At 45.7% G+C, this 144,179-nt stretch overlaps 5 protein-coding genes, 2 non-coding genes and 2 pseudogenes across 7 annotated transcripts; 2 read left to right on the forward strand and 7 right to left on the reverse strand.

Moving 5' to 3' along the window:
• The first annotated feature begins 2,953 nt into the window (after positions 1-2,953).
• trnal-uaa (transfer RNA leucine (anticodon UAA)) lies at positions 2,954-3,036 on the forward strand. The gene has a single exon. It is a non-coding gene; the product is annotated as a tRNA-Leu (tRNA).
• Positions 3,037-13,319: 10,283 nt separating this feature from the next.
• On the reverse strand, positions 13,320-15,522 carry LOC132892725 (H-2 class II histocompatibility antigen, A-F alpha chain-like). Its single transcript, XM_060931064.1, has 4 exons — positions 15,282-15,522; positions 14,952-15,209; positions 13,766-14,047; positions 13,320-13,632 (listed from the first exon to the last, which is right to left on the reverse strand). The coding sequence occupies exons 1-4, from the start codon at positions 15,334-15,336 to the stop codon at positions 13,511-13,513; spliced, it is 717 nt and encodes a 238-aa protein (XP_060787047.1). The 5' UTR covers positions 15,337-15,522; the 3' UTR covers positions 13,320-13,510.
• A 3,133-nt stretch (positions 15,523-18,655) lies between these two features.
• Positions 18,656-24,687, reverse strand: LOC132892726 (H-2 class II histocompatibility antigen, A-F beta chain-like). Its single transcript, XM_060931066.1, has 6 exons — positions 24,480-24,687; positions 23,606-23,869; positions 23,157-23,438; positions 22,896-23,009; positions 19,999-20,037; positions 18,656-19,898 (listed from the first exon to the last, which is right to left on the reverse strand). Exons 1-6 carry the CDS (start codon positions 24,538-24,540, stop codon positions 19,855-19,857), a joined length of 804 nt encoding a protein of 267 aa, XP_060787049.1. The 5' UTR covers positions 24,541-24,687; the 3' UTR covers positions 18,656-19,854.
• Positions 24,688-34,567: 9,880 nt separating this feature from the next.
• LOC132892678 (H-2 class II histocompatibility antigen, A-Q alpha chain-like) lies at positions 34,568-37,941 on the reverse strand. Its single transcript, XM_060930992.1, has 3 exons — positions 37,917-37,941; positions 35,002-35,283; positions 34,568-34,894 (listed from the first exon to the last, which is right to left on the reverse strand). The coding sequence occupies exons 1-3, from the start codon at positions 37,939-37,941 to the stop codon at positions 34,773-34,775; spliced, it is 429 nt and encodes a 142-aa protein (XP_060786975.1). The 3' UTR covers positions 34,568-34,772.
• A 16,779-nt stretch (positions 37,942-54,720) lies between these two features.
• LOC132892679 (H-2 class II histocompatibility antigen, A-Q alpha chain-like) lies at positions 54,721-64,258 on the reverse strand. The gene is made up of 4 exons (XM_060930993.1): positions 64,204-64,258; positions 63,874-64,131; positions 54,949-55,230; positions 54,721-54,867 (listed from the first exon to the last, which is right to left on the reverse strand). Exons 1-4 carry the CDS (start codon positions 64,256-64,258, stop codon positions 54,746-54,748), a joined length of 717 nt encoding a protein of 238 aa, XP_060786976.1. The 3' UTR covers positions 54,721-54,745.
• An 8,544-nt stretch (positions 64,259-72,802) lies between these two features.
• Positions 72,803-78,594, reverse strand: LOC132892680 (uncharacterized protein K02A2.6-like; annotated as a pseudogene).
• Positions 78,595-81,418: 2,824 nt separating this feature from the next.
• Positions 81,419-83,908, reverse strand: LOC132892727 (H-2 class II histocompatibility antigen, A-F beta chain-like). Its single transcript, XM_060931067.1, has 6 exons — positions 83,853-83,908; positions 82,977-83,240; positions 82,546-82,809; positions 82,307-82,459; positions 81,583-81,621; positions 81,419-81,482 (listed from the first exon to the last, which is right to left on the reverse strand). Exons 1-6 carry the CDS (start codon positions 83,878-83,880, stop codon positions 81,439-81,441), a joined length of 792 nt encoding a protein of 263 aa, XP_060787050.1. The 5' UTR covers positions 83,881-83,908; the 3' UTR covers positions 81,419-81,438.
• A 20,522-nt stretch (positions 83,909-104,430) lies between these two features.
• Positions 104,431-137,423, reverse strand: LOC132892379 (H-2 class II histocompatibility antigen, A-U alpha chain-like; annotated as a pseudogene).
• Positions 137,424-144,005: 6,582 nt separating this feature from the next.
• On the forward strand, positions 144,006-144,078 carry trnal-uaa (transfer RNA leucine (anticodon UAA)). Its single transcript has one exon. It is a non-coding gene; the product is annotated as a tRNA-Leu (tRNA).
• Positions 144,079-144,179: the final 101 nt, after the last annotated feature.

A 144,179-nucleotide genomic window follows, 5' to 3' on the forward strand; every position in this document is an offset into this window, starting at 1 on the left:
GTCGCAGACTGCCCGTGGAGACTTTTGGTCCTGCACATGCAAATTCTACAGGTCTTGCGACAGATCAAGAATGCATACACTACGTACGGGACCTGTACTCCTTTTGTACACCTGAACCAAGTCAGCAGCGCGGCTAGTAGGGGCTTTTTGCGATGAAAGTAAGACGCACGAGTGACGCACGGTCATTGTATGAGTGACGTGCCTCAGAAATCCGACACAAGTATTCCACACTTACTATTTGTGCGGCGCGCAAGACAGAAGTACATCTCACTTTCTACCCTTATGTGTGGTGACCTGCACGCAGCGCACGCGACCTGCACGCAACATGAGGGGCAAGACTCTGAGTATATATATTGGGGAGGAACCAAAGAACCAATCATGTAATATGTAGCATTGTAGAAAGGAAGAAGACCACCTCATTTGCTGTTTTTATTTGAGTATATGTTAATTTACCATGCACATGTCAAATAATAAAACATGAGTATAAGGGAATAACGCATTTTATTACATTGTAAAAAATCCCAAAGAAATAGCCCAACAGTTTGAGCGCTGAAACACACTCTGACTCCGAGCTGCTGTCCTGCTCCTGCTGAGTGGTGGGACGGGGTGTCAGGATGTCAGGTGTCAGGGTCTGCCAGCTTGAAGGCAAACTCCTCCCTGTCCGTGCAGGGCTCACCGGTGCTGCTACCATCATCATCATCAAACTCTTCCTCCTCCTCCCCCTCTGCTGTTTCAGGCTGGGTTACTTCACTTTTGCTCGCTTCTTCTTGGGTCCCATTTTCTAAACTTTACACTGAAATTTTTAAAAATTTTCCCACAAAATATCCAATGTTTTTCAGTCAAAAGACAGATGCAGAATGCTGCAGACACACTGGTTTTATACCCACTCCTGGCATCACATGCAAGTTATGAGTGATTGTAACGTGCTAATCACATGCGTCACACACGCTTCACAAGTGCAGCCTGAACTCGTAGCACAGGAAACTGGTAAAATGCGAGTCACACACACTCCACACTCACTGAACACACACTGATCACACGTGTCAGATATACGCTTTCCACGGGCTAACGTCGCAATTTTTCCCACGCCTTGAGGAAGTCAGGCGTGCAGCCTGTACTTGACATGTACTTTGCCCGGACTCCTCCCCCAAACTTTCTCCCAGGTTCACCGCGACCCTGCGGCACGGCTTCAAGCTACCAAACCCTGCGACCCGTGCGTGTCCAAAAGACTTACGGCGGGTTGTGAGTGAGGCTTAACCCCCAATTGCTCCCCAGGCTGCCCATTGCTGTGGGTGTCTCAGAGTCCTGTTATCCTATCCTGCTCTGCATAAGAGCATCTGCTAAATGCCTGTAATGTAATTTTCAAAATTGTTAATAAATAAGCAAATAGAATGAAATACTTTGAGTAAGAATCAGGACCACTGAGACACAATAATGACAGAATGTTTGTCTTATTCATTTGATTTATTTTATTTTTATTTGAGTTTGGATGAACATGCTTGAGAAGCAATGGCAGCTCATCCATAGGGGCAGGTGATGCAGAGCCACCATTTCTTGCTAGGTGGTGTATGCAGTCACTTACACTTGTGGTGTAAGTGGTCGCCCCCAGAGCACCAAGGCAGCCCCATGATATTTAGGCATGTGTAAAGAAATGTTGTAAAGCTAAAATGCTTTCAAAACTAATTAAATTAAACATTTTTAAATAAAGAGCAATAAATAAATAAAGTCAATATTTTTGGTGTAATAACCCAGTAGTAGGGCTGGGAGTTGATACTACAAAGAACTGATTCCTCAAGTCCAGCCATTTAGAGATTGAGAGTCAACCCCAAAGCTCTGGAATTTATTCCAGAGAGTAACACTGTACTAGTCTGATATAGGCTAATTTATCACTTTATGTCATTAGCTATTACTTAGCTGCACCTAGAGTATGCTGCCAATACTTTTTTTGGACAGATCTGTCTTCTCAAATGCTAATTCACAATATTAGTTCAAAGCCATTCCATGCACATTTGGTATCAATTTCATACTTATTTCTTGGTCAAAAATGTGGTAATATTAAAAGTACTATTCAAGTTTAGGAAATAACACAATATGACTTTATATTTTGAAACCTTTTCCCATTGTTTCCCAAACTTATGCCATCCATCCATTATCTATGCCACTTATCCATCAGGGTCACGGGGGAAGCTGGAGTTAACCCCAGCTGACTTCAGGTGAGAGGTGAGGGGTTCACCCTGGGCAGGTCACCAATCTATCACATGACTACACACAGAGGAACAACCATCACACTCACATTCACACATATGGGGGATTTAGAGGAGCCAGTTGACTGAATCCACTTGGCTTTGGACAGTGGGAGGAAACGGGAGTACCTGGAGGAAACCCACACAGACATGAGGAGAACATGCAACTCCACACAGAAAGACCCCAGTCAATTGGCATATTCGATCCCAGAACCTTCTTGCTGAGAGGTGACAGTAATAATCACTGCACCATCATGCTGCCCCTAACTCATTCCCAGGAACTGAATGAGTGTATGACACATTGGGGTGAGTTTGCCAAGTTGGGGATCGATTGTGGTATAAAGTACATTGTATCTCTCCCATTTGATAGTCTGATCATTGCATGTAAATTTATATTTCAAAAGAGGCGTATGGGATACATAGGGTGTGAGAGAGATCTAGGAGGAAGATCTGGATGGAGAGACTGTTCCATCTAGTCTTGATGGAAGACTTGATCTCTCTCCAATACAATACCATTGGCATCCTATGCCTGCATCTCTGTCCATTCCAATTCACTGACTCTGTAGGTTCTTTACCCCATTTTTTATTTTGAGTACTTTCTATTTTTATTTGTGCTTTGTATAATAAGCTATTTTACTATGTTATCACAAAAAATAGTTTTCTAGTTGATGTTTTATTATGTACAGGTTTTCTGACAACTGTATGTGTTTACCAGGATCGCCGAGTGGTTAAGGCATCGGACTTAAGATCCAATGGATGTGTGTCTGCATGGGTTCAAACCCCACTCCTGGTAAAATTACATTTTGGGCAGCACTACTGGTTAGCACTGTTGCCTCACAACAAGAAGGTTCTGGGTTCAAGCCCAGCAGCCAGCGAAGGCCTTTCTGTGTGGAGTTTGCATGTTCTCCCCATGTCTGTGTGGGTTTCCTCCGGGTGCTCCGGTTTCCCCCACAGTCCAAAGACATGCAGTTAGGTTAATATGGGGCAGCCTTGGGCTGAAGTGCCCTTGAGCAAGGTACCTAAGCCCTGACTGCTCCCCGGGCGCTGTAGTGTGGCTGCCCACTGCTCTGGGTGTGTGTGCTCACTGCTTCAGATGGGTTAAATGCAGAGGATGAATTTCACTCTGCTTGAAGTGTGCATGTGACAAATAAAGGTTTCTTCTTCTATATCGCAAAGGTAACAGCTTGCATGTCAATAGCTAACCGAACTTTTTTCTGAAAGGGACTTTTGCATTATTAGTGTTAGAACCCACTGAAAGTGATGGAGGTACATTTTTAAGATCAAAGTCTATATGACTTATGATGGTGGCATGTGCACAAAGTGAGGCTCAGATTCTCACAAGGTTTTGCAAATTAGCCATTTTATATCTTGCAAACAAGTCATACAGCCAACACACTCTCCTGGACATAAAAATTCACTGCAAAAACATTGCTCTGACCACTTGAGATAGCCAGTACTGAGTGCATCACATCAATAAACAAAGATGGGGTAAATAAGGTGGGTGAGAAGCTAAACAAGGCTAAATCCTCACCAACCAGCATTACCTAGCGTCTTTCTCACAAATGTATGTTCTCTGGTGAATAAGACAGACAAATTGCATCTCTGGATAACTTGGAAAATGCTGATGGCCTGCAACATGATTTTCACAAAAACTTGGCTCAAAAGCAAATACACCAAACAGCTCGATTTAGTATGGAGGGTCTGTGGCAGCGGGGGTGTGGTCAAGCACTGGTTTGTGAATGGAGTGCAAGGCCGGGAAAGGTGAGTGGCAAAGTGGACACACCTGTGTTTAACTGATGTTTTGTGTGTGTGTGTGTGTGTGTGCGTGCGTGTGTGTCTGTCTGTCTGTCTGTCTGTCTGTCTTGCAGTGATGGTCAAGTGCTGATAAAGGGTAAGATAGAGGAGAGGAGCAGTTGAGCCCAGCTTCAGGCACAGTTTGTGGGTGTGTGTTGAGTGTTCCACTGAAAAGCAAAGATCATTACATTAAAAGTGTCTGTGGACATAAGAACTCGCCTGTCTCAGTACTTCACTGTCCACCTCAATCATGGTGCTGAAACCCAGAACACTGACGTGAACCGCCACCATGGAGTCCTTGCTGTTTAAAGAGCTCATTGCTGCCACCCAACAGAACCAGCACCAGGTGCTGGTTGCCATCTGTAGCGAGCAGGATCAGTGCTTTGAGGCCCTGCTGGAAGCCCAGCAGGAGGACCGCCAGGTACTCCTGCATTTCATCACGCTTGCAGGAACCCCAGCCACAGAGTCAGCAGGCTTCCACCACATCACCTTGGTAAAAACAGAGCTGCATGATGACCCTAAAGCCTTCCTGGTGCTCTTTGAGCAAGCTGCAGAGGTGTGGGGATGGCCTGACTAGCAGTCTGTGGTTCGCTTACTGCCACTCCTCACTGGTGAAGCCCAGCTTATAGCCCAGCAGCTGCCCACTGACAATAGGCTGGAGTATGCAGAACTGAAGTGCGCAATCCTGCAATGGAGTCAGCTGTAACTCCAAGCAACACCATCAGCATTTCTGTGTGCTGACCCTGGAGGAAGTTGGCTGACTGTTTGCATATGGCCAGCAGCTCAGGGCCGCCTGCCAGTGGTGGCTGGGGCAGAAGATTGCAACACTGAAGGGGTCATCGATGTGGTCGCACTGGAGCAGTTCATTGCTCGGCTGCCAAGAAGGACAGCAGAATGGGTCCAGTGCCACCTGGATCACATGATGGAGTTGACTGAGGACCATCTGGCAGTGGTTCCAGTGGCAGGCAGACATTCTCTCTCTCTCTCTCTCTCTCTCTCTCTCTCTCTCTCTCTCTCTCATCCTGCCCTTCCCTCCTATCCCCTTCCAGTACCACAGAAGCAGGAACTGACTCCTCCACAGCCAGCTCCCTTAGCCATGAGTTTCCCTTCCCCCTTCTCCCCTTATGCTTCTGTGTATTCCCCCAGGTGAGTGAGCCCTATGCCACCAGTGCAGAGGTGAGGCCTGGGCCGGTGTGCTGGCGTTGTGGCGAGCCTGGGCACTTGCAGGACCAGTGCCATGTAATGGCAGTGGGGCAGTGGTCCAGATCCCCGACATGCCAGAGACCACCCCCGATCGAGCTGGAATGTCCCACATACTGGTGAGTATCCAAAGAGGTACATATCACGCTTTGGTGGATTCAAGCTGTAGCCAAATATCGATCCACCAAAGCTTGGTTCAAGGGGAAGCAATGCATACAGCACATTTGGTGAAGATCCGGTGTGTGCATGGGGATATTCACAAATACCCACAGCTATTGGTAAAAATCCAATTTTGGGGGATAAATTATAAAGTTGAGATGACCGTTAGCTCATGCTTCACCCACCCACTAATTCCGGGGATGGATGGTCACAGTTTAGGAGCTTAATAGAGCGAGTAGTGGTCAGAGGGTCCTGCAGTAGCGCATCACAGGGGGATCCCAGTGTGACGTTGTCTGTGGAAGCTGTCCCAGAGCTATCTATATCAGCCCCACGTCATAGTGACATGGAGATCAAGGAGCACACCAGACCTCAATGCTAAGGCTTCTGTCTTATTTGATGTGCATGCTACAGTCCAAAAAGGCTAGGTTGTTTCCACTGACATCCTCCCAATTGAATTTGATGTTGATATCCACTGCACTGATGTGCTCTGTGAAGGCTTCCACCTCATGGGTTTTGATTTTTACCCAGGTGTCATCCACATACCTGAACCAGTGGCTGGGAGCAACTCCTGAAAAAGTGGTCAAGGCTTTGTTTTCCACTTCCTCCATGTATAGATTGGCCACTATAGGTGGAAACAACCTAGACTTTTTTGATTGCAGTGTACACATCGAATAAGACAGAAGCCTTATTATCGAGGTCTACTGGAAACCCATACACAGACCAATACCTACTGTTTGACTCTCAGCACCCACTGGAACATGAATTGGGGGTCATTAGGACCTTACATCACAGGGCTCAGAACATTCCTATCATGATAGAGGGAAAAGAGAAGGAACAAAACACATCAAGGAAGCACTTCAGAAGTGCGGGTATCCCAACTGGGCTTTCATTAAGACCAGAAAAAGAAACATAACCAACAGGGAAGAAAACGGCAACAAATGCAAGAACATTGTAATTCCCTACATTTCTGGACTATCTGAGAAACTCAGGAGGCTCTTCTACAAACACAACATCCCTGTACACTTCAGACCCAGTACCACTCTGAGGCAGAAATTGTTCCATCCTAAGGACAGAGTACCCAGACACAAACAGGACTGTTTGTGATGATGTTTTAGGTCATAAATCTGATGATGTTTTAGCTCATATTTATGCAGAAATATAGAAAATTCTAAAGGGTTCACAAACTTTCAAGCACCACTGTATATTACACCCTGTGTGTCATGACTATAAACTGAGGCTGTAATGATTGGACCACACTCTTCACAGGATCAGACTGATGCTAAAATCAGATTAGTGATGATGATGTCAAAGTCCAGAGTGACTGAACTGATCACTGAACTGAACTTTTTATTAAATCTGTATCTGTCACGCCAAGCCTCAAAACACAAGCAGCTGAACTCACATCAGGTTTTTTTTTTGAAGACCTTCACATTAAGTTCTGAGATGAAACATTGTGTAATTCTGTTTGATTTTCACCGATTCCTTGTCAGATTCCCTGCAACACCGCCATCAGCCAGCAGGGGGCAGCAGCGCCCACATCCTCTCCTTTACTGCCCTTTTATTTATAAGTAAGCAGGAGCTTTCACTCTGTAACTGGATCAAGGTTCAGGTTATGGGTAGTAGAACCATCCTATAACATTCCAGTAAAATGAGAAGAATTTGAATAATTTTTCTTATTAAGGAACAAGGAAATAAAAATTTTTAAATGTATTCCAGTGTTTTCCCACTCGGCCTGAATAGCTGAGTCCTCACCCTGGACAGGATCGGGTCTTGTTTTTTGGTGAAGCTCATAATTACTGTTGCTAAGTTCATCTGCATATTGTTCATTGTTTTCCTTTAGTAAGATCCCTTCCAGACATGACAACTGTTCTGTTTGGATGATCATGGAGCTGTTTGTGAAGAGGTGTGTTTTTCACATTGTTCTCACTGTACTTGCACCACAAATGCGAGACAGTTAACTCCAGTTTATCTCCAGAATATGGTTTATTTTTTACATAACCTTTACATATCTGTGTTTTTAACATACAGCTCTGGAAAAAAAATTAAGAGACCACTTTAGTTTTTTTTTCTTAAATCAGTATCTTGATGTGGCGGCACGGTGGTGTAGTGGTTAGCGCTGTCGCCTCATAGCAAGAAGGTCCGGTTTCGAGCCCCGTGGCCAGCGAGGGCCTTTCTGTGCGGAGTTTGCATGTTCTCCCCGTGTCCGCGTGGGTTTCCTCCGGGTGCTCCGGTTTCCCCCACAGTCCAAAGACATGCAGGTTAGGTTAACTGGTGACTCTAAATTGAGCGTAGGTGTGAATGTGAGTGTGAATGGTTGTCTGTGTCTATGTGTCAGCCCTGTGATGACCTGGTGACTTGTCCAGGGTGGACCCTGCCTTTCGCCCGTAGTCAGCTGGGATAGGATCCAGCTCGCCTGCGACCCTGTAGAACAGGATAAAGTGGCTAGAGATAATGAGATGAGTATCTTGATGTCTGGCAGGCATTTCATTCCAGTGTTTGTGCTGGAATTCCAAAACAAGCACACCTCATTTTACTGAATGAGTTCCTGATTCAGTGATCACCTGAACCAAATCTCATTTAACGAGGAAAAGTATAAAAACCACTGCTGTGGTCAGCACTATCCTCTTGCAATAGGACCAGTGTGGATAGAAAAACAGTGCTAATAGGACCTTACTTTTAACTGGAATACAAAAATATCTATTCATCATACCAAAAAACTTAAAAAGAAAAGTTTTGAGTGAGAAAAAGAAGGATTCAGTTCTGGCTTTAATGACAGAGGGAAACAGTGAGCGTCAGGTTGCTTCCATCATCACACACAGCCAGTCAACAGACAGAGGTCAGGTGAGACACACACAGTCAGTAAACAGGCAGGGGTCGGGCAAGACACACACAGTCAATCCACAGGCAGGGGTCAGCCAAAACACACACAGTCAGTAAAGAGGCAGTGGTCAGGCGAAACACACACAGTCAGTAAACAGGCAGGGGTCAGGCGAAACACACACAGTCAGTAAACAGGCAGGGGTCGGGCGAGACACAAACAGTCAGTAAAGAGGCAGTGGTCAGGCGAGACACACACAGTTAGTAAAGAGGCAGTTGTCAGGTGAGACACACACAGTCAGTAAACAGGTAGGGGTCAGGCAAAACACACACAGTCAGTAAAGAGGCAGTGGTCAGGCGAGACACACACAGTCAGTAAAGAGGCAGTGGTCAGGTGAGACAGACACAGTCAGTAAACAGGCAGGGGTCAGGCGAGACAGACACAGTCAGTAAAGAGGCAGTGGTCAGGCGAGACACACACAGTCAGTAAAGAGGCAGTTGTCAGGCGAGACACACACAGTCAGTAAAGAGGCAGTGGTCAGGCGAGACAGACACAGTCAATAAAGAGGCAGTGGTCAGGAGAGACAGACACAGTCAGTAAAGAGGCAGTGGTCAGGCGAGACACACACAGTCAGTAAACAGGCAGTGGTCAGGCGAGACACACACAGTCAGTAAAGAGTCAGTTGTCAGGCGAGACACACACAGTCAGGAAAGAGGCAGTGGTCAGGCAAGACAGACAGTCAATAAAGAGGCAGGGGTCAGGCGAGACACACACAGTCAGTAAATAGGCAGGGATCAGGCGAGACACACACAGTCAGTAAAGAGGCAGTGGTCAGGCGAGACACACACAGTCAGTAAAGAGGCAGTGGTCAGGCGAGACACACACAGTCAGTAAAGAGGCAGTGGTCAGGCGAGACAGACACAGTCAATAAAGAGGCAGGGGTCAGCCGAGACACACACAGTCAGTAAACAGACAGGGGTCAGGTGCGACACACACAGTCAGTAAACAGGCAGGGGTTGGGCAAGACACACACAGTCAATCAACAGGCAGGGGTCAGCCAAAACACACACAATTAATAAAGAGGCAGTTGTCAGGTGAGACACACACAGTCAGTAAAGAGGCAGTGGTCAGGCGAGACAGACACAGTCAGTAAACAGGCAGTGGTCAAGCGAGACACACACAGTCAGTAAACAGGCAGTGGTCAGGCGAGACACACACAGTCAGTAAAGAGGCAGTTGTCAGGCGAGACACACACAGTCAGTAAAGAGGCAGTGGTCAGGCGAGACACACACAGTTAGTAAAGAGGCAGTTATCAGGCGAGACACACACAGTCAGTAAACAGGCAGGGGTCAGGCGAAACACACACAGTCAGTAAAGAGCCAGTGGTCAGGTGAGACAGACACAGTCAGTAAAGAGGCAGTGGTCAGGCGAGACTAAACATATCTGTTTATTTAAGCCTTGTGTTAATGGTGTTTATGAGGTAAAGGTGTAGATCTGGAGGGTCCTCAGACAGAGTGTTTTGGTAAACTGGGATGTATGGATGCTGTCAGTCCCCACTCGTGTTAGGGTTTTGCTGGGATTCGAAGCTGGTTCGTTGGTGTGATAATCCAGCAAACCCCCACTAGGCCACCAGGGGGATGACTCAAATGCAGAGGCGTGAGGCAGAAGTAGAAAAAAGTATCAAAAGGTTTATTTACAATATATACACAAAAAATCCAAAAAGTTATAATCCAAAAACGCTCAGAAGATACAAGGGAAAAAATAAAAAATCCAAAAGTACAAAACAAAAGCCAAAAAACCAGAAAAGAAAAGGCAAAAATACCAAAGCTCAGAAGATCCAAAAACACAGTAACTACTAGGTCCAATAGAAAAGCAAAGTGCAAAACAAAAAACATGGTACAGAGGAAACTGGAGATAAGCATAACAGCACAAAGACTCCGTGACAAGAGGACTGAACTCAGGGGGTATAAATACACAAACTAAATTGAACACAGGTGAAGATAATCAGGACTAAACATGCAATTAACACAAACACAAAACACAGGAACAGTGGCGGCCTCTAGAGGCCAAAATAAACATGAAACGAAAAGGAAATAACAGCGGCCTCTAGAGGCCAAAACAGTCCTAGTCCTAACAACTCGCTTGCTCACTCGAGTTTGTTGACGGTGTAGTGGCTGCTGCTTTATGTCCCGGGGCCCCTCATGCCTGTGTTACCTTCTGGCTCTCCCCTTTTAGTTATGCTGTCATAGTTAGTTTTTCCGGAGTCCCTGCTTGTACTCAGTGCAATATGTATACTGTTCCTACTTATTCAGGTGACATTGGGCATACCTAACAACTTGCGTTTTCTCTCTCTTCCCCCCCCAATCTGTCCCTCTGAGTTATATGTCGGTCCTGAGATCGACCTCTTCTGCTCCTCGGACCTGCCTGATCCATCCTGGTGCCCTGTGTCTGGTTGGAGTCTCATCGCATCGCTCCTGTGGAGGACGGCCCCATGAGGACAGTTGAAAGTCACACTTGGAAGACGCTCTGGACTCTTACAGTAATGCTTTTATGGCTGAGGACTACAGTTGGTTTGCTAACTTTAGGACTGCAGTTGTTATGAACAGTTTTGCACTCAAGTTTCCATCAATGAAGAGTTTATAACATCAACGAAACTGGTTTCATGTTAAAACTGTTAATGTTATAGTCATGTTGTCTGTTGTCCAGGTGAGGTTGGGTTCCCTTTAGAGTCTGGTTCCTCTTGAGGTTTCTTCCTCATGTCGTCTGAGGGAGTTTTTCCTTGCCACCGTCGCCACAGGCTTCATCATTGGGGATAGATTAGGGATAAAATTAGCTCATGTTTAAAGTCATTTAAATTCTGGAAAGCTGCTTTGCAACAATGTTTATTGTTAAAAGCGTTAAACTTTACTTGACTTGACACAGTCAGTAAAGAGGCAGTGGTCAGGCAAAACACACACAGTCATTAAAGAGGCAGAGAGTATGAGCAGTAACCCAAATACAACCCGGATCAATAATCAGCACAAACAATAAAGGTGTGGTGAAGACAGTCTCGCTGAGCATTTATTTCACAATGACACACTGCAAACAAAGTCCGTTTATATTGTGGCAGTGATTGCGCTCTGATCAGGGCCAGGTGTGTGTGTGATTAGAACTCCGGAGACTGAGAACAGTGTGGTGCAGGATGGTTGTTGTAGTCTGCTGCGGCCATATTCGAAAGCGGCTGTGATCTCTGGGAAGTGGAATCTTGAGTGTGAGAAAGTGCAGAACATGACATCAATAATAAAGACACAGAGCCAATAAAACTGGTTTCCTCCTCACTAAGCCTTCACACATATACAGCTGAGGTTTGTATTGATTTTTTTTATTTTCTTTGAGTATTTTGTTAAATTTTCCTTTGATATAAAAACTCACCGTGCTAAGAGCAGGGCTTTTGGGATGTATAGTTTATAAATCCATGTTTAACACATAAAAGTTTCTTCAGTTATCCAAGGGCTTTTATAAAAAGGCTTTTCTGTCACTTTTTCAGCACGAGCTACAGCGATGTAACATCTGGCCCTGTCCCTGCTTCGGTACAGAATGAAACAGAACTTCGTTCTTCATTATAAAGTAAATTTGATCAGTACATGGGTCAGGATTTCCTGCTTCAGTTTTTGCTGAGGATAATAAAAAGTCTGACGTTTTAAAGGTCATGAACTTTACTGCTGCGTAGCCGTAGTGTTTTTGCTGGTTTTGTGGTAATTTGCCGTTCCTGGACTGCACACGACAATCCAAACCTTATAGATGGACAGCTCATTAATTTATCACGAGGATGGTTAAACTCAGGTGAAAGCTGCACAGTTGGTACCAACTGAAATCTTAATTTCTCACTCGAGTTCTTCTGAGATCGAACAGTACCTGTTAGCTCCTTTGTAGGCCATGGCCTAATGGTTAGAGAAGCAGCTTTAGGACCAAAAGGTCACTGGTTTGATTCCTTGGACCAGGCTGCTCTGGGTGTGTTGTACATCGCTCTGGATAAAAGCATCTACTAAACACCTGTAATGTAATATCTTCTTCTTGTGGCTGCTCCCGATTAGGGGTCGCCACAGCGGATCTTTCGTCTCTATTGCTCCCTGTCTTCTGCATCCTTCTCTACCACACCTGCCACTTTCATGTCCTCTCTCACCACATCCATGTACCTCCTCTTTGGCCTTCCTCATTTTTGTTTGGCTGGCAGCTCCATCCTCAACATTCTCCTTCCAACATGTTCTGCATCTCTTCTCAGGATGTGCCCAGACCATCTCAGTCTCATCTCTCTTAGCTTAATTCCCAAGCTCTCCACATGTGCTGTCCCTCTGATGAGGGACAAACGCCTGTAATGTAATATAATGTTATAATATCCTGGAATCATGATCTCCAACAATCTTCTATTCTGTCAGTGTCTTGTGTAAGTACAACCCTAAGAACCTGATCACTAGCATCAGTCTGGAGCGCAAAAGGTTTGATGGACTCAGAACAGGAGCTGTGATTAAAGCCTGTTAGTCCTTGAGTGCTCTTGTACATTCCTGTGTCAATGCCCTTTTCTATGTGAGATCTGCAGCTCTTTCAGAACATCATGAACTTCTGCACATCCTGGATGGACTGGAGTTCAGGGAAGTTCTGCACAGCTTCTACTTTGCCTGGATAGTTTCATGTGCCATCTCTGGAAACCATGTGGGTCCATGAATTTTTGTGTTTATTCATGATTCTATTTTAAATTAAACTGAAATTAAATACTGAAAAATGAACAGTTTATGATTTAAAAATGCTGTAATCAACGTGTTAATGAATAATTGTTTCTTTGTCAAAGTATTTGTAAATGTAATGATGGAGAATATCAATTCTGCTCATTTTGAAGGCGATGTCTCTGGGATTGGCTTCTGAGGTCTGGATGGAAGTAATGGAGGTCTATAGCCTTTGCTGGATATTTCAATGCCTCGGATGTAATTAGTGCAGAAGTGCCATGATACCAGTAGATGATCTCGTGTCACTTGCCACAGCTGTGTAAAGTTGGAATGGTGCTGTTATATGATCTCAGAAAATAACTTTTATGATCTTGAGATTACAAAAAAAACGAATAAAAAGTGAAGTTTCCTGTAAGGAGAAATGTGTTTATTTAACATTTATGGAAGGAGTCTCCAGTGTCAGAGGTAAAGCCTTTGGTAAAGCTCTTCAGGACAGGTCACATGACAAGTTGTGTTTTTTTAAAAAAAAAATCTTATTAATTTCAAGAGAGAAAAAAGTCCAGTTGCCAGTGTTCATACAGATCCTGTTAAAAAGTTTAACAGGAACATGATGCTTTAATGACGAAGAACATTCCTATAGCTAATCCCAGTATTCCAACAGCAATTCCCACTGCAAACACCACCGTCGGAGTTACACTCTGAATTACCACTGGTTCATCTGTGGAACACACACACACACACACACACACACACACACACACACACACACACACACACACACACACATACATATTGAGTCAGTATTATGAAGTAAAATAAAGTGAAATAAATCCAGTGAAGATGTTTCTCACCCCATGTTCTAGTCTGAGGTGAGTCCAGAGCTTCATGCTCCACCATGCAGCTGTATTCATCTCCTTCAGTCGGAGAACTCGTCAGGATGGAGAATGAATTAAAGGTTCCGTCTGTGTTCATTGAAAGCTGGCTGTTGTACACTCCCTCTGTCACTGACTCACCGTTCCTCATCCAGTTAACTTTGATGTGTGGAGGATAGAAATTCTTCATAAAGCAGATGAAGTTATTTTCTACTCCAGACTCTATGTTGTGTTTTGGGTAGATGCTCACTTCTGGAGGCTCTGAAAAAAAAAAGCCACGAATTTTAGATAAAGTGTGTAAATATCTCTGAGTGCATGTTTTTGGAATCACATTTGCATTTTGTATCAAGTTCAGTATAACATTTTATACAGAACTATTTTATCAAAGGGAATAGTTTTTATTCCATAAAGTGTCCTGTATGTGTAATAATTCCCCATATTTCACTCCGATGACGTCACTCCCAGTGTTTTCCCGCTGACTAGATGCGTGTTGTCAAAATGATGAACCGGTTAAAAATTAAAATTATTTTCATTAACTTGAGTGTTTTTTTGTGGATGTGTCTATGTAATATAAAGAACATTACACTGTAGGGTGAAGATATGAAGTTTATCTTCTCATGTTGAAAACTATTTTCACTGGTGATATATCCATTCACCACTCAAAGATAAACTTCATATCTTTGTACCACCGTGTAATATCCTCTCCATATGCATGCGGCCACAGATGACTGTAAGCTGCAGTATGTCAGCAACAACACCGAGCCCATGGAGAGCTCATCTGCAACTGCTCTGTCATTAGTGATAAACTTTGGCTTTGGCTTTCACACAAGACCCAAACAAAAGATTGGCTCAGTGCAAGGTGTGTGGTATCAGAATAAAGGATGTTGGATCACATTTTATCAGCTGAAAAGGTCAGTCAGCTGGTGATGTGAAAGAGGTGTTAATGCTAGCGCTGATTATCAAAAGTATTAGCTCAACATCAGCTATTTAGCATGCTAATAGATAAAGGAGTCGTGATCTAGCATCACATGCTTTCCTTGAATTCCTTTGAATACGTACTGCAGTTTTCTCATCTGAGGAATTGTCACTGAGGAGTACTCAGTGACAATTAAAGAGCATTACAGCAAACTGATCGAACAATAGCATGTAACGTTAATCTCATTACCTTCGGACTCAGCTGGACTTCCGACCAGTTTTCTCGTTCTCTTGATGTTCAGAAGACATCTGTCTCTGTTATTAACTGCTGTCACATACAAATCTGGAAGATCCAGTTGGCCGATAAACGGAGGCAATCTGCTGATCTGTTGCTGGGCCTCAAAATCTTCATACAATATTTCATTCTGATTCAGACTCACGAGGAACTGGGATTCGTTCCCAGAGTCACTGCAGCCAGACAGTGTAGTGAACAAGGGCCCGACATCAACTGGAGAAAAAAAATCTGATTAATGATAAAACATTTGTTTATTCTATTCTATTCTGTTCTTCATCTACTTACAGGAAGCATTCACTCGCAGAATCGGTAAAAGGACGAGAATCATACAGAGCTTCATCGTGTCACAGTCCACCTTAAAGTAATGCGTTCAACCTGTAGAGTCTCTCTCTCTCTTTCTCTCTCTCTCTTTCTCTATTACTCAGCAACCCTCCTAATCACATGATATTCAAGGATTCAAGTGAATAGCTTGAAAGAGTAAGAGGGTGTGCATGTAAAATAAATGTCAACTACAGAGGACACAAGTCTATGGGTTGGTTCTCAGGAGGATAATAAATGTACTACTTCCTTATAAACTACCCAATCACATTCTCTGTGTGACAGGAGGCTCCAGTAAGAAAAAAAAACAACTTTTCACTTTCATATTTCACATTCATCTCATCTCATCTCATCTCATCTCATCTCATCTCATCTCATCTCATCTCATCTCATCTCATTATCTCTAGCCGCTTTATCCTGTTCTACAGGGTCGCAGGCAAGCTGGAGCCTATTTCACTCTCACAGAATTAAAATTGATAAATATGAATTAATTTTTCTTCACAGTATGCACATATAGTGGTGCTTGAAAGTTTGTGAACCCTTTAGAATTTTCTATATTTCTGCATAAATACGACCTAAAACATCATCAGATTTTCACACAAGTCCTAAAAGTAGATAAAGAGAACCCAGTTAAACAAATGAGACAAAAATATTATACTTGGTCATTTATTTATTGAGGAAAATGATCCAATATTACATATCTGTGAGTGGCAAAAGTATGTGAACCTCTAGGATTAGCAGTTAATTTGAAGGTGAAATTAGAGTCAGGTGTTTTCAATCAATGGGATGACAATCAGGTGTGAGTGGGCACCCTGTTTTATTTAAAGAACAGGGATCTATCAAAGTCTGATCTTCACAACACATGTTTGTGGAAGTGTATCATGGCACGAACAAAAGAGATTTCTGAGGACCTCAGAAAAAGCATTGTTGATGCTCATCAGGCTGGAAAAGGTTACAAAACCATCTAGAAAGAGTTTGGACTCCACCAATCCACAGTCAGACAGATTGTGTACAAATGGAGGAAATGCAAGACCATTGTTACCCTCCCCAGGAGTGGTCGACCAACAAAGATCACTCCAAGAGCAAGGTGTGTAATAGTCGGCGAGGTCACCAAGGACCCCAGGGTAACTTCTAAGCAACTGAAGGCCTCTCTCACATTGGCTAATGTTAATGTTCATGAGTCCACCATCAGGAGAACACTGAACAACAATCATGTGCATGGCAGGGTTGCAAGGAGAAAGCTACTGCTCTCCAAAAAGAACATTGCTGCTCATCTGCAGTTTGCTAAAGATCACGTGGACAAGCCAGAAGGCTATTGGAAAAATGTTTTGTGGACAGATGAGCCCAAAATAGAACTTTTTGATTTAAATGAGAAGCGTTATGTTTGTAGAGAGGAAAACACTGCATTCCAGCATAAGAACCTTATCCCACCTGTGAAACATGGTGGTGGTAGTATCATGGTTTGGGACTGTTTTGCTGCATCTGGGCCAGGACGGCTTGCCACCATTGATGGAACAATGAATTCTGAATTATACCAGCAAATTCCGAAGGAAAATGTCAGGACATCTGTCCATGAACTGAATCTCAAGAGAAGGTGGATCATGGAACAAGACAACGACCCTAAGCACACAAGTCATTCTACCAAAGAATGGTTAAAGAAGAATAAAGTTAATGTTTTGGAATGGCCAAGTCAAAGTCCTGACCTTAATCCAATGGAAATGTTGTGGAAGGACCTGAACCGAGCAGTTTATGTGAGGAAACTCACCAACATCCCAGAGTTGAAGCTATTCTGTACGGAGGAATGGGCTAAAATTCCTCCAAGCCGGTGTGCAGGACTGATCAACAGTTACCGCAAATGTTTAGTTGCAGTTATTGCTGCACAAGGGGGTCACACCAGATACTGAAAGCAAAGATTCGCATACTTATGGCACTCACAGTTATGTAATATTGGATCATTTTCCTCAATAAATAAATGACCAAGTATAATATTTTTGTCTCATTTGTTTAACTGGGTTCTCTTTATCTACTTTTAGGACTTGTGTGAAAATCTGATGATGTTTTAGGTCATATTTATGCAGAAATATAGAAAATTCTAAAGGGTTCACAAACTTTCAAGCACCACTGTACTTTAGTGTTTGTATTACTGTATGAAACGCTAACTCATAGACATGACTGAATGTTCATCAGGTGATACGAAATGGAAAATAATGATAATCCATCCATCCATTATCTGTAGCTGCTTATCCTGTTCTACAGGGTTGCAGGTGAGCTGGATCCTATCCCAGCTGATTATGGGTGTGTAGCAGTTCGTAGGGGTGGAGCACAGAAAAGATGGCAGGCTTGACTTGACTTGACTGGCTTGTTCAGTCGCTTGTCATCTCAAGACTGGACGACTGCAACTCGCTCCTCTGCATGCCATCCAATCCTTGCAACTGATCAAGAATGCAGGTGCTAGAATTATTTCCAACCTCCGCATGTTTCCCATACCACCACACAGCTGCGTTCCCACCACTGGCTTCCTGTAGCTGCCTGCTTCAGAGTTAAAACACTGACGCTTGCCTGTGAAGCAAAATCAGACCACGGTCCATCTACCTTCAGGCAATTATTACACCTATATTCCCTTCAAGCCTCGAGCATGGTTCAACTGGACTCGCCATCCATCAAGGTACAAGGAAGACACCCATCAAGACTCTCTGGCCTGCACCCAGGTGGTGGACTGAACTTCCTCTTTATTCTTCAGATAAGAGGCTAAATATTTAAAGCACTTGAGTTCACACTTCCAGTTATAGTATTTTTAAACACCTTATTGTGTGAATTCCTTCACATTGTACTAATCTCCTGTAACAAGGTTTTAGCTCAATGGTATTCTCAGTCTCTGGCTGAGTGAACTAGCATGAGAATATGTTCTTTCTATGAAACAGTTCTGTAAGAGGTTCTGCACATCTCCTAAATGCTGCATGGAGACGCAGTGTAAATTGGTCGCATTATTATGAGAGTCACTCTTGTCTTCTTGGTTTCTAATTCTGTTTCTTCCTTAACAAGTTCCACAAGAATTGATTTCAGGGAGAATACTTACGCAATCAAGTTTTGTTTTACTATATTGCTCTCCACCCCACCTCACCCCCTCCACATGCAGCAGTTTATTTCATTTCTCTTAGATTTAAGACATAAAAAATCCCAGGTTAGTTCATTTCATCTCCCCTGTAACACTCAAAACCGTATTTGGCTTGTCCCAGCGCTAAACCAGCTCCACTCCTCTAAGCTGAAAATAGTATGATCAGGAGGAAAAAAAACAACAACAGAAATAATAGACTTTTGAGTTTGGAGAGAAAATCATCATTTATTACAATAATTAAGGTATTTTATCCGTGTTCAGACATAATTAGTAGATTATATATCGTGATTCATGATCATGTTATATATTAACACACAAGAAAATATTCTGAAATACATTAAAAATCAAAACAAATAAGATTTAGCCAAGGTTTCATTCTTCATATACTATACAGCCAAAAGTATGTGCCCCCCAACCATCATAACCATATATGGTTAGAAGAAGACTTTATTTGTCACATGTACAGTCAGACACAGTGAAATTCCTCCTCTGCATTTAACCCATCGGAAGCAGTGAACACACACACACACACACACACACACAGAGCAGTGGGCAGCTCTGCTACAGCACCCGGGGTTAGAGTTTCCCTGCTCAAGGGCACTTCAGCTAGAGGGAGGGGAAAGTGCTGTTCATTCACACAGCTCCCCTCACATTTTTCCTGCCCGTCCCACAAATCGAACCAACAACCCTTTGGGCCCAAGGCTGCTTCTCTAACCTTCAGGTCATGGCTACCCCCAAAGTTTGGTTCTTCCTCAAACTGTTTCCACAAAGTTTGAAGCCCACAGTTGTATAGAATGTCTCTGTTTGCTGTAACATTACAGTTTCCCTGTATATCTGCACATTTTAATTTTCCCCCAGAAGTTAGTTTTTAAGTCATTATTCCATTGTATCGTAAGAAGGCATGGCTACACCTGGGAATTAAGTGATTGACAGCCTTGATGATGTGCTGGACCTTGGTATTGGGAAAGGGGGTGGGTCTATCAGATGGGCAGGTGTACCTGACTTTGATTCTCATTTCTTCTGCGCAGTTCTGGCTCCAAATTTGACAACATGGCAAAGGAATTTTGGATTCATTTCTATAAAATGGAATATCGTTGGTACAAGCTAATATGAAGCTCTAGCTCTCTTTGGAGGACGGGTTCACCTTTATCTCCAACAGTAGTCAAAATTTTACACAGACAGCTTAAGAAAAAACCCTTGTCATAGCAAAAAGAATGTTGTCTATTACTGAGAGTAGTTTGTAGTCATAAAGTGCTGGTCTATATAGTTTATATGTCAAAAGGTCAGCATGTGATTTTGTGTAAAAGGTCTCAGGATGTGAAGGCATCCAGGCATTATAACATTGTCCCTGGTGGTTAGGAGGGGTACAATATAAACTTACATTTAAGATTCGAGTTATTTTATTAAAAAAATCACAGCAGTAGGTTATAGGTTTGAAGCTTCTGAACTCGTCTCTGAAACAGTGCGCTCTGGGAAGACAAAAGCAGATAATAAATGAATTTGGAGTTGAGATTGGAATTAGTTTAAGCATCACAAATGGCTTTGTGTTACGTAACATCTTTGTGTTACCTAAAGATATCGACTGTGATGTTGGTTCTGCAGGACATTCTGGAAAGAAAGGTAAAGATAAAAACATACAGCATAAACAAAAACGCTGATGTCACAACATGAAATCAAGGACAGAGATTCCTGCGAATTCTTAAAAAATGTCCATGTCCAAAATTATTCAACCCCTATTTTGTGCATTTGTTATACTTTATAATCTCAAATAAACCTTTTTGGTAGGACCACACAGGCTTCCAACACCTCTCTATTCAAATATTAAACTCATTAATGTTCCTTGATTTTCATGCCACGACAGATTTCTTTTAATCCCATCAAAGATTTTCAAAGGAACTTCATCCAGGGATTGAGATGGTACTTTCCAGGACTGATTCCTGAAGGGAGCTTTGGTTGACTTGGACATGATGGTTGGGATCACTGAGTCTCGTTTATCAAAGTTTTAGTAAATTTGTGTGTAAGTGTTTCTGATAAGCTAAATGGAAATAAAAATTTCTGCCAGATTTGTGAAAGTTTTGGAAAGGCTGATTCTCTTCATACTGCCATACGTATTTTTGATGAATGTTATGAATGCACGGCATATTTGATCTCCGTCTAGTGACTCAAAAAACTCCATAAAAGCAAATTTCACAGACCTTGTTGGTGTCTTTGAATAAATTTGGAAAGACTCCAATTGGGTCTTGGACTTCAATCTGTTAGGATGAGTGACCTCAGTTCCAGCACCTCGCTCTGGAACCCCATGGGGATTGGAGTGGCTCTAATACTTTACATTTGCGATAATCCATCCATCCATTATCTCTAGCTGCTTTATCCTGTTCTACAGGGTCGCAGGCGAGCTGGATCCTATCCCAGCTGACTACGGGCGAAAGGCGGGGTTCACCCTGGACAAGTTGCCAGGTCATCGCAGGGCTGACACACAGAGACAAACAACCATTCACACTCACATTCACACCTACGCTCAATTTAGAGCCACCAATTAACCTAACCTGCATGTCTTTGGACTGTGGGGGAAACTGGAGCACCCGGAGGAAATGTGTAGTGCCATGTTTTGCTATATAATTATGCACGGACCAAAAACCACAACTATCTACCCCTTGCTTTCACAATTACAGTCCAAATGGTTACAGATTTCAATAATATCTGTATTTTATTTTTCTTGGTCCTGTTTAAGCCTCACTCACAACCCGCTGTAAGTGTTTTGGACACGCACGGGTCGCAGGGTTTGGTAGCTCGCAGCCGTGCCGCAGGGCCGCGGTGAACCCAGGGGAAAGTTTGGGGGAGGAGTCCGGGCAAAGTACTTGTCAAGTACAGGCTGCACGCCTGACTTCCTCGAGGCGTGGGAAAAATTGTGCCATTAGCCTGTGGAAAGCGTATATCTGACGCGTGTGATCAGTGTGTGTTCAGTGAGTGTGGAGTGTGTGTGACTTGCATTTTACCAGTTTCCTGCGCTACGAGTTCGGACCGCACTTGTGAAGCGTGTGTGACGCATGTGATTAGCACGTTACAATCACTCATAACTTGCATGTGATGCCAGGAGTGGGTATAAAACCAGCGTGTCTGCAGCATTCTGCATCTGTCTTTTGAATGAAGAGCATTGGATATTTTGTGGGAAAATTTTTAAAAATTTCAGTGTAAAGTTTAGAAAATGGGACCCAAGAAGAAGCGAGCAAAAGTGAAGTAACCCAGCCTGAAACAGCAGAGGGGGAGGAGGAGGAAGAGTTTGATGATGATGATGGTAGCAGCACCGGCGAGCCCTGCACGGACAGGGAGGAGTTTGCCTTCAAGCCGGCAGAAGGCACAGCAGCCCGCCGGAGGGATTTCCACAGGTAAATACACACGCTTTAAACATTCATTTCAGTATCTATATCCTTATGTCATTAATATTATAGATGCTGATTTTCATGTATGTTTCAGCTAACGACACCCAGAATTGAGGACACTGCAATCCCATCATCGCTGTCAGGCCATTGTGCCATGCTCAGTGATGAGGACGAGGACATCCCGACACCCTGTCCCACCACTCAGCAGGAGCAGGACAGCAGCTCGGAGTCAGAGTGTGTTTCAGCGCTCAAACTGTTGGGCTATTTAGTTGGGATTTTTTACAATGTAATAAAATGCATTATTCCCTTATACTCATGTTTTATTATTTGACATGTGCATGGTAAATTAACATATGCTCAAATAAAAACAGCAAATGAGGTGGTCGTCTTCCTTTCTACAATGCTACATGCTACATGATTGGTTCCTTGGTTCCTCCCCAATATATATACTCAGAGTCTTGCTCCTCGTGTTGCGTGCAGGTCGCGTGCGCTGCGTGCAGGTCGCCACACATAGGGGTAGAAAGTGAGATGTACTTCTGTCTTGCGCGCCGCACAAACAGTAAGTGTGGAATACTTGTGTCGTATTTCTGAGGCATGTCACTCATACAATGGCCGTGCATCACTCATGAGTTTTACTGTCATCACAAAAAGCCCCTACTAGCCGCGCTGCTGACTTGGTTCAAGTGTACAAAAGGAGTACAGGTCCAGTACGTAGTGTATGCATTCGTGATTTGTCGCAAGACCCGTAAAATTTGCATGTGCAGGACCAAAAGTCTCCACGGGCAGTCTGCGACCTTCTACGGCGCTAAACACACGCAAGTGTCACACAAGTCTCAAGCACAGTTTTGCCAATTTTTTTACCGTAGACAGCCCGTAGCAGCATGTACAGCGGGTTGTGAGTGAGGCTTAAGTTGTCTTGCTTTACCATTAGTGTTATGTAGACATTGTTCTGTCTGTTAAATGGTACTTTTGTGGTTGTGATGTTTGGCTGAGGAAGGCCTTTTGTTATGCTGTGAGGTATGAAGACAATAAAATTAATCTGAATTCAGTTTCATTGAAATGTTAGTTTATTCTCTCTGTACTGACCTCTACAGCTCAGCATGTAATAAAGAAATCCAGCGATGGCCAAAACGATTCCAAACGCCAGGAAAAAAATGCCGATAATCAGCTTATTCCTCTCAGCCTCAGGAAGTGAAGCCTCTATCAAATCAACAAGAAACACAAAAGGCAGAACACTAACTGGTTAGTTGTGTTTCAAATCATTGTAAATGATCTAAATCTCCTGTTACACACCGAGTTCATGCAAACAGTGAGTAAATAATAACCGAACAGAAGCCAGGTTCTCACCCCAGGTGTGTATGAGAGGTTGTGTTAAACTCTTGTGCTCCACAATGCAGGAGATGTTTTCTCCAGGTCTCAATCTGTACTCGAGATAACTGTGCATCTGATAGTACCAGTCTCCATTTGAAAGCTCACCGGTGGAGGAAACGCCATCACTGATGACCTCGCCATTTCTCAGCCATGACACTTTGATTCCTTTGGGGTGATAATCATACGCACTGCACACCAGCACGGCTGGTTCAAGGTCAACCTCGGGCCTCAGTAACCTCACAAGGACCTCAGGTTTCACTGAGAAACACAAGGACCAACAATTAAAGTCTAAAGTTGAAATGGTCTGTGTTTAAAATGTAGATGATCTGAAACTATATGTAAACCAAATGTTTAAACAGAACAGGGTAAGAGTTTGTATTGTTCTGATTTTATATAATAAAACACTTAAAATGGCTTCACTCTACCTGTCTTCAGGATGTCGTTATAATATTTATTTCTGTATTTTAAGCAGAGTTCTCCAACCAAGAAAGAGAGGCTGTTACTGGGGTCTTGATTCAACTGCTCCACCACCGACACTATGCTGTCTGTGAATCCCATGTATTTATCTGAAGTGCTGTTGTACCTCAGATATTCTAAGTTGTTGAAGTACCAAGAGGAAATGAATTCAACGGTGCTTACATTCTGAGAGAAGTAGCACAGGAAGTACTGATGTCCATAGTAACCATTCACTGTCAAAATAACAGATTTAACTATTAAAATCAGAACAACTGTGAGGAACATGCACAGAGAGTGGACCAGGCGCTGGGCTGATTCACCCATACTGTATGTATGTGAAGAACAAAGAAAGAAGGAAATAAATAAAGAAAAAATGCTTCTTTAAAGATATTTTATCTTTTTAATGGTTTTATCAGTGTTTTAGTGAAATCTTTCAGTGAAATTGAAATGCAATGTTAAATGTGACTTTCCCAGATTAAAATATTAGAACTTTACATTATGTTGAGGAAAAAACTGTAATTTTCACAACTGAATATAACAAGAGACATTGAAGTGTCCCCATGTGAAGGTCTTTTCCAAACCACTTTATTTCTGTTCATACTTTACACACTTTTTTTTTTTACATTTTACACAGTCTTTAACTCAGACATCAATCATGTCTTTAAATTTTGTTATTATTTTACTCTTCTTTACTATTAAAATTGAGTAAAATTCAGATTCAGTTTTAAAAACTGAGTAAAGTTCTGATTCTGATGATAGGAGAGATTAATGAGAGAAAAAACACTGTAGCTACAACACAACAGAAATAAATGAACACAGCAGTGATTTATTCTCATCACTTACCTGCTTTCAATGTGAATAAAACCTGCATTATGCAGAGAAAGGAAACAGCACACAGCTGCATGGTCTCTTGTTAAACACACACACACACACACACACACACACACACACACACACACACACACACATGCACATAAATAAGACCAGGACTAACTCTAAGCAACAAGTCAAACCTGTCTTCTTTCCTCCAGTTACATATTGCCATGCAACTGTGGAATTTGGACTGAAAGTTTCCCTGCAGCTACGCCGGGCTTTTTTGGATCAGACAAGGGGGAAGGAAAGGGCTGGAGGAGGAGATCACTGGACAAACACAGGCTGGACACTCCTCATCAAACCCCAGGTTATTTTCCTAACAGATCCTGAACAGACCAATGCTGTTCTTTTGGGCCTTGTTTTGATCACTCCATGGTCTTTATGTTCATGGAGTTTCACAACATGGCCGTGTGTTCTTTAACTCTGAGTTCATCCATAAACAGGTATATTTACACTGAGATCAGGAGACTCCATTCAGCTAATTATGTGACTTCTGAAACACTGAACCGTTAATTTCGGAGTTTCACTGAAACAGGGGTAAATACTTATACAAATCACAACCTTTATGAATTTTGTAAACTATACCCCACTTCAGTATGTGCAATTTTGTGTAGCTAGATTCATAACATAAAAAGTCCATTTCCGTTCAGCACTAAAAATGAGGAGAATTAAAGGCACTGTATTTATTTGTGACTAGTTTACTAGCTGCATCTATTACTCTTTAAAAAAATCCTACAACATTCACATAAACCAGTTTTATTCCAAATAACGCCGTCTTCTTCATTTTATTTAGAACATTTTCATTATAGTGATTTCCTCGAAGAAGACGAGTTAAAATATGTCCAATCAGATAGACACAGAGACTCGAAAAACTTCCTGCTCTATTAGAAAAATTAACTTTAATAAGAGACCCAGTCAACAAGTGATGTTTTATTCAATACATTATCACTGAGCAGTATATGTTATCACAGTGATGTAAAAACTGACACCTATAACTTTTGCATATATGCTAAAAGAAATAGCTAAGATTAATAGCTAAAATAATCTATTAAAATGGACATGATGTGGAATATTCCCCTGCATCACATGACTATAAGATCAGTTGGACTGTGACAATCAGAGCGCCCTGTTTACAGGATCAGATCTTTTGTAAAAAAGGTTTTCACACTCCAGTGAAACGAGCTTCCAGTACACCAAGCCCCGAAACACGAGTAGCTGAAGTGTATCAGGTTTCACTGTGTTTCAGATGAAACACTGACTGCATAACTCTATGTGTGTTTTGGCAACAATCAGTGACTCCAGTCATATGAGAAGAGTTTGAATAAGTAACATGTCTCAGGCATCCCAAGTCTCCCGGAAGTTCCGGGAGTCTCCCGCATATTGATCATGGCTCCCTGATGTCCGCAAATTCCATACAATCTCATGGAATCTAGAGCAAGCTTCATCCCGAACAGGCCAGATGCAAACTTGTGTACGTCACAATAGCAGCCCACGAAGCCTGGGGTGTGGTGGCACACTATTGAGTAGGGTAGGGTGCGATTTAGGATGCGGCCAATTTCATAACATGTATTTTCAGCTTAAGAAAAGAAAAAACAAAAACAAGTGTACCCACGTGCCCTCTGGTGCTTCATATGTGTGTGCACGTGCTTGCAATGTGGCAGCGACGGCACGTGAGGCATGTTTTCTCCCACCTGTGCATGTGCTGTTTGGCCACAGCAGTGGAGAGAAGAGATGAACCGGCCACCATCTTCCGCGCACTTCTCCCTCTAACAATGATTCAGTCAGTCAGTGCAGAGGAGCATCAGCGTCATGGCAGAGGCAGAGTGCCCCAGGAAATGAAAATATAAGACACATTTTACAGCAGACTACACAAAAGTGAACCCTTGTCTGATAAGAGTAAGGAATACTCTGGGTGTCCAGATTCAATCAGTAAGGAGCTTAATAAATGGCACATTGTAGTTATCATAGTTTATGGGTTGGGGGCAGCTAAGTGCCCAAGTCAGGGTGTCAGCTATGAATCTGAGTGAACTCAGGTACTGTTCATCTCCAACAGGCCACCCCAAAATCCACCAGAATGCAGAAAATCACATCAACCAAATCCAAAATTTTCTGGGGGAGAACCCCCATACCTTCCGGCAATGTATTTGTTCCAAAAAATAAATAAATAAATTCCCCAAAGGGAGGGGAGGGAGACCTCCCTGAAATGAATTTTGTCAGGTTGGGATGTCTTATGTCTTAACAAAGGTTTTCAAAGAGCAAGCAAGTGGATGTGTTTAGTAGATTTTCTGACATGACCATAAATCCATACCCAGGGCCAATTATTGACTTGTTTGGCGGCAGAGCATATGATCTCAGGTTTAACTTCACATAGAATTCCTTCAGAACTGTGGCTTGATTTATTGTTTTATTTTGTTTTGTTTTCCTTTGGTACCAACACTCAAGCAGCGAAGAACAGCACTTGTTTTTAGATGCATAGCATTACATCGTGCAGGAAAACCTGCTAAGAAGGATGTAAGGTTTCAGAGACAGAGACCTAAATGCAGATCAGTTTGGCAGGTTTATTCTTTTGACACAGTCCTCAACACGTCCATAAACAAAAAGGCACAGAAGATCACTGTGGGCTTCGTGTTCAAAGTTACTCAGTCAGTTCACCAAAAATCCAACAAAAAAAACAGCAAAGCACAGAGGTTAGTAGTAGTACTTTCAAACTCAAAAAAGTCATTGAGGCAGTCCACAAAAATCCATAAGAACAAACTCTCAAAGGTTCCAAGCAGAATTCCAGATTCCACTGGTTACTCATGGACAAACAGGATAATCTTCACAGGCAAAAACAGGTTCACAAACATCAGAGTCAAGGTCAGGTGATCAGAGAGCAGAGAAATGACAGAGCTTAAGTAGCAGTCCAGCACACAGAATTAAACAGGAAACAGCTGACACTGATTACAGTGGTGATTGAGTCAGGTGACAAAGGTGAGGCACGAGGGGGGCGTGGCAGGAGACCAAAACAAAGGGCACATGGGACACTGTCAACACACCCACAGTACTACAACTGTCCAGTGGGTGGCCAGAGTTCAAGACATTCAGACTCTAACAGTACCCCCCCCAACGGACGCCTCCCAGCTTCCCCCGGGCAGACAAGGGATGCTGACGGCGAAAGTCCCTGATAAGTGTGGGGTCCAATATGTGCTGGGCCAGGACCCAGCACCTCTCCTCAGGGCCATAGCCCTCCCAATCGATGAGATACTGGAGCCCACGGCCCCGGCGCCGAACGTCCACCAGCCGTTGGACAGTGTATGCCTCAGAACCATCAATGAGGCGAGGGGGTGGGGGGGCTTGGGGGCAGGATGCATGGGACTGCACAGCAAGGGCTTGACCCTAGAGACGTGGAATGTGGGGTGGATACGGCACAGGGGTAAGGGGAGCTTGAGCCGGACCGCTGTGGGGCTGATGACTTTGGCAATGGGGAAGGGCCCGATAAAACATGCTGTGAGCTTGCGAGATTCCGTCTTCAGGCACAGGTCTTGTGTGGAAAGCCATTCATGTTGTCCCTGGCAATATCGAGGGGCCCGGGACCGACGCTTGTCGGCCTGGACCTTCATCCTGGCAGCAGAGCGAAGCAGGGTGGAGCGGGTGTGCCTCCACATTTGGTGGCACCGGCGGATGAAGGCTTCCACTGATGGAACCCCGACCTCCTTCTCTTAATCCGAGAACAATGGCGGCTGGTACCCCAAGGAGCACTCGAAGGGAGATCGACCCGTGGCAGAGGAGATGTGTGAATTGATTGCATACTCTGCCCATGGAAGCTGCTGGTTCCAGGAGGATGGGTTCTGGGATGCCATACAGCATAGCACAGTCTCCAGCAACTGGTTCGCCCTCTCGGTCTGGCCATTGCTCTGCGGGTGAAAACCAGAAGATAGACACACAGAGGCACCAAGCAATTTACAGAAAGCCTTCCAGAATGTAGAAGTGAATTGGGGGCCCCTGTCTGATACCACTTCTACAGGCAGCCCATGTATGTGGAATACATGTTGAATCATCAGGTTAGCAGTGTCTTTGGCAGATGGAAGACCAGGCAGGGAAATGAAATGAACAGACTTAGAGAAACGATCCACAACAGTAAGAATGGTAGTGTTACCGTCTGATGGGGGCAGACCAGTCACGAAGTCTAAGGAGATGTGGGACCATGGTCTTTGGGGCACGGACAGGGGTTGCAGCAGGCCAACAGGGGGTTGAGTGGAGGTCTTGTTTCGGGCACAGACCTGGCAGGGCCGGACAAAGTTGGTAATGTCCTCCTTCATGGACGGCCACCAAAATCTCCTCCCGATGAACGCTTGGGTTCGTCGGGGTCCAGGATGGCAGGACAGCTTGGTGGAGTGACCCCACTGCAGCACCTGTGAGCGGACAGAGTTAGGAACATACAGACGGTTAGTGGGACATTGACTGGGGCCTGCTTCATCCGCTTGAGCAGCCTTCACAGCGGATTCCACATCAAACAGAGCTGCCCCCAAAATGCAGTGGGAAGGGAGGATGGTGTTAGAGTCTGGATTCGTCTTGGACATGGGAAACTGTCGGGACAGAGCATCAGGCTTAACATTTTTATGACCAGGGCGGTAGGACAGGGTGAAGTTAAACCTGGAGAAGAATAGGGACCAGCGTGCTTGTCGGGGGTTGAGTCTCTTGGCTGAACTGATGTAGTGCAGGTTCTTATGGTCAGTCCAGACCAAAAATGGCAGCAGGGTGCCCTCCAACCAGTGCCGCCATTCCTCCAGGGCTAACTTCACTGCAAGCAGCTCCCTGTTCCCCACGTCATAGTTCTGTTCTGCTGGTGACAGACTGTGAGAGAAGAAGGCACATGGGTGTATGCGATTATCCTTAGCAGAGCGTTGGGAGAGCACAGCGCCAACACCCACCTCAGAAGCGTCTACCTCCACAATGAACTGCCGGTTGGGATCGGGTTGGATCAGGATCGGAGCAGAGGTGAATCGCCGCTTCAGGTCTTGAAAGGCCTCCTCTGCAGCTGTGGTCCAAATGAACTTGACTGCTGAAGAGGTCAGGGTGGTGAGGGGGGCGGCTACAGTGCTGAAATTTCGGACAAAGCGCCAGTAAAAGTTGGCGAAGCCAAGGAAGCTCTGCAGGTCCCGTCGACTAGCAGATGTGGGCCATTCCAACACTGCCTTGACCTTACATTGATCCATTTGGATGCCCCCCAGGGTGATCACATACCCGAGGAAAGTGACCATTTCCTGGTGGAACTCGCATTTCTCCGCCTTCACAAACAGCTGGTTCTCCAGAAGACGCTTCAGGACCTTATGGACATGGACAACATGCTCAGTGAGTGACTTGGAAAAAATCAAGATGTCATCTAAAAACACAAAGACAAATTGATTGAGCATGTCCCTCAGGACATCATTGACTAGGGCCTGAAAAACCGCAGGGGGTCATTAGTAAGGCCAAAGGGCATGACCAAGTACTCATAATGACCTGAGGTGGTGTTAAAGGCCATTTTCCATTCATCCCCCTCGCGGATACGGACCAGGTGGTAGGCATTCCTTAAGTCCAGTTTGGTGAATACCTTGGCTTCTTGGAGGAGTTCAAACGCTGAGGACATGAGAGGGAGAGGGTAACGGTTTTTAATAGTGATATCATTTAAACCATGGTAATCAATGCAGGGGCGTAAAGAACCATCCTTTTTTCCAACAAAGAAAAAACCGGCTCCTGCCGGAGATGAGGAAGGGCGGATGATGCCTGCAGCAAGGGACTCTTGAATGTACTTGTTCATAGCTTCCATCTCAGGTCATGACAGGGAGTACAAACGACCTCTAGGGGGAGTTGTGCCGGGAAGGAGGTTAATAGCACAATCATAGGGGCGGTGAGGGGGTAAGGAAGAGGCTTTGGACTTACTGCATACAGGCTTGAGGTCCATATAGTCCGGAGGAACGCCTGACAGATCTGGAAACTCCTCGTTGACATCAGAGACAGGTTTTGACAGAGTCTTGGCCTGAAGGAGACAGTTTGAGTGGCAAAATGGGCTCCAACCCATAATACACCTCCCTACCCAGTCAACATGTGGGTTGTGCTTAATAAGCCAAGGGTAGCCAAGAACTACTGGAGCATGAGGGGCATTAATGACAAGAAAGCATAACTGTTCATGATGGTTGCCAGAGAGGGTGAGACTCACCGGAGCAGTGATGTGAGTGATGTTGGCCAATTTCACTCCAGTCAATGTGTTGGCCACCAGGGGTTTCTCCAGGCTCTCGGTAGGCAGACTCCACTGACTCACCAGGCTGGCATCGATGAAGTTCTCCTCAGCACCAGAGTCGACAAGAACTCCCACCTCCAGTTGTTGATCTCCCCACCAGAGGACAGCTGAGAGAAGAGTGCGCTGAGTAGAGAAGGGGTGTATGGGGGTCATGCTCACCGGTACCCCCCTCACAGGTGAGCGTTGGCTTTTTGCTGGACAGGAGGCAATGAAGTGACCTGGTTGGCCACAGTACAGGCAGGAGTGTGTGTTGATTCTTCTTTGCCTTTCCTCTTGGGTAAGGCAGGTGCGGTCCACTTGCATGGGCTCTGGTACCGATGTGGTGGTGGGAGGAGAAGGAGGGGGCATGACTGGACTGACAAGAGGCCTTCCTGCTGTGGACCCAAAGGTCCTGGCCCGGCGGCATTGCTGTAGCCTGGTGTCAATGTGGATTGCAAGGTTGACGAGGTCCTCACAGGAGCCAGGCAGATCGTGAGAAGCCAACTCATCTTTGATCTCCTTCGACAGGCCATTAAGGAAGGTGTCATAGAGAGCCTCAGTGCCCCACCCTGTAGTGGTTGCAAGAGTTTGAAAGTCAATGGCAAAGTCTGACACCGACCTACGACCCTGGCGCATATGGAGTAGCTCACGGGCAGCCTCATGCCCTTGCTTGGATCGATCAAAGACTCTCTTCATCTCAGTCGAAAACTCCTGGAAATTCCCACAGATTGCTGACTGAACATCCCACACTGCAGTTCCCCACTCTCTGGCATGCCCCGACAGCTGGGTAATCACATAGGCAACCTTTGCTCGATCGGTGGGGAAGGTACCTGGTTGCAGCTCGAAGATGAGGGTACACTGAGACAGGAAAGAGTGGCAGGTACCGGGTTCGCCAGCGTACTTCTCCGGTGGGGGCAGTCATGGCTCGCGGGCTGGTTGTGTGGTTGAGGCAGACTGGGCAGGCTCTGCGGACTGTGCAGACACAGAAGCAGACTGGGATCATTGGAGTGGCTGGATCTGGGCTGTCAGGTCTCTGATGCTGGCAGCTACTGCCCCCAGTTGGGCTTATTAGCGGCCCAGAAGCGCTCCATGCTGTTTGAGACAAGCCCTCAGGTGCTCTGGATCTGCTAGGTCCATCCATCTCTGATCGCACTCTAAGGATTCAGAGACAGAGACCTAAATGCAGATCAGTTTGGCAGGTTTATTCTTTTGACACAGTCCTCAACACGTCCAAAAACAAAAAGGCACAGAAGATCACTGTGGGCTTTGTGTTCAAAGTTACTCAGTCAGTTCACAAAAAATCCAACAAAAAAACAGCAAAGCACAGAGGTTAGTAGTAGTACTTTCAGACTCAAAAAAGTCATTGAGGCAGTCCACAAAAATCCATAAGAACAAACTCTCAAAGGTTCCAAGCAGAATTCCAGATTCCACTGGTTACTCATGGACAAACAGGATAATCTTCACAGGCAAAAACAGGTTCACAAACATCAGAGTCAAGGTCAGGTGATCAGAGAGCAGAGAAATGACAGAGCTTAAGTAGCAGTCCAGCACACAGAATTAAACAGGAAACAGCTGACACTGATTACAATGGTGATTGAGTCAGGTGACAAAGGTGAGGCACAAGGGGGGGCGTGGCAGGAGACCAAAACAAAGGGCACATGGGACACTGTCAACACACCCGCAGTACTACAACTGTCCAGTGGGTGGGCAGAGTTCAAGACATTCAGACTCTAACAAAGGACCTGGTTTTGTATAAGAAATTTTTAGCCATGAAATTTTAGGCATGAGATGTGCTTCAACTTGCGTACTAGATCCCTAATCTACATGACTCTTCAAACAGATAATACCAGAAGCAATCAAACCTCTTATAAAAATAATCAATTCTTCCCTTAGCACTGGCTATGTACCCAAATCCTTTAAACTAGCAGTTATCAAACCCCTGATTAAAAAACCTGACCTTGATCCCTGTCAGTTGTTCAAATATCAGCCAAAATCAAACCTCCCCTTTATCTCAAAGATCCTTGAAAAAGCTGTGGCACAGCAGTTATGCGCATATTTACATAGGAATAACATCCATGAAATGTATCAGTCAGGATTTAGACCTCATCATAGCACAGAGACAGCTCTGGTTAAAGTAGTAAATGACCTACTGTTGGCGTCTGATCAGGGCTGTGTCTCACTGCTTGTGTTGCTTGACCTTAGTGCAGCATTTGATACCATTGATCATTCCATTCTTCTGGATAGACTAGAAAATGTTGTGGGAGTTAAGGGAACGGCCCTCTCCTGGCTCAGGTCTTATTTAACTGATCACTATCAGTATGTTGATGTAAATGGTGATATTTCTAGACATACTGAGGTAAAGTCTGGTGTTCCACAAGGTTCTGTCTTGGGTCCACTGCTTTTTTCTTTATATATGTTCCCTCTGGGTGATATTATTCATAAATATTGTATTAGTTTCCACTGTTATGCTGATGACACACAGTTGTATGTTTCTGCAAAACCTGATGAGAGACACCAGGTTAATAGAATTGAGGAATGTGTGAAGGACATTAGACACTGGATGCTTATTGACTTCCTTCTGCTTAACTCTGACAAGACTGAAGTACTTGTACTCGGACCACATGCAGCTAGAAGTAAGTTTTCTGATTCCACAGTAACTCTGGATGGCCTTTCTGTTTCTTCACGTGCAGCAGTAAAAGACCTCGGAGTGATTATTGACCCCAGTCTTTCATTCGAAACTCACATTGATAACATTACCCAGATAGCTTTCTTTCATCTCAGAAATATTGCTAAGATAAGAAATTTAATGTCACTACATGACACGGAAAAACTAGTTCATGCTTTCGTTCCCTCCAGGTTGGATTATTGTAATGCTTTACTGTCTGGATGTTCCAATAAGTGCATAAACAAGCTCCAGTTAGTTCAAAATGCAGCAGCAAGAGTCCTTACTAGAACTAGAAAATATGACCTCATCACCCCTGTCTTATCCACACTGCATTGGCTCCCAATCAAATTTCATCTTTTTAATAAAATACTACTGTTGACCTTTAAAGCACTGAATGGTCTCGCACCACAGTACCTGAATGAACTTCTGGTCCTTTATGACCTGCCACACCTACTTAGATCAAAAGGTGCAGATTATTTTTGGTACCTCAAATAGTGAAGGCTACAGTAGGGGGCGGAGCAATATATAGTAATAAGCAAAAATTTATCTGACCAAAAAGTTTCAGTTTGTTTATTAAATATGACTGCTGTGTAATAGTGTAAATGAGACAATCATGAGAAATAATAGAATAAAATAAAAGATACCCAGTATTAAAGGAACTAAAGCCAAGCTGGAACAAAGCTGATAACCATCACAGTATTCCAACATCAGACTCGTGGCATGAAGTTTTACCTGCTCAGAATTTCCCTCCATTTTTTACTGGAAGTACTGACAAATCTCAGGTGAGTTCCGAGATACAAATATAAATCTGGACTCTGATTGGTCAGAAGGTGTTGATTAATTCTCTATAACAGCAGCTCTGACAGTAGTGCAGGTTTATATTAATGAACTCATTCTCATGCATTATGGTTTCTATAGTAGCTCATTCACAGGGACGTGGACAGCAGATGCTCCACTGATAATAAACAGATGAAAAAAAGTGTGTAATTATTGATATGGTGAAATTTTCTGTAATGTGTTTATGTGACGTTTCTGTAAGGAGTCTCCAGTGTCAGTGCTGTGTAACAGTCAGAGGTGAAGCTGGAGCTTTAAGTTTTATGACATCTTCAGGACAGAGGAGTTTACACTTCTTTACAGTTTCTCAGGAACATGACAAACTGTGTTTTTTTCTTATTAATTTTAAGAGAGAGAATAAAAAGAGACTGATGAAGGAACTACTGTTTATAGCTGCTATAATGTTAGCGACAACAGGAACTCACTTGGTTCAAAATTGTAATCATTGCTGTGGTAGCTGTTAGAGGAATAAATCACAAGGGGACATGCTGTTAAGGAAACTAATCTTCAGGGTCATAACAGTCACTTAACAGGAACATGATGCTTTAATGACGAAGAACATTCCGATAGCTAATCCCAGTATTCCAACAGCAATTCCCACTGCAAACACCACCGTTGGAGTTACACTCTGAATTACCACTGGTTCATCTGTGGAACACACACACACACACACACACACACACACACACACACACACTGAGTCAGTGTTATGAAGTAAAATAAAGTGAAATAAATCCAGTGAAGATGTTTCTCACCCCATGTTCTAGTCTGAGGTGAGTCCAGAGCTTCATGCTCCACCGTGCAGCTGTATTCATCTCCTTCAGTCGGAGAACTCGTCAGGATGGAGAATGAATTGAAGGTTCCGTCTGTGTTCATTGAAAGCTGGCTGTTGTACACTCCCTCTGTCACTGACTCACCGTTCCTCATCCAGTTAACTTTGATGTGTGGAGGATAGAAATTCTTCATAAAGCAGATGAAGTTATTTTTTACTCCAGGCACCACATTGTGTTTTGGGTAGATGCTGACCTCTGGAGGCTCTGAACAAAAAAGCAAGTCACATTTTTAGACAAAACATAAGCAAGTACAGATACAAGGTTAAATGTTCCTAATAAAGTGTCCACTGAGTGAACATCTATTTAACACTGAGCACACTCTGAGTATTATTTTTTTATTATACAGTGAGAATAGTTACACATGAACAATGTCAAGCTTTTGTTTTGGTTCAAATGTTGACTATAAAATATGGGAGGAGAAAACAAGAAAATAATGTCAGTTAAAAATCATCATGTAGTAGCATGGGTGTGGTCAAGCATCAGCTGTGGGCGGTGAGGAGTCCGGTAGACCCAGCAGGTAATGCATGATGAGTTGTACCTGTGTGTGGCAGCAGGGGCGTGGTCAAGTGTCGGTCTGTCAATGGAGGGCGGAGTCAGGGAAGGTAAGTGGCAGAATCACTGCACCTGATGTGAGTTAACCTGTGTTTGTGTGTCTTCCCCAGTGACCGCGCCCTATAAAAGGAGAGAGAGAGCAGAGAAAGGGAGCTCTCTCCTGACCCAAATGCATGTGTGAGAGACTGAATGAACTGAAAAGCCACACATCATTAAAAATAGAAGAGTTTCTGAGAACTCAGTTCTGGCCTGTCGTGCTTCTGTGCTCCACCCACCTGCTTTGGTTCTACAGTGGTGCCGAAACCCGGGATGGAGCGCAGAAGGAGACAACCCCATGGAGTCCTCCCCCTTCAAGGACCTGGTCCAGGCCCTCGCCTTGGCCCAACAGAGCCAGCACCAGGCACTGGTCACACTCCGGAAGGAGCAAGAACAATGGTTTGAAGCCCTGGTGCTGGCACAGCAGGAACATCGCCAGGCATTCCTGCACCTGCTCGCATCGGCAGGGTCCACCATCACCACTGCCACGGACCCTCCCCACCTCGCCCTAACGAAGATGGGTCCGTACAATGACCCCGAAGCCTTCCTCGCTCTTTTTGAGCAGGCAGCAGAGGCGTGGGTTTGGCCGGTGGAACAGCACGTGGCGCGCCTCCTCCCCTTGCTAACGGGCAAGGCGCAGCTAGCCGCGCTACAGCTCCCCGCCGACAGCCAGCTGGTCTACGCTGACCTCTGCAGGGCCATCCTCCAACGTGTGGGGCGCACCCCGGAGCAGCAACAGCAGTGCTTCTGCACACTGCACCTGGAGGAGGACGGCCAGCCAGCTGTTCGCGTTTGGCCAGCAACTCCAGGATGCCTGCTGGCGGTGGCTGAGGGCTGACAACCGTGACGCCAAGGGAATCATCGACCTGGTGGTGCTGGAACAATTCATCGCCCAACTTCCGGAAGGAACAGCAGAGTGGGTCCAGTGCCATCGCCCAGCATCACTGGTTCAGGCCGTCGAGCTGGCGGAGAACCATATGGCGGCTGTTCCGATGGCAGGACAGTGTGTCTCCTCTTCTCCCCTCTCTTCTCTCTCTCTCTCTCCCCTTCTGTTTCTCGTCCTCACCCCATTCCCCCACTGCGGAGGTGGGGGCCAGCTCCACCCCAGCCGGCCCGCCACACCCGCGGTGCCCTACCGTTTCCTATTTCCATGTCTGTGTCTTCCCCCCCTCAGGTGAGTGAGCTCCGAAACACCAGTGCAGAGGGAGAGCCTGGGCCAGTATGCTGGCACTGCGGGGAGCCAGGGCACCTCCAGCATCAGTGCTCGGCGATGGAGCTGGGTGCGGTGGTCCAGATCCCCGATGCATCAGAGACTGCCCTTGATCGGGCCGGAGTGTATTGCATACCGGTGAGTATCCAAGGGGATATGTATCAGGCTTTGGTGGACTCCGGTTGTAATCAGACCTCAATCCACCAAAGCCTGGTGCAAGATGAGGCATTGGGGAAAGCACAATTGGTGAAGGTGTTGTGTGTGCACGGGGATGTTCACAACTACCCTTTAGTGTCGGTCCACATTCTATTTCGAGGGGAGAAATTTAGAGTAAAGGTGGCGGTTAATCCTCGCTTTACCCACTCGATAATTTTGGGGACTGATTGGTCGGGATTTTGTCAGTTTGGGAGTTTGGTAGTTTGGGTCACTCACCAAGGTGTTGTGACAGTACTCCTCCTACTCCTGTTTCAGATGTGTCCACCTCCACAAACCCTTTATCAACGTCGGTAATTGAGAGTTCCTAGTGGTTAATTAGCTCTAGACAAATGGAGACACTGGTTGGGGGGCACAGCACACCCATTCATGATCCTGATAGATCATTAGAACCTCGAGTACTTGAGGATCCACTCATCCTCACTACACTTGTCAGAACCTACCACCATCTTGCCACCTGAATGCTTCCTACAAACTATAACCTGGGACGCAGATAAATAGATCAGACTGGCACAACCCACAAACCCTTCTGAAAATTGCCCACCTGGACTGTTACATGTTCTGCCCAGACTTCGAGGCAAACTCATCACCTGGGCAAACTCATCTCCTGCCACTGGACACCCCAGCAGCCATCGCACCTACTTGCTCCTCCAAATCAAGTATTGGTGGGAAAACATGATTTCTGACATTAATCATGACATTTCCTCATGCTCCGTCTGTGCCCAAGCCAAGGTTCCCAGAGATCCTCCCACTGGCAAACTAAGTCCTCTCTCAGTACCCCAGCAGCCGTGGTCACACATCACTCTTGAATTCATAATTGACTTACCCCAGTCACAAGGCAACACCGTCATCCTTGATAGGTTCTCAAAGACACTCAGGCTCATCCCACTACCGGGTTTACCCACTGCACTGGAAACAGCTGAATTGCAATTCACTTACATCTTCCATTACTATAGTATCCCTGAGGACGTTGTCAGTGACCAGGGCCACCAGTTCATCTCAAGGTTATGGTCATGATTCATGGACAAGCTGGGAGTATCAGTTAGTCTCACATTTGGATAACACCCCCAGTCCAATGGCCAAGCAGAATGAGCTAATCAAGAAGTAGGCTGATTCCTCCATATATACTGCATGAGAAACCAGAAGGATTGGGCATAATTCCTTCCCTGGGCTGAGTATGCACAAAACTCTCTTAAACATTCAGCCTTTCAGCTAACCCTGTTCCAGTGCATACTCAGATACCAACCTCCATTCTTTCCATGGGACGTCACCCCTACGCAAATTCCAGCCATTGACTCCTGGTTCCAGAGGAGCCAACAGATATGGGAGGAGGTACATCAAAGACTGGAGAACATCAATGCCAAGTACAAACACTATGCCCACAAACACAGAAGCACCACTCCCGAGTATGCCCCAGGTAATAGAGTATGGGTTTCCACCAAGGACTTCAGAAGTCCCGACTCCTGTAAGAAGCTACAAGCCAGGTTCATCGGTCCATTCAAGATAACATGCAGCATTAACAAGGTCTTGTACAGGCTCAAGATTCCTCCTCACAGCAAGATGGCACCCACATTTCACATCTCATGCCTCAAACCTGCTATCCAAGGTCCCCTAGCCTCAGACACACCCACCCAAGAAACCCCCTCCCCAGACATTAAAGGCGAACTGATCTACCAAGTCAAGGAGATCCTCAATTCCCACTGCAGATGGGGACAACTCGAGTACTTGGTCAACTGGGAGGGCTACAGCCCTGAGGAGCAATGTTGGGTCAGCTCCAGAGACATCTTAGACTCCCTGCTTAGTCAAGAGTTCCACAGCGAGCACCCTGAAAATTCTGCACCGAAAAAGAGAAGTTGACCAAGGAAGGAAGTTGCTCCCAGAGGGAGCTTCTCTGGGGGGGGTTCTGTCAGTAACAGTGTTGAAAACCTGAGTTCGGAGCAGCCTCCAAACATGGCCACTCCGGATTACACTTCCCAAGAGCCACAGCGCCCCCTATCACTGGAATTCTCATGACTTCACCTGCAGCCAATTACCCTGCAATCACCAACCCTACTTAAGCTCAGCATTCACAAACACACCTCACGAAGTATCATTCTGTGTCCCGTACCTGACTATACCAAGCCGTTTGTTTTCCTGACTGACTTCCTGATAAGGACCACTGTTTCATTACCTTCTGACCTTATTTCCTCGTCTCTCCTGCATTGCCCTGTTTACTGATCAATCGACCTACGTCTGTTTCCTGACCATGATTCCTGCCTCGCAATTTGGCTACAGCTGCAGTTTGTGCTGCACCTGCTCTCCCCTGCATCTTTATCCATAAGTGCCTGCGTTCTAACACATACAAATAAACTGACTTCACTAGATTTGACAGAACATATCAGAATGAGTGCATTAATATGAACCTGTGCTAGTGTCAGAGCTGCTGTTATAGAGAATTAAGCAACACCTTCTGACCGATCAGAGTCCAGAACGCAGTGTTGTGTGTATGTATATATGCACAGAACAGCCATAACATTAAACCCACTGACAGGTGACGTGAATAACACCGATTATCTCATTACAATGGCAGCTGTTAAGGGGTGGGGTTTATTAGGCAGCACGGGAACAGTCAGTTCTTGAAGTTGATGTGTTGGAAGCAGGAAAAATGGGCAAGCATAAGGATCTGAGTGACTTTGACAAGGGCCAAATTGTGATGGTTAGAAGACTGGGTCTTAGCATCTCCAAAATGGCACATCTGGTGGAGCGTTCCCAGTATGCAGTGATGAGTACTGAACAAAAGTGATCCAAGGAAGGACAACCAGTGAACCTGTGACAGGGTCATGGATGTCGAAGGCTCATTGGTTTGCATGGGGCATGAAGGCAAGCCCATATGGTCCAATCCCACAGAAAAGCTTCTGCAGCACAAACTGCTGAAAAAGTTAATGTTGACACCTTTCTGTTTGAGCCATCATGCACTTTTTCAGCAGTTTGTGAACTAATAGGTAGGTACTAACTACTGCATACTGGGAACACCCCACAAGATGTGCCAAGGGTGTGACCCATAATGGTGGTCACACCCTTGATCTAATACTAACATTCAGATTAAACGTAGACAATATAGTCATACTTCCACAGTCTGAAGTTATCTCAGATCATTGTCTCATCTCATTCAAAATATGTCTGAGTAATAATATATGCACCTCACCACGCTACTGTATTAAACGTACTTTCACGTCAACTACTGCACAGAGCTTTATAAATGATCTCCCAGAGCTGTCAACTTTGATTGGGTCACTGTCAGCCCCTGCAGAACTCGATCAGGCAACTGAATGCTTAGAGTCAACATTCCGCCATACTTTAGATAATGTAGCTCCTCTAAAAAGGAAAATGGTCAGAGACAAAAAATTAGCACCCTGGTATAATGATGACACTCGCACATTAAAACAGACCACTCGAAAATTGGAACATAAATGACGTCAAACAAAATTGGTAGTGTTCAAATTGGCGTGGAAGGAGAGCTTCCTGAAGTATAAAAAAGCTCTTAGTGCTGCGAGATCAACATATCTCTCCTCCCTAATAGAAGATAACAAAAATAATCCTAGATTCCTATTTAATACTGTAGCAAAATTAACCAGGAATAAGTCCACTATCAACACATGCACACCTGCAGTATGTAGTAGCAACGACTTCATTAATTTTTTTAATGACAAAATTGAGAATATCCGACAAAAAATTCAAACTACTAATTTAAGGTTAGACAATGAAAGTGACCTTGTAGTTAACAATATAACTGTATCAGATCATCAGTTAGAATGTTTTACTCCCCTAAAAGAAACTGAATTACTTTCATTAATCTCGGCATCAAAAGCCTCAACTTGCGTACTAGATCCCTTACCGACACATCTATTCAAACAGATAATGCCTGGAGTAATTGAACCACTTCTAAAAATAATAGATTCTTCTCTTACGATTGGCTATGTACCCAAATCCTTTAAACTAGCAGTTATCAAACCCCTGATTAAAAAACCTGACCTTGATCCCTGTCAGCTGTCCAATTATCGGCCAATATCAAACCTCCCCTTTATCTCCAAGATCCTTGAAAAAGCTGTGGCACAGCAGTTATGCTCATATTTACATAGGAATAACATCCATGAAATGTATCAGTCAGGATTTAGACCTCATCATAGCACAGAGACAGCACTGGTTAAAGTAGTAAACGACCTACTGTTGGCGTCTGATCAGGGCTGTGTCTCGCTACTTGTGTTGCTTGACCTTAGTGCAGCATTTGATACCATTGATCATTCCATTCTTCTGGATAGACTAGAAAATGTTGTGGGAGTTAAGGGAATGGCCCTCTCCTGGCTCAGGTCTTATCTAACTGATCGTTATCAGTATGTCGATATAAATGGTGATATTTCTAGACGTACCGAGGTAAAGTTTGGTGTTCCACAAGGTTCTGTCTTGGGTCCACTGCTTTTTTCTCTATATATGTTACCTCTGGGCGATATTATTCGTAAACATTGTATTAGTTTCCACTGTTATGCTGATGACACACAGTTGTATGTCTCTGCAAAACCTGATGAGAGACACCAGCTTAATAAAATTGAGGAATGTGTTAAGGACATTAGACACTGGATGCTTATAAATTTCCTTCTGCTTAACTCTGACAAGACTGAAGTACTTGTGCTAGGACCACATACAGCTAGAAGTAAGTTTTCTGATTGCACAGTAACTCTGGATGGCCTTTCTGTTTCTTCACGTGCAGCAGTAAAAGACCTCGGAGTGATTATTGACCCCAGTCTTTCATTCGAAACTCACATTGATAACATCACCCGGATAGCTTTCTTTCATCTCAGAAATATTGCAAAGATAAGAAATTTAATGTCATTGCATGATGCAGAAAAACTAGTCCATGCTTTCGTTACCTCCAGGTTGGATTATTGTAATGCCTTACTGTCTGGATGCTCCAATAAGTGCATAAACAAACTCCAGTTAGTTCAAAATGCCGCAGCAAGAGTCCTTACTAGAACTAGAAAATATGACCACATCACGCCTGTCTTATCCACACTGCATTGGCTCCCAATCAAATTTCGTATTGATTATAAAATACTACTATTGACCTTTAAAGCACTAAATGGTCTCGCACCACAGTACCTGAGTGAACTTCTGCTCCTCTATGACCCGCCACGCCTACTTAGATCAAAAGGTGCAGGCTATCTGCTGGTACCTCGTATAGTGAAGGCTACATCAGGGGGCAGAGCCTTTTCTTACAAAGCCCCACTGTTATGGAACAGCCTTCCAAGTAATGTTCGGGAATCAGACACAGTCTCAGCATTTAAGTCTAGGCTGAAAACATATCTGTTTAGTCAAGCCTTTTGTTAATGGTGTTTATGAGGTAAAGGAGTAGATCTGGAGGGTCCTCAGACATAGAGTGTTTTGGTAAACTGGGATGTATGGATGCTGTCAGTCCCCACTCGCTTGCTCACTCGAGTTTGTTGACGGTGTAGTGGCTGCTGCTTTATGTCCCAGGGCTCCCTCATGCCTGTGTTACCTTCTGGCTCTCTCCTTTTAGTTATGCTGTCATAGTTAGTTGCCGGAGTCCCTGCTTGTACTCGGTGCAATATGTATACTGTTCATACTTATTCAGGTGACATTGGGCATACCTAACCACCTGTGTTTTCTTTCTCTCCCCCCCCCACCCCAAATCTGTCCCTCTGAGTTACATGGAGTCAACAGGAAATCTTTTGGTGGAGACGGTGGGGACCTCGACTGGCTATCGTAGCCTGCAGGGAATCGTCCGTCAGACATTCTGTCGCATGTCCCAGACCCGGTGAAATGTAACTGAATTGTCTTGGCCAGGCCTAACGGTCCCATCTGCATCTCATCATTGCTGAGGAGTGTGCTCCCATCACCCAATCAAGCATCCAGCCAGAGCAGGTCATGATATATTTTTTACCATATTAACATGCCATTGTGCGTCATGCCTGATGTAAAGACTCTCGTCTCTGCGAGCCTACCACACAGATTTAATACTTGTCATTTTTAGGGCATACCTAACAACGTGTTTTCTTTCTCTCTCTCTCCCCCCCATCTGTCCCTCTGAGTTACATGTTGATCCTGGGATTGAGATGCTGGCCTCTTCTGCCCCTCGGACCTGCTTGATCCATCCTGGTGCCCTGTATCTGGTCGGAGTTTTATCGCCCCACTCCTGTGAAGGACGGCCCCATGAGGACAGTTGAGGGTTATACCTGTTAAAACTGTTAATATTATAGTCAGGCTGTCTGTTGTTGCCCAAATGAGGATGGGTTCCCTTTTGAGTCTGGTTCCTCTCGAGGTTTCTTCCTCATGTCGTCTGAGGGAGTTTTTCCTTGCCACCGTCGCCACAGGCTTGCTCATTGGGGATAGATTAGGGATAAAATTAGCTCATGTTTTAAGTCGTTCAAATTCTGTAAAGCTGCTTTGCGACAATGTTTATTGTTAAAAGCGCTGTACAAATAAACTTGATTTGATTTGATTTGATTTTGGAGATGCTCAGACCCAGTCATCTAGCCATCACAATTTGGTCCTTGTCAAAGTCACTCAGATCCTTATGCTTGCCTATTTTTCCTGCTTCCAACACATCAACTTCAAGAACTGACTGTTCTCTTACTGCCTAATAAACCCCACCCCTTAACAGGTGTCACTGTAATGAGATAATGAATGTTAGTCTATCCACATTCACTGGATATGAGCAGTTGTGTGCTCTGATTGGCTACTCTACTACTAGGCCATCAGCTCGTATACCAGAGCATGTTGCTGAACCAACAAAGGACAAAATAAAAACTACTCGAAAACAAAACCCCCAAAAATACAAAAAAGCAACAAAATATGGAATAAAAGTATTTGATGATAAGAATGTATCTTTTTATTTTTCAAAAATTATTGCATTTTTCACAAATTGCTCCTGTCATTTCGCTGGTTTGTTTACATTCTAAGCAGAAATGATTTTGTCAAACATTTCGTATAAAGTTTTTATGGATTGAATTCGCAAAAAATAAAAATAAAAATGCTCTGTTTCTCAAAATCCAGTGAATGTGGAGAGAATAAAACAGTTATTCCACTCAATCTTGTCATACACAGATTATAGCCAACTCGGTGGTACGCGCCTTGTCAGCTATCAGCTCATGTATGACTCGATTTCGTGGAATAACTGTTAAATATACACTTCACCTGTCAGTGGTTTTCATGTTATGGCTAGTGTGTGTGTGTATGTGTGTGTGTGTGTGTGTGTGTATAGTAGATGTAGCATGAATAGTGTAGTGAGAAACAGAGAAACAGAATGTATTATCAGCTGCACACTATTGGCATTCTCTTAACCAGCTTCATGAGGGAGTCACCTGGAATGCTTTTCAATTAACAGGTGTGTCTCATAAATATATTATGTTCATTATGTCTTTTTCTTAAATCAAAATAATTAGTTTTCTTTTGTTTCAGACATGTAAAAGCTTTTTACCTTTACCTGACATGTTTCGACGGTGTAACTTCCGTCTTCATCAGAGGGTCACCCGGATGTTGGTGTGTGACATGCCTTTATAAACTATGACAGCTACTAGTTCACCCTAAGGACAAAATCGACCAACACAGTAAATGTAATGTCATATATGAAATACCATGCCTATCATGCAATAAAACCTACATTGGGGAGACAGGAAGGAGTTTTAGCATACGAAAAAAGGAACATAAAAAGGAATGTGAAAAAGAAACAGAACAGAGACAAACAAGAGCAATAAAAGAAAAAGCTATGCAAGAGAACCTGAAATCAGCAATAACGGACCACTGCAGAAGGGAAAATCATATAATGGACTGGGACAATGCTCAGATCATACAGCAAGAGAACAACAGATACCACCGTTGGATCAAGGAGTCAATAGAAATCAGAAAGCATAGCCCAAGAACAATAAACAAGGAAGAGGGGGCGTACATGCTCTCCCACACCTGGAGCACCGTCCTGAGGGGGCAACACTGACAGCGGGAGGCGTGACCGACCTGTCAATATTGACAGGGAGATCACACCTCCGTAACATCAGCTGATTATAAAGGCACGTCACACACCAACATCCGGGTGACCCTCTGATGAAGACGGAAGTTACACCGTCGAAACATGTCAGGTAAAGGTAAAAAGCTTTTACATGTCTGAAACAAAAGAAAACTAATTATTTTGAACAGGTGTGTCTCATCAGAAGGTAATTAGTGGACGAGTTTCTTGCCTTCTTAATGCATTTGAGATCAAACAGTAAATAGTAAATAATAAAAATTCATGTAATAAAATAGCTCTATTCCACAACTGTAGTAATCCATATTATGTCAAGAAACGAATAACTGAGTAAAGAGAAACGACATCCATCATTACTTAAGACAGAAAGTGACTTTCAATTCATAAAAATAAAGAAAAAACACTGAATTAGAAGGTGTGTCTAAACTTGACTGGAACTGTACCTAAACTTGTGCAGAATTCAAATAAGTGACTTAGGAACCACTGATTAAAGTTGCTTAAATGTTCAAAAAATATCACAGCTCCTGGGGTTTAAATTACACTGTATACTATAATATAACATGTTCTACTGGGCTTGTTTTAGTTCAGGTCATTAACTTCATAGCTAATAGGCATAGATTAATCTACATATGTTTTGTTTGAGGAGAGTCCAGTTGATAGTTGAACCTCGGATTCAGGAGGAACAATGCAGTTTTCATCCTGATCATGGAACACTGGACCAGCTCTTTACCCTTGCAAGGGTACTGGAGGGTGCATAGGAGTTTGCCCAACCGGTCTACATGTGTTTTGTGGACCTGGAGAAGGCTTACGACCGTGTCCTTCGGGGTGCCCTGTGGGGGTGTGCATTGGGAGTATGGGGTTTGGGGCCCACTGCTGTGGGCCATTCGGACCCTGTATGACCAGAGCAGGAGTTTGGTTTGCCTTGCTGGCAGTAAGTCGGACTTGTTCCCGATGCATGTGGGACTCCACCAGGGCTGCTCTTTGATACCGGTTCTGTTCATAACTTTTCTAGGCGCAGCCAAGGAGCGGAGTGTGTCCGGTTTGGTGGCATCAGGATCACATCTCTGCTTTTTGTGGATGATGTGGTCCTGTTGGCTTCATTAATCTGTGACCTACAGCATGCGCTGGGACGGTTTGAAGCTGAGTGTGAAGCGGCTGGGATGAGGATCAGCACCTCCAAGTCCATGGCCATGGCGCTCAGCCAGAAACGGGTGGAGTGCCTACTTCAGGTCGGGGGGAGTTGCTACCTCAAGTGGAGGAGTTTAAGTATCTCAGGGTCTTGTTCACAAGTGAGGGTAAGGGGGGAGCAGGAATTGGACAGACAGATCAGGGCAGCATCAGCAGTGATGTGGACGCTAAACTGGTCTGTTCTGGTGAAGAGAGAGCTGAGACAAAAGGCAAAGCTCCCAATTTACTGGTCCATCTACGTTCCCACCCTCACCTATGGTCACGAGTTGTGGGTAGTGACCAAAAGAATGAGATCACAGATACACGCGGTCAAAATGAGTTTTGTCCGCAGGGTGGCTGGGCACTCCCTTAGAGACAGGGTGAGAAGCTCGGTCATTTGGGAGAGACTCAGAGTAGAACCGTTGCTCCTCCACATCAAAAGGAGTCAGTTGAGGTGGTTTGGGCACCTTGTTAGGATGCCCCCTGGACAAGTCCCAGGGGAGGTTCTCTGGGCATGCCCCACCGAGAGGAGACCCTGGAGCAGACCCAGGACATGCTGGAGAGATTACATCTCTCAGCTGGCCTGGGAATGCCTTGGTATTCCCCCGGAAGAGCTGGTGGAGGTGGCTGGGAAGAGGGAAGTCTGGGTTGCTCTGTTTAGGCTGCTACCCCCATGACCCAGACCTGGATAAGTGGCAGAAAATGGATGGATCAATGTTTTTGTTTACAACCCTGATTCCAAAAAAGTTGGGACAAAGTACAAATTGTAAATAAAAACGGAATGCAATAATTTACAAATCTCAAAAACTGATATTGTATTCACAATAGAACATAGACAACATATCAAATGTCAAAAGTGAGACATTTTGAAATTTCATGCCAAATATTGGCTCATTTGAAATTTCATGACAGCAACACATCTCAAAAAAGTTGGGACAGGGGCAATAAGAGGCTGGAAAAGTTAAAGGTACAAAAAAGGAACAGCTGGAGGACCAAATTGCAACTCATTAGGTCAATTGGCAATAGGTCATTAACATGACTGGGTATAAAAAGAGCATCTTGGAGTGGCAGCGGCTCTCAGAAGTAAAGATGGGAAGAGGATCACCAATCCCCCTAATTCTGCGCCGACAAATAGTGGAGCAATATCAGAAAGGAGTTCGACAGTGTAAAATTGCAAAGAGTGTGAACATATCATCATCTACAGTGCATAATATCATCAAAAGATTCAGAGAATCGGGAAGAATCTCTGCGAGTAAGAGTCAAGGACAGAAAACCATACTGGGGACTGTGGCAAAGTGGAAAACTGTTCTGTGGTCAGACGAATCAAAATTTGAAGTTCTTTATGGAAATCAGGGATGCCGTGTCATTCGGACTAAAGAGAGAAGGACGACCCAAGTTGTTATCAGCGCTCAGTTCAGAAGCCCGCATCTCTGATGGTATGGGGTTGCATTAGAGCATGTGGCATGGGCAACTTACACATCTGGAAAGACACCATCAATGCTGAAAGGTATATCCAGGTTCTAGAGCAACATATGCTCCCATCCAGACGACGTCTCTTTCAGGGAAGACCTTGCATTTTCCAACATGACAATGCCAAACCACATACTGCATTAATTACAGCATCATGGCTGCGTAGAAGAAGGGTCCGGGTACTGAACTGGCCAGCCTGCAATCCAGATCTTTCACCCATCGAAAAGATTTGGTGCATCATAATACGGAAGATACGACAAAAAAGACCTAAGACAGTTGAGCAACTAGAATCCTACATTACACAAGAATGGGTTAACATTCCTATCCCTAAACTTGAGCAACTTGTCTCCTCAGTCCCCAGACGTTTACAGACTGTTGTAAAGAGAAAAGGGGATGTCTCACAGTGGTAAACATGGCCTTGTCCCAACTTTTTTGAGATGTGTTTTTGTTGTAGGGACAGTCACATCTCTTCTAAGAACTACAGATCCCATCAACCAATTTCCACGATGACCTACGTCACGCCTAGGTGGGATCACCTACGTCACTTCCTCCATGATTCTATAAGTGACCCCCGAAACTTCCAACTCAGCCTCTTTGGTGCTGTGAATCTCGCCACGGACCGGCGCGTTCTACAGACATAAAGAGGCCCACTCACCAGAACATCTAAAACCAAGACGTCTGCTTTGCAAGAAAGAATTCAGCGCGCTTTCATTTACCACTGGCCATGGTAAACTTCCAAAATCGCGCGATCTAACTCAGATTGAGTTACAACTGGTTTCCTTTCATTTGTTCATTAAGTAATGTTACGACTGCAGCCCAAAGCAGTTAATATAAAGTTAGAAGTGACCGGATTCCTTCTGACTAAAACGCTGTGCACATTGTTTGATCAGAGACTTTTCCTCACGAACGCTGAAGTTCAGACCAAGAATTCTCTGCTTTTCCATGGAAGCGACCCATGTGCTCCAGTGAACTCCAGAAGTTTCGGAACATCTCAGCATAATCTTGCATATAAGCAAGATACTGGAAGTAAGACTGGCATTTTGGGCAAAACTAGTCTTAGGAATTAGCTTTATGAAGTAGTGTGAATTTAAACTCAGGAACGGTTTAATTGTGCACACTGTAGACACTCAGGGTGTTGAATTGATCATTGTTCTATTTTTGTTCTCTCAATTGTGAATAGATAGGCTGTTGCATGCTTTGCTATCCTTTCTAACATCCTTTAATTTCATTATTACACATATTTTGACCTCATCAAGATTTCAGTGGATTTAGTAATGTTATAAGCTAGTGGAATTAGCTGCTATGGCTAATTCTTTTGTCTCATTAGCATCCAGGGCTAATTCTATTGTCTCAAGGGACCATGAGGTTGTCACCCTCCCCAACACACACACACACACACACACACACACACACACACACACACACACACACACACACACCTTAGATAACATTCCAAGCCCTGATTCATTTCAACCTTTACAGCGCATTTTCCCACGCTCAAATTCAAACCCTTTTTGTCTCCTCCTTCCCATACTGCGCAGTCATGTACGGGACACACACACACACACACCCATGTGCTCTCTCTCTCCCCTCGCACACACACACAGACACACGCACACACACACACACATATACACACACATATGTATTGCTGATCATATTTGAATGTATTCAACTGCTATTACTCATTTTTTTTCCATTGTTATAATAAATTCAATTATTCTGAAAACTGAGATTGTCTGTTTTTGCTGATATCCTTGAAGTCATCCAATCTCAAAGAATTCCAAGGTGTATGAGTGCTATTGGCTGTAGTTTGGTAAGTGATACATTATTGCTGCATTGGTAGTGATCATAATAATTTGGAATATACCATAATTTAGCTGTTTTGATAATTTATTATTAAGCACCAAAATTAAAGGTATTATTACTGAGACTGATTTAATGAGACTGATTTAATGAGACTGATTTAATGAGATTGATCACTTAGGACCAATCACACCCACATTGTCATGAAATTTAAAATCACCTAATTTTTTTCTTTAAATGATACATTTGATATGTCATCCATGTTCTATTCTGAATAAAATATGGAATTTTGAACCTTCCACATCATTGCATTCCATTTTTATTTACAATTTGTACTTTGTCCCAACTTTTTTGGATTCGGGGTTGTATTATTACCTACAAAATGACAATATTTATGTTTTATATTTGCCTCAGTTGTTAGGGTTTTGAACTTGGTTCACTGGTATGATAATCCAGCAAACCCCCACTAGGCCACCAGGGGGATGACTCAAATGCAGAGGCGTGAGGTGAAAGTAGAAAAAGTATCAAAAGGTTTATTTACAATATTTATACTATTTACAATCTAAGGCAAAAACAAAAGTATAGTCCAAACGCTCAGAAGATAACCAGGAAAAAAAACAAAAGTTCAAAGAAACAAAGAGCCAAAAAACCAGAAAAGAAGAGGCAAAAATACAAACGCTCAGAGGATCCAAAATGGTAAACACAAAGTCTAAAAAGTCCAAAAGAAAGCAAAGTACAAAAACCACAAAGACACGGGCGAGGAAATCGGAACAGAGGTAACTGGAGCTAAACATAACAGCACAAAGACTCCATGACAAGAGGACTGAACTCAGGGGTATAAATACACAAACTAATTAAGGACAGGGCAGGGCAGGAAACAGGCAATAAGACAAAAACAAAACACAGAACACAGTGGTGACCTCTAGAGGCCCAAAACAAACATGGCCAGAAAAGGAAATAACAGTGGCCTCTAGAAGCCAAAACAGTCCCAGTCCTAACAGGACACCCCCCCCCCCCCCAGGAGCGTCTTCTGACGTTCCCAGGATGATCAGGATGGGCCGAATGGAAGTCCCGACAAAGTTCTTTATCGAGTATGTCCCAAGCTGGGACCCAGCAGCGCTCCTCAGGGCCATAGCCCTCCCAGTCCACAAGATATTGGAGGCCCCCGCGAACCCGGCGGGAGTCCAGCAGGCGGCGCACGGTGAACACAGTCTGATCCGAGAAGATGCGGGGGGGCGGGGGTTACTAGGGGCAGGGGCATACGTGGACGTCAGTACGGGCCGCAACAGGGAAACATGGAATGTGGGGTTGATCCTTAGCATGCGTGGTAACTGGAGCCGGTAGGAGACAGGGTTAACACTGCGTATAACCTTGAAGTGGCCAATGTAGCGAGGAGCAAGCTTGCGGTTCTCCACCCACAGCGGAAGGTCCTTGATGGACAGCCAAACCCGCTGCCCAGGGCGGAAAGTGTGGGAAGGTCTCCTATGGCAGTTGGCCTGAGTCTGGTTGGTACTGGAGGTCTGGATGAGTGTCCTCCTGACCTTGCTCCAGGTCTTGCGACACTGTCTCATGTAATGGTTGACCGAGGGCACCCCAGCGTCCTCCTCCTGGTCCGGGAACAGAGGTGGCTGGAACCCGAATTGGCATTGGAACGGTGACAGCTTGGTGGCCGATGACTGCAGGGTGTTGTGGGCGTACTCTGCCCATGGCAGCCAGGTGCTCCACGATGTCGGGTTATCCATAGCCAGGCCTTGCAGGGTGGTTTCCAGGTCCTGGTTGAGCCTCTCCGTCTGGCCATTGGACTGGGGGTGGAACCCAGAGGAGAGGCTGGCAGTGGCCCCGATGCTCTTGCAGAAGCCGTGCCATACTCGGGAGGAGAACTGGGGCCCCTGGTCAGAGACGATGTCCTGAGGGAGACCAAAAACTCCGAAGACATGAGTGAACAACAATTTAGCAGTGTCAAGGGCAGAGGGGAGTTTGCACAGTGGAATAAAGTGGCAGGCCTTGGAGAATCTGTCCACTATGACCAATATGACAGTGTTACCTTGAGACTCAGGGAGACCCGTGATGATGTCAACTGCCACGTGGGACCAGGGACGCCGGGGAATAGGCAGAGGATGCAGGAGACCCTGGGGACACTGTCGCAGGTTCTTGGTTCTGGTGCAGACCTCACAGGACAGGACAAATGACCTCACTTCCTTCCCCATGTTAGGCCACCAGAAGCATCTTTTCAGGAAGTCCAGGGTCCTCCGAGCTCCCGGGTGGGCGGTGAGAGGGGAAGAGTGACCCCACTGGAGAACCTTGGCCCGGGCTTGACAAGGGATGTACAGGAGGCCCGGTGGCCCCGTCCCAGGATCAGGGTCCCGGCATTGAGCTTGTCGAATGGTCTCCTCAATACCCCAGCGGACAGGGGCCACAATCCGGGATATAGGGATGATAGGCCCAACTTCACTCTCCCTGTTGTTGGGCAAGAACAGCCTGGAGAGTGCATCTGGTTTGGTGTTCTTAGAGCCCGGGCAGTATGATAGGGTGAAGCTGAAACGGCTGAAAAACAAAGCCCACCTAGCCTGTCGTGGGTTCAGCCTCTTGACTTGCTGGAGGTACTCAAGGTTCTTATGGTCCGTCCACACCAGGAATGGATGTTGCGCTCCCTCCAGCCAGTGCCTCCACTCCTCAAGGGCTCGTTTGACCGCTAGCAGTTCCCGATCCCCCACATCATAGCGGGACTCTGCAGGGCTCAGGTGGTGGGAGAAGTAAGCGCAGGGGTGCAGCTTCCCTTCCGAGCATTGAGAGAGCACCGCGCCGACACCACTGTCCGAGGCATCCACCTCCACGATGAATGGTTGGGAGGTGTCCGGGAGAACCAGAATGGGTGCCATGCGAAAGCAGTGTTTTAGGTCATTAAATGCCTCTTCCGCCTGAGGGGACCAGACAAAAGAGCCACCAGTCCTTTTGGTGAGGTCCGACATAGGTGCAGCTATGGAACTGAAGTTCCTGATGAACTTGCGGTAGAAGTTAGCGAATCCTAAGAACCGCTGAACCTCCTTAACGGACTTGGGAGTAGGCCAGTCCCGGACGGCCAGGGTCTTGGCTGGGTCCATCTGGAGTTGCCCCATTCGTATGATAAATCCCAGGAAGGAGACCTCAGGGACATGAAACTCACATTTCTGGGCTTTAGCAAACAGATTATTCTGCAAGAGTATCTGGAGGACTTGGCGGACATGGTGGCGGTGTTCCTGTCAGGTCTTGGAGAATATAAGAATGTCATCAAGGTAGACGAAAACGTATAGATTAATCATATCCCTCAAGACGTCATTGATAAGGGCCTGAAAAACAGCTGGTGCATTGGTGAGTCCGAAGGGCATCACCTGGTACTCGTAGTGCCCTGACGGGGTGTTAAATGTGGTCTTCCACTCGTCTCTCTGTCGGATACGGACGAGGTGATATGCGTTCCGTAAGTCCAACTTGGTGAAGATGGTGGTGCCTTGGAGCAGGTCGAATGCTGTGGACATCAGCGGAAGGGGATAGCGGTTGCGCACAGTGATCTTGTTCAGGCCCCTATAATCAACACATGGCCGGAGACCCCCATCCTTCTTGCCGACAAAGAAGAAGCCGGCACCAGCGGGTGAGGTGGAGGGTCGAATGAACCCAGAGGCCAAGGCTTCCTTGATGTACTCCTCCATGGCCTTGCGTTCTGGCTGAGAGAGGGAGAACAGACGGCCCCGAGGAGGAGTAGTCCCAGGGAGCAAGTCGATGGCACAGTCGTAGGCGCGGTGCGGAGGAAGAATGGCGGCCCTGCTCTTGCTGAAGACCTCCTTGAGATCCCAGTACTCTGTGGGAACTTGAGATAACTCGGTGAGATCAGGGGGCTTGGCAGGAGACACAGGAGAGCTAGAGAGCAGACAAGAGGCATGGCATGCAGGGCCCCATTCCACAACCTGGCTTGTAACCCAGTCTATACGAGGGTTGTGGTGGATAAGCCAAGGAAGACCTAGAATAACTGGGAACTCAGGTGAAGGAATCAGGTGCAGGGATATTTCTTCCTTGTGACCTTGAGACTGGAGGAAGACTGGAGAAGTTATTTGGGTGACTCTTCCATCACCTAATGCTTGGCCATCGAGGACAGACACAGACAGTGGGACTTCAAGAGGCGCAGTCGGGACATTGATGCTTTGGGCGAAGTGGATATCCATAAAGTTTCCAGCCGCCCCTGAGGCTAACAAGGCTTGACAAGAGTGGACGGACTCACCCCAGGAGATGGAGACCGGGATGTAGATTCCTTGGCCAGGGAGTCTGGGAGAGAGGGTAGGCCCCATCATAACCCTCCCTCGGCTGGACGGGGCGGTCCTTTTCCCGAGAGTTCGGGACATGATGCTCGGAAGTTACCAGACTTGCCACAGTAGATGCAGCACTTGTCCCTCCTTCTGCGCTCCCTCTCAGATGCAGAGAGGCGAGTACGACCCACTTGCATGGGTTCTGGACAGTCACTGGAGGAGGTAGATGGGCTCCAGGTAGAGGGGGGCCAGGGAGGCTCAGTACTTGGTGGCGTTCTCTAATCCTGTTGTCCAGACAAGTAGAATGTGAGATCAGTGTTTCGAGGTCACTTGGGCATCCGATAGAAGCCAGACCATCTTTGATGGGGTCAGACAGACCATGGTGGAAGGCTGACCAATCCACTTACTGCTGCAAGTGTCCAGAACAAGATGGCATAGTCTGCGATGCTTCCCCCTTGCCAGATGGATATGAGCTTTCTGGCTGCGTCTTTACTGATGTCTGCTTGATCGAAGACACGCAGCATCTCCTCAGTAAACAGCTGGAAATCAGAGCACTCAGGTCCCTGTCTCTGCCAGATAGCAGTAGCCCAGGCTCGCGCCTTACCAGCTAACAAGGTTATCACAAAGGCAATCTTAGGCTGAAGCTCAAAGGTGAGTTGACACTGGGTAAGGAACTCTCGACACTCACTGTGCTTGCCGTCATACCTCTGGTTGTAAAAAGTGTGTAATCAGTGAAGTTTCCTGTAAGGAGAAATGTGTTTATTTAACATTTATGGAAGGAGTCTCCAGTGTCAGAGGTAAAGCCTTTGGTAAAGCTCTTCAGGACAGGTCACATGACAAGTTGTGTGTGTTTTTTTTTAAATCTTATTAATTTCAAGAGAGAAAAAAGTCCAGTTGCCAGTGTTCATACAGATCCTGTTAAAAAGTTTAACAGGAACATGATGCTTTAATGATGAAGAACATTCCTATAGCTAATCCCAGTATTCCAACAGCAATTCCCACTGCAAACACCACCGTCGGAATTACACTCTGAATTACCACTGGTTCACCTGTGGAACACACACACACACACTGAGTCAGTGTTATGAAGTAAAATAAAGTGAAATAAATCCAGTGAAGATGTTTCTCACCCCATGTTCTAGTCTGAGGTGAGTCCAGAGCTTCATGCTCCACCGTGCAGCTGTATTCATCTCCTTCAGTCGGAGAACTCGTCAGGATGGAGAATGAATTGAAAGTTCCGTCTGTGTTCATTGAAAGCTGGCTGTTGTACACTCCCTCTGTCACTGACTCACCGTTCCTCATCCAGTTAACTTTGATGTGTGGAGGATAGAAATTCTTCATAAAGCAGATGAAGTTATTTTCTACTCCAGACTCTATGTTGTGTTTTGGGTAGATGCTCACTTCTGGAGGCTCTGAAAAAAAAAAAGCCACGAATTTTAGATAAAGTGTGTAAATATCTCTGAGTGCATGTTTTTGGAATCACATTTGCATTTTGTATCAAGTTCAGTATAACATTCTATACAGAACTATTTTATCAAAGGGAATAGTTTTTATTCCATTGAAAAAGTGTCCTGTATGTGTAATAATTCCCCATATTTCACTCCGATGACGTCACTCCCAGTGTTTTCCCGCTGACTAGATGCGTGTTGTCAAAATGATGAACCGGTTAAAAATTAAAATTATTTTCATTAACTTGAGTGTTTTTTTGTGGATATGTCTATGTAATATAAAGAACATTACACTGTAGGGTGAAGATATGAAGTTTATCTTCTCATGTTGAAAACTACAACCCCGATTCCAAAAAAGTTGGGACAAAGTACAAATTGTAAATAAAAACGGAATGCAATAATTTGCAAATCTCAAAAACTGATATTGTATTCACAATAGAACATAGACGACATATCAAATGTCGAAAGTGAGACATTTTGAAATTTCATGCCAAATATTGGCTCATTTGAAATTTCATGACAGCAACACATCTCAAAAAAGTTGGGACAGGGGCAATAAGAGGCTGGAAAAGTTAAAGGTACAAAAAAGGAACAGCTGGAGGACCAAATTGCAACTCATTAGGTCAATTGGCAATAGGTCATTAACATGACTGGGTATAAAAAGAGCATCTTGGAGTGGCAGCGGCTCTCAGAAGTAAAGATGGGAAGAGGATCACCAATCCCCCTAATTCTGCGCTGACAAATAGTGGAGCAATATCAGAAAGGAGTTCGACAGTGTAAAATTGCAAAGAGTTTGAACATATCATCATCTACAGTGCATAATATCATCAAAAGATTCAGAGAATCTGGAAGAATCTCTGTGCGTAAGGGTCAAGGCCGGAAAACCATACTGGGTGCCCGTGATCTTCGGGCCCTTAGATGGCACTGCATCACATACAGGCATGCTTCTGTATTGGAAATCACAAAATGGGCTCAGGAATATTTCCAGAGAACATTATCAGTGAACACAATTCACCGTGCCATCCACCGTTGCCAGCTAAAACTCTATAGTTCAAAGAAGAAGCCGTATCTAAACACGATCCAGAAGCGCAGACGTCTTCTCTGGGCCAAGGCTCATTTAAAATGGACTGTGGCAAAGTGGAAAACTGTTCTGTGGTCAGACGAATCAAAATTTGAAGTTCTTTATGGAAATCAGGGACGCCGTGTCATTCGGACTAAAGAGGAGAAGGACAACCCAAGTTGTTATCAGCGCTCAATTCAGAAGCCTGCATCTCTGATGGTATGTGGTTGCATTAGTGCGTGTGGCATGGGCAGCTTACACATCTGGAAAGACACCATCAATGCTGAAAGGTATATCCAGGTTCTAGAGCAACATATGCTCCCATCCAGATGATGTCTCTTTCAGGGAAGACCTTGCATTTTCCAACATGACAATGCCAAACCACATACTGCATTGTAGCAGCGGGGACGTGGTCTAGCATCGGTCTGTGACAGGAGGGTGGAGTCGGGGAAGTTAAGTGGCAGAATCACTACACCTGTTGTTAATTAATGTGTTTGTGTGTCTTCCCAGTGACCGCGCCCTATTTAAGGAGAGAGAGCGAGAGCAGAGGGAGCTCTCTCTCTCCACAACCAGACAGCTGATGTGTGTGCATGTGTCTGAGTGTGTGGGAACATATATTTAATGCTGAAAAGCTGAATAAATGAGAGTTTGTGAAATTAGTTCTCTCCTGCCGTCCTTCTGTGCTCCACCCACCTACATGGACTGCTACAGTGGTGCCGGAACCCAGGACCAGAGCACAGAAGACAACAGCCCCATGGAGTCCTCCACCTTTGCCGACCTGATTCACGCCCTCGCCACGGCCCAACAAAGCCAGCACCAGGCACTGCATGCCTTCCAAAAGGAGCAAGAACAACGATTCGAGGCCCTGGTGCTGGTGCAACAGGAAGATCGTCGGGCGTTCTGGCACCTCCTCGTGTCGGCGGGGTCCACCATCTCCACCGCCGCGGGCCCTTCCCCCCTCACCCTCATGAAGATGGGCCCGCAGGACGACCCCGAGGCATTCTTCACGCTCTTTGAGCAGGTAGCAGAGACCTCGGGGTGGCCGGTGGAACAGCACGCGGCGCGCCTCCTCCCCCTGCTAACAGGAGAGGCGCAGCTGGCTGCGCTACAGCTCCCCGCCGACCGCCGGCTGGCCTACACGGACCTTCGCCGGGCCGTTCTCCAGCGGGTGGGACGCACCCCAGAGCAACAACATCAGCGTATCCATGCTCTGTGCTTGGAGGAAGTCGGCCGGCCGTTTGCGTTTGGCCAGCAACTCCGGGACGCCGGCTGGCAGTGGTTGAGGGCCGACAGTTGTGACGCTGAGGGACTCATCGACCAGGTGGTACTGGAACAGTTTGTCACGCGTTTACCAGCGGGAACCGCAGAGTGGGTCCAGTGCCACCGCCCGGCGTCGCTGGATCAGGCAATCGAGCTGGCGGAGGATCATCTGGCGGCTGTCCCGGCGGCAGGACAGCAGATGGCATCTTCTCTTCTCTCCTCTTCTCTCTCTCTCTCTCCCCCTCCTCCTGTGTCCTGTCCTCTCCCCATTCCCCCACTGCGGAGGCGGGGGCAGGCACCACCCCAGCCAGCCCGCCGCACCCGCGGTGCCCTCCCATTTCTCCCTTCTGTGTCTGTCTCTCCCCCACCTCAGGTGAGTGAGCCCCAGATCACCGGTGCAGAGGGAAAGCCCGGGCCGGTTTGCTGGCGCTGCGGGGAGCCGGGCCACCTTCAACAGCAGTGCATGGCGATGGAGGTGGGCGCGGTGGTTTGGATCCCCGACGCGCCAGAGGCCGCCCTCGATCGGGCCGGAGCGTATCGCATACCGGTGAGTATCCAAGGGGCTACATATCAGGCGTTGGTGGATTCTGGTTGTAATCAGACCTCAATTTGCCAAAGCCTGGTTCAAGACGAGGCATTGGGGGGAGCACAAGGGGTGAAGGTGTTGTGTGTGCACGGGGATGTTCACCGCTACCATTTGGTGTCGGTCCACATTATTTTCAGAGGGGGAAATTTATAGTGAAGGCGGTGGTTAATCCTCGCCTTACCCACACTTTAATTTTGGGGACTGATTGGCCGGGATTTTGGGGTTTAATGACGCCTAGTAAAGAGTGGGTCCTGCCATTTGACAGGGGGAGGTCCCGGTGTCGCTTTGGCGGGAGCAGCTGTCACAGAGCCATCTATGTCATCTCCACGTCAGAGTGAGGAGCTGCCGGCTCCTCCTCTCTCTATTGGGGAATCCCTCGCGGATTTCCCATTAGAGCAGTCATGAGACGAGACTCTGCAGCATGCGTTTGACCAAGTGAGAGTAATCGATGGTCAAACGCTCCAGCCGAACGCCACCCCGTCCTTCCCCTACTTCACGATTATGAAGGATAGATTATACTGAGTACCGCAGGACACTCAAACTAAAGAGCGAGTCACGCAGCTTTTAATTCCGAAGAGCCGCCGGGAATTGGTATTCCAGGCAGCTCACTTTAATCCCATGGCTGGACACTTAGGGCAGGATAAAACACTAGCCCGAATAATGGCCCGATTCTATTGGCCGGGGATTCGCGGCGATGTACGTAGGTGGTGTATGGCATGCCGCGAATGCCAGTTAGTAAATCCAGCTGCCATTCCAAAAGCGCCTTTGCGCCCTCTACCGTTAATCGAGACCCCGTTCGAAAGCATTGGGATGGATCTCGTCGGGCCATTAGATCGGTCAGCAGGAGGGTACCACTTTATATTAGTTCTGGTGGACTATGCAATGCGATACCCGGAAGCCATGCCTCTTCGCAATATCTCAGCACGCAGTATTGCGGAGGCGTTCTTCCGCGTCATCTCCCGAGTTGGAATCCCGAAAGAGATTCTGACTGATCAAGGCACCTCGTTTATGTCACTAACATTGAACGAACTGTATGGGTTATTAGGTATTAAGCCGATCTGCACCAGCGTGTATCACCCACAAATGGACGGTTTAGTGGAATGGTTTAATCGCACCCTTTAAAACATAATTAAAAAATTTGTAAGTGAGGATGCGCGTAACTGGGATAAATGGCTCGAACCCTTGCTCTTTGCAGTGCGAGAGGTCCCCCAAGCCTCCACGGGATTCTCCCCGTTTGAATTATTATATGGGCGTAAGCCGCGCGGCATTTTAGACGTGCTGCGAGAAAATTGGGAGGAGGGACCTTCACCAAGCAAAAATGAAATTCAATACGTTATTGACCTGCGCGCAAAACTCCACACACTCACACATCTAACCCAGGAGAATTTGCGGCAGGCCCAAGAACGGCAAACCCGCCTGTACGACAAGGGTACGCGCCTTAGAGAGTTTGCACCGGGAGAGAAAGTACTCATACTGTTGCCCACATCGAGCTCTAAATTAGTCGCCAAGTGGCAAGGACCCTTTCAGGGCACACGGCGAGTCGGGAACGTCGACTATGAGGTGAAGCGAACGGACAGGGGTGGGGCGCTACAGATTTACCACCTCAACCTACTCAAACTCTGGAATGAGAAGGTCCCCGTGGCGTTGGTGTCGGTGGTTCCGGAGAAGGCGGAGCTGGGGCCGGAGGTTCAAAAAGGAACATTAGCATCACGTCCCTCTCCGGTCCCCTGTGGAGACCACCTCTCCCCGACCCAACTCGCGGAGGTTGCCCAGTTGCAGACCGAGTTTTCGGACGTGTTCTCACCCCTGCCCGGCTGCACTAACCTCATAGAACACCACATTGAGATGCCCCCGGGGGTGATAGTGTGTAGCCGCCCTTACAGGTTACCCGAACACAAGAAAAAGGTGGTTCGGGAAGAACTCGAGGCCATGCTCGAAATGGGCATCGTCGAGGAGTCCCACAGTGACTGGAGCAGCCCGGTGGTCTTGGTACCCAAGGCCGATGGGTCGGTCCGGTTCTGTGTGGACTATAGAAAAGTCAACGCGGTGTCTAAATTCGATGCGTACCCAATGCCTCGTATTGATGAGTTGCTCGATCGGCTAGGCACGGCTCGTTTTTACTTGACACTGGATTTAACAAAGGGTTATTGGCAGATCCCCTTGACTCCATTATCCCATGAAAAAACGGCCTTTTCCACACAGTTCAGCTTACACCAATTCGTCACACTTCCTTTTGGGCTGTTTGGGGTGCCCGCTACGTTTCAGCGGCTGATGGACAGGGTCCTCCGCCCCAACGCCACCTATGCAGCCGCGTACTTAGACGATATCATTATTTATAGTAATGACTGGCCGCGGCACCTACAACACCTGAGGGCCGTCCTTAGGTCGCTGAGGCGGGCGGGTCTCACGGCCAACCCGAAGAAGTGTGCGATTGGGCGGGTGGAAGTATGGTATCTGGGCTTCCACTTGGGCAACGGGCAGGTGCGTCCCCAAATTAACAAGACTGCAGCGATTGCGGCCTGCCCAAGGCCCAAGACCAAAAAGGGGGTGAGACAGTTCCTGGGGCTGGCTGGCTATTATCGTAGGTTTATGCCTAATTATTCGGACATCACCAGCCCGCTGACTGATCTCACTAAAAAGGGGGCACCAGATCCGGTCCAGTGGACGGAGCAATGCCAGCGGGCTTTTTCTAAGGTTAAGGCTGCACTGTGTGGGGGGCCACTTTTACACTCCCCTGACTTTTCTCTCCCCTTTATGTTGCAGACGGATGCTTCGGACAGAGGGCTGGAGGCCGTTTTGTCCCAGCAGGTGGAGGGGGAGGATCGCCCCGTCTTGTACATTAGTCGCAAGCTGTCGGTGTGTGAGGGGCGCTACAGTACCATCGAGAAGGAGTGCCTGGCGATCAAGTGGGCGGTCCTCGCCCTCCGATACTACCTGCTAGACCCCGAAGCTGCCGCCAGGCGCCGCTAAAACCGCCATTTAGAATTTGAGCCGCCGCCAGCCAATAATTTTGTAAGCCAATTTGAGCCACTATCTAATAAAATTTGGCTGAGCCACTAAGAATTGTGTACATCAAATAATGGGTTTATCCACATCATGAGCTACAAGAAAAGTGACACAAACATGATCAACTGTACACACTAGTAGTAACACAATAGAGACGTATAGGCATACACTGTAGAGATTTAGAACTGATATCACAGCACAGAGAGCCACCACAAGCTTGCCGTTGTGACTACCTGTCTGGCTTCCCGCCCCTCACACCGTTACCACGATACACTGGGGAACCCGGGAACCCACCCAGAGCATCAATCGACTCCGATATCGACGAGATGGCTGCATTCTTTGCCGCTGCTGAGGGAAAGTGTAAAGGTATTTTTTTTGTTTGTTTGTTTGTTTCACATACTTCGAGATTGATAAAAAAAAAGTACTCCACCACTCTACTTTCATCATAGTAAGATAGCTGCCAGTCCTTCACTGGTCATTGCTAGTGAGAGTAGATAGCTAGATGCCTTCCTCGAACAATCCAGATTAGCTTATTATTAGCATTGAACTACAATCTTGCTAGATTTATATTTACAATGAAGTAAGAGACCAGGGGACCTGTGGTAATTTGCTATTTATTCCCCCCATTTGTTTGATCCGTTCGCCCGGATATATGCCACACAGTGACGTCCAGTATCAGCCATTTGTAGCCATAAACATTTTGGTGGCTGCAGCAGCCATTAAGGTTTTGGCTGAGTCAGCTAGCCAGCCAATAATTTCATCAGCCAGCCATTATCCTGAAAACAAACGGCTTCGGGGTCTACTACCTGCTGGGATGCCCTTTCACCCTCTGTTCGGACCACGCGCCCCTCCAGTGGCTCCACCGCATGAAGGATGCCAATGAGTGGATCACCCGTTGGTATCTGGCACTCCAACCCTTTAACTTCAAGGTGATCCACAGGCCGGGGGCGCAGATGGTCGTGGCGGACTTCCTCTCCCGTCAATGGGGGGAGTCGGCTGCGGGCCGGACGGCTGCCCAGCCTGAGTCGGGCGGTGGGGGTATGTGGCAGCGGGGGCGTGGTCTAGCATCGGTCTGTGACAGGAGGGCGGAGTCGGGGAAGTTAAGTGGCAGAATCACTACACCTGTTGTTAATTAATGTGTTTGTGTGTCTTCCCACTGACCGCGCCCTATTTAAGGAGAGAGAGCGAGAGCAGAGGGAGCTCTCTCTCTCCACAACCAGACGGCTGATGTGTGCGCGTGTGTCTGAGTGTGTGGGAACATATATTTAACGCTGAAAAGCTGAATAAAAGAGAGTTTGTGAAATCAGTTCTGTCCTGCCGTCCTTCTGTGCTCCACCCACCTACATGGACTGCTACATGCATCAATTACAGCATCATGGCTGCGTAGAAGAAGGGTCCGGGTACTGAACTGGCCAGCCTGCAGTCCAGATCTTTCACCCATAGAAAACATTTGGCGCATCATAAAACGGAAGATACGACAAAAAAGACCTAAGACAGTTGTGCAACTAGAATCCTACATTAGACAAGAATGGGTTAACATTCCTATCCCTAAACTTGAGCAACTTGTCTCCGTCAGTCCCCAGACGTTTACAGACTGTTGTAAAGAGAAAAGGGGATGTCTCACAGTGGTAAACATGGCCTTGTCCCAACTTTTTTGAGATGTGTTGTTGTCATGAAATTTAAAATCACCTAATTTTTCTCAGTTTAAACATTTGATATGTCATCTATGTTCTATTCTGAATAAAATATGGAATTTTGAAACTTCCACATCATTGCATTCCGTTTTTATTTACAATTTGTACTTTGTCCCAACTTTTTTGGAATCGGGGTTGTATTTTCACTGGTGATATATCCATTCACCACTCAAAGATAAACTTCATATCTTTGTACCACTGTGTAATATCCTCTCCATATGCATGCGGCCACAGATGACTGTAAGCTGCAGTATGTCAGCAACAACACCAAGCCCATGGAGAGCTCATCTGCAACTGCTCTGTCATTAGTGATAAACTTTGGCTTTGGCTTTCACACAAGACCCAAACAAAAGATTGGCTCAGTGCAAGGTGTGTGGTATCAGAATAAAGGATGTTGGATCACATTTTATCAGCTGAAAAGGTCAGTCAGCTGGTGATGTGAAAGAGGTGTTAATGCTAGCGCTCGTTATCAAAAGTATTAGCTCAACATCAGCTATTTAGCATGCTAATAGATAAAGGAGTCATGATCTAGCATCACATGCTTTCCTTGAATTCCTTTGAATACGTACTGCAGTTTTCTCATCAGAGCCGCTGGAATGCAGCACATGAGAGCTCATTACAACCATCAGACACTTGAGACTGGCAAAAAAAAAAAACGACTTGTGAGCATCTCTGTCTTGTTAACAATGAACTCTTCATGTTTTAACATGTTACTGATCCTTTTTTTCTTTTTCTGGTGTGGCCTTAGAAAATAACATATACTTTGTTCGTCTAAGTAATTAACGTTATAGCTAATAAACACATTACTACAGGAATAATGATATTGATGTTTTATATTTCCATCAGTGGTGTCATGAACTGAACAGTGTGCATTTAGTCATGTAAATAATTAAAGAATAAAGCTAAACTGGAAAACATCATGACCGAGGAGTACTCAGTGACAATTAAAGAGCTTTACAGCAAACTGATCGAACAATAACGTGTAACGTTAATCTCATCACCTTCGGACTCAGCTGGACTTCCAACCAATTTTCTCGTTCTCTTGATGTTCAGAAGACATCTGTCTCTGTTATTAACTGCTGTCACATAAAAATCTGGAAGATCCAGTTGACCGATAAATGGAGGCAATCTGCTGATCTGTTGCTGGGCCTCAAAATCTTCATACAATATTTCATTCTGATTCAGACTCACGAGGAACTGGGATTCGTTCCCAGAGTCACTGCAGCCAGACAGTGTAGTGAACAAGGGCCCGACCTCAACTGGAGAAAAAAAATCTGATTAATGATAAAACATTTGTTTATTCTATTCTATTCTGTTCTTCATCTACTTACAGGAAGCATTCACTCGCAGAATCGGTAAAAGGACGAGAATCATACAGAGCTTCATCGTGTCACAGTCCACATAAAGTAACATGTTCAACCTGTAGAGTCTCTCTCTCTCTCTCTTTCTCTATTACTCGGCAACCCTCCTAGTCACATGATATATCATCGGAAAGCCCAGGATGTACTCTTTACAAGACACAAGGATTCAAGTGAATAGCTTGAAAGAGTAAGAGGGTGTGCATGTAAAATAAATGTCAACTACAGAGGACACAAGTCTATGAGTTGATTCTCAGGAGGATAATAAATGTACTACTTCTGTGAGGACTGGGACCGTTTTGGCCTCTCGAGGCCACTGTTATTTCCTTTTCTGGTCATGTTTGTTTTGGGCCTCTAGAGGTCACCACTGTGTTCTGTGTTTTGTTTTTGTCTTATTGCCTGTTTCCTGCCCCGCCCTGTCCTTAATTAGTTTGTGTATAAATACCCCTCTGTTTGTTCCCTTGTCATGGAGTCTTTTTCCTATGCTATGCCTGTTAGTGCTAATTCCCTCTGTTCCCATGTACCTTGCCTGTGTCTTTGTATTCTTGGTTTTTGCTTCTTTCTTTTGGACTTTGTGGATTTTGTTTTTGACCTTTTTGATCTGAGTGTTTTGCATTTTTGCCTTTTCCTTTTTGGACTTTTGAACTTTTGGATATTTTATTTTTCCTTTGTCTTCCCAGTGTTGGATTATACTTTTTTTTTTGCCCTGGATTGTATATAGTGTATATAGTATAAATAAACTGTTTTTGCTACTTTCTACTTTCACCTCACACCTCTGCACTTGAGTCATTCCCCTGGTGGCCTAGTGGGGGTTTGCTGGATCATTACACCAGCGACCTGGATTTGATTCCCAGCAAAACCCTAACAGAAAGACTCCGTCATGACCAACTCAGCAGAGGCTTCTTCATCTGTCTACCCAGCCAACCTTCAGGGTATGATGGCTGCGTTAACACGCCTCAGATCCACCATGGACGCTCATGGACGGACTCTCGCAAGCCAACGTGAGACCCTTGCTCACCACGAGGTACTGCTTCAGCAGATTGGGAGAACCCTGGCACAGCTGACTTCTCTGCCCCCATCTCCTCCTCCTGCCATGCTGCCTTCACCTTGTGAACCCAGCCTTCCTGCACCACAGAGGTATGATAGCAAGCGCAGTGAGTGTCGACCTTAGCCAGTGTCAACTCACCTTTGAGCTTCAGCCTACCACCTACACTACGGATCGCCGCAAAATTGCCTTTGTGATAACCTTGTTAGCTGGTAAGGCCTGGGCTACTGCTATCTGGCAGAGACAAGGATCTGAGTGCTCTGATTTCCAGCTGTTTACTGAGGAGATGCTGCGTGTCTTCAATCAAGCAGACATCAGTAAAGATGTAGCCAGAAAGCTCATGTCCATCTGGCAAGGGGGAAGCGTCGCAGACTACGCCATCTCGTTCCGGATGCTCGCAGCAGTAAGTGGATGGAACGAGACTGCCCTGGTGTCAGCCTTCCACCATGGTCTGTCTGGCTTCTATCGGATGCCCAAGTGACCTCGAAACACTGATCTCACATTCTACTTGTCTGGACAACAGGATGAGAGAACGCCACCAAGTCCTGAGTCTCCCCGGCCTCCCTGCCTCTACCTGGAGCCCGTCTACCTCCTCCAGTGACTGTCCAGAACCCATGCAAGTGGGCCGTACTCGTCTCTCCATAGCCGAGAGGGAGCGCAGAAGGAGGGACAAGTGCTGCATCTACTGTGGCAAGCCTGGTCACTTCCGAGCATCATGTCCCGAGCTCTTGGGAAAAGGACTGCCCCGTCCAGCCGAGGGAGGGTTGTGACGGGGCCTACCCTCTCTCCCGGACTCCCTGGCCAAGGAATCTACATCCCAGTCTCCATCTCCTGGCGTGAGTCCGTCCACTCTTGTCAAGCCTTGTTAGACTCAGGGGTGGCTGGAAACTTTATGGATATTCACTTCGCCCAAAGTATCAGTGTCCCGACTGCACCTCTTGAAGTCCCACTGTCTGTGCCTGCCCTGGATGGCCAAGCCTTAGGTGACGGAAGAGTCACCCAAGTAACTTCTCCAGTCTTCCTACAGTCTCAAGGTCACAAGGAAGAAATATCCCTGCACCTGATTCCTTCACCTGAGTTCCCAGTTATTCTAGGTCTCCCTTGGCTTACCTGCCACAACCCTCATATAGGCTGAGTCCCAGCTCGGGACATACTCGATAAAGAACTTTGTCAGGACTTCCATTCGGCCCATCCTGATCATCCTGGGAATGTCAGGAGACGCTCCTGGGGGGGTCCTGTTAGGACTGGGACTGTTTTGGCCTCTAGAGGCCACTGTTATTTCCTTTTCTGGTCATGTTTGTTTTGGGCCTCTAGAGGTCACCACTGTGTTCTGTGTTTGTCTTATTGCCTGTTTCCTGCCCTGCCCTGTCCTTAATTAGTTTGTGTATAAATACCCCTCTGTTTGTTCCCTTGTCACGGAGTCTTTTTCCTATGCTATGCCTGTTAGTGCTAGTTCCCTCTGTTCCCATGTACCTTGCCTGTGTCTTTGTATTCTTGGTTTTTTCTTCTTTCTTTTGGACTTTGTGGATTTTGTTTTTGACCTTTTTGATCTTCTGAGCATTTTGCCTTTTTTGGACTTTTGAACTTTTGGATTTTATTTTTCCTTTGTTTTCCCAGTGTTGGATTACTTTTTTTTTTTTTTTTGCCCTGGATTGGTGTGTGTGTGTGTGTGTGGTAAATAAACTGTTTTTGCTACTTTCTACTTTTGCCTCATGCCTCTGCACTTGAGTCATTCCCCTGGTGGCCTAGTGGGGATTTGCTGGATCCTTACACCAGCAACCCGGGTTTGATTCCCAGCAAAACCCTAACAACTTCCTTATAAACTACCCAATCACATTCTCTGTGTGACAGGAGGCTCCAGTAAGAAAAAAAAACAACTCTTCACTTTCATATTTCACTCTCATATCTCATCTCATCATCTCTAGCCGCTTTATCCTGTTCTACAGGGTCGCAGGCAAGCTGGAACCTATTTCACTCTCACAGAATTAAGGCCCACTTTACACAGGGACGGTCTGAAACAAAAACGCAAAAGTCCGTTTTCGTTCTCACTTTTTTTCTCACACGACTGTTTTCAAGGAGGAAATCTGCGTCTATATGGTGACGCATAAATGTGTGGAACTCAAACGGATGTGCATGCCAGGCGGCTAGGTGGTGCTGTGAAAGACCTCCGCCATGTCTGCACGCATGCACAACGTCTTCCGTCTTGTCTGATCTGCACATCTGTGCTGCGAAAACTTTGACTACTCTGGCTATGGTAAGTAAGAAAGTAAGTAAAAAAGTAAGAGCATACTATACCCACCTCTGTTCATTAACGGTATATGTGCAGATTCAGTATAGATGTTCGAAGGACTCCTGGACGTTTATTAAAGCTGCCAGAGTAGCTTGAAGGTCCGTTGGATCGATGTAATCAGACATGCTCTTACTTTTTTACTCACTTTCTTACTTCCTGGGCTGGCATGTACAGTATATGACGTAAACGCGTACCCGACGTGAGCAGATCCGAGCAGAGTTTCACGTATTGGGTAGTTTAGATAGATATGCAATGGGGGCTGTTTTTAACTTATCCACTCTGGAAGGCATTTTCAATTTTTTCTGTTTTTCAGCCTTGAAAACGCCGTCCCCGTGCAGACAAAAGGCACTTCCGATAAAATATTTAGTCGTTTTTACCCAACAGCGTCCTCGTGTAAATGGGCCCTAAAATTGATAAATATGAATTAATTTTTCTTCACAGTATGCACATATAGTGGTGCTTGAAAGTTTGTGAACCCTTTAGAATTTTCTATATTTCTGCATAAATATGACCTAAAACGTCATCAGATTTTCACACAAGTCCTAAAAGTAGATAAAGAGAACCCAGTTAAACACATGAGACAAAAATATTATACTTGGTCATTTATTTATTGAGGAAAATGATCCAATATTACATATCTGTGAGTGGCAAAAGTATGTGAACCTCTAGGATTAGCAGTTAATTTGAAGGTGAAATTAGAGTCAGGTGTTTTCAATCAATGGGATGACAGTCAGGTGTGAGTGGGCACCCTGTTTTATTTAAAGAACAGGGATCTATCAAAGTCTGATCTTCACAACACGTTTGTGGAAGTGTATCATGGCACGAACAAAGGAGATTTCTGAGGACCTCAGAAAAAATGTTGTTGATGCTCATCAGGCTGGAAAAGGTTACAAAACCATCTCTAAAGAGTTTGGACTCCACCAATCCACAGTCAGACAGATTGTGTACAAATGGAGGAAATTCAAGACCATTGTTACCCTCCCCAGGAGTGGTCGACCAACAAAGATCACTCCAAGAGCAAGGTGTGTAATAGTCGGCGAGGTCACAAAGGACCTCAGAGTAACTTCTAAGCAACTGAAGGCCTCTCTCACATTGGCTAATGTTAATATTCATGAGTCCACCATCAGGAGAACACTGAACAACAATGGTGTGCATGGCAGGGTTGCAAGGAGAAAGCTACTGCTGTCCAAAAAGAACATTGCTGCTTGTCTGCAGTTTGCTACAGATCATGTGGACGAGCCAGAAAGCTATTGGAAAAATGTTTTGTGGACAGATGAGACCAAAATAGAACATTTTGGTTGAAATGAGAAGCGTTATGTTTGGAGAAAGGAAAACACTGCATTCCAGCATAAGAACCTTATCCCATCTGTGAAACATGGTGGTGGTAGTATTATGGTTTGGGCCTGTTTTGCTGCATCTGGGCCAGGACGGCTTGCCATCATTGATGGAACAAAGAATTCTGAATTATACCAGTGAATTCTAAAGGAAAATGTCAGAACATCTGTCCATGAACTGAATCTCAAGAGAAGGCGGGTCATGCAGCAAGACAACAACCCTAAGCACACAAGTCGTTCTACCAAAGAATGGTTAAAGAAGATTAATGTTTTCGAATGGCCAAGTCAAAGTCCTGACCTTAATCTAATGGAAATGTTGTGGAAGGACCTGAAGCGAGCAGTTCATGTGAGGAAACCCACCAACATCCCAGAGTTGAAGCTGTTCTGTACAGAGGAACGGGCTAAAATTCCTCCAAGCTGGTGTGCAGGACTGATCAACAGTTACCGCAAACGTTTAGTTGCAGTTATTGCTGCACAAGGGGCTCACATCAGATACTGAAAGCAAAGGTTCACATACTTATGCCACTCACAGATATGTAATATTGGATCATTTTCCTCAATAAATAAATGACCAAGTATAATATTTTTGTCTCATTCATTTAACTGGGTTCTCTTTATCTACATTTAGGACTTGTGTGAAAATCTGATGATGTTTTAGGTCATATTTATGCAGAAATATAGAAAATTCTAAAGGGTTCACAAACTTTCAAGCACCACTGTACTTTAGTGTTTGTAATACTGTATGAAAAGCTAACTCGTAGACATGACTGAATGTTCATCAGGTGATACGAAATGGAAAATACTGATAATCCATCCATCCATCCATTACCTGTAGCCGCTTATCCTGTTCTACAGGGTCGCAGGTGAGCTGGAGCCTATCCCAGCTGACTATGGGTGAGAGGCGGGGTTCACCCTGAACAAGTCGCCAGGTCATTGCAGGGCTGACACAGAGACAAACAACCATTCACACTCACATTCACACCTACGGTCAATTTAGAGACACCAGTTATCCTAACCTGTATGTCTTTGGACTGTGGGGGAAACCGGAGCACCCGGAGGAAACCCATACAGACACAGAGAACATGCAAACTCCGCACAGAAAGGCCCTCGCCAGCCGCTGAGCTCGGACCCATAACCTTCTTGCTGTGAAGCGACAGTGCTAAACACTACACAATAATCTCATCTCATTATCTTTAGCCGCTTTATCCTGTTCTACAGGGTCGCAGGCAAGCTGGAGCCTATCCCAGCTGACTACAGGCAAAAGGCGGGGTACACCCTGGACAAGTCGCCAGGTCATCACAGGGCTGACACATAGACACAGACAACCATTCACACTCACATTCACACCTACGGCCAATTTAGAGTCACCAGTTAACCTAACCTGCATGTCTTTGGACTGTGGGGGAAACCGGAGCACCCGGAAGAAACCCACGCGGACACGGGGAGAACATGCAAACTCCGCACAGAAAGGCCCTCGCCGGCCACGGGGCTCGAACCCAGACCTTCTTGCTGTGAGGCGACAGTGCTAACCACTACACCACCGTGCCGCCCCACTACACAATAATGATAATAATAATTATTATAATACATTTATTATAATAATACATGTAATAATACATTTAGGGTCACAATAATTCTCTGAGTATTCTCTGGACAAAACTAAAGGCTTTTTATCTTCAAGACACTTCAGACCATCTCACAAACCTGACTTCATCACCTCCGTTATAAACAACTCCACAGCATGTGGTCATGTACCGACTGCCTTCAACACAGCGTGTTTTTTTTCCATTCTGAAGAAATTTACTCAAGATACAGTCCCTCAGTCATCAGTAACTACTGACCAGTGTCACTTCTTCCTTTTGTTTCTAAAGTTCTTGAAAACATGATGTACAATCAACTGTCTCTTTATCTTATCCACAGCAACCTCCAAGAGCCAACCAGTCTGGCATTAAAGGGGACGTATTATGAAAAACTCACTTTTTCAGTGCTTGAGCACAGACATTTGGGTATCTGGAGCCAACCAACCCACAAACTCTGAAATACGACACACAATCCGTTTATTCCGTTTATTTTGTTCTGCCGATTTCACAAAACATGAGCTTGAACAAGCCGTTCAGATTAGGCTCCCCTTTCTAAAGGAGCTCATTAGAATGATCCCGCCCCCTCATCTGAGTATCTCCACTCATGGCCTGAGAAATGACTTTGAGAATGAATATTCATAAGGAAAGTGGTACCTGGTTGGCTGGTGGAAGAGGGGGTGGGGTGAGCAGGGAGTCATTATCATTTAAAGGAACAGACTCTCAAATCAGCTGTTCTGATCAGAGCTGTTACGACAAGGGGAGCAGGAGTTGTGGGGTTTCATCCTTGTTGTATTTTGACCAAAGCATGTCACAGACATTTCATTAAGACCTCAGAAAACTCTATCCACTTGTGGAAAAGGGGTAGAATATGTCACCTTTTATGCAGCAGACTCCACAAAACTGCCCTTGAGGCGATCGCTGAGAAGCTTCATGCCACTTGATTAACTAAACTGTCATCAGTCCTCATCCTCCTCAAACCATCCAGCAGCCTCTGACACCAACAGTCACGAGACTCTCCTGTCCATCCTCATGAATCTTGGAATTTGTGGCCATATCACCATGGCACCCACCCTCTCAGTGGGGTCATACCCTAACACGAGTTTTCATACCAATGATATTCTGATGACACTCAACTCATCCTCATCGGACACTCTGGCAGACATCTTATCATGGATGGCAGATCATCAGCTGAAATTAAATCCCAGGAAGACTGAGTGACTGTCTATCCCTGGAGATGCATCCCCACCTCAGAATCTAATGACTTCCCTGGACAATATTCAGATTCAACCAACTATCCTTCTTGCCTCACATTGCTAACATGACTGAGTCATTCAAGGTTCTCATCAGGAGGATCCAGCCATTTTGATCCATGGAACTCAGGTGCTTGTTCAGTCGCTTGTCATCTCAAGACTGGACTACTGCAACTCGCTCCTCTGCATGCCATCCAATCCTTGCAACTGATCTAGAAAGCAGGTGCTAGAATTATTTCCAACCTCCGCATGTTTCCCATACCACCACACAGCTGCGTTCCCACCACTGGCTTCCTGTAGCTGCCTGCTTCAGAGTTAAAACACTGATGCTTGCCTGTGAAGCAAAATCAGACCACGGTCCATCTACCTTCAGGCAATTATTACACCTATATTCCCTTCAAGCCTCGAGCATGGTTCAACTGGACTCACCATCCGTCAAGGTACAAGGAAGACACCCATCAAGACTCTCTGGCCTGCACCCAGGTGGTGGACTGAACTTCCTCTTTATTCTTCAGATAAGAGGCTAAAGATTTAAAGCACTTGAGTTCACACTTCCAGTTATAGTATTTTTAAACACCTTATTGTGTGAATTCCTTCACATTGTACTAATCTCCTGTAACAAGGTTTTAGCTCAATGGTATTCTCAGTCTCTGGCTGAGTGAACTAGCATGAGAATATGTTCTTTCTATGAAACAGTTCTGTAAGAGGTTCTGCACATCTCCTAAATGCTGCATGGAGACGCAGTGTAAATTGTGGTCGCATTATTATGAGAGTCACTCTTGTCTTCTTGGTTGCTTTTCTAATTCTGTTTCCTCCTTAACAAGTTCAACAAGAATTGATTTCAGGGAGCATACTTACGCAATCAAGTTTTGTTTTACTATATTGCTCTCCACCCCACCTCACCCCCTCCACATGCAGCAGTTTATTTCATTTCTCTTAGATTTAAGACATAAAAAATCCCAGGTTAGTTAATTTCATCTCCCCTGTAACACTCAAAACCGTATTTGGCTTGTGGACTACCATCCTTCCAGTGAATCCCAGAGCGCATTCTTGCTCTTACTTGAGGGAACTCACTACTGTCTTACAAAGTCTTTTAGGTAAGCAGGAGTCTGTCTTGTGTGCTCAGAGCGACGCAGTACCAGTGATGATTCTGCTCTTGCATCTGACGGATCGTCAGCTGGAGGGTGAACCTGGGCTGTCACAGCAGGCTCAGTCGCTTCCCCTTCCACTGAAGTTGGGACAGCAGAGTCTATTGGCAAGACCTCCACTGCTTGCTCTGGAAACTGAAGACTGTTAGGCTGCACCATCACCTCTGGTCTGGACATGTCGTTCAACGTTGCATGGCGCTTTCGGATTTGGTCGACATGATGTCTCATCATGCATCTGTCTCCTGTCTGTACTGTATAGGATACAGGTCCTGTGTTCTCATCTATGACCGCTGGTATCCATTTGGGTCCATGGCTGTAATTGTGAATGTACACGTCATCACCAGAAGTAAAACTCCTCCACTTACTGTGTGTGTCATGTTGTTCTTTTTGTTTGAGTTGTTTCTTGCGAATCTTTGACTTCACATCAGGCAGTAGAAGATCCAATGTTGAACGCAATCTTCTGGACATAAGCATTTCTGCCAGTGACAAGCCAGTAGTAGTCTGTGGTGTGATTCTGTAGTTGAACAGAAATCTTGCTATTTTTGTTTCCAAAGTGTCTCCTTTTATTTTCTTTATTCCTTATTTGAATGTCTGAACGGCTCTTTCCGCCAGGCCATTGGATGCCGGGTGGAAAGGCGCAGATGTCATGTGCTGTATGCCATTCTGTTTCAGGAATGTCTCAAATTCTTGACTTGTAAAACAAGTTCCATTGTCAGATACTATTGTCTGGAGCAGACCATGCATGCTAAAACACTGTCTGAGCTTTTCAATAGTAACTTGACTAGTTGCACTGTTTGTTGGATCTGCGTCAATCCATTTGGAGTGTGCATCTACAATGACAAGAAACATCTTGCCTAAGAAAGGACCTGCATCATCAATATGCAGTCTGCTCCAGGGTGTCTCAGGCCACTCCCATGGATAAAGTGGTGCCCCGGCTGGACACTTCCTGTTTTCTTGACAACTGTGGCAGGACTGAACTTCCCTTTCGATCTCGGAGTCCATCCCTGGCCACCACACATAAGAGCATGCTAGGCCCTTCATTCTGGATATTCCTGGGTGTGTGTGGTGCAGTTGCTTCAAAATGATGTTCCTTCCCTTCTTTGGAACAACCACCCTCGCCCCCCAGAGGACACATCCATCTTTCACACTAAGCTCCAGCTTTCTCTGGCTGTAGGGTTTGAATGCTGTATCCACCTCCTTTGGCCATCCTTTCAGACACCAGAATAGCACCTGTGAGAGTGTCCCATCTGTGGTTGTCCACTGCTTCACTTGAGCTGTTGTGATTGGTGGGTCTTCCATTATGTCAAGCATGAGGACTTGATCTGTGCCATCCTCTTCATCCATTTGTGGCAGAGGCAACCTGCTCAGCACTTCAGCGTTTGCATGTTCCTTGCCTGGTTTGTATATGATTTTGTACTCATATGCTCTGAGCAATGTTGCCCACCTTTGCACTCTCGGTGACCCCATCTGTGGAACAGGCTTTTTTTCATGGAAAAGTGATATTAGCGGTTTGTGGTTGGTGTTAATTGTAAACGTTTGTCCATATATGTACTTATGGAACTGCTTTTTCCCAAACATGATGGCCAACCCCTCCTTGTTGTGTTGCGAATAGCACTTCTCGGCTGGTGTCAGTGTGTGTGACATGAAGCCTAATGGCTTCTTGCTGCCATCTTCCATGACATGAGACAACATGGCGCCCACTCCGTATGGTAAGGCATCACATGCCAGTACCAAGTCTTTGTCCACTGTATAGTAACTCAGGATTTTGGCTGATTTCAGCATCTGTTTGGAAATTCTAAAAGCATCTTCCTGCTCTTTGTTCCAAGTCCACTGAGCATCTTTTCTCAGCAACTGATGGAGTGGTGCTAAGCATGTGGCCAGATTAGGGAGAAACTTGTTATAGTAATTCAGCAGACCAAGGTAGGCTTTTAATTCAGTCACTGTGGTTGGCTGTGGGGCCTCTTCAATAGCTCTCACCTTGGTTTGCACTGGGTGCAGGCCTTCTGCATTGATCTTGTGACCTAAGTACTCCACTTCATTTTGTAAGAATGCACACTTGCATCTGTGAAGTCACAGGCCAGCTTCTTTTAGTCTCCTGAGTACCTCGTCCAGCATGCTCAGGTGCTCAGCTTCGTCTCTCCCAGTCAGCAGAATGTCATCTAAATACACAGCCACCCTGGGCAGGCTTTGTAACAAGCTTTCCATGGTTCTCTGGAAAATTGCCGGAGCAGATGATACCCCAAAGGCGAGCCTATTGTAGGTGAACAGGCCACAGTGTGTGTTTACTGTTAGGTATTTTTTAGACTCATCATCCATCACAATCTGTTGATAGGCATGACTTAAATCAAGTTTGGAGAACTGTTTCCCTCCTGCCAGTGTTTTAAATAAGTCTTCCACGCGGGGAATAGGGTATTGCTCTAGTGAAGAGGCACTGTTTACTGTTAGTTTGTAGTCGCCACATATCCTGACAGAACCATCCGGCTTCAGGACAGGTACAATGGGTGCTGCCCATTCAGCATACTTAACAGGTGCTATAATGCCCTCTTTCAGTAGTCTTTCTAACTCCTCTTCTACTTTCACCCTCATGGCACACAGAACTGAGCGGGGCCGATAGAACTTAGGACGGGCCTCAGCAGACACTCGAATTGTTGCTTTCATGCCTTTTAACATGCCTAGCTCTTCTTTAAAAACATCCTCGTGCTTTGAGAGTACTTGCTGTAGCGCCTGTGCCTCTGTTCTCACATGTTTTATTTCATTCCACTTGAGCTTGAGAGCCTCTAACCATCCTCTTCCTAACAAGCTAGGTCCAGTACCCTTTACCACCACTAGGGGCAGTGTCTTCACTTACTGTGCATAGGTCACTTCCACATCTGCTACTTCTACTACTTTGATTTTCTCTCCTGTGTATGACCTCAGTGAGAGTTTGGTTTCTTTTAGCTGTGGACGCTTTTTTTTGTTCCATATCTCCTGAAACTTTGTCTCATTCATAACACTCACACTACATCCTGTGTCAATTTCAAAGTTTACTTTCTTCCTATTCACTTCCACCTTTACTTCAAACGGCTTAATTCTCTTTATTGAGGTTTCTGCTTCCACGCAGGCTAATGTGAATGCTTCTTCCTCTTGCTCCGAAGAACTATCACCATCCTGCCTTTCGCTTACGTTGTGTGCTCTTTGTGGATGCTCACGCCACTCTTCTCTGTGTGGATTCTTTTCACTGGTCACGTGCTTCCTTTACTTTTATTTTGACAAGCCGTTGCAATATGCCCTATTTTCCCACAACAGTGACATTTTGCTTCTTTAAACTTACACTCGAATGTGCTGTGTTGTTTTCCGTGACATCGGAAGCACTCCTTCATTTTCCAGTCTCCTCCCTTTCTCTCTTTTCCCTCCGTTTTCACGCTGTTGCATGTTAATGGTGCTTTGGTTTGCAGGTCTTGTGCATTTTTACTAGCAGCTTCGGCAGCTATCCCCGATAGCAGAGGGTCGTTGAAACGACGTAGAGTTTTGGTCAGAATGGTCGGTTTCCGTCGTACGTCAGAAAATCAACGTTGAAACGGCGCCGTGAAACGTCGATTTCTCCGCCGTCTGAGAGGGTCGATTTATCGCCGTTGAATCAACGTGGGTAAAGGTTGATCTGTCGACCGTCAGAGAAGGTTGAATATACGACGTTGAACCATTGTCACTTTTGCCGGCCAGTTTTCAACACTGGTAGGATGAGCAACTGGCCCGTAGCCAGGGGGGATCGGAGGGTTCGTTCGATCCCCCCCCCCCCCCCGCGACACCGCGCCCCGGACACACACGCCTCAAGATTACTCAAGATTTATTCATTTGTTCATGTCCGATGAATATACATTGATTCACATTTAAATTTACAATATCAAATCCAGACTAATCAAAAAAGAAAAGTAGACTAAGCGAGGACGAGTTAGAAAAACGGGTTCATTTCTCCTATGTTTATGTTTACACGTTTTGTTCAGAATGCTTTACACCCCAATCCAGTGGGTGGCGGTAATGCCCCCATTAGACCCCTTTCACTGACGTCACCCAAAACCGGAAGTAAACAAACCCTGCGCCACATTGGAAGACCAACAAACTCGTGATTTGGGGGAAATAAAGGCAGCGTGCGGTATGTGAACCCACGAGGCACTTGGTTCATCATAAACCTACAATGGTAAACTTTTGTGCTGTGTTAGGGTTCTAACAAAGTTGATGGGAAAGGTGAAAAGAAGTCTTTCTACAGAATACCAGCTGTGATTGAGACACAAGCAAACCAAGGAGCTTTCTGCCAGGAGACAGAGAGAGGATTTAGCTGCTTTATGCAGAGCGGATCTGAATACTTCAAGTCTATTTTGTTACTGGTAAGTCACTAGGCTAGAGTGTTGTAGAACATTTTTTTAAATGTTTACTGAATAAAAACATCCTTAATTTTATCAAATATTCTCTACTCTATATTTCATTTCTTTCTTTTGTTTTAATTTTCCTCCCTCCATCCCTCTTTGGATTTTAAATATAGTTTTTCCCCATGTCCAAATAATGAGGTAGGGTGGCATTTAGAAACCCATAGCCTACTGCTGACTTTCTTTATCAATGCTGCATCAAATTAATTTTGGTTATGTTTTTCTGTTTCCATGTACAGGTCTGCGCCGCAGGAGGAATAGGCCACAATTATAAATAAATCATAAAATGTTTCTAAGAACTTGTTCAAGTGTGTTCTGTTCCTTATAAATGTTAAAAGTTATGCCTCATTAGATAGCTTGACAAACATTAGGAGAGGTGCATTGTTGCATGCATTTTTATATCCTGTTGTACATTAAACAGGACGTAGCCTACGCACATTGATATAAATTAAGTTTCACTTTCATGGTTGAAGTATGCATGTGTGTGTTCATCCTAGGCAAGAGCCCCGATGCTTTATTGTTAGCTAGTTTAATTTAGCCTGTTTTGCTTAATTTGTAGCCTTCCTGTTGTACATAAAACAGGAAGTAAAGTTGGATGAATCATCGCCGAAAATTCAACTATAAATCGACCGAAATACGTAGTTGAATAAAGGGTGAAAGGGGGTCTATTCTCTGTCAACCACCAGCCACTTTTCAATGTCGTTTCAATGGAAACTCGTATGAGCAAAGCGGTGTTGAATCAACGTCGGTGATCGACGGTGATTCGACGGCGTATAGGTCGAAGAACATGCCGATGATTCCACGTCGAATCAACGACCCTCTGTTATCTGGGATGGCAATCTTAAATGCCTTCTCAAATGTCAAATCTGTTTTGGACAGCAAACGTCTTTGAATCCTGTCATCGTTGATACCGCATACCAGACAATCTCTTAACATTTGCTCCAGTGTAGTGCCAAAGTTACAATCCTGAGCTAATCTTCTCAGTTCGGCTACAAATGCACTGACGGTCTCACCAGACTGACGGGAACGCGAGTCGAATTTATATCTCTGCACAATCTCGCTCGGTTTAGGATTGAAGTGGTTTTTCATTAAAGTTGTTAATTGATCATAAGTTTTCGAACTGGGCTTAGCCGGACTCACCAGGTTCCTTATGAGCTTGTATGTGGCTGGTCCAACCACGCTGATGAGGATAGCTCTCTGCTTATCTCCATCATCAATTCCATTAGCTTCAAAAAACTGCTCAAGAATCTCGCAGTACACTTCCCAAGTCTGCTCTTTTGAATCAAATGCCGACAGGGTACCTATTGTCACGTTCATGTTGTCATTTGTGCTCATTAACTTCCCGGTCCTGTATTCGCCCTTTTTGCTAACAGCCTCGTCACCAATATGTGATAATTTAATCACAAAGGACGATGTCACTCACAGGCATCCCGTTCCTGGCTTTTTATTACACACGAACTCAACTTACAAGTCACTGGTTATTCTCTCACTACCTCTCTATTGAGTATCGCATTAGTTCTAAAGGGTCCACCATAACACCTGGTGGTGTGGGGTGGTAGTGCATGTAATACATTTCAGTCAGGATACCACACATGGCAACACTTGGGAATTAAGTGATTGACAGCCTTGATGATATGCTGGACCTTGGTATTGGGAAAGGGCGTGGGTCTATCAGATGGGCAGATGTACCTGACTTTGATTCTCATTTCTTCTGTGCAGTTCTGGCTCCAAATTTGACAACATGGCAAAGGAATTTTGGATTCATTTCAGTAGAATGGAATATCGTTGGTACAAGCTAATATGTTATGTTACCTCTGGGCGATATTATTCGTAAACATTGTATTAGTTTCCACTGTTATGCTGATGACACACAGTTGTATGTCTCTGTAAAACCTGATGAGAGACACCAGCTTAATAGAATTGAGGAATGTGTTAAGGACATTAGACACTGGATGCTTATTAATTTCCTTCTGCTTAACTCTGACAAGACTGAAGTACTTGTACTAGGACCACATACAGCTAGAAGTAAGTTTTCTGATTACACAGTCACTCTGGATGGCCTTTCTGTTTCTTCACGTGCAGCAGTAAAAGACCTCGGAGTGATTATTGACCCCAGTCTTTCATTCGAAACTCACATTGATAACATCACCCAGATAGCTTTCTTTCATCTCAGAAATATTGCAAAGATAAGAAATTTAATGTCATTGCATGATGCAGAAAAACTAGTCCATGCTTTCGTTACCTCCAGGTTGGATTATTGTAATGCCTTACTGTCTGGATGTTCCAATAAGTGCATAAACAAGCTCCAGTTAGTTCAAAATGCAGCAGCAAGAGTCCTTACTAGAACTAGAAAATATGACCACATCACGCCTGTCTTATCCACACTGCATTGGCTCCCAATCAAATTTCGTATTGATTATAAAATACTACTATTGACCTTTAAAACACTAAATGGTCTCACACCACAGTACCTGAGTGAACTTCTGCTCCTCTATGACCCGCCACGCCTACTTAGATCAAAAGGTGCAGGCTATCTGCTGGTACCTCGTATAGTGAAGGCTACATCAGGGGGCAGAGCCTTTTCTTACAAAGCCCCACTGTTATGGAACAGCCTTCCAAGTAATGTTCGGGAATCAGACACAGTCTCAGCATTTAAGTCTAGGCTGAAAACAGATCTGTTTAGTCAAGCCTTTTGTTAATGGTGTTTATGAGGTAAAGGAGTAGATCTGGAGGGTCCTCAGACATAGAGTGTTTTGGTAAACTGGGATGTATGAATGCTGTCAGTCCCCACTCGCTTGCTCACTCGAGTTTGTTGACGGTGTAGTGGCTGCTGCTTTATGTCCCGGGGCCCCTCATGCCTGTGTTACCTTCTGGCTCTCTCCTTTTAGTTATGCTGTCATAGTTAGTTGCCGGAGTCCCTGCTTGTACTCAGTGCAATATGTATACTGTTTCTACTTATTCAGGTGACATTGGGCATACCTAACCACCTGTGTTTTCTTTCCCTCCCCCCCACCCCAAATCTGTCCCTCTGAGTTACATGGAGTCAACAGGAAATCTTTTGGTGGAGAGGGTGGAGACCTCGACTGGCTATCATAGCCTGCAGGGAATCGGCCATCAGACATTCTGTCACATGTCCCAGACCCGGTGAAATGTAACTGAATTGTCTTGGCCAGCCCTAAGGGTCCCATTTGCATCTCATCATTGCTGAGGAGTGTGCTCCCATCACCCAATCAAGCATCCAGCCAGAGCAGGTCATGATATATTTTACCATATTAACATGCCATTGTTGTGTGTTATGCCTGATGTAAAGACTCTCGTCTCTGCGAGCCTACCACACAGATTTAATACTTGTCATTTTTAGGGCATACCTAACAACGTGTTTTCTTTCTCTCTTTCTTCCCCCCCAATCTGTCCCTCTGAGTTACATGTTGATCCTGGGATTGAGATGCTGGCCTCTTCTGCCCCTCGGACCTGCTTGGTCCATCCTGGTGCCCTGTATCTGGTTGGAGTTTTATTGCACCACTCCTGTGAAGGACGGCCCCATGAGGACAGTTGAGGGTTATACCTGTTAAAACTGTTAATATTATAGTCAGGCTGTCTGTTGTTGCCCAAATGAGGATGGGTTCCCTTCTGAGTCTGGTTCCTCTCGAGGTTTCTTCCTCATGTCGTCTGAGGGAGTTTTTCCTTGCCACCATCGCCACAGGCTTGCTCATTGGGGATAGATTAGGGATAAAATTAGCTCATGTTTTAAGTCGTTCAAATTCTGTAAAGCTGCTTTGCAACAATGTTTATTGTTAAAAGCGCTATACAAATAAACTTGATTTGATTTGATTTGATTAATATGAAGCTCTAGCTCTCTTTGGAGGATGGGTTCACCTTTATCTCCAACAGTAGTCAAAATTTTACACAGACAGCTTAAGAAAAAAATCCTTGTCATAGCAAAAAGAATGTTGTCTATTACTGAGAATAGTTTGTAGTCATAAAGTGCTGGTCTATATAGTTTATATGTCAAAAGGTCAGTGTGTGATTTTGTGTAAAAGGTCTCGGGATGTGAAGGCATCCAGGCATTAAAACATTGTCCCTGGTGGTTAGGAGGGGTACAATATAAACTTACATTTAAGAATCGAGTTATTTTATAAAAAAAAAAATCACAGCAGTAGGTTATAGGTTTGAAGCTTCTGAACTCGTCTCTGAAACAGTGCGCTCTGGGAAGACAAAAGCAGATAATAAATGAATTTGGAGTTGAGATTGGAATTAGTTTAAGCATCACAAATGGCTTTGTGTTACGTAACATCTTTGTGTTACCTAAAGATATCGACTGTGACGTTGGTTCTGCAGGACATTCTGGAAAGAAAGATAAAGATAAAAACATACAGCATAAACAAAAACGCTGATGTCACAACATGAAATCAAGAACAGAGATTCCTGCGAATTCTTAAAAAATGTCCATGTCCAAAATTATTCAACCCCTATTTTGTACATTTGTTATACTTTATAATCTCGAATAAGCCTTTTTGGTAGGACCACACAGGCTTCCAACACCTCTCTATTCAAATATTAAACTCATTAATGTTCCTTGATTTTCATGCTACAACAGATTTCTTTTAATCCCATCAAAGATATTCAAAGGAACTTCATCCAGGGATTGAGATGGTACTTTCCAGGACTGATTCCTGAAGGGAGCTTTGGTTGACTTGGACATGATGGTTGGGATCACTGAGTCTTGTTTATCAAAGTTTTAGTAAATTTGTGTGTAAGTGTTTCTGATAAGCCAAATGGAAATAAAAATTTCTGCCAGATTTATGAAAGTTTTGGAAAGGCTGATTCTCTTCATACTAGCGTACATATTTTTGATGAATGTTATGAATGCATGGCATATCTGATCTCCGTCTGGTGACTTTAAATGGTACTTTTGTGGTTGTGATGTTTGGCTGAGGAAGGCCTTTTGTTATGCTGTGAGGTATGAAGACAATAAAATTAATCTGAATTCAGTTTCATTGAAATGTTAGTTTATTCTCTCTGTACTGACCTCTACAGCTCAGCATGTAATAAAGAAATCCAGCAATGGCCAAAACGATTCCAAACGCCAGGAAAAAAATGCCGATAATCAGCTTATTCCTCTCAGCCTCAGGAAGTGAAGCCTCTATCAAATCAACAAGAAACACAAAAGGCAGAACACTAACTGGTTAGTTGTGTTTCAAATCATTGTAAATGATCTAAATCTCCTGTTACACACTGAGTTCATGCAAACAGTGAGTAAATAATAACCGAACATAATAATAACCGAGATGTTTTCTCTAGGTCTCGGTCTGTACTCGAGATAACTGTGCATCTGATAGTACCAGTCTCCATTTGAAAGCTCACCGGTGGAGGAGCCATCACAGTGATGGAGGCCATCACTGATGACCTCGCCATTTCTCAGCCATGACACTTTGATTCCTTTGGGGTGATAATCATACGCACTGCACACCAGCACCGCTGGTTCAAGGTCAACCTCGGCCCTCAGTAACCTCACAAGGACCTCAGGTTTCACTGAGAAACACAAGGACCAACAATTAAAGTCTAAAGTTGAAATGGTCTGTGTTTAAAATGTAGATGATCTGAAACTATATGTAAACCAAATGTTTAAACAGAACAGGGTAAGAGTTTGTATTGTTCTGATTTTATATAATAAAACACTTAAAATGGCTTCACTCTACCTGTCTTCAGGATGTCGTTATAGTATTTATTTCTGTATTCTAAGCAGATTTCTCCAACCAAGAAAGAGAGGCTGTTACTGGGGTCTTGATTCAACTGCTCCACCACCGACACCATGCTGTCTGTGAATCCCATGTATTTATCTGAAGTGCTGTTGTACCTCAGATATTCTAAGTTGTTGAAGTACCAAGAGTAAATGAATTCAACGGTGCTTACATTCTGAGAGAAGTAGCACAGGAAGTACTGATGTCCATAGTAACCATTCACTGTCAAAATAACAGATTTAACTATTAAAATCAGAACAACTGTGAGGAACATGCACAGAGAGTGGACCAGGCGCTGGGCTGATTCACCCATACTGTATGTATGTGAAGAACAAAGAAAGAAGGAAATAAATAAATAAAGAAAAATGCTTCTTTAAAGATATTTTATCTTTTTAATGGTTTTATCAGTGTTTTAGTGAAATCTTTCAGTGAAATTGAAATGCAATGTTAAATGTGACTTTCCCAGATTAAAATATTAGAACTTTACATTATGTTGAGGAAAAAACTGTAATTTTCACAACTGAATATAACAAGAGACATTGAAGTGTCCCCATGTGAAGGTCTTTTCCAAACCACTTTATTTCTGTTCATACTTTACACACTTTTTTTTTTACATTTTACACAGTCTTTAACTCAGACATCAATCATGTCTTTAAATTTTGTTATTATTTTACTCTTCTTTACTATTAAAATTGAGTAAAATTCGGATTCAGTTTTAAAAACTGAGTAAAGTTCTGATTCTGATGACGGGAGAGATTAATGAGAGAAAAAACACTGTAGCTACAACACAACAGAAATAAATGAACACAGCAGTGATTTATTCTCATCACTTACCTGCTTTCAGTGTGAATAAAACCTGCATTATGCAGAGAAAGGAAACAGCACACAGCCGCATGGTCTCTCGTTAACACACACACACACACACACACACACACACACACACACACACACGCACATAAATAAGACCAGGGGCCTCATGTACAAAGACCTGCGTGGATTTCCCACTAAATATGTGCGCACGTCAAAATTGGGAAATTTGCGTACGACCAAAAAAATCCGGATGTATCAATCAGTGCGTACGAAGGTTTCCACGCACTCTCCTGTTGTACATCCCAATCAACGTGGAATTCGGCGCACATGCACGAGCCCCGTTCCCCACCCCGTCTCCTCCCTCAATTATTCCACACTGAATATGTTAATTAGTATAAATAGACCTGCAGTAAGGCCCGCGTTAGGTAAAAGGCATGGCAACTTTTACTAACGCGTTAATGTTAATTAAATGTTAGAAATCTCGCGTTAATCAAATTAACATTTAACATTTATTATTAACATTTAACATTAACATTTATTCGCGTTAATCCCTGCCTTTAGCACAGTGTAATAGAATTCACATACATCACTTAATTGTTCTGTCACCTCCAATTAAAGTGATGTTCAAAGTGTATGCTATGAGACATGCAGCGGTCACTGATTGTATGCCACTGAATGTGAATGTAGCCTATATCAAGGTAACGGTATGATTCGCATCGTCCGCAGTGCCTGCGCCACAATGAGTGTCTATTTGAGTTACATGGGTTTTGAAAACAAAAAAACACCTTTAGTGCTCTAATGTGTACATTTTTTCAGGGACACCCTATATTTGAGGAAATGTCTTCCTCTCTTAGTAGGCCCAATATTCCTAGCCACTGTTAGGGTTTTGCTGGGATTCGAACCTGGTTCGTTGGTGTGATAATCCAGCAAACCCCCACCAGGGAGATGACTCAAATGCAGAGGTGTGAGGCAGAAGTAGAAAAAGTATCAAAAAGGTTTATTTCCAATATGTATAAAAAATATCCAAAAAGTAAAAATACAAAAACGCTCAGAAGATATAAGGGAAAAAATAAAAAATCCAAAAGTACAAAACAAAAGCCAAAAAAACAGAAAAGAAAAGGCAAAAATACCAAAGCTCAGAAGATCCAAAAAACACAGTAACTACTAGGTCCAAAAGAAAAGCAAAATGCAAAATAAAGAACACGGTACAGAGGAAACTGGAGATAAACATAACAGCACAAAGACTCCGTGACAAGAGGACTGAACTCAGGGGGTATAAATACACAAACTAAATTGAACACAGGTGAAGATAATCAGGACTAAACAGGCAATTAACACAAACACAAAACACAGGAACAGTGGTGGCCTCTAGAGGCCAAAATAAACATGACATGAAAAGGAAATAACAGCGGCCTCTAGAGGCCAAAACAGTCCTAGTCCTAACAGGACCCCCCCCCCCCCCTAGGAGCGTCTCCTGACGTTCCCAGGGCGATCTGGATGGGCCGAATGGAAGTCCCGACACAGTTCTTTATCTAGGACATCCCGAGCAGGAACCCAGCAGCGCTCCTCAGGACCATAGCCCTCCCAGTCCACCAGATATTGCAACCTGCCGCGGACCCGGCAGGAGTCAAGCAGGCGATGCACAGTGAACACAGTCTGACCCTGGAAGATGCGGGGGGGGGGGGGTGGGGGGTTCCTAGGGGCAGGGGCATACGTAGATGTCAGTACAGGCTGCAACAGGGAAACATGGAAAGTGGGGTTGATCCTCAGAGTCCGGGGCAACTGGAGCCGGTAGGAGACAGGGTTCACCCTGCGCACCACCTTGAAGGGGCCAATGTAGCGAGGAGCAAGCTTGCAGTTCTCCACCCACAGAGGAAGGTCCTTAGTGGACAGCCAAACCCGCTGCCCAGGGCGGAAAGCGTGTGCAGGTCTTCTATGGCGGTTGGCCTGAGTCTGGTTGGTTCTGGAGGTCTGTATGAGGGTCTTCCTGACCTTGCTCCAGGTCTTGCGACACCGTCTCACATATTGGTTGACCGAGGGCACCCCCGCGTCCTCCTCCTGGTCCGGGAACAGAGGTGGCTGGAACCTGAATTGGCACTGGAATGGCGACAGCTTGGTGGCCGATGACTGCAGGGTGTTGTGGGCGTACTCTGCCCATGGCAGCCAGGTGCTCCACGATGTCGGGTTATCCATAGCCAGGCCTCACAGGGTGGTTTCCAGGTCCTGGTTGAGCCTCTCCGTCTGACCACTGGACTGTGGGTGAAACCCAGAGGAGAGGCTGGCAGTGGCTCCGATGACCTTGCAGAACCCGTGCCACACTCGGGAGGAGAACTGGGGCCCTCAGTCTGAGATGATGTCCTGTGGAAGACCAAAGACTTGGAAGACATGATTAAACATAAGTTTCGCTGTTTCAAGAGCAGAGGAGAGTTTGCACAGTGGTATGAAGCGGCAGGCCTTGAAGAATCTGTCAACTATGACCAAAATGACCGTGTTACCTTGTGACTCAGGGAGACCCGTGATGAAGTCGACTGCCACGTGGGACCAGGGACGCTGGGGAATGGTCAGAGGATGCAGGAGACCCTGGGGACGCTGTCGTGGGTTCTTGGTTCTGGTGCAAACCTCACAGGACAGGACAAATGACCTTACTTCCTTCTCCATGTTAGGCCACCAGAAGCGTCTTTTCAGGAAGTCCAGGGTCCTCCGAGCTCCCGGGTGGGCGGTGAGAGGGGAAGAGTGACCCCACTGGAGAACCTTGGCCCGGGCTTGATGTGGGACGTACAAGAGGCCCGGTGGCCCCGTCCCAGGACCGGGGTCCTGGCATTGGGCTCGTCGGACAGCCTCCTCAATACCCCAGCGGACAGGGGCCACAATCCGGGATATAGGAATGATAGGCCCAACTTCACTCTCCCTGTTGTTGGGCAAGAACAGCCTGGAGAGCGCATCTGGTTTGGTGTTCTTAGAGCCCGGGCAGTATGATAGGGTGAAGCTGAAATGGCTGAAAAGCAAAGCCCACCTAGCCTGTCGTGGGTTCAGCCTCTTGACTTGCTGGAGGTACTCAAGGTTCTTATGGTCCATCCACACCAGGAATGGATGTTGCGCTCCCTCCAGCCAGTGCCTCCACTCCTCAAGGGCTCGTTTGACCGCTAGCAGTTCCCAATCCCCCACATCATAGCGGGACTCCGCAGGGCTCAGGCGGTGGGAGAAGTAAGCACAGGGGTGCAGCTTCCCTTCCGAGCATTGAGAGAGCACCGCGCCGACACCACTGTCCGAGGCATCCACCTCCACGATGAATGGTTGGGAGGTGTCCGGGAGAACCAGAATGGGTGCCATGCGAAAGCAGTGTTTTAGGTCATTAAACGCCTCTTCCGCCTGAGGGGACCAGACATAAGATCCACCTGTCCCTTTGGTGAGGTCCGACATGGGTGCTGCTACAGAAGTGAAGTCCCTGATGAACCTGCGGTAGAAGTTAGCGAATCCTAAGAACCGCTGAACCTCCTTAACAGACTTGGGAGTAGGCCAGTCCCGGACGGCCAGGGTCTTGGCAGGGTCCATTTGGAGTTGGCCTGTCCATACAATAAATCCCAGAAAGGAGACCTCGGGAACATGAAATTCGCATTTCTGGGCCTTGGCGAACAGATTGTTCTGTAGCAGCCTCTGGAGAACCTGGCGGACATGGTGGCGGTGCTCCTGCATGGTCTTGGAAAAGATAAGGATGTCGTTGAGGTAGACAAAAACGTACAGGTTAATCATGTCCTTTAAGACGTCGTTGATTAGGGCCTGAAAAACAGCTGGTGCGTTACTAAGTCCGAAGGGCATCACCTGGTATTCGTAGTGCCCAGATGGGGTGTTAAAGGCAGTCTTCCACTCGTCTCCCTGTCGGATACGGATGAGGTGGTATGCGTTCCGTAGTTCCAACTTGGTGAAGACGGTGGCGCCTTGGAGCAGGTCGAAAGCAGTGGACATCAGCGGAAGGGGATATCGGTTGCACACAGTGATCTTGTTCAGGCCCCTGTAGTCAATACATGGTCGGAGCCCCCCATCCTTCTTGCCGACAAAGAAGAAGCTGGCACCAGCAGGTGAGGTGGAGGGTTGAATGAACCCAGAGACCAGGGCGTCTTTGAGGTATTCCTCCATGGCCTTGCATTCTGGCTGAGAGAGGGAAAACAGTCTGCCACGAGGAGGGGTAGTCCCAGGGAGCAAGTCGATGGCACAGTCGTAGGCCCGGTGCGGAGGAAGAACGGCGGCCCTGCTCTTGCTGAATACCTCCTTGAGATCCCAGTACTCTGTGGGAATTTGAGATAACTCGGTGAGATCAGGGGGCTCGGCAGGAGACACAGGAGAGCTAGAGAGCAGACAAGAGGCATGGTATGCAGGGCCCCATTCCACAACCTGGCTTGTTACCCAGTCTATGCGAGGGTTGTGGCGAGTAAGCCAAGGAAGGCCTAGAATAACTGGGAACTCAGGTGAAGGAATCAGGTGCAGGGATATTTCTTCCTTGTGACCTTGAGACTGGAGGAAGACTGGAGAAGTAACTTGGGTGACTCTTCCATCACCTAACACTTGGCCATCGAGGGCAGACACAGACAGTGGGACTTCAAGAGGTGCAGTCGGAATATTGATGCTTTGGGCGAAGTGAATATCCATAAAGTTCCCAGCCGCCCCTGAGTCTAACAAAGCTTGACAAGAGTGGATGGACTCACCCCAGGAGATGGAAACCGGGATGTAGATTCCTTGGCCAGGGAGTCCAGGAGAGAGGGTAGGCCCCGTCACAACCCTCCCTCGGCTGGACGGGGCGGTCCTTTTCCCAAGAGTTCGGGACATGATGCTTGGAAGTGACCAGGCTTGCCACAGTAGATGCAGCACTTGTCCCTCCTTCTGCGCTCCCTCTCAGATGCGGAGAGGCGAGTACGACCCACTTGCATGGGTTCTGGACAGTCACTGAAGGAGGTAGACGGTCTCCAGGTAGAGGTAGGGAGGCTGGGGGGGCTCAAGGCTTGGTGGCATTCTCTCATCCTGTTGTCCAGACGAATAGCATGTGAGATGAGGGTTTCGAGGTCACTTGGGCATCAAGTAGAGGCCAGACCGTCCTTGATGGGGTCAGACAGACCATGGTGGAAGGCTGACACCAGGGCAGTCTCGTTCCATCCACTTACTGCTGCGAGCCTCCGGAACGAGATGGCGTAATCTGCGACGCTTCCTCCTTGCTGGATGGACATGAGCTTTCGGGCTGCGTCGGTACTGATGTCCGCCTGATCGAAGACCCGAAGCATCTCTTCAGAAAACAGCTGGAAATCAAGGCACTCAGGTCCCTGTCTTTGCCAGATAGCAGTAGCCTTACCAGCTAATAAGGTGATCACAAAGGCAATCTTGCGGCGATCCGTAGTGTAGGTGGTAGGCTGAAGCTCAAAGGTGAGTTGACACTGGGTAAGGAACTCCCGGCACTCACTGTGCTTGCCGTCGTACCTCTGTGGTGCAGGAAGGCTGGGTTCGCAAGGTGAAGAAGGCAGCATGGCAGGAGGCACAGGAGCAGGAGATGCAGGAAGAGATGTCAGCTGTGCCAGGGTTTTCCCAATTTGCTGAAGCAGTTCCTCATGGCAAGCAAGGGCCTCACGTTGGCTGGTGAGCGTACGTCCATGAGCATCCATGGTCGCTCCGAAGCGTGTCAAAGCTGCCGTAATTCCCTGAAGGTTGGCCAGGTAGACAGTTGAAGCAGCCTCTGCTGAGTCAGTCATGACGGAGTCTTTCTGTTAGGGTTTTGCTGGGATTCGAAGCTGGTTCGTTGGTGTGATAATCCAGCAAACCCCCACTAGGCCACCAGGGGGATGACTCAAATGCAGAGGCGTGAGGCGGAAGTAGAAAAAGTATCAAAAAGTTTTATTTACAATATGTACAAAAAATATCCAAAAAGTAAAAATACAAAAACGCTCAGAAGATATAAGGGAAAAAATAAAAAATCCAAAAGTACAAAACAAAAGCCAAAAAAACAGAAAAGGCAAAAATACCAAAGCTCAAAAGATCCAAAAAACACAGTAACTACTTGGTCCAAAAGAAAAGCAAAATGCAAAATAAAGAACATGGTACAGAGGAAACTGGAGATAAACATAACAGCACAAAGACTCCGTGACAAGAGGACTGAACTCAGGGGGTATAAATACACAAACTAAATTGAACACAGGTGAAGATAATCAGGACTAAACAGGCAATTAACACAAACACAAAACACAGGAACAGTGGTGGCCTCTAGAGGCCAAAATAAACATGACACGAAAAGGAAATAACAGCGGCCTCTAGAGGCCAAAACAGTCCTAGTCCTAACAGCCACATGTAACCAGAAATAAAACATGTGCACATATTTTCCACGATAGGATTTTAATGACAAATGTATTCTAGCAGGGTGCCAGGGAACAACAGGAGGCCCCCAGTCCATCCCACCCGAGCAGGAAGAGGACCCCCAGCCGAGCGGATCCAGCATCACTGTCACCTGCCCCCCTTCTCCACCGCCTGCCCCTGTCGCCGGGTCCACAGGCCGGGTGCTGACGCGCGCGGTCCTTGAGTCGCAGTGGGAAATTTTAAAGGGGATAGAGGCAATTAACGACAACCTCGAGGGAATCCGCGAGGAATTGAAGGAACTGAATAACACATTAAAAGAATATCTTAAAAAATGAATGGTGTCCCGTCTGTCCTTACCTTTTCACATTGTGGCTATTAAGCGCTGCCGGGTTTGTATGCCATGTCGCTGTGGCACCTCGTTGTGAGGCCCAGGGTCTGGGTCCTCCGGCAGGTCTCGCTCCATTATTGGCACGCCGTGCCGCTGCTCCACATTGTGTAACACGCCACACACCGCGGTTGTGTCTGATTTGTATGCACTTGGAAATCGTTTCATATATTGATCTTGGTAATTATGTGATAAGGCTACCCCACGCAACATCAACTAATAATATTTCAGTCTGACACCTCACGGCAAATGCGCGAGGAAGATCTATTAAGCTAGCTGCAATGCATGGTCCTGCATGTGCATTCTTTAATTTAATTAATTAACCAATAGTCAATGGGAATAATATCGAAATGATATTGCTGGGGTTTCTCATTTCCCGTAATTACAATATGGAAGGGATGGTTGATGGATCTGTTGGCATTTACCCAACAGTCTCGCATTATGTGTCTCGACAATGTCGTATGACTGACATACATTTCAATTCACGCATCCTGATGTTCCGATGCATTTTTGGATGCCTCTTATCGCCATGTCATGACTCTTGACCGAGTAGGCCTAAATGTAGTTGCGTTGCTCTGCCTCTAAGTGTCGCCAAGTACCAAGATGCACCAGAAATGTGCGTATGCCAGCCATGAGGTTTGCGTAGAGTACGGCACTTTTCCACGCCAAGTCAATCTTTGTACATACGAATGTTTGTGCAGAAAGTGACGTACGTAGCTTTTTTGTGCGTACGCAAGCTTTGTACATGAGGCCCCAGGACTTTAAAAAACTCAAAGCAACAAGTCAAACCTGTCTTCTTTCCTCCAGTTACATATTGCCATGCAACTGTGGAATTTGGACTGAAAGTTTCCCTGCAGCTACGCCGGGCTTTTTTGGATCAGACAAGGGGGAAGGAAAGGGCTGGAGGAGGAGATCACTGAACAAACACAGGCTGGACACTCCTCATCAAACCCAGGTTATTTTCCTAACAGATCCTGAGCAGACCAAAGCTGTTCTTTTGGGCCTTGTTTTGATCACTCCATGGTCTTTATGTTCATGGAGTTTCACAACATGGCCGTGTGTTCTTTAACTCTGAGTTCATCCATAAACAGGTATATTTACACTGAGATCAGGAGACTCCATTCAGCTAATTATGTGACTTCTGAAACACTGAACCGTTAATTTCGGAGTTTCACAGAAACAGGGGTAAATACTTATACAAATCACAACCTTTATGAATTTTGTAAACTATACCCCACTTCAGTATGTGCAATTTTGTGTAGCTAGATTCATAACATAAAAAGTCCATTTCAGTTCAGCACTAAAAATGAGGAGAATTAAAGGCACTGTATTTATTTGTGACTAGTTTACTAGCTGCATCTATTACTCTTTAAAAAATCCTACAACATTCACATAAACCAGTTTTATTCCAAATAACGCCGTCTTCTTCATTTTATTTAGAACATTTTCATTATAGTGATTTCCTCGAAGAAGACGAGTTAAAATATGTCCAATCAGATAGACACAGAGACTCGAAAAACTTCCTGCTCTATTAGAAAAATTAACTTCAATAAGAGACCCAGTCAACAAGTGATTTTTTTTTTATTGAGGTTTGCCACAATAAATACATAAATAACAAAAATAACAAAAGTGGCAGGAGAAGAATACAGGGCAAAGCCCCAATGAACATTCAACCCCTAACAAGATACAAAACATATTTAGACGATTAAAAACAAGAAAAGCAATAAATATAAAAAATAATTGTCAATCGACTAAGTAACAAGAATATCCAAGTTAAATAAATATAGGTCATGGTGCCCGGTATGAGTGCAATCTTGAATTATAATGGCTACGAAGTAGATTTTTGAGCTTAGGAACTGACATAGACTGCTTTATATAACTGGGGAGACTGTTCCATAATTTTATAGTTCGAGGAAAATATGAGTTAGTGAAATAATCTTGCTTATGTGACGTAAGAGGACAAAAGTTGTTAAAATCATAGTTACAAGTTCTATAATGGCTGGTTGCAGGTGACAAAAAGTTGTCAAAATTTGCTGTTGTTATCCCAACCTTGAATTTGAATAGGAGGACTAAGTCATGTATCTCCCTACGGAAGTCTAGAGGGAGTAAATTTAGCTTACACAGCCTGTCATTGTATGTTAACTCTGTGGCCAGTGTTACAAACTGATGTAGCAGTGTAACATCGATGACAAAAGTCACAGGGCTCATTTAAGTCTAGGGGGTATTTTATTGTAAAATACAGTGGTGCTTGAAAGTTTGTGAACCCTTTAGAATTTTCTATATTTCTGCATAAATATGACCTAAAACATCATCAGATTTTCACACAAGTCCTAAAAGTAGATAAAGAGAACCCAGTTAAACAAATGAGACAAAAATATTATACTTGGTCATTTATTTATTGAAGAAAATGATCCAATATTACATATCTGTGAGTGGCAAAAGTATGTGAACCTTTGCTTTCAGTATCTGGTGTGACCCCCTTGTGCAGCAATAACTGCAAATAAACGTTTCTGGTAACTGTTGATCAGTCCTGCACGCCGGCTTGGAGGAATTTTAGCCCGTTCCTCCATACAGAACAGCTTCAACTCTGGGATGTTGGTGGGTTTCCTCACATGAACTGCTCGCTTCAGGTCCTTCCACAGCATTTCGATTGGATTAAGGTCAGGACTTTGACTTGGCCATTCCAAAACATGAACTTTATTCTTCTTTAACCATTCTTTGCTAGAACAACTTGTGTGCTTAGGGTCGTTGTCTTGCTGCATGACCCACCTTTTCTTGAGATTCAGTTCATGGACAGATGTCCTGACCATTTTCCTTTAGAATTCGCTGGTATAATTCAGAATTCATTGTTCCATCAATGATGGCAAGCCGTCCTGGCCCAGATGCAGCAAAACAGGCCCAAACCATGATACTACCACCACCATGTTTCACAGATGGGATAAGGTTCTTATGCTGGAATGCAGTGTTTTCCTTTCCCCAAACATAACGCTTCTCATTTAAACCAAAAAGTTCTATTTTGGTCTCATCCGTCCACAAAACATTTTTCCAATAGCCTTCTGGCTTGTCCACATGATCTTTAGCAAACTGCAGATGAGCAGCAATGTTCTTTTTAGAGAGCAGTGGCTTTCTCCTTCCAACCCTGTCATGCACACCATTGTTGTTCAGTGTTCTCCTGATGGTGGACTCATGAACATTAACATTAGCCAATGTGAGAGAGGCCTTCAGTTGCTTAGAAGTTACCCTGGGGTCCTTTGTGACCTCGCCAACTATTACATGCCTTGCTCTCAGAGTGATCTTTGTTGGTCAACCACTCCTGGGAGGGTAACAATGGTCTTGAATTTCCTCCATTTGTACACAATCTGTCTGACTGTAGATTGGTGGAGTCCAAACTCTTTAGAGATGGTTTTGTAACCTTTTCCAGCCTGATGAGCATCAACAATGCTTTTTCTGAGGTCCTCAGAAATCTCCTTTGTTCGTGCCATGATACACTTCCACAAACATGTGTTGTGAAGATCAGACTTTGATAGATCCCTGTTCTTTAAATAAAACAGGGTGCCCGCTCACACCTGATTGTCATCCCATTGATTGAAAACACCTGACTCTAATTTCACCTTCAAATTAACTGCTAATCCTAGAGGTTCACATACTTTTGCCACTCACAGATATGTAATATTGGATCATTTTCCTCAATAAATAAATGACCAAGTATAATATTTTTGTCTCATTTGTTTAACTGGGTTCTCTTTATCTACTTTTAGGACTTGTGTGAAAATCTGATGATGTTTTAGGTCATATTTATGCAGAAATATAGAAAATTCTAAAGGGTTCACAAACTTTCAAGCACCACTGTAATAACAAACCAAACCAAGGGAAAACCAACAAAGAATTAAAGTATATACAAAGGGGAAACCAACCACAAAGGAGAAACAAGCAGGCATCAAAGAGACATGGAGCCAGCCCCCGAGGAGAGAGAGCGTGTGTTCAGACTCCCACCCTAGTATTTATAGAGGAGACATCATTGGCTCTACACCAACCACCTGTGAAACAATTAAGTGCAACAACCAAACAAAAATGTACCAGGGCCCCTAGTGGTAGGAGGACGTAACAGCCAGATAGTTTAGAATAAACTTTGTGGTGTGACGCTGGATGTTTTCCAACAGCTTTCGATGTTTAACTGTATAAGGGGACCACAAAGGCGATGCATATTCTAATATTGGCCTAACTAAAGTCATATACAGTAACTGCCTAGTTGATACATCGTAAATATCACGCCCACAAATGCGCTTCACAAGACCTAACACTTTGTTTCCCTTAGCACAAAGTTCTTCAATATGGGTAGCCCACGTGAGCTTATTAGAAACAACCACCCTGAGATCGAAAGTTTCAGAGGCTGTTTCCAATGCCTTCCCAGCTAGTTGATAATTATTTGGAGTCCCTTTATGTGATCTCAGCTTTGACATGTGCAAAACCTTGCATTTAGAGATGTTAAACTGCATGCCATGATCCATACTCCAGTCATGGAGACAGTTCAAGTCGCTCTGCAAAGAGGCGCCGGAACTTGCAGATTCGATAGGGCAATAAAGCTTGCTATCATCTGCAAAGAGGTCGAGGCTTGACCCGTACTCAAGATACCTTGGCATATCATTAGCATATATCAAAAACAGTAATGGACCCAAAATGGATCCCTGAGGGACTCCAGAAGTGACGGGCAACCACTCCGAAAATGTGCCGTCAAGAACAACCCGTTGATGCCTGTCCATCAAGTAGCTTTCAAAACACTTTAAAAGCGACCCAGAGACACCATAACAACTAAGCTTGGACAACAGGAGGTAATGAGGGACTTTATCAAATGCCTTGGATAAGTCTAGATGTAAAACATCAACCTCCTGTCCCCCAGCTAGTAAGTCTAAGATGTGATGATCGACTTCGAAGAGCTGAGTTACAGTAGATCTACCTCGCAAGAAACCATGCTGCAGGTGATAAAGGAATGGTATAAAGTGTGGATAACAATGACCAAAGACACAGCGTTCAAGGACTTTTGAAATGATACAGAGTAGAGATATTGGTCTATAATTCTCTGCCAAGGTGGGGTCACCCTTTTTAAAAACAAGTGAGACATTTGCGCGCTTCCATGCTGAGGGAATGGAACCCAAAGACAAGGACATGTTGAACAATTTACACAATGACGGTGCTATCTCACTAGCAATGTTCGTAAGCAGAGATCCAGGGATACCATCAGGTCCACATGCTTTATTTGGATCCAAGCTCATTAGGACGTCATTCACCTCAGACACTGTAAGTTGTATAAAGTCAAGCTGATCATGAATGGCGTGCAAAGTCTGGGAACTAGGAAATGATGAAGACGATACTTGGCTAAACACAGAATGGAAAAACTTGTTTAGCAGGGTTTATTCAATACATTATCACTGAGCGGTATATGTTACCACAGTGATGTAAAGACTGACACCTACAACCCCAATTCCAAAAAAGTTGGGACAAAGTACAAATTGTAAATAAAAATGGAATGCAATGATGTGGAAGTTTCAAAATTCCATATTTTATTCAGAATAGAACATAGATGACATATCAAATGTTTAAACTGAGAAAATCTATCATTTAAAGATAAAAATTAGGTGATTTTAAATTTCATGACAACAACACGTCTCAAAAAAGTCGGGACAAGGCCATGTTTCCCACTGTGAGACATCCCCTTTTCTCTTTACAACAGTCTGTAAACGTCTGGGGACTGAGGAGACAAGTTGCTCAAGTTTAGGGATAGGAATGTTAACCCATTCTTGTCTAATGTAGGATTCTAGTTGCTCAACTGTCTTAGGTCTTTTTTGTTGTATCTTCCGTTTTATGATGCGCCAAATGTTTTCTATGGGTGAAAGATCTGGACTACAGGCTGGCCAGTTCAGTACCCGGACCCTTCTTCTACGCAGCCATGATGCTGTAATTGATGCAGTATGTGGTTTGGCATTGTCATGTTGGAAAATGCAAGGTCTTCCCTGAAAGAGACATCGTCTGGATGGGAGCATATGTTGCTCTAGAACCTGAATATACCTTTCAGCATTGATGGTGTCTTTCCAGATGTGTAAGCTGCCCATGCCACACGCACTAATGCAACCCCATACCATCAGAGATGCAGGCTTCTGAACTGAGCGCTGATAACAACTTGGGTCATCCTTCTCCTCTTTAGTCCGAATGACACGGCGTCCCAGTGTTCCATAAAGAACTTCAAATTTTGATTCGTCTGACCACAGAACAGTTTTCCACTTTGCCACAGTCCATTTTAAATGAGCCTTGGCCCAGAGAAGACGTCTGCGCTTCTGGATCGTGTTTAGATACGGCTTCTTCTTTGAACTATAGAGTTTTAGCTGGCAACGGCGGATGGCACGGTGAATTGTGTTCACAGATAATGTTCTCTGGAAATATTCCTGAGCCCATTTTGTGATTTCCAATACAGAAGCATGCCTGTATGTGATGCAGTGCCGTCTAAGGGCCCGAAGATCACGGGCACCCAGTATGGTTTTCCGGCCTTGACCCTTACGCACAGAGATTCTTCCAGATTCTCTGAATCTTTTGATGATATTATGCACTGTAGATGATGATATGTTCAAACTCTTTGCAATTTTACACTGTCGAACTCCTTTCTGATATTGCTCCACTATTTGTCGGTGCAGAATTAGGGGGATTGGTGATCCTCTTCCCATCTTTACTTCTGAGAGCCACTGCCACTCCAAGATGCTCTTTTTACACCCAGTCATGTTAATGACCTATTGCCAATTGACTTAATGAGTTGCAATTTGGTCCTCCAGCTGTTCCTTTTTTGTACCTTTAACTTTTCCAGCCTCTTATTGCCCCTGTCCCAACTTTTTTGAGATGTGTTGCTGTCATGAAATTTCAAATGAGCCAATATTTGGCATGAAATTTCAAAATGTCTCACTTTTGATATTTGATATGTTGTCTATGTTCTATTGTGAATACAATATCAGTTTTTGAGATTTGTAAATTATTGCATTCCGTTTTTATTTACAATTTGTACTTTGTCCCAACTTTTTTGGAATCGGGGTTGTATAACTTTTGCATATATGCTAAAAGAAATAGCTAAGATTAATAGTTAAAATAATCTATTAAAATGGACATGATGTGGAATATTCCTCTGCATCACATGACTATAAGATCAGTTGGACTGTGACAATCAGAGCGCCCTGTTTACAGGATCAGATCTTTTGTAAAAAAGGTTTTCACACTCCAGTGAAACGAGCTTCCAGTACACCAAGCCCCGAAACACGAGTAGCTGAAGTGTATCAGGTTTCACTGTGTTTCAGATGAAACATTGACTGCATAACTCTATGTGTGTTTTGGCAACAATCAGTGACTCCAGTCATATGAGAAGAGTTTGAATAAGTAACATGTCTCAGGCATCCCAAGTCTCCCGGAAGTTCCAGGAGTCTCCCGCATATTGATCATGGCTCCCTGATGTCCGCAAATTCCATACAATCTCATGGAATCTAGAGCAAGCTTCATCCCAAATGGGCCAGATGCAAACTTGTGTACGTCACAGTAGCAGCCCACGAAGCCTGGGGTGTGGTGGCACACTATTGAGTAGGGTAGGGTGCGATTTAGGATGCGGCCAATTTCACAACATGTATTTCCAGCTTAAGAAAAGAAAAAACAAAAACAAGTGTACGCGCGTGCCCTCTCGTGCTTCATATGTGTGTGCACGTGCTTGCAATGTGGCAGCGACGGCACGTGAGGCATGTTTTCTCCCACCTGTGTGTGTGCTGTTTGGCCAAAGCAGTGGAGAGAAGAGATGAACCGGCCGCCATCTTCCGTGCACTTCTCCCTCTAACAATGATTCAGTCAGTCAGTGCAGAGAAGCATCAGTGTCATGGCAGAGGCAGAGTGCCCCAGGAAACGAAAATATAAGACACATTTTAAAGCAGACTACACAAAAGTGAACCCTTGTCTGATAAGAGTAAGGAATACTCTGGGTGTCCAGATTCAGTTAGTAAGGAGCTTAATATATGGCACATTGTAGTTATCATAGTTTATGGGTTGGGGGCAGCTAAGTGCCCAAGTCAGGATGTCAGCTATGAATCTGAGTGAACTCAGGTACTGTTCATCTCCAAAAGGCCACCCCAAAATCCACCAGAATGCAGAAAATCACATCAACCAAATCCAAAATTTTCTGGGGGAGAACCCCCATACCTTCCGGCAATGTATTTGTTCCAAAAATAATAATAATAATAATAAATAAATAAATAAATTCCCCAAAGGGAGGGGAGGGAGACCTCCCTGAAATGAATTTTGTCAGGTTGAGATGTCTTATGTCTTAACAAAGGTTTTCAAAGAACAAGCAAGTGGATGTGTTTAGTAGATTTTCTGACATGACCATAAATCCATACCCAGGGCCAATTATTGACTTGTTTGGCGGCAGAGCATATGATCTCAGGTTTACCTTCACATAGAATTCCTTCAGAACTGTGGCTTGATTTATTGTTTTATTTTGTTTTGTTTTCCTTTGGTACCAACACTCAAGCAGCGAAGAACAGCACTTATTTTTAGACGCATAGCATTACATCGTGCAGGAAAACCTGCTAAGAAGGAGCTGGTTTTGTATAAGAAAGTTTTTAGCCATTAAATTTTAGGCATGAGATGTGCTTCAACTTGTGTACTAGATCCCTTAGCTACATGACTCTTCAAACAGATAATACCAGAAGCAATCAAACCTCTTATAAAAATAATCAGTTCTTCCCTCAGCACTGGCTATGTACCCAAATCCTTTAAACTAGCAGTTATCAAACCCCTGATTAAAAAACCTGACCTCGATCCCTGTCAGCTGTCCAATTATCGGCCAATATCAAACCTCCCCTTTATCTCCAAGATCCTTGAAAAAGCTGTGGCACAGCAGTTATGCTCATATTTACATAGGAATAACATCCATGAAATGCATCAGTCAGGATTTAGACCTCATCATAGCACAGAGACAGCACTGGTTAAAGTAGTAAACGACCTACTGTTGGCGTCTGATCAGGGCTGTGTCTCACTGCTTGTGTTGCTTGACCTTAGTGCAGCATTTGATACCATTGATCATTCCATTCTTCTGGACAGACTAGAAAATGTTGTGGGAGTTAAGGGAATGGCCCTCTCCTGGCTCAGGTCTTATTTAACTGATCACTATCAGTATGTTGATGTAAATGGTGATATTTCTAGACATACTGAGGTAAAGTTTGGTGTTCCACAAGGTTCTGTCTTGGGTCCACTGCTTTTTTCTTTATATATGTTCCCTCTGGGTGATATTATTCATAAACATTGTATTAGTTTCCACTGTTATGCTGATGACACACAGTTGTATGTTTCTGCAAAACCTTATGAGAGACACCAGCTTAATAGAATTGAGGATGCTTATTAACTTCCTTCTGCTTAACTCTGACAAGACTGAAGTACTTGTAGTCGGACCACATGCAGCTAGCAGTAAGTTTTCTGATTCCACAGTAACTCTGGATGGCCTTTCTGTTTCTTCACGTGCAGCAGTAAAAGACCTCGGAGTGATTATTGACCCCAGTCTTTCATTTGAAACTCACATTGATAACATTACCCGGATAGCTTTCTTTCATCTCAGAAATATTGCTAAGATAAGAAATTTAATGTCACTACATGACACGGAAAAAGTAGTTCATGCTTTTGTTCCCTCCAGGTTGGATTATTGTAATGCCTTACTGTCTGGATGTTCCAATAAGTGCATAAACAAGCTCCAGTTAATTCAAAATGCAGCAGCAAGAGTCCTTAATAGAACTAGAAAATATGACCACATCACCCCTGTCTTATCCACACTGCATTGGCTCCCAATCAAATTTCATATTTTTAATAAAATACTACTGTTGACCTTTAAAGTACTGAATGGTCTCGCACCACAGTACCTGAGCGAACTTCTGGTCCTTTATGACCTGTCACACCTACTTAGATCAAAAGGTGCAGATTATTTGTTGGTACCTCAAATAGTGAAGGCTACAGCAGGGGGCGGAGCAATATATAGTAATAAGCAAAAAATTTATCTGACCGAAAAGTTTCAGTTTGTTTATTAAATATGACTGCTGTGTAATAGTGTAAATGAGACAATCATGAGAAATAATAGAATAAAATAAAAGATACCCAGTATTAAAGGAACTAAAGCCAAGCTGGAACAAAGCTGATAACCATCACAGTATTCCAACATCAGACTCGTGGCATGAAGTTTTACCTGCTCAGAATTTCCCTCCATTTTTTACTGGAAGTACTGACAAATCTCAGGTGAGTTCCGAGATACAAATATAAATCTGGACTCTGATTGGTCAGAAGGTGTTGATTAATTCTCTATAACAGCAGCTCTGACAGTAGTGCAGGTTTATATTAATGAACTCATTCTCATGCATTATGGTTTCTATAGTAGCTCATTCACAGGGACGTGGACAGCAGATGCTCCACTGATAATAAACAGATGAAAAAAGTGTGTAATTGTTGATATGGTGAAGTTTTCTGTAATGTGTTTATGTGACGTTTCTGTAAGGAGTCTCCAGTGTCAATGCTGTGTAACAGTCAGAGGTGAAGCTGGAGCTTTAAGTTTTATGACATCTTCAGGACAGAGGAGTTTACACTTCTTTACAGTTTCTCAGGAACATGACAAACTGTGTTTTTTTCTTATTAATTTTAAGAGAGAGAATAAAGAGAGACTGATGAAGGAACTACTGTTTATAGCTGCTATAATGTTAGCGACAACAGGAACTCACTTGGTTCAAAATTGTAATCATTGCTGTGGTAACTGTTAGAGGAATAAATCACAAGGGGACATGCTGTTAAGGAAACTAATCTTCAGGGTCATAACAGTCACTTAACAGGAACATGATGCTTTAATGACGAAGAACATTCCTATAGCTAATCCCAGTATTCCAACAGCAATTCCCACTGCAAACACCACCGTTGGAGTTACACTCTGAATTACCACTGGTTCATCTGTGGAACACACACGCACACACACATTGAATTCTTTTATTTGAACCCACAATTTAAAATATATATACAGGATTCAAATAGTTGTCAGAGGCAACACACAGGAAATCATGGGTACAAATAGCATCACCTACGCCACACAGCAAGGCTACCTATTGCAGCTGATATTGAGCAAAATTTTGCAAGCTGTTTTGCTCTTGCTTTAGGAAGCCCCACCATTCTCAGTCCACTTACAGTTTGTTTATGCACATGCCCCAGGCTACCAAATATTAGGACAATAAGTCTGCAGGAGTAGCCACTACTGGTGATGGTTGTCAGTAGGGGCTGATATTTGGCCATTTTATCCTGAAAAGCCATGTCCATGTATGTGTCAAAGACACAACCTACTTCCAGTAGTACAGCCTGCCTTCTGTCCATATCCTGAAACACAATGTCTGGTGTGTTAGGGATGTCATTAAACACATCTTCAGTGCTGTTGAACCACTCTGCCATTATGCGTGAGTGTTTGTGCATGGCAACATTGCTTGGGAAGAGTGGTCCAACAGCACTGGCAATAAGATCCACAATGCGGTCATGGCGTGCAATGTAGAGCGGTTTATACATGCTGCATCCATTCATGATATGGGCAACTGATTCAGGGTGCACGTCATGCCCAGGGTGCATAATGCAGTGTGGTTGATGGTGGTCTGGGTACCACACTGCCAAGTTGTATTTTGTTGGTAGCACCTGCAGCCTGGCCTTGACTATGAAACAAAGGATGTCCTCCCCCACAGAGGCGTTCCTGTACATACAATGGGACAAAGAGTGGTCAGCAGAGTCAAGGGCAGCCAGCTTTCCCTGCATCCTCAATCCTGCCCAACGCTGTTTTATTGACATCTGCTTGTTGTTGAGGAGAACTCTCCTCGCTGATGTTATATGGAGAATTTGATGTAATCCATCATTGTAGACAGAGGCCTCCACAGGGATGGATGGGTCTGTGACCACTGTGTCAGGTGGCCCAGCTTGGTTGTTAATACCCTCTGTCCATTTCAGGTTGACGTCCATCCTGTTGCACAGGTCATTTAGGTCCGGCCAGTCAGAGCGGACCCCAAAACCTGTGACCTGTGTGTCAAGTTTCCCATTGTTTTTCCTCCTGAAACCAAGGAAGCCATCTTGGCTGCCCATAGCTGGGGGCACCTTTCTCTTCCGTAGGTCCAGGAGGAGGGAGGATCTTGCTAACTCTCTCACTGCAGCATCATCATTGTTGAGCATGCTGAGGAGATGTGTCAGCCTTGTTGCACTGTATATCCACTCAACATTAGGCACACCAAGGCCCCCCTCCCTGTGAGACAGATGGATAATGTCCCGCGTGGTGTGTGTGTTTAATCCCAGCCATTTCCTGACAGCACTCACAGTTGTATTGTCCAGGTCTTTCAGGACATTTTGGGGAATGTGGACATTAGCAAACAGATGTTGAATCTTTGCGAGGGCCACCTCCCTAATGGCCTGTACTTTCATAACAATTGGGAGTGGGGAGGAGTCAATCAAAGAGATTCGGGTCTTATAGGCACAGGACAACTCCTGTACCTGTTCACTCCACTCTCCTGCGATGTTAAACTTGTGGCCAAGGTAAGTGTATGTCTCATGGCGTGAGTACACTCTGATGGTCTGTCCTGTGATTGTAAAGGAGGGGGGTTTGTCGCTCTTGGATTTATACCAGCGGTTGCCACCGCTGCGGCGCTCGTATAAAGCTGCGCACTTGGAGGGCTTCACTTCCAGTTTTGACCACTGGAGGAATTTGTCAGTGCGGGCTAGCATGTCTGTGATGACACTTTCATCCCTGGATGATATCTGGACGTCATCAGCATATCCTTGCACAGGGTTTGGGGACCTTAGTTGGGGAGGTGCACACTGGCAGAGCCACTTCAGCCACTGGTTGATGGCCAGGATAAAGTTCACAGCACTCCAGGGGCAGCCTGTTTTTATTCCCACCTGTAGAGGTATTGGCTATGTCAGCTGCTTCCCACAGATGACTTGTAGGAAAGATCCCTGGTATACATCTGTGATGATGTCCAGGAAGGGCTGAGGTAGATGGATTTCCTCCAATGCACGAAGCATGACGTTGTGAGAAAGTGTCCCAAAAGCATCTCGAAAATCCAGAAAGACAGTGTAGAATTTGCAGGATTCATGCTTAAAATCATCAATGGCTGTTTTTAGGCAGAACACATGCTCATTCATGCCTTGTCTATCTATGTAGGCTTTTTGTTTGGGTGACAGAATGTTTGCATCCACGAGCCATGGGAGGATGCGAGCTAGTATACACTTCATAAAGACCTTGTAAACAGTGGGGAGGAGAGAGATGTCTCTCCATGTGGATGGGTCATTTGGGATATTGTCCTTTTTTGGGATTCTGTGAATGAGGGCCCCCTTCCAGGAATCTGGCACCTTTCCATTTATTAAACAAATATTAAATATATTGGTCAGCATTTGTGTTGACCAGGATTTTGTGGCCTTAAGTGATTCATATGACAGCAGATGCTCCACTGATAATAAACAGATGAAAAAAGTGTGTAATTGTTGATATGGTGAAGTTTTCTGTAATGTGTTTATGTGACGTTTCTGTAAGGAGTCTCCAGTGTCAGCGCTGTGTAAGTCAGAGGTGAAGCTGGAGCTTTAAGTTTTATGGCATCTTCAGGACAGAGGAGTTTACACTTCTTTACAGTTTCTCAGGAACATGACAAACTGTGTTTTTTTCTTATTAATTTTAAGAGAGAGAATAAAGAGAGACTGATGAAGGAGCTACTGTTTATAGCTGCTATAATGTTAGCGACAACAGGAACTCACTTGGTTCAAAATTGTAATCATTGCTGTGGTAACTGTTAGAGGAATAAATCACAAGGGGACATGCTGTTAAGGAAACTAATCTTCAGGGTCATAACAGTCACTTAACAGGAACATGATGCTTTAATGACGAAGAACATTCCTATAGCTAATCCCAGTATTCCAACAGCAATTCCCACTGCAAACACCACCGTTGGAGTTACACTCTGAATTACCACTGGTTCATCTGTGGAACACACACGCACACACACACATACACACACACACACACTGAGTCAGTGTTATGAAGTAAAATAAAGTGAAATAAATCCAGTGAAGCTGTTTCTCACCCCATGTTCTAGTCTGAGGTGAGTCCAGAGCTTCATGCTCCACCGTGCAGCTGTATTCATCTCCTTCAGTCGGAGAACTCGTCAGGATGGAGAATGAATTGAAGGTTCCATCTGTGTTCATTGAATGCTGGCTGTTGTACACTCCCTCTGTCACTGACTCACCGTTCCTCATCCAGTTAACTTTGATGTGTGGAGGATAGAAATTCTTCATAAAGCAGATGAAGTTATTTTTTACTCCAGGCACCACATTGTGTTTTGGGTAGATGCTGACCTCTGGAGGCTCTGAACAAAAAAGCAAGTCACATTTTTAGACAAAACATAAGCAAGTACAGATACAAGGTTAAATGTTCCTAATAAAGTGTCCACTGAGTGAACATCTATTTAACACTGAGCACACTCTGAGTATTATTTTTTTTATTATACAGTGAGAATAGTTACACATGAACAATGTCAAGCTTTTGTTTTGGTTCAAATGTTGGCTATAAAATATGGGAGGAGAAAACAAGAAAATAATGTCAGTTAAAAATCATCATGTAGTAGCATGGGTGTGGTCAAGCATCAGCTGTGGGCGGTGAGGAGTCAGGTAGACCCAGCAGGTAACGCGTGATGAGTTGTACCTGTGTGTGGCAGCAGGGGCGTGGTCAAGTGTCGGTCTGTCAATGGAGGGCAGAGTCAGGGAAGGTAAGTGGCAGAATCACTGCACCTGATGTGAGTTAACCTGTGTTTGTGTGTCTTCCCCAGTGACCGCGCCCTATAAAAGGAGAGAGAGAGCAGAGAAAGGGAGCTCTCTCCTGACCCGAATGCATGTGTGAGAGACTGAATGAGCTGAAAAGCCACACATCATTAGAAATAGAAGAGTTTCTGAGAACTCAGTTCTGGCCTGTCGTGCTTCTGTGCTCCACCCACCTGCTTTGGTTCTACAGTGGTGCCGAAACCCGGGATGGAGCGCAGAAGGAGACAGCCCCATGGAGTCCTCCCCCTTCAAGGACCTGGTCCATGCCCTCGCCTCGGCCCAACAGAGCCAGCACCAGGCGCTGGTCGCACTCCAGAAGGAGCAAGAACAATGGTTTGAAGCCCTGGTGCTGGCACAGCAGGAACATCGCCAGGCATTCCGGCACCTGCTCGCGTCGGCGGGGTCCACCATCACCACTGCCACGGACCCTCCCCACCTCACCCTAACGAAGATGGGTCCGAACAATGACCCCGAAGCCTTCCTCGCTCTTTTTGAGCAGGCAGCAGAGGCGTGGGTTTGGCCGGTAGAACAGCACGTGGCGCGCCTCCTCCCCCTGCTAACGGGCAAGACGCAGCTGGCCACCCTACAGCTCCCCGCTGACAGCCGGCTGGTCTACGCCGACCTCTGCAGGGCCATCCTCCAATGTGTGGGGCTCACCCCGTAGCAGCAACGGCAGCGCTTCTGCACACTGCGCCTGGAGGAGGTCGGCCAGCCGTTCGCGTTTGGCCAGCAACTCCGGGATGCCTGCTGGCGGTGGCTGAGGGCTGACAACTGTGACGCCGAGGGAATCATCGACCTGGTGGCGCTGGAACAATTCATCGCCCGACTTCCGGAAGGAACAGCAGAGTGGCTCCAGTGCCATCGCCCGGCATCACTGGTTCAGGCCATCGAGCTGGCGGAGGACCATACGGTGGCTGTTCCGATGGCAGGCCAGCGTGTCTCCTCTTCTCCCCTCTCTTCTCTCTCTCTCTCTCCCCTTCTGTTTCTCATCCTCACCCCATTCCCCCAATGCGGAGGCGGGGGCCAGCTCCACCCCAGCCGGCCCACCACACCAGCGGTGCCCTACCATTTCCTATTTCCATGTCTGTGTCTTCCCCCCCTCAGGTGAGTGAGCTCTGAAACACCAGTGCAGAGGGAGAGCCTGGGCCAGTATGCTGGCACTGCAGGGAGCTGGGGCACCTCCAGCATCAGTGCTCGGCGATGGAGCTGGGCGCGGTGGTCCGGATCCCCGATGCACCAGAGACCGCCCTTGATCGGGCCGGAGCGTATCGCATACCGGTGAGTATCCAAGGGGATACGTATCAGGCTTTGGTGGACTCCGGTTGTAATCAGACCTCAATCCACCAAAGCCTGGTGCAAGATGAGGCATTGGGGAAAGCACAATTGGTGAAGGTGTTGTGTGTGCACGGGGATGTTCACAACTACCCTTTAGTGTCGGTCCACATTCTATTTCGAGGGGAGAAATTTAGAGTAAAGGTGGCGGTTAATCCTCGCCTTACCCACTCGATAATTTTGGGGACTGATTGGTCGGGATTTTGTCAGTTTGGGAGTTTGGCAGTTTGGGTCACTCACCAAGGTGTTGTGACAGTACTCCTCCTACTCCTGTTTCAGATGTGTCCACCTCCACAAACCCTTTATCAACATCAGTAATTGAGAGTTCCTAGCGGTTAATTAGCTCTAGAAGAGTGGAGACACTGGTTGGAGGGCACAGCACACCCATTCATGATCCTGATAGATCATTGGAACCTCGAGTACTTGAAAACAGCAAAACGTCTGAACCCCTGTCAGGCCAGATGGGCCTTGTTCTTCACACAATTCCAGTTTATCATCTCCTATCATCCCAGTTCCCAGAATACCAAGGTTGATCCTCTATCCTGAATCCACTCATCCTCACTGCACTTGTCAGAACCTACCACCATCTTGCCACCTGAATGCTTCCTACAAACTATAACCTGGGACGCAGATAAATAGATCAGACTGGCACAACCCACAAACCCTTCTGAAAATTGTCCGCCTGGACTGTTACATGTTCTGCCCAGACTTCGAGGCAAACTCATCACCTGGGCAAACTCATCTCCTGCCACTGGACACCCCAGCAGCCATCGCACTTACTTGCTCCACCAAATCAAGTATTGGTGGGAAAACATGATTTCTGACATTAATCATGACATTTCCTCATGCTCCGTCTGTGCCCAAGCCAAGGTTCCCAGAGATCCTCCCACTGGCAAACTAAGTCCTCTCTCAGTACCCCAGCAGCCCTGGTCACACATCACTCTTGACTTCATAATTGACTTACCCCAGTCACAAAGCAACACCGTCATCCTGGTCATCATTGATAGGTTCTCAGAGACACTCAGACTCATCCCACTACCGGGTGTACCCACTGCACTGGAAACAGCTGAATTGCAATTCACTTACATCTTCCATTACTATAGTATCCCCGAGGACGTTGTCAGTGACCGGGGCCCCCAGGTCATCTCAAGGTTATGGTCATGATTCATGGACAAGCTGGGAGTATCAGTTAGTCTCACATTTGGATAACACCCCCAGTCCAATGGCCAAGCAGAATGAGCTAATCAAGAAGTAGGCTGATTCCTCCATATATACTGCATGAGAAACCAGAAGGATTGGGCATAATTCCTTCCCTGGGCTGAGTATGCACAAAACTCTCTTAAACATTCAGCCTTTCAGCTAACCCTGTTCCAGTGCATACTCAGATACCAACCTCCATTCTTTCCATGGGACGTCACCCCTATGCAAATTCCAGCCATTGACTCCTGGTTCCAGAGGAGCCAACAGATATGGGAGGAGGTACATCAAAGACTGGAGAACATCAATGCCAAGTACAAACACTATGCCCACAAACACAGAAGCACCACTCCCGAGTATGCCCCAGGTAATAGAGTATGGGTTTCCACCAAGGACTTCAGAAGTCCCGACTCCTGTAAGAAGCTACAAGCCAGGTTCATCGGTCCGTTCAAGATAACATGCAGCATTAACAAGGTCTTGTACAGGCTCACGATTCCTCCTCACAGCAAGATGGCACCCACATTTCACATCTCATGCCTCAAACCTGCTATCCAAGGTCCCCTAGCCTCAGACACACCCACCCAAGAAACCCCCTCCCCAGACATTAAAGGCGAATTAATCTACCAAGTCAAGGAGATCCTCAATTCCCACCGCAGATGGGGACAACTCGAGTACTTGGTCAACTGGGAGGGCTACGGCCCTGAGGAGCAATGTTGGGTCAGCTCCAGAGACATCTTAGACTCCCTGCTTAGTCAAGAGTTCCACAGCGAGCACCCTGAAAATTCTGCACCGAAAAAGAGAAGTTGACCAAGGAAGGAAGTTGCTCCCAGAGGGAGCTTCTCCGGGGGGTGTTTCTGTCAGTAACAGTGTTGAAAACCTGAGTTCGGAGCAGCCTCCAAACATGGCCACTCCGGATTACACTTCCCAAGAGCCACAGCGCCCCCTATCACTGGAATTCTCATGACTTCACCTGCAGCCAATTACCCTGCAATCACCAACCCTACTTAAGCTCAGCATTCACAAACACACCTCACGAAGTATCATTCTGTGTCCCATACCTGACTATACCAAGCTGTTTGTTTTCCTGACTGACTTCCTGATAAAGACCACTGTTTCATTACCTTCTGACCTTATTTCCTCGTCTCTCCTGCATTGCCCTGTTTACTGATCAATCGACCTGCGTCTGTTTCCTGACCATGATTTCTGCCTCGCAATTTGGCTACAGCTGCAGTTTGTGCTGCACCTGCTCTCCCCTGCATCTTTATCCATAAGTGCCTGCGTTCTAACACATACAAATAAACTGACTTCACTAGATTTGACAGAACATATCAGAATGAGTGCATTAATATGAACCTGTGCTAGTGTCAGAGCTGCTGTTATAGAGAATTAATCAACACCTTCTGACCAATCAGAGTCCAGAACGCAGTGTTGTGTGTATGTATATATGCACAGAACAGCTATAACATTAAACCCACTGACAGGTGACGTGAATAACACCGATTATCTCATTACAATGGCACCTGTTAAGGGGTGGGGTTTATTAGGCAGCACGGGAACAGTCAGTTCTTGAAGTTGATGTGTTGGAAGCAGGAAAAATGGGCAAGCATAAGGATCTGAGTGACTTTGACAAGGGCCAAATTGTGATGGTTAGAAGACTGGGTTTTAGCATCTCCAAAATGGCACATCTGGTGGAGCGTTCCCAGTATGCAGTGATGAGTACTGAACAAAAGTGATCCAAGGAAGGACAACCAGTGAACCTGTGACAGGGTCATGGGTGTCGAAGGCTCATTGGTTTGCATGGGGCATGAAGGCAAGCCCATATGGTCCAATCCCACAGAAAAGCTTCTGCAGCACAAACTGCTGAAAAAGTTAATGTTGACACCTTTCTGTTTGAGCCATCATGCACTTTTTCAGCAGTTAGTTTGTGAACTAATAGGTAGGTACTAACTACTGCATACTGGGAACACCCCACAAGATGTGCCATTTTGGAGATGCTCAGACCCAGTCATCTAGCCATCACAATTTGGTCCTTGTCAAAATCACTCAGATCCTTATGCTTGCCTATTTTTCCTGCTTCCAATACATCAACTTCAAGAACTGACTGTTCTCTTGCTGCCTAATAAACCCCACTCCTTAACAGGTGTCACTGTAATGAAATAATCAATGTTAATCTATCCACATTCACTGGATATGAGCAGTTGTGTGCTCTGGTTGGCTACTCTACTACTAGGCCATAGCTTGTATAGACCCTTTTCAGTCACGTGACCTTCGTAAATGCGACCACCATTTTGGACATGTAGCGGACTTCGGCTCGAATTGGTTTGAATGCGAGGAAGGCGACAAACGGAGAACATACAAGAAAAAGGACCGAGATGCAGAAAACACCTTCACTATCCAGCGACGTAGGGCATTTACAGGGCGAGCAGAGGGAGAAATAACAACAGTAACGACACATTAGCAACGCCGTACAGAAATAACGGTTTATGGCACAGACCCTTTCGGTTCTTGCTCATCTAGCTGCTACAATGACTGCTTAGACTGCAACAATAATACCTAACACACATTTAAGTATCCGTCGTAAAGACGTGAAACTCATCGAGTGACGAGTGTGTTCATTGATAAGCTAACACAATCTAAAAGTAGACATACCATCACTCTGCCCTGGCGCTGTGTACAGTTTACCTTCTATGGTTTGTGCACTCACTATTTGCCATTACTTTCTCCAACCGTTGTTACAGATTACAGGGAACAGCCTGGATTTAAGAGACAAATACATGTTCCTCTTATTTTGAACACTTATTTGTAGGCAGTGCTTAATTTGTAAAGTGGGAGGTCCCGGAGCGCAGAGGATGAGCGGCTCCGGTGCGGGGAAAAAAGGGGGGGGAGGGGGGCGCGGCGCTGCGCTGCACTTCTGGGCATGTTTTGTAATAACACTGCAAATTAAGTTCATCTGCAGATATTTTGTGGATGTCGTTTCATGAGAGAAATCACCAACAAGACAGATATCAAAATCAGACATTAACACTAAATAAACTTGCATTTTTTAATTTAATTATTTGTTGTTGTTTTTTTTTGTTACATAGTCAAAAGAGGTGTCGGATCACCGGATCCAGTGTAAATAGCTGCCGGAGCCAACGCCCGAGGTTCCGGAGCGCGCTCCGGCTTGCTCCCTCTCAAATTAAGCGCTGTTTGTAGGACACTGCCTCTGATCTGTCCTACAGTCTACCAACAGCAAAGGAACACAATGCTAGCTAATGTCGTTAGCTAATAGCTACTACAGAAGAACAAAGAGGTTACAATGGGTTATTTTAGCCTATTTGGTTACACACTCGCCGCCACAGAATGTTAACAGCAATGTAATGCCTTTTCTGGCTAATTTTATTCATCTTACCTCCAACAAAGTGGTCACTACACAAACGTTGGTATGCCGCTATCCATCTTCTCCATCGGTCAGCATCTACCGGGATCCGATAAAATGATAACCCTTGCCTTGTTTGTTGATGGTTACTACATCCAGGTGCACAACAACATAGTGGCATGATGGAAGTCTTGCTGAAAATAAACACTTTCTTTGCTGCCGTTCCTCAATGTTGTTTGTGGTAAACTACTGGTAGTACATGTCCAAAATGGCGGCCGCGTTTGTCGTGACATCACATGAAAAGTGTCCAGACCGGAGCATGTTGCTGAACCAACAAAGGACAAAATAAAAACTACTCGAAAACAAAACCCCCAAAAATACAAAAAAGCAACGAAATATGGAATAAAAGTATTTGATGATAAGAATGTATCTTTTTATTTTTCAAGAATTATTGCATTTTTCACAAATTGCTCCTGTCATTTTGCTGGTTTGTTTACATTCTAAGCGGAAATGATTTTGTCAAACATTTCGTATAAAGTTTTTATGGATTGAATTTGCAAAAAATAAAAATAAAAATGCTCTGTTTCTCAAAATCCAGTGAGTGTGAAGAGAATAAAACAGTTATTCCACTCAATCTTGTCATACACAGATTATAGCCAACTCGTGGTACGTGCCTTGTCAGCTATCAGCTCATGTATGACTCGATTTCATGGAATAACTGTTAAATATTCACTTCACCTGTCAGTGGTTTTCATGTTATGGCTAGTGTGTGTGTGTATGTATGTGTGTGTGTGTGCATAGTAGTTGTAGCATGAATAGTGTAGTGAGAAACAGAGAAACAAGATGTGTTATCAGCTGCACACTATTGGCATTCTCTTAACCAGCTTCATGAGGGAGTCACCTGGAATGCTTTTCAATTAACAGGGGTGTCTCGTCAGAAGGTAATTAGTGGACGAGTTTCTTGCCTTCTTAATGCGTTTGAGATCAAACAGTAAATAGTAAATAATAAAAATTCATATAATAAAATAGCTCTATTCCACAACTGTAGTAATCCATATTATGTCAAGAAACGAATAACTGAGTAAAGAGAAACGACATCCATCATTACTTAAGACAGAAAATGACTTTCAATTCATAAAAATAAAGAAAAAAAACTGAATTAGAAGGTGTGTCTAAACTTGACTGGAACTGTACCTAAACTTGTGCAGAATTCAAATAAGTGACTAAGGAACCACTGATTAAAGTTGCTTAAATGTTCAAAAAATATCACAGCTCCTGGGGTTTATGGGTAAATTACACTGTATACAATAACATGTTCTACTGGGCGTGTTTTAGTTCAGGTCATTAACTTCATAGCTAATAGGCATAGATTAATCTACATATGTTTTGTTTGAGGGGCGGCATGATGGTGTAGTGGTTAGTGCTGTCGCCTCACAGCAAGAAGGTCCTGGGTTCGAGCCCCAGGGCTGGCGAGGGCCTTTCTGTGTGGAGTTTGCATGTTCTCCCCATGTCCGCGTGGGTTTCCTCCGGGTGCTCCGGTTTCCCCCACAGTCCAAAGACATGCAGGTTAGGTTAACTGGTGACTCTAAATTGACCGTAGGTGTGAATGTGAGTGTAAATGGTTGTCTGTGTCTATGTGTCAGCCCTGTGATGACCTGGCGACTTGTCCAGGGTGTACCCCGCCTTTTGCCCATAGTCAGCTGGGATAGGCTCCAGCTTGCCTGCGACCCTGTAGAAGGATAAAGCGGCTAGAGGAGATGAGATGTTTTGTTTGAGGAGAGTCCAGTTGATAGTTGAACCTCGGATTCAGGAGGAACAATGCAGTTTTCATCCTGATCATGGAACACTGGACCAGCTCTTTACCCTTGCAAGGGTACTGGAGGGTGCATAGGAGTTTGCCCAACTGGTCTACATGTGTTTTGTGGACCTGGAGAAGGCTTACGACCGTGTCCTTCGGGGTGCCCTGTGGGGGCATGCATTAGGTGTTAGGACTAGGACTGTTTTGGCCTCTAGAGGCCGCTGTTATTTCCTTTTCATGTCGTGTTTATTTTGGCCTCTAGAGGCCGCCACTGTTCCTGTGTTTTGTGTTTGTGTTAATTGCCTAATTATCTTCACCTGTGTCCTTAATTAGTTTGTCTATTTATACCCCTGAGTTCAGTCCTCTTGTCACGGAGTCTTTGTGCTGTTATGTTTATCTCCAGTTTCCTTTGTACTGTGTTTTTTGATCTTCTTAGCTTTTGAATTTTTGCACTTTGCTTTTCTTTTGGATTATACTCTTTGGTTTTTTTTTGTCTTTTGTTTTGCCCTGTATATAGTGTATATAGTTTAAATAAACCTTTTGATTCTTTTTCTACTTCCGCCTCACGCCTCTGCATTTGAGTCATCCCCCTGGTGGCCTAGTGGGGGTTTGCTGGATTATCACACCAACGAACCAGGTTCGAATCCCAGCAAAACCCTAACAGAAAGACTCCGTCATGACCGACTCAGCAGAGGCTGCTTCAACTGTCTACCCGGCCAACCTTCAGGGAATTATGGCAGCTTTGACATGCTTCGGAGCGACCATGGACGCTCATGGACGTACGCTCACCAGCCAACGTGAGGCCCTCGCTCGCCACGAGGAACTGCTTCAGCAAATTGGGAAAACCCTGGCACAGCTGACATCTCTGCCTGCATCTCCTGCTCCTGATCCAGTTCCTGCTCCTGATCCAGCTCCCACTCCTGCTCCAGTGCCTCCTGCAATGCTGCCTTCTTCACCTCGCGAACCCAGCCTTCCTGCACCACAGAGGTATGACGGCAAGCACAGTGAGTGCCGAGAGTTCCTTACCCAGTGTCAACTCACCTTTGAGCTTCAGCCTACCACCTACACTACGGATCGCCGCAAGATTGCCTTTGTGATCACCTTATTAGCTGGTAAGGCGCGAGCCTGGGCTACTGCTATCTGGCAAAGACAGGGACCTGAGTGCTTTGATTTCCAGCTGTTTTCTGAAGAGATGCTTCGGGTCTTCGATCAGGCAGACATCAGTACCGACGCAGCCCGAAAGCTCATGTCCATCCGGCAAGGAGGAAGCGTCGCAGATTACGCCATCTCGTTCCGAACACTCGCAGCAGTAAGTGGATGGAACGAGACTGCCCTGGTGTCAGCCTTCCACCATGGTCTGTCTGACCCCATCAAGGACGGTCTGGCCTCTATTGGATGCCCAAGTGACCTCGAAACCCTCATCTCACATGCTATTCGTCTGGACAACAGGATGAGAGAACGCCACCAAGCCTTGAGCCCCCCCAGCCTCCCTACCTCTACCTGGAGACCGTCTACCTCCTTCAGTGACTGTCCAGAACCCATGCAAGTGGGTCGTACTCGCCTCTCCGCATCTGAGAGGGAGCGCAGAAGGAGGGACAAGTGCTGCATCTACTGTGGCAAGCCTGGTCACTTCCGAGCATCATGTCCCGAACTCTTGGGAAAAGGACCGCCCCGTCCAGCCGAGGGAGGGTTGTGACGGGGCCTACCCTCTCTCCCGGACTCCCTGGCCAAGGAATCTACATCCCGGTCTCCATCTCCTGGGGTGAGTCTGTCCACTCTTGTCAAGCTTTGATAGACTCAGGGGCGGCTGGGAACTTTATGGATATTCACTTCGCCCAAAGCATCAATATTCCGACTGCACCTCTTGAAGTCCCACTGTCTGTGTCTGCCCTCGATGGCCAAGCGTTAGGTGATGGAAGAGTCACCCAAGTTACTTCTCCAGTTTTCCTCCAGTCTCAAGGTCACAAGGAAGAAATATCCCTGCACCTGATTCCTTCACCTGAGTTCCCAGTTATTCTAGGCCTTCCTTGGCTTACTCGCCACAACCCTCGCATAGACTGGGTAACAAGCCAGGTTGTGGAATGGGGCCCTGCATGCCATGCCTCTTGTCTGCTCTCTAGCTCTCCTGTGTCTCCTGCCGAGCCCCCTGATCTCACCGAGTTATCTCAAGTTCCCACAGAGTACTGGGATCTCAAGGAGGTATTCAGCAAGAGCAGGGCCGCCGTTCTTCCTCCGCACCGGGCCTACGACTGTGCCATCGACTTGCTCCCTGGGACTACCCCTCCTCGTGGCAGACTGTTTTCACTCTCTCAGCCAGAACGCAAGGCCATGGAGGAATACCTCAAAGATGCCCTGGTCTCTGGGTTTATTCTACCCTCCACTTCACCTGCTGGAGCCGGCTTCTTCTTTGTCGGCAAGAAGGATGGGGGGCTCCGACCATGTATTGATTACAGGGGCCTGAATAAGATCACTGTGCGCAACCGATATCCCCTTCCGCTGATGTCCACAGCTTTCGACCTGCTCCAAGGCGCCACCGTCTTCACCAAGTTGGACCTACGGAACGCATACCACCTCATCCGTATCCGACAGGGAGACGAGTGGAAGACTGCCTTTAACACCCCGTCTGGGCACTACGAATACCAGGTGATGCCCTTCGGACTCACCAACGCACCAGCTGTTTTTCAGGCCCTAATCAACGACGTCTTAAGGGACATGATTAACCTATACGTTTTTGTCTACCTCGACGACATCCTTATCTTTTCCAAGACCGTGCAGGAGCACCGCCACCATGTCCGCCAGGTTCTCCAGAGGCTGCTACAGAACAATCTGTTCGCCAAGGCCCAGAAATGCGAATTTCATGTTCCCGAGGTCTCCTTTCTGGGATTTATTGTACGGACAGGCCAACTCCAAATGGACCCTGCCAAGACCCTGGCCGTCCGGGACTGGCCTACTCCCAAGTCCGTTAAGGAGGTTCAGCGGTTCTTAGGATTCGCTAACTTCTACCGCAAGTTCATCAGGAACTTCAGTTCTGTGGCAGCACCCATGTCAGACCTCACCAAAGGGACAGGTGGATCTTATGGCTGGTCTCCTCAGGCAGGAAAGGCGTTCAAAGACCTCAAGGACCGCTTCTGCACGGCACCCATTCTGGTTCTCCCGGACACCTCCCAACCATTCATCGTGGAGGTGGACGCCTCGGACAGTGGTGTCGGCGCGGTGCTCTCTCAACGTTCGGAAGGAAAGCTGCACCCCTGCGCTTACTTCTCCCACCGCCTGAGTCCTGCTGAGTCCCGGTACGATGTGGGGGATCGAGAACTGCTAGCGGTCAAACTGGCCCTTGAGGAGTGGAGGCACTGGCTGGAGGGAGCACAACATCCATTCCTGGTTTGGACTGACCACAAGAACCTGGAGTACCTCCAGCAAGCCAAGAGACTGAACCCTCGACAGGCTAGGTGGGCCCTGTTTTTCAGTCGGTTTGACTTCACCCTCTCATACCGCCCCGGCTCCAAGAACACCAAACCTGACGCACTGTCCAGACTGTTTTCTGCCACTAACAGGGAGAATGAAGTCGGGCCTATTATCCCTGTGTCCCGGATTGTGGCCCCTGTCCGCTGGGGTATTGAGGAGGCTGTCCGACGAGCCCAACGCCAGGACCCCGGTCCTGGGACGGGGCCACCAGGCCTCTTGTACGTCCCACATCAAGCCCGGGCCAAGGTTCTCCAGTGGGGTCACTCTTCCCCTCTCACCGCCCACCCGGGAGCTCGGAGGACCCTGGACTTCCTGAAAAGACGCTTCTGGTGGCCTAACATGGAGAAGGAAGTAAGGTCATTTGTCCTGTCCTGTGAGGTTTGCACCAGAACCAAGAACCCACGACAGCGTCCCCAGGGTCTCCTGCATCCTCTGACCATTCCCCGGCGTCCCTGGTCCCACGTGGCAGTCGACCTTATCACGGGTCTCCCTGAGTCACAAGGTAACACGGTCATTTTGGTCTTAGTTGACAGATTCTCCAAGGCCTGCCGCTTCATACCACTGTGCAAACTCCCCTCTGCTCTTGAAACTGCGAAACTTTTGTTTAATCATGTCTTCCGAGTCTTTGGTCTTCCACAGGACATCGTCTCAGACCGAGGGCCCCAGTTCTCCTCCCGAGTGTGGCACGGGTTCTGCAAGGTCATCGGAGCCACTGCCAGCCTCTCCTCTGGGTTTCACCCACAGTCCAATGGTCAGACGGAGAGGCTCAACCAGGACCTGGAAACCACCCTGCGAGGCCTGGCTATGGATAACCCGACATCGTGGAGCACCTGGCTGCCATGGGCGGAGTACGCCCACAACACCCTGCAGTCATCGGCCACCAAGCTGTCGCCATTCCAGTGCCAATTCGGGTTCCAGCCACCTCTGTTCCCGGACCAGGAGGAGGACGCGGGGGTGCCCTCGGTCAACCAATATGTGAGACGGTGTCGCAAGACCTGGAGCAAGGTCAGGAAGACCCTCATACAGACCTCCAGAACCAACCAGACTCAGGCCAACCGCCATAGAAGACCTGCACACGCTTTCCGCCCTGGGCAGCGTGTTTGGCTGTCCACTAAGGACCTTCCACTGCGGGTGGAGAACCGCAAGCTTGCTCCTCGCTACATTGGCCCCTTCAAGGTGGTGCGCAGGGTGAACCCTGTCTCCTACCGGCTCCAGTTGCCCCGGACTCTGAGGATCAACCCCACTTTCCATGTTTCCCTGTTACGGCCCGTACTGACGTCTACGTATGCCCCTGCCCCTAGGAACCCCCCACCCCCCCGCATCTTCCAGGGGCAGACTGTGTTCACTGTGAATCGCCTGCTTGACTCCCGCCGGGTCCGCGGCGGGTTGCAATATCTGGTGGACTGGGAGGGCTATGGTCCTGAGGAGCGCTGCTGGGTTCCTGCTCGGGATGTCCTTGATAAAGAACTATGTCGGGACTTCCATTCGGCCCATCCGGATCGCCCTGGGAACGTCAGGAGACGCTCCTAGAGGGGGGGGTCCTGTTAGGACTAGGACTGTTTTGGCCTCTAGAGGCCGCTGTTATTTCCTTTTCATGTCGTGTTTATTTTGGCCTCTAGAGGCCGCCACTGTTCCTGTGTTTTGTGTTTGTGTTAATTGCCTAATTATCTTCACCTGTGTCCTTAATTAGTTTGTCTATTTATACCCCTGAGTTCAGTCCTCTTGTCACGGAGTCTTTGTGCTGTTATGTTTATCTCCAGTTTCCTTTGTACTGTGTTTTTTGATCTTCTTAGCTTTTGAATTTTTGCACTTTGCTTTTCTTTTGGATTATACTCTTTGGTTTTTTTTTGTCTTTTGTTTTGCCCTGTATATAGTGTATATAGTTTAAATAAACCTTTTGATTCTTTTTCTACTTCCGCCTCACGCCTCTGCATTTGAGTCATCCCCCTGGAGGCCTAGTGGGGGTTTGCTGGATTATCACACCAACGAACCAGGTTCGAATCCCAGCAAAACCCTAACATTAGGAGTATGGGGTTTGGGGCCCACTGTTGTGGGCCATTCGGACCCTGTATGACCAGAGCAGGAGTTTGGTTTGCATTGCTGGCAGTAAGTCGGACTTGTTCCCGGTGCATGTGGGACTCCACCAGGGCTGCCCTTTGTCACCGGTTCTGTTCATAACTTTTCTAGGCGCAGCCAAGGAGCGGAGTGTGTCCGGTTTGGTGGCATCAGGATCACATCTCTGCTTTTTGTGGATGATGTGGTCCTGTTGGCTTCATTAATCTGTGACCTACAGCATGCGCTGGGACGGTTTGAAGCTGAGTGTGAAGCGGCTGGGATGAGGATCAGCACCTCCAAGTCCATGGCCATGGCGCTCAGCCAGAAATGGGTGGAGTGCCTACTTCAGGTCGGGGGGAGTTGCTACCTCAAGTGGAGGAGTTTAAGTATCTCAGGGTCTTGTTCACGAGTGAGGGTAAGGGGGGAGCAGGAATTGGACAGACAGATCAGAGCAGCATCAGCAGTGATGCGGACGCTAACCTGGTCTGTTCTGGTGAAGAGAGAGCTGAGCCAAAAGGCAAAGCTCCCAATTTACTGGTCCATCTACGTTCCCACCCTCACCTATGGTCACGAGTTGTGGGTAGTGACCAAAAGAATGAGATCACAGATACACGCAGTCAAAATGAGTTTTCTCTGCAGGGTGGCTGGGCTCTCCCTTAGAGACAGGGTGAGAAGCTCGGTCATTTGGGAGAGACTCAGAGTAGAACCGTTGCTCCTCCACATCAAAAGGAGTCAGTTGAAGTGGTTTGGGCACCTTGTTAGGATGCCCCCTGGACACCTCCCAGGGGAGGTTCTCTGGGCATGCCCCACCGAGAGGAGACCCTGGAGCAGACCCAGGACATGCTGGAGAGATTACATCTCTCAGCTGGCCTGGGAATGCCCTGGTATTCCCCCCGGAAGAGCTGGTGGAGGTGGCTGGGAAGAGGGAAGTCTGGGTTGCTCTGTTTAGGCTGCTACCCCCATGACCCAGACCTGGATAAGTGTCAGAAAATGGATGGATCAATGTTTTTGTTTACAACCCTGATTCCAAAAAAGTTGGGACAAAGTACAAATTGTAAATAAAAATGCAATGCAATAATTTACAAATCTCAAAAACTGATATTGTATTCACAATAGAACATAGACAACATATCAAATGTCGAAAGTGAGACATTTTGAAATTTCATGCCAAATATTGGCTCATTTGAAATTTCATGACAGCAACACATCTCAAAAAAGTTGGGACAGGGGCAATAAGAGGCTGGAAAAGTTAAAGGTACAAAAAAGGAACAGCTGGAGGACCAAATTGCAACTCATTAGGTCAATTGGCAATAGGTCATTAACATGACTGGGTATAAAAAGAGCATCTTGGAGTGGCAGCGGCTCTCAGAAGTAAAGATCACCAATCCCCCTAATTCTGCACCAAAAAAGAGTGGAGCAATATTAGAAAGGAGTTCGACAGTGTAAAATTGCAAAGAGTTTGAACATATAATCATCTACAGTGCATAATATCATCAAAAGATTCAGAGAATCTGGAAGAATCTCTGCGTGTAAGAGTCAAGGCCAGAAAACCATACTGGGTGCCCATGATCTTCAGGCCCTTAGATGGCACTGCATCACATACAGGCATGCTTCTGTATTGGAAATCACAAAATGGGCTCAGGAATATTTCCAGAGAACATTATCTTGCAGCCACAGCTCCGAACAGCTGCGTCCACAATGGAGGTAGAGAACATGGTCCACTCAGACTCAATGTCCCCTGCCTCGCTCGGAAGCTGGGAAAAGCTCTCCCGGAGGTGGGAGTTAAAGACCTCCCCAACAGAGTGCTCGGCCAGATGTTCCCAGCAGACCCTCACCATACGTTTGGGCCTGCCAGGTCTGTCCAGCTTCCTCCTCCGCCAGCGGATCCAACTCACCACCAGGTGGTGATCAGTTGACAGCTCAGCCCCTCTCTTCACCCGAGTATCCAAGACCTAGGGCCGGAGATCAGATGAAACGACTACAAAGTCGATCATCGACCTCCGACCTAAGGTGTCCTGGTGCCACGTGCACTTATGGACACCCCTATGCTCGAACATGGTGTTCGTTATGGACAAACCGTGACTAGCACAGAAGTCCAATAACAAAACACCACTTGGGTTCAGATCAGGGAGGCCATTCCTCCCAACCACGCCCCTCCAGGTGTCACTGTCGTCGCCCACATGAGCATTGAAGTCCCCCAGTAGCACAATGCAGTCCCCAGTCTGAGCACCCCTCAGTACCTCTCCCAGGGACTCCAAGAAGGCTGGATACTCTATACTGCTATTTGGCCCGTCGGCACAAACAACAGCAAGAGCCCTCTCCCCAATCCGAAGGCACAGAGAGGCAACCCTCTCGTTCACTGGGGTAAACTCCAACACATGGCGGCTCAGCTGGGGAGCTATAAGCAAGCCCACATCTGCCCGCCACCGCTCACCACGGGCGACTCCAGAGAAGTGGAAAGTCCAGCCCCTCTCGAGGAGCTGGGTTCCAGAGCCCAGGCTGTGCGTGGAGGTGAGCCCGACTATCTCTAGCCGGTACCTCTCAACCTCCCGCACAAGCTCAGGCTCTTTCCCCCCAGCGAAGTGACATTCCATGTCCCAACAGCCAGCCGCTGTGTCCGGGGATCAGGTCGTCGAGGCCCCTGCCTTCGACTGCCACCCATTCCACACTGCACCAAACCCCTACTGCTACCTCTGTGGGTGGTGAACTCACAGGAGGTTGGGCCCACGTCACCTCTTCGGTCTGAGCCCGGCCGGGCCCCATGGGCAAAGGCCCGGCCACCAAGCGCTCACATACGAGCCCCAACCCTGGGCCTGGCTCCAGGGTGGGGCCCCGGCTGCGTCCTACCGGGCGACGTCACGGTCCTGGATTTTTTCTCCATAGGGGTTTTTTGGTGAACTGCTCTTGGTCTGGCCTGTCACCTAGGACCTGTCTGCCTTGGGAAACCCTAACAGGGGCATAATGCCCCCGACAACATAGCTCCTAGGATCATTCAAGCACACAAACCCCTCCACCTCAATAAGGTGGCAGTTCTAGGAGGGGCAGCCAACAGGTATCAGCAGGCCAGGCATGCTGCAGCTCGGGCAGTTGCAGAGGCAAAAACTCGGAACTGGGAGGAGTTCGGGGAGGCCATGGAGAAGGACTATCGGTCGGCCTCGAAGAAATTCTGGCAAACCGTCCGGTGCCTCAGGAGGGGGAAGCAGTACTCTGCCAACACTGTTTACAGTGCGGGTGGGGAGCTGTTGACCTCGACTGGGGACATTGTCGGGTGGTGGAAGGAATACTTTGAGGATCTCCTCAATCCCACCGTCATGTCTTCCACTGAGGAGACTGAGGCTGATGACTCAGAGGTGGACTCGTCCATTAATCAAATCAAATCAAATCAAATCAAGTTTATTTGTACAGCTCTTTTAACAATAAACATTGTCGCAAAGCAGCTTTACAGAATTTGAACAACTTAAAACATGAGCTAATTTTATCCCTAATCTATCCCCAATGAGCAAGCCTGTGGCGACGGTGGCAAGGAAAAACTCCCTCAGACGACATGAGGAAGAAACCTCGAGAGGAACCAGACTCAAAAGGGAACCCATCCTCATTTGGGCAACAACAGACAGCCTGACTATAATATTAACAGTTTTAACAGGTATAACCCTCAACTGTCCTCATGGGGCTGTCCTTCACAGGAGTGGGGCGATAAAACTCCGACCAGACACAGGGCACCAGGATGGATCAAGCAGGTCCGAGGGGCAGAAGAGGCCAGCATCTCAATCCCAGGATCAACATGTAACTCAGAGGGACAGATGGGGGGGGAGGGGGAAGAGAGAGAGAGAGAGAGAAAGAAAACACGTTGTTAGGTATGCCCTAAAAATGACAAGTATTAAATCTGTGTGGTAGGCTCGCAGAGACGAGAGTCTTTACATCAGGCATAACACACAATGGCATGTTAATATGGTAAAAAATATATCATGACCTGCTCTGGCTGGATGCTTGATTGGGTGATGGGAGCACACTCCTCAGCAATGATGAGATGCAGATGGGACCCTTAGGCCTGGCCAAGACAATTCAGTTACATTTCACTGGGTCTGGGACATGCGACAGAATGTCTGACGGCCGATTCCCTGCAGGCTACGATAGCCAGTCGAGGTCCCCACCATCTCCACCAAAAGATTTCCTGTTGACTCCATGTAACTCAGAGGGACAGATTTGGGGTGGGGGGGAGAGAAAGAAAAACACAGGTGGTTAGGTATGCCCAATGTCACCTGAATAAGTAGGAACAGTATACATATTGCACCGAGTACAAGCAGGGACTCCGGCAACTAACTATGACAGCATAACTAAAAGGAGAGAGCCAGAAGGTAACACAGGCATGAGGGAGCCCCGGGACATAAAGCAGCCAGCCACTACACTGTCAACAAACTCGAGTGAGCAAGCTAGTGGGGACTGACAGCATCCATACATCCCAGTTTACCAAAACACTCTATGTCTGAGGACCCTCCAGATCTACTCCTTTACCTCATAAACACCATTAACACAAGGCCTGACTAAACAGATATGTTTTCAGCCTAGACTTAAATGCTGAGACTGTGTCTGATTCCCGAACATTACTTGGAAGGCTGTTCCATAACAGTGGGGCTTTGTAAGAAAAGGCTCTGCCCCCTGATGTAGCCTTCACTATACGAGGTACCAGCAGATAGCCTGCACCTTTTGATCGAAGTAGGCGTGGCAGGTCATAGAGGAGCAGAAGTTCACTCAGGTACTGTGGTGCGAGACCATTTAGTGCTTTAAAGGTCAATAGTAGTATTTTATAATCAATACAAAATTTGATTGGGAGCCAATGCAGTGAGAATAAGACAGGCGTGATGTGGTCATATTTTCTAGTTCTAGTAAGGACTCTTGCTGCGGCATTTTGAACTAACTGGAGCTTGTTTATGCACTTATTGGAACATCCAGACAGTAAGGCATTACAATAATCCAACCTGGAGGTAACAAAAGCATGAACTAGTTTTTCTGCATCATGCAATGACATTAAATTTCTTATCTTTGCAATATTTCTGAGATGAAAGAAAGCTATCCGGGTGATGTTATCAATGTGAGTTTCGAATGAAAGACTGGGGTCAATAATCACTCCGAGGTCTTTTACTGCTGCACATGAAGAAACAGAAAGGCCATCCAGAGTTACTGTGTAATCAGAAAACTTACTTCTAGCTGTATGTGGTCCTAGCACAAGTACTTCAGTCTTGTCAGAGTTAAGCAGAAGGAAATTTATAAGCATCAAGTGTCTAATGTCCTTAACACATTCCTCAATTTTATTAAGCTGGTGTCTCTCATCAGGTTTTGCAGAGACATACAACTGTGTGTCATCAGCATAACAGTGGAAACTAATACAATGTTTACGAATAATATCGCCCAGAGGTAACATATATCGAGAAAAAAGCAGTGGACCCAAGACAGAACCTTGTGGAACACCAAACTTTACCTCGGTACGTCTAGAAATATCACCATTTATATCAACATACTGATAACGATCAGTTAGATAAGACCTGAGCCAGGAGAGGGCCATTCCCTTAACTCCCACAACATTTTCTAGTCTATCCAGAAGAATGGAATGATCAATGGTATCAAATGCTGCACTAAGGGCAAGCAACACAAGTAGCGAGACACAGCCCTGATCAGACGCCAACAGTAGGTCGTTTACTACTTTAACCAGTGCTGTCTCTGTGCTATGATGAGGTCTAAATCCTGACTGATACATTTCATGGATGTTATTCCTATGTAAATATGAGCATAACTGCTGTGCCACAGCTTTTTCAAGGATCTTGGAGATAAAGGGGAGGTTTGATATTGGCCGATAATTGGACAGCTGACAGGGATCAAGGTCAAGTTTTTTAATCAGGGGTTTGATAACTGCTAGTTTAAAGGATTTGGGTACATAGCCAATCATAAGAGAAGAATTTATTATTTTTAGAAGCGGTTCAATTACTCCAGGCATTATCTGTTTGAATAGATGTGTTGGTAAGGGATCTAGTACGCAAGTTGAGGCTTTTGATGTAGAGATTAATGAAAGTAATTCAGTTTCTTTTAGGGGAGTAAAACATTCTAACTGATGATCTGATACAGTTATATTGTTAACTACAAGGTCACTTTCATTGTCTAACCTTAAATTAGTAGTTTGAATTTTTTGTTGGATATTCTCAATTTTGTCATTAAAAAAATTCATGAAGTCGTTGCTACTACATACTGCAGGTGTGCATGTGTTGATAGTGGACTTATTCCTGGTTAATTTTGCTACAGTATTAAATAGGAATCGAGGATTATTTTTGTTATCTTCTATTAGGGAGGAGAAATATGTTGATCTCGCAGCACTAAGAGCTTTTCTATACTTCAGGAAGCTCTCCTTCCAAGCTAATTTGAACACTACCAATTTTGTTTGACGCCATTTACGTTCCAATTTTCGAGTGGTCTGTTTTAATGTGCGAGTGTCATCATTATACCAGGGTGCTAATTTTTTGTCTCTGACCATTTTCCTTTTTAGAGGAGCTACATTATCTAAAGTATGGCGGAATGTTGACTCTAAGCATTCAGTTGCCTGATCAAGTTCTGCAGGGGCTGACAGTGACCCAATCAAAGTTGACAGCTCTGGGAGATCATTTATAAAGCTCTGTGCAGTAGTTGACATGAAAGTACGTTTAATACAGTAGCGTGGTGAGGTGCATATATTATTACTCAGACATATTTTGAATGAGATGAGACAATGATCTGAGATAACTTCAGACTGTGGAAGTATGACTATATTGTCTACGTTTAATCTGAATGTTAGTATTAGATCAAGGGTGTGACCACCATTATGGGTCGGTCCTATGACATTCTGCTTAATCCCGACTGAATCTAAGATGGACACAAACGCTGTTTTTAAAGGGTCTTCTGGGTTATCGAAGTGAATATTAAAATCTCCGACAACTAAAGCTTTGTCTAAGGAAATAACCAGATCTGAGATAAAATCTGCAAATTCAGAAAGAAACTCAGAATATGGCCCCGGGGGCCTGTAAATAATAAGCAATGGAATTAACTGGGTAGACTTATTTTTCAAGGCTACATACATTATATGAGTATGAAGAACTTCAAATGTATTAAATTTATAACCAGGTTTGTGTGTTACACCTAGATAATCGTTATAAATAACCGCGACGCCTCCTCCTCTGCCACTTAGACGAGGCTGGTGTATATAACTGTATCCAGGAGGACTCGCTTCATTTAATGCTATATATTCATTTGGCTTAATCCATGTTTCTGTTAAACACAGTACATTAAACTCCTGATCAGTAATGAGTTCATTAACCATTAGCGCTTTAGATGTAAGAGATCTAATATTTAATAGCCCCACCTTTAGATCAAAGGTGCTGGCAGCAGCTGTACAGTCAGTCTGATCTAATTTTATATTGATTAGGTTACTGGAACAAACTCTCTGAAAATTTCTACCTTTTTGTTGAGCTCGGGGAACAGACACAGTCTCGATGTAGTGGGCCCTGAGTGACGACTCTGTGCAGCTAGCAGACAGTCGGTTTAGCCTGTTTGTCTGCTCCCTGGCCTTGGCTCTGGATTGTCAGAAATTAACTAGGCCTGTTCTGAGACTATGACCTATGCTGCAGGAAATGAGAGCAGCACCTTCCCGAGTGGGATGGATACCGTCCCGCCCTAACAGGCCAGCAGTGCCCTCAAAATTAGCCGAATTATCTATAAAGCCCACACTGTTTTCAGAGCACCACCTGGACAGCCAGCAGTTCAGCGACCATAACCTGCTGTAAGCTACATCGCCACGCCGCATTGGGATGGGGCCAGAGCATACTACAGCATCGGACATCGCCTTCACTAATTTAAACACCTCTACAAAGTTAGTCTTAGTAACCTCAGACTGACGAAGGCGTATATCATTAGCTCCTGCATGGATAACTATCTTTGAGAACCTGTGCTTGCCTAGGACCCTAAGATTACCTGCTATGTCCGGCGCCCTGGCTCCCGGTATACACCTGACTAAAGCTGCTGGTGCCCCTAAAGGCTGAGCTAATTTCACGTGCCGTATGATAGAGTCCCCTATAACCAGAGCTCTTTCAGGTTTCTCAGTGGGTGCATCACTAAGGAGAGCAAACCTGTTCGGCACGTGACGCGGAGAGGAGTGGTGCTCCCGTGGGCGAGCCTCAGCGGTAGCTTTGGCTCTACGCTTATGCCGCCGAGCCGTCACCCATTCGCCCCGCTGTAAGGGCTCTAATGCCGGAGTTGGGGGATTGCTAACTCCACCTAGGGCGTCCAGACTTTCCCTAACAGAAACTACACTGTTCTCACGCTCACTAACCTGCTCTAAAGCCTGGACACGCGCTTCTAGCACTGAAATCTTCTCCGTCAGAGAGCTAACTAATCTGCACTTATCACAAGTAAAGCTAATAGAGCTATCGCTAGTGACGGAGGAAGAATGACTAAACATCCTGCACTCAGCACACTGAACAGGCTGAAGGGGTGCCATGATGAAAAGATTCATGTACCTTAAATGAAGATCTGTTTATATTAAAGCAGATCAGATGGCCTCCGCTTGTGGACTTTACACAGGAGGAGAGAAAAAGAAAGCTTCCGGTCTCAGCGTTCTTCCAAAAAAAGAAAGAGAAAAAAACAGGAAAAAAAAAACGGAAAAAGGAAAGCGAAAGTGAAAAGTACAAAAATGAAAGCGACAGTATAATAAAAATGAAGAGGATACTGGAAATTTATTTACAGAAAAAAAGTTAAAAAAGGATTAGTAATTAACGCCGGCACTCGCGGGAAAAAGGACTCGGTGCGAACAACTCAGGAAACAGGAAGTGCATAAACCAGGAAGTGCGTAAACCATTACCCAAGCCGAAGTCACTGAGGTGGTTTGCAAGCTCCTCGGTGGCAGGGCACCGGGGGTGGATGAGATCCGCCCTGAGTATCTCAAGTCTCTGGATGTTGTGGGGCTGTCTTGGTTGACACACCTCTGCAACATCGCGTGGCGGTCGGGGACAGTGCCTCTTGAGTGGCAGACTGGGGTGGTGGTCCCTCTTTTTAAGAAAGGGGACCGGAGAGTGTGCTCCAATTATAGGGGAATCACACTTCTCAGCCTCCCAGGGAAAGTTTACTCCAGGGTACTGGAGAGGAGAATTCGACCAATAGTCGAACTCGGATCCAGGAGGAACAATGTGGTTTTCGTCCTGGTCGCGGAACACTGGACCAGCTCTATACCCTTCATAGGGTGCTCGAGGGTTCATGGGAGTTTGCCCAACCAGTCCACATGTGCTTTGTGGATCTGGAGAAGGCATTCAACCGTGTCCCCCGTGGTATTCTGTGGGGGGTGCTTTGGGAGTATGGGGTTCGGGGCTCTTTGCTAAGGGCTGTCCGGTCCCTGTACAAACGGAGCAGGAGTCTGGTTCGCATTGCCGGCAGTAAGTCAGACCTGTTCCCAGTGCATGTTGGACTCCGGCAGGGCTGCCCTTTGTCACCGGTTCTGTTCATAATTTTTATGGACAGAATTTCTAGGCGCAGCCAGGGGCCGGAAGGAATCCTTTTTGGGAACCACAGGATTTCATCTCTGCTTTTTGCGGATGATGTTGTCCTGTTGGCTTCTTCAAACCAGGACCTTCAGCATGCACTGGGGCGGTTTGCAGTCGAGTGTGAAGCGGCTGGGATGAGAATCAGCACCTCCAAGTCCGAGGCCATGGGTCTCGACCGGAAAAGGGTGGCTTGCCCTCTCCAGGTTGGTGGAGAAGTCCTACCTCAAGTGGAGGAGTTTAAGTATCTCGGGATCTTGTTCACGAGTGAGGGAAGGATGGAGCGTGAGATCGACAGGCAGATCGGTGCAGCCTCCGCAGTGATGCGGTCGCTTTACCGGTCCGTCGTGGTGAAGAAGGAGCTGAGCCAAAAGGCGAAGCTCTCAATTTACCGGTCGATATACGTTCCGACTCTCACCTATGGTCATGAGCTTTGGGTAATGACAGAAAGAACAAGATCGCGGATACAAGTGGCTGAAATGAGTTTCCTTCGCAGGGTGGCTGGGTGCTCCCTTAGAGATAGGGTGAGAAGCACAGTCACTCGGGAGGAGCTCGGAGTAGAGCCGCTGCTCCTCCACATCGAGAGGAATCAGCTGAGGTGGCTCGGGCATCTTTTTCGGATGCCTCCTGGACGCCTCCCTGGGGAGGTGTTCCAGGCATGTCCCCCCGGGAGGAGGCCCCGGGGAAGACCCAGGACACGCTGGAGGGACTATGTCTCTCGGCTGGCCTGGGAACGCCTCGGTGTTCTTCCCAAGGAGCTGGCCGAGGTGTCTGGGGAAAGGGAAGTTTGGGCTTCCATGCTTAGACTGCTGCCTCCGCGACCCGGTCCCGGATAAGTGGAAGAAGACGACGAAGACGATTAACTGTGAACACAATTCACCGTGCCATCCGCCATTGCCAGCTAAAACTCTATAGTTCAAAGAAGAAGCCGTATCTAAACATGATCCAGAAGCGCAGATGTCTTCTCTGGACCAAGGTTCATTTAAAATGGACTGTGGCAAAGTGGAAAACTGTTCTGTGGTCAGACGAATCAAAATTTGAAGTTCTTTATGGAAATCAGGGACGCCGTGTCATTCGGACTAAAGAGGAGAAGGACGACCCAAGTTGTTATCAGCGCTCAGTTCAGAAGCCTGCATCTCTGATGGTATGGGGTTGCATTAGTGCATGTGGCATGGGCAGCTTACACATCTGGAAAGACACCATCAATGCTGAAAGGTATATCCAGGTTCTAGAGCAACATATGCTCCCATCCAGACAACGTCTCTTTCAGGGAAGACCTTGCATTTTCCAATATGACAATGCCAAACCACATACTGCATTAATTACAGCATCATGGCTGCGTAGAAGAAGGGTCCGGGTACTGAACTGGCCAGCCTGCAGTCCAGATCTTTCACCCATAGAAAAGATTTGGTGCATCATAATACGGAAGATACGACAAAAAAGACCTAAGACAGTTGAGCAACTAGAATCCTACATTAGACAAGAATGGGTTAACATTCCTATCCCTAAACTTGAGCAACTTGTCTCCTCAGTCCCCAGACATTTACAGACTGTTGTAAAGAGAAAAGGGGATGTCTCACAGTGGTAAACATGGCCTTGTCCCAACTTTTTTGAGATGTGTTGTTGTTGTAGGGACAGTCACATCTCGTCTAAGAACTACAGATCCCATCAACCAATTTCCACGATGACCTACGTCACGCCTAGGCAGGATCACCTACGTCACTTCCTCCATGACTCTATAAGTGACCCAGAAACTTCCAACTCAGCCTCTTTGGTGCTGTGAATCTCGCCACGGACCGGAGCGTTCCACAGACATAAAGAGGCCCGCTCACCAGAACATCTAAAACCAAGACGTCTGCTTTGCAAGAAAGAATTCAGCGTGCTTTCATTTACCACTGGCCACGGTAAACTTCCAAAATCGCGCGATCTAACTCAGATTGAGTTACAACTGGTTTCCTTTCATTTGTTCATTAAGTAACATTACGACTGCAGCCCAAAGCAGTTAATTTAAAGTTAGAAGTGACCGGATTCCTTCTGACTAAAGCGCTGTGCACATTGTTTGATCAGAGACTTTTCCTCACGAACGCTGAAGTTCAGACCAAGAATTCTCTGCTTTTCCATGGAAGCGACCCATGTGCTCCAGTGAACTCCAGAAGTTTCGGAACATCTCAGCATAATCTTGCATATAAGCAAGATACTGGAAGTAAGACTGGCATTTTGGGCAAAACTAGTCTTAGGAATTAGCTTTATGAAGTAGTGTGAATTTAAACTCAGGAACGGTTTAATTGTGCACACTGTAGACACTCAGGGTGTTGAATTGATCATTGTTCTATTTTTGTTCTCTCAATTGTTAATAGATAGGCTGTTGCATGCTTTGCTATCCTTTCTAACATCCTTTAATTTCATTATTACACATATTTTGACCTCATCAAGATTTCAGTGGATTTAGTAACGTTATAAGCTAGTGGAATTAGCTGCTATGGCTAATTCTTTTGTCTCATTAGCATCCAGGGCTAATTCTATTGTCTCAAGGGACCACGAGGTTGTCACCCTCCCCAACACACACACACACCTTAGATAACATTCCAAGCCCTGATTCATTTCAACCTTTACAGCGCATTTTCCCGTGCTCACATTCAAACCCTTTTTGTCTCCTCCTTCCCATACTGCGCAGTCATGTACGGGACACACACACACACACACACACACACACACACACACACACCCCTTTGCTCTCTCTCTCCCCTCGCACACACACACACACACAGACACACGCACACATATACACACACACACATATGTATTGCTGATCATATTTGAATGTATTCAACTGCTATTACTCATTTTTTTCCATTGTTATAATAAATTCAATTATTCTGAAAACTGAGATTGTCTGTTTTTGCTGATATCCTTGAAGTCATCCAATCTCAAAGAATTCCAAGGTGTATGAGTGCTATTGGCTGTAGTTTGGTAAGTGATACATTATTGCTGCATTGGTAGTGATCATAATAATTTGGAATATACCATAATTTAGCTGTTTTGATAATTTATTATTAAGCACCAAAATTAAAGGTATTATTACTGAGACTGATTTAATGAGACTGATTTAATGAGATTGATCACTTAGGACCAATCACACCCACATTGTCATGAAATTTAAAATCACCTAATTTTTCTCTTTAAATGATACATTTTCTCAGTTTAAACATTTGATATGTCATCTATGTTCTATTCTGAATAAAATATGGAATTTTGAACCTTCCACATCATTGCATTCCGTTTTTATTTACAATTTGTACTTTGTCCCAACTTTTTTGGAATCGGGGTTGTATTATTACCTACAAAATGACAATATTTATGTTTCATATTTGCCTCAGTTGTTAGGGTTTTGAACCTGGTTCACTGGTGTGATAATCCAGCAAACCCCCACTAGGCCACCAGGGGGATGAATCAAATGCTGAGGCGTGAGGTGAAAGTAGAAAAAGTATCAAAAGGTTTATTTACAATATTTACACTATTTACAATCTAAGGCAAAAACAAAAGTATAATCCAAATGCTCAGAAGATAACCAGGAAAAAAACAAAAGTTCAAAGAAACAAAGAGCCAAAAAACCAGAAAAGAAGAGGCAAAAATACAAATGCTCAGAGGATCCAAAATGGTAAACACAAAGTCTAAAAAGTCCAAAAGAAAGCAAAGTACAAAAACCACAAAGACACGGGCGAGGAAATCGGAACAGAGGTAACTGGAGCTAAACATAACAGCACAAAGACTCCGTGACAAGAGGACTGAACTCAGGGGTATAAATACACAAACTAATTAAGGACAGGGCGGGGCAGGAAACAGGCAATAAGACAAAAACAAAACACAGAACACAGTGGTGACCTCTAGAGGCCCAAAACAAACATGGTCAGAAAAGGAAATAACAGTGGCCTCTAGAAGCCAAAACAGTCCCAGTCCTAACAGGACCCCCCCGCCCCTCAGGAGCGTCTCCTGATGTTCCCAGGATGATCAGGATGGGCCGAATGGAAGTCCCGACAAAGTTCTTTATTGAGTATGTCCCAAGCTGGGACCCAGCAGCGCTCCTCAGGGCCATAGCCCTCCCAGTCCACAAGATATTGGAGGCCCCCGCGAACCCGGCAGGAGTCCAGCAGGCGGTGCACGGTGAACACAGTCTGACCCTGGAAGATGCGGGGGGGCAGGGGGTTCCTAGGGGCAGGGGCATACGTGGACGTCAGTACAGGCCGCAACAGGGAAACATGGAATGTGGGGTTGATCCTTAGCATGCGTGGTAACTAGAGCCAGTAGGAGACAGGGTTAACTCTGCGTACAACCTTGAAGGGGCCAATGTAGCAAGGAGCAAGCTTGCGGTTCTCCACCCGCAGCGGAAGGTCCTTGGTGGACAGCCAAACCCGCTGCCCAGGGTGGAAAGTGTGGGCAGGTCTCCTATGTCGGTTGGCCTGAGTCTGGTTGGTACTGGAGGTCTGGATGAGTGTCCTCCTGACCTTGCTCCAGGTCTTGCGACACTGTCTCATGTAATGGTTGACCGAGGGCACCCCAGCGTCCTCCTCCTGGTCCGGGAACAGAGGTGGCTGGAACCCGAATTGGCATTGGAACGGTGACAGCTTGATGGCCGATGACTGCAGGGTGTTGTGGGTGTACTCTGCCCATGGCAGCCAGGTGCTCCACGATGTCGGGTTATCCATAGCCAGGCCTCGCAGGGTGGTTTCCAGGTCTTGGTTGAGCCTCTCCGTCTGGCCATTGGACTGGGGGTGGAACCCAGAGGAGAGGCTGGCAGTGGCCCCGATGCTCTTGCAGAAGCCATGCCATACTCGCGAGGAGAACTGGGGACCCCGGTCAGAGACGATGTCCTGAGGGAGACCAAAAACTAGGAAGACATGAGTGAACAACAATTTAGCAGTGTCAAGGGCAGAGGGGAGTTTGCACAGTGGAATAAAGTGGCAGGCCTTGGAGAATCTGTCCACTATGACCAATATGACAGTGTTAACTTGAGACTCAGGGAGACCCGTGATGACGTCGACCGCCACGTGGGACCAGGGACGCCGGGGAATAGGCAGAGGATGCAGGAGACCCTGGGGACACTGTCGCGGGTTCTTGGTTCTGGTGCAGACCTCACAGGACAGGACGAATGACCTCACTTCCTTCTCCATGTTAGGCCACCAGAAGCGTCTTTTCAGGAAGTCCAGGGTCCTCCGAGCTCCCGGGTGGGCGGTGAGAGGGGAAGAGTGACCCCACTGGAGAACCTTGGCCCGGGCTTGACAAGGGATGTACAGGAGGCCCGGTGGCCCCGTCCCAGGATCAGGGTACTCAAGGTTCTTATGGTCCGTCCACACCAGGAATGGATGTTGCGCTCCCTCCAGCCAGTGCCTCCACTCCTCAAGGGCTCGTTTGACTGCTAGCAGTTCCCGATCCCCCACATCATAGTGGGACTCCGCAGGGCTCAGGCGGTGGGAGAAGTAAGCGCAGGGGTGCAGCTTCCCTTCTGAGCGTTGAGAGAGCACCGCGCCGACACCACTGTCCGAGGCGTCCACCTCCACAATGAATGGTTGGGAGGTGTCCGGGAGAACCAGAATGGGTGCCATGCGAAAGCAGTGTTTTAGGTCATTAAACGCCTCTTCCGCCTGAGGGGACCAGACAAAGAAGCCACCAGTCCTTTTGGTGAGGTCCGACATAGGTGCAGCTATGGAACTGAAGTTCCTGATGAACTTGCGGTAGAAGTTAGCGAATCCTAAGAACCGCTGAACCTCCTTAACGGACTTGGGAGTAGGCCAGTCCCGGACGGCCAGGGTCTTGGCTGGGTCCATCTGGAGTTGCCCCGTTTGTACGATAAATCCCAGGAAGGAGACCTCAGGGACATGAAACTCACATTTCTGGGCTTTAGCAAACAGATTATTCTGCAAGAGTATCTGGAGGACTTGGCAGACATGGTGGCAGTGCTCCTGTAAGGTCTTGGAGAATATAAGAATGTCATCGAAGTAGACGAAAACGTATAGATTAATCATATCCCTCAAGATGTCATTGATAAGGGCCTGAAAAACAGCTGGTGCATTGGTGAGTCCGAAGGGCATCACCTGGTACTCGTAGTGCCCTGACGGGGTGTTAAAGGCGGTCTTCCACTCGTCTCCCTGTCGGATACGGACGAGGTGATATGCGTTCCGTAAGTCCAACTTGGTGAAGATGGTGGCGCCTTGGAGCAGGTCGAATGCTGTGGACATCAGCGGAAGGGGATAGCGGTTGTGCACGGTGATCTTGTTCAGGCCCCTATAATCAATACATGGCCGGAGACCCCCATCCTTCTTGCCGACAAAGAAGAAGCCGGCACCACCGGGTGAGGTGGAGGGTTGAATGAACCCAGAGGCCAAGGCTTCCTTGATGCACTCCTCCATGGCCTTGCGTTCTGGCTGAGAGAGGGAGAACAGACGGCCCCGAGGAGGAGTAGTCCCAGGGAGCAAGTCGATGGCACAGTCGTAGGCACGGTGCGGAGGAAGAATGGCAGCCCTGCTCTTGCTGAAGATCTCCTTGAGATCCCAGTACTCTGTGGGAACTTGAGATAACTCGGTGAGATCAGGGGGCTCGGCAGGAGACACAGGAGAGCTAAAGAGCAGACAAGAGGCATGGTATGCAGGGCCCCATTCCACAACCTGGCTTGTAACCCAGTCTATACGAGGGTTGTGGCGGGTAAGCCAAGGAAGACCTAGAATAACTGGGAACTCAGGTGAAGGAATCAGGTGCAGGGATATTTCTTCCTTGTGACCTTGAGACTGGAGGAAGACTGGAGAAGTAACTTGGGTGACTCTTCCATCACCTAATGCTTGGCCATCGAGGGCAGACACAGACAGTGGGACTTCAAGAGGCGCAGTCGGGACATTGATGCTTTGGGCGAAGTGGATATCCATAAAGTTTCCAGCCGCCCCTGAGTCTAACAAGGTTTGACAAGAGTGGACGGACTCACCCCAGGAGATGGAGACCGGGATGTAGATTCCTTGGCCAGGGAGTCTGGGAGAGAGGGTAGGCCCCATCATAACCCTCCCTCGGCTGGACGGGGCGGTCCTTTTCCCGAGAGTTTGGGACATGATGCTCGGAAGTGACCAGACTTGCCACAGTAGATGCAGCACTTGTCCCTCCTTCTGCGCTCCCTCTCAGATGCGGAGAGGCGAATATGACCCACTTGCATGGGTTCTGGACAGTCACTGCCGGAGGTAGACGGGCTCCAGGTAGAGGGGGGCCAGGGAGGCTCAGTACTTGGCAGCGTTCTCTAATTCTGTTGTCCAGACGAGTAGAATGTGAGATCAGTGTTTCGAGGTCACTTGGGCATCCGATAGAAGCCAGACCGTCTTTGATGGGGTCAGACAGACCATGGTGGAAGGCTGACCAATCCACTTACTGCTGCAAGCGTCCAGAACAAGATGGCATAGTCTGCGACGCTTCCCCCTTGCCGGATGGATATGAGCTTTCTGGCTGCGTCTTTACTGATGTCTGCTTGATCGAAGACACGCAGCATCTCCTCAGTAAACAGCTGGAAATCAGAGCACTCAGGTCCCTGTCTCTGCCAGATAGCAGTAGCCCAGGCTCGCACCTTACCAGCTAACAAGGTTATCACAAAGGCAATCTTGCGGCGATACGTAGTGTAGGTGGTAGGCTGAAGCTCAAAGGTGAGTTGACACTGGGTAAGGAACTCTCGACACTCACTGTGCTTGCCGTCATACCTCTGTGGTGCAGGAAGGCTGGGTTCGCGAGGTGAAGAAGGCAGCATGGCAGGAGGCACTGGAGCAGGAGCAGATGGTGGAGCAGGAGTAGAATCAGGCGGAGGAGATGGGGGCAGAGAAGTCAGCTGTGCCAGGGTTTTCCCAATCTGCTGAAGCAGTACCTTGTGGCGAGCAAGGGTCTCACATTGGCTTGTGAGAGTCCGTCCATGAGTGTCCATGGTGGATTAACGCAGCCGTCATTCCCTGAAGGTTGGCCAGGTAGACAGATGAAGAAGCCTCTGCTGAGTCAGTCAGGACGGAGTCTTTCTGTTAGGGTTTTGCTGGGATTCGAACCTGGTTTGCTGGTGTGATAATTCAGCAAACCCCCACTAGGCCACCAGGGGGATGAATCAAATGCTGAGGTGTGAGGCGAAAGTAGAAAAAGTATCAAAAGGTTTATTTACAATATTTACACTATTTACAATCCAAGTCAAAAACAAAAGTATAATCCAAACGCTCAGAAGATAACCAGGGAAAAAAACAAAAGTTCAAAGAAACAAAGAGCCAAAAAACCAGAAAAGAAGAGGCAAAAATACAAACGCTCAGAGGATCCAAAATGGTAAACACAAAGTCCAAAAAGTCCAAAAGAAAGCAAAGTACAAAAACCACAAAGACACGGGCGAGGAAATCGGAACAGAGGTAACTGGAGCTAAACATAACAGCACAAAGACTCCGTGACAAGAGGATTGAACTCAGGGGTATAAATACACAAACTAATTAAGGACAGGGCAGGGCAGGAAACAGGCAATAAGACAAAAACAAAACACAGAACACAGTGGTGACCTCTAGAGGCCCAAAACAAACATGGCCAGAAAAGGAAATAACAGTGGCCCCTAGAGGCCAAAACAGTCCCAGTCCTAACATCAGTGAAATTTAGGGTGTTAAGAAAGCACCACTGCTTATTCTTTGCTTTAAATCATGTATCATTGAATAATAATGATGAACTGGAAACATTTATTAATTCATTTTGGCTCACTGAATAAGAAAAAAGTGTTGCACTCAGATTCATGAAGCATCTCTACTTTAGGAATATTATAGCAAACTGCTTTAAACAATAATAAAATGTTTTTCATTACCGCTGTACTCAGGTGAACTGCCAATCACTGCTATCGCATAATTCATGTCCTGAAGACAGTCATATCTTTCAATAATGGTGAACTCATTCAATTGTGAAAAATCAACTGGGTCTGCAAACGGAGGAAGTCGGCTGATTTGCTGCATGGTGGTGTAATCTGCAAAGATTATTTCATTCCCATCCAGAGTAAATAATTATTGAGATTCATTTACAGAGTCACTGCATGTGATCAGACGAGTGAACTTGTACACAACTGGAGAAGGGAAAAAAACACATTTAAAAATCAGGTTTATGGCTTAAAAACTTAAATGTGATAAAGTGTTATAGTTATTCTATTCTATTCTATTTTTCACTACTTACACTCAGCGTTCACTGGCAGAATCATTGCAATGACAAGAATCACACAGAGCTTCATTGTGTTCGACTCCACTTTACAGTAATGTGTTCAACCTGTCAGAGTCTTCACCTCATACACACACACACACACACATACAGAGAGAGAGAGAGAGAGAGATCAGATATACTTCCTTATACACCAACCAATCACACTCTGTTTCCTGTATCTACGAGAACATACTGTAGGTTCCAGGGAAAATTAACCCTCATCACTTTTCACATTTGCTTTGTCCTTGTTGAAGAAGTGTTTTAAAACCTTGAAACTTCATTCACTTGAATTAATTTTGGCTTAATTACCACAAAACATGAAAGGCCACATTCTCAGCTGTACCCAGGTAATGGTCTGACTTTCACCCAAACTCCAACAAACTGAATTATTCATAATGACTAAGAACACAGTTAAAGCCCCAGTAACACATAATGCTTTAATGAACAATCATTCTTCTCAAGCTCTTTTACTCAAGAGTCTATTTTAAATCACCCCCAGCTGCAAGATGCACTGTTATGTGCCAATAAAATCCAATCAAATCTTGGAAAATAACTAACAAAGTAACCTATTTTACTCAGGCTAATAGTCAGCAGTATCATCACTGTGAAGACGTCAAGATTCAAGATTCAGAATTCAAGAGAGCTTTATTGTCAATACGTCCATATAAAAGTATACAGTGCATTAAAACAGTGTTTCCTTCAAACTCCCAACAGGGCATTTAACAAAACAGGGTATATAAATACCTCTATCTACAGCTATCTCAGGAAACATGTAGCTATCGAAACATCTATCTATTTAAACATATGGCTATCTAAGTACAATAAACAACATACAGTGCTCAGCATAAATGAGTACATCCCCTTTGAAAAGTAACATTTTAAACAATATCTCAATGAACACAAACAATTTCCAAAATGTTGAAAAGACAAAGTTTAATATAACATCTGTTTAACTTATAATGGGAAAGTAAGGTTAATAATATAAACTTAGATTACACATTTTTCAGTTTTACTCAAATTAGGGTGGTGCAAAAATGAGTACACCCCACAACAAAAACTACTACATCTAGTACTTTGTATGGCCTCCATGATTTTCAATGACAGCACCAAGTCTTCTAGGCATGGAATGAACAAGTTGGCAACATTTTGTAACATCAATCTTTTTCCATTCTTTAACAATGACCTCTTTTAGTGACTGGATGCTGGATGGAGAGTGATGCTCAACTTGTCTCTTCAGAATTCCCCATAGGTGTTCGATGGGGTTCAGATCAGGAGACATACTTGGCCACTGAATCACTTTCACCCTGTTCTTCTTCAGAAATCCAACAGTGGCCTTAGATGTGTGTTTAGTCATGTTGGAAAAGTGCACGACAACCAAGGGCACGGAGTGATGGTAGCATCTTCTCTTTCAGAATAGAGCAATACATCTGTGAATTCATGATGCCATCAATGAAATGCAGCTCCCCGACACTAGCAGCACTCATGCAGCCCCACATAAGGACACTGCCACCACCATGTTTCACTGTAGGCACCATGCATTTTTCTTTGTATTCCTCACCTTTGCGACACCATGCAGTTTTGAAGCCATCAGTTACAAAAACATTTATCTTGGTCTCATCACTCCAGAGTATAGAGTCCCAGTAGTCTTCATCTTTGTCAGCATGGGCCCTGGCAAACTCTAGGAGGGCTTTTTTTGTGCCTGGGCTTTAGGAGAGGCTTCTTTCATGGACAGCATCCATGCATGCCATTCCTCTTCAGTGTATGCCGTATTGTGTCACAGGAAATAGTCACCCCAGTTTGGCTTTCTACTTCTTTAGATAACTGCAGTGAACTTGCATGCCGATTTTCTTCAACCCTTCTCATCAGAAGATGCTCCTGTTGAGGTGTTAACTTCCGTGGATGACCTGGACATCTCTGTGAGATGGTTGCAGTTCCATCTTTCTTAAATTTTTGTATCACGTTTGCTACAGTATTCTGACTGATAAGTAAAGCTTTGCTGATCTTCTTGTAGCCTTCACTTTTGTGGTGTAAAGAAATTATTTTCTTTGGGGAATTCTGAAGAGACAAGTTGAGCATCACTCTCCATCCAGCATCCAGTCACTAAAAGAGGTCATTGTTGAAGAATGGAAAAGAATTGATGTTGCAAAATGTCGCCAACTTGTTCATTCCATGCCTAGAAGACTTGGTGCTGTCATTAAAAATCATGGAGGCCATACAAAATACTAGATGGAGTAGTTTTTGTTGTGGGGTGTACTCATTTTTGCACCACCCTAATTTGAGTAAAACTGAAAAATGAGTAATCTAAGTTTATATTATTAACCTTACTTTCCCGTTATAAGTTAAACAGATGTTATATTAAACTTTGTCTTTTCAACATTTTGGAAATTGTTTGTGTTCATTGAGATATTGTTTAAAATGTTACTTTTCAAAGGGGGTGTATTCATTTACACTGAGCACTGTAAGCTCCATGTAGTGACAAATGATCATCTTCATTGTGTAGCCATGTCCTAAAGGTTAGAGGAGCAGCTCATTTCATTATCTCTAGCTGCTTTATCCTGTTCTACAGGGTCGCAGGCAAGCTGGAGCCTATCCCAGCTGACTACGGGCGAAAGGCGGGGTTCACCCTGGACAAGTCGCCAGGTCATCACAGGGCTGACACATAGACAACCATTCACACTCACTTTAGAGTCACCAGTTAACCTAACCTGCATGTCTTTTGGGGAAACCAGAGCACCCGGAGAAAACCCACACGGACAACATGCAAACTCCACACAGAAAGGCCCTCACCGGCCACGGGGCTCGAACCCAGACCTCCTTGCTGTAAGGCAACAGCACTAACCACTACACCACCGTGCTGCCCTAGAGAAGCAGCTTTGGGACCAAAATGTCACTGGTTTGATTCCTTAGACCAGCAGGAATGGCTGAAGTCTCCTCTCATCGCCTGTAGCCGCTTTATCCTTCTACAGGGTCGCAGGCAAGCTGGAGCCTATCCCAGCTGACTAGGGGTGAAAGGCAGGGTTCACCCTGGACAAGTTGCCAGGTCATCACAGGGCTGACACATAGACACAGACACCCATTCACACCTACGGTCAATTTAGAGTCACCAGTTAACCTAACCTGCATGTCTTTGGACTGTGGGGGAAACCAGAGCAAACCCACATGGACAATATGCAAACTCCACACAGAAAGGCCCTCACCAGCCACGGGGCTCAAACCCGGACCTTCTTGTTGTGAGGCAACAGCACTAACCACTACACCACCGTGCTGCCCTAGAGAAGCAGCTTTGGGGCCAAAATGTCACTGGTTTGATTCCTTAGACCAGTAGGAATGGCTGAAGCGCTCTTGAGAAAGGTACCTAAAGCCTCACTCACAACCCGCCATACGGGCTGTCTACGGTAAAATATTTGGCAAAACTGTGCTTGAGACTTGCGTGGCACTTGCGTGTGTTCAGTGCCGTAGAAGGTCGCAGACTGCCCGTGGAGACTTTTGGTCCTGTACATGGAAATTCTACGGGTCTTGCAACAGATCAAGAACGCATACACTACGTACGGGACCTATACTCCTTTTGTACACCTGAACCAAGTCAGCAGCGCGGCTAGTAGAGGCTTTTTGCGATGACAGTAAGACGCACGAGTGACGCACGGTCATTGTATAAGTGATGTGCCTCAGAAATACTACACAAGTATTCTGCACTTGCTATTTGTGCGGCGCGCAAGACAGAAGTACATGTCACTTTCTACCCCTATGTGTGGCGACCTGCACGCAGCGCACGCGACCTGCACGCAACACGAGGGTCAAGACTCTGAGTATATATATTGGGGAGGAACCAAAGAACCGATCATGTAATGTGTAGCATTGTAGAAAGGAAGAAGACCACATCATTTGCTGTTTTTATTTGAGTGTATGTTAATTTACCATGCACATGTCAAATAATAAAACATGAGTATAAGGGAATAACACATTTTATTACATTGTAAAAAATCCCAACTAAATAGCCCAACAGTTTGAGCACTGAAACACACTTTGACTCTGAGCTGCTGTCCTGCTCCTGCTGAGTGGTGGGACGGGGTGTCGGGATGTCCTCGTCCTCATCACTGAGCATGGCACAATGACCTGACAGCGATGATGGGATTGCAGTGTCCTCACTTCTGGGTGTCGTTAGCTGAAACATACATGAAAATCAGCATCTATAATATTAATCACATAAGCATATAGATACTGAAATGAATGTTTAAAGCATGTGTATTTACCTGTGGAAATCCCTCTGGCAGGCTGCTGTGCCTTCTGCCGGCTTGAAGGCAAACTTCTCCCTGTCCATGCAGAGCTCACCGGTGCTGCTACCATCATCATCATCATCAAATTCTTCCTCCTCCTCCCCCTCTGCTGTTTCAGGCTGGGTTACTTCACTTTTGCTCGCTTCTTCTTGGGTCCCATTTTCTAAACTTTACACTGAAATTTTTTTAATTTTTCCCACAAAATATCCAATGTTCTTCAGTCAAAAGACAGACGCAGAATGCTGCAGACACACTGGTTTTATACCCACTCCTGGCATCACACGCAAGTTATGAGTGATTGTAACGTGCTAATCACATGCGTCACACACGCTTCACAAGTGCGGCCTGAACTCGTAGCGCAGGAAACTGGTAAAATGCAAGTCACACACACTCCACACTCACTGAACACACACACTGATCACACGCGTCAGATATACGCTTTCCATGGGCTAACGGCGCAATTTTTCCCACGCCTCGAGGAAGTCAGGCGTGCAGCCTGTACTTGACAAGTACTTTGCCTGGACTCCTCCCCCAAACTTTCCCCCGGGTTCACCGCGACCCTGCGGCACGGCTTCGAGCTACCAAACCCTGCGACCCGTGCGTGTCCAAAAGACTTACGGCGGGTTGTGAGTGAGGCTTAACCCCCAATTGCTCCCCAGGCTGCCCATTGCTGTGGGTGTCTCAGAGTCCTGTTATCCTATCCTGCTCTGCATAAGAGCATCTGCTAAATGCCTGTAATGTAATTTTCAAAATTGTTAATAAATAAGCAAATAGAATGAAATACTTTGAGTAAGAATCAGGACCACTGAGACACAATAATGACAGAATGTTTGTCTTATTCATTTTATTTCTTTTATTTTTATTTGAGTTTGGATGAACATGCTTGAGAAGCAATGGCAGCTCATCCATAGGGGCAGGTGATGCAGAGCCACCGTTTCTTGCTAGGTGGTGTATGCAGTCACTTACACTTGTGGTGTAAGTGGTCGCCCCCAGAGCACCAAGGCAGCCCCATGATATTTAGGCATGTGTAAAGAAATGTTGTAAAGCTAAGATGCTTTCAAAACTAATTAAATTAAACATTTTTAAATAAAGAGCAATAAATAAATAAAGTCAATATTTTTGGTGTAATAACCCAGTAGTAGGGCTGGGAGTTGATACTACAAAGAACTGATTCCTCAAGTCCAGCCATTTAGAGTTTGAGAGTCAACCTCAAAGCTCTGGAATTTATTCCAGAGAGTAACACTGTACTAGTCTGATATAGGCTAATTTATCACTTTATGTCATTAGCTATTACTTAGCTGCACCTAGAGTATGCTGCCAATACTTTTTTTGGACAGATCTGTCTTCTCTAATGCTAATTCACAATATTAGTTCAAAGCCATTCCATGCACATTTGGTATCAATTTCATACTTATTTCTTGGTCAAAAATGTGGTAATATTAAAAGTACTGTTCAAGTTTAGAAAATAACACAATATGACTATATTTTGAAACCTTTTCCCATTGTTTCCCAAACTTATGCCATCCATCCATCCATTATCTATGCCACTTACCCGTCAGGGTCACGGGGGAAGCTGGAGTTAACCCCAGCTGACTTCAGGTGAGAGGTGAGGGGTTCACCCTGGGCAGGTCACCAATCTATCACATGACTACACACAGAGGAACAACCATCACACTCACATTCACACATATGGGGGATTTAGAGGAGCCAGTTGACTGAATCCACTTGTCTTTGGACAGTGGGAGGAAACGGGAGTACCTGGAGGAAACCCACACAGACATGAGGAGAACATGCAACTCCACACAGAAAGACCCCAGTCAATTGGCATATTCGATCCCAGAACCTTCTTGCTGAGAGGTGACAGTAATAATCACTGCACCATCATGCTGCCCCTAACTCATTCCCAGGAACTGAATGAGTGTATGACACATTGGGGTGAGTTTGCCAAGTTGGGGATCCATCATGGTATAAAGTACATTGTGTCTCTCCCATTTGATAGTCTGGTCATTGCATGTAAATTTATATTTCAAAAGAGGCGTATGGGATACATAGAGTGTGAGAGAGATCTAGGAGGAAGATCTGGATGGAGAGACTGTTCCATCTAGTCTTGATGGAAGACTTGATCTCTCTCCAATACAATACCATTGGCATCCTATGCCTGCATCTCTGTCCATTCCAATTCACTGACTCTGTAGGTTCTTTACCCCATTTTTTACTTTGAGTACTTTCTATTTTTATTTGTGCTTTGTATAATAAGCTATTTTTCTATGTTATCACAAAAAATAGTTTTCTAGTTGATGTTTTATTATGTACAGGTTTTCTGACAACTGTATGTGTTTACCAGGATGGCTGAGTGGTTAAGGTGTTGGACTTAAGATCCAATGAATGTGGGTTCAAACCCCACTCCAGGTAAAATTACATTTTGGGCAGCACTACTGGTGTAGTGGTTAGCACTGTCGCCTCACAACAAGAAGGTTCTGGGTTCAAGCCCAGCAGCCGGCGAGGGCCTTTCT

This window comes from Neoarius graeffei, chromosome 10, assembly GCF_027579695.1.
Source record: "Neoarius graeffei isolate fNeoGra1 chromosome 10, fNeoGra1.pri, whole genome shotgun sequence".
NCBI classification, from domain to species: domain Eukaryota; kingdom Metazoa; phylum Chordata; class Actinopteri; order Siluriformes; family Ariidae; genus Neoarius; species Neoarius graeffei.

Excerpts from the sequence above, each read along its gene's own strand:
- LOC132892725 (XM_060931064.1), bottom strand. The coding sequence starts at position 15,336 with ATGAAGCTCTGTATGATTCTCGTCCTTTTACCGATTCTGCGAGTGAAT. Across the intron at positions 15,210-15,281 it reads TCTGCGAGTGAATGCTTCCT|TTGATGTCGGGCCCTTGTTC; the intron begins GTAAGTAGATGA and ends TTTTTTCTCCAG. Across the intron at positions 14,048-14,951 it reads AAGTCCAGCTGAGTCCGAAG|AGCCTCCAGAAGTGAGCATC; the intron begins GTAATGAGATTA and ends TTTTTTTTTCAG.
- LOC132892727 (XM_060931067.1), bottom strand. The coding sequence starts at position 83,880 with ATGCAGGTTTTATTCACACTGAAAGCAG. Across the intron at positions 81,622-82,306 it reads TTACATGCTGAGCTGTAGAG|AATGTCCTGCAGAACCAACG; the intron begins GTCAGTACAGAG and ends CTTTCTTTCCAG. Across the intron at positions 81,483-81,582 it reads GTCACAGTCGATATCTTTAG|AGCGCACTGTTTCAGAGACG; the intron begins GTAACACAAAGA and ends TTGTCTTCCCAG.
- LOC132892726 (XM_060931066.1), bottom strand. The coding sequence starts at position 24,540 with ATGCAGCTGTGTGCTGTTTCCTTTCTCTGCATAATGCAGGTTTTATTC. Across the intron at positions 23,010-23,156 it reads ACCTCTCATACACACCTGGG|AGGCTTCACTTCCTGAGGCT; the intron begins GTGAGAACCTGG and ends TTGATTTGATAG. Across the intron at positions 20,038-22,895 it reads TTACATGCTGAGCTGTAGAG|AATGTCCTGCAGAACCAACA; the intron begins GTCAGTACAGAG and ends CTTTCTTTCCAG.
- LOC132892678 (XM_060930992.1), bottom strand. The coding sequence starts at position 37,941 with ATGACGGTGTTGCCTTGTGACTGGG. Across the intron at positions 35,284-37,916 it reads GGTGTTGCCTTGTGACTGGG|AGCCTCCAGAGGTCAGCATC; the intron begins GTAAGTCAATTA and ends TTTTTTGTTCAG. Across the intron at positions 34,895-35,001 it reads ACCTCAGACTAGAACATGGG|ATGAACCAGTGGTAATTCAG; the intron begins GTGAGAAACATC and ends TGTGTTCCACAG.
- LOC132892679 (XM_060930993.1), bottom strand. The coding sequence starts at position 64,258 with ATGAAGCTCTGTATGATTCTCGTCCTTTTACCGATTCTGCGAGTGAAT. Across the intron at positions 64,132-64,203 it reads TCTGCGAGTGAATGCTTCCT|TTGAGGTCGGGCCCTTGTTC; the intron begins GTAAGTAGATGA and ends TTTTTTCTCCAG. Across the intron at positions 55,231-63,873 it reads AAGTCCAGCTGAGTCCGAAG|AGCCTCCAGAAGTGAGCATC; the intron begins GTGATGAGATTA and ends TTTTTTTTTCAG.